Source organism: Blennius ocellaris, assembly GCF_963422515.1.
Source record: "Blennius ocellaris genome assembly, chromosome: 20".
Lineage (NCBI taxonomy): Eukaryota > Metazoa > Chordata > Actinopteri > Blenniiformes > Blenniidae > Blennius > Blennius ocellaris.
The window spans coordinates 2,114,258-2,258,436 of record NC_137669.1 but is presented as its reverse complement, the minus strand read 5'-3'; the positions used below and the strand labels follow the sequence as shown (position 1 = coordinate 2,258,436).

Here is a 144,179-nt window from a genome sequence, read left to right as displayed (position 1 = left end):
CAAGGTGTCATGACTCTATATTCTGCTGGGACTTGGTAGTTTTTGAGTTGAGAGTCACCCTGAATAACAATCTAACACAGTCGTCTGTCCATATACTCACCATGACTAATGTTTATACAGTGTTGTTCTCCGTGTGCCTGTGTGTGTGGTTTTATTACAAAAATAACCAAGAGCCCCAACTCCTGACCTGACATACTAACTGCATTGTTTTTGGCTATTCTGCCATATCCATGTAAACAGACAAAAATGTTGCCATGTGAACGGGAAACTTTTCTGAAACAAAAATGCAAAAACACACAGGCCTTAAAGCTTCCTCACACTGTGTGATTTTAACAATCTTAGTCATCACAGTGTCTGACACTGCACAAGACAAATGTAAATAATCATGTCTGCAGATTGTGTTGCGCAAATGTGTATTGTGTAGTCCTGTCGACTGATTGCGTATTGTGCAATTGCGGAACACCCCCCCCCCCCCCAACAAAGAAAGAGAAGGAAGTACTTGACATTATCTATTAGCATCTACTAGCATTTTACATTAGCATCTACTGTTGTGGTCTTTCATTTTCCAACAAAACGCTTCATGTAAATGAAACAAACAGGCTGCACATCGCAGCAGTTGCTATGATCGCCCCAAATATCTGACAGGGTCTAGAATTGCTCCAGTGTTATCTAGTATTGATCACAGGCTTACAAGTACCAACTCCGCCCACCAGTTCGAGCCCCAACCACAGATTTTACTGAAAATTCTCCCATGATTCAATCTTTCATCTCCAATGGACGAGAATCGCAGTAAGTCAGGCATTAAAATGCACATCAAAATACACTGGCACATACCATATGGGGCTTCTACCTCACTGTACTGACACCACAACACTGCTACAATACTACAGAAAAAACTTCAATACTATAGTTCACTGCAAAATATCCCCAAAAGAAAAAGTTTCACTAAAATGATAAGGTCAACACGAGATAGAGTTTAGCAGCTGAGCAACTCTACGACATAACAGCCAGAGCTGAGGAACAAATTCATACACGGTTCTGGAACAATTGCACTTAAGTTACATCTGGACATGGAGAAATAAATGAATGAACCTTGTGTAGATTGACAGTAATCACATGCCGGATCCACGTTGTAGAAATACACACAAATATATCAGTAGTTCAAAGACGGCTCTCCTGGAAAAGTGCCAGTCTTGATCATTTGCCTTTCACACTCAGAATAAAAGAAAAGCTTGAAGAAAAGTGCTGGAGATGAATGGGAGGAACTGCTGACCGGCAAGCAAGACAGGTATCTGTGGAGATAAATCCACGTGGCAGGAAGAAAGATGGCTGATGGCCGAGCTGGACGGAGCCGGAAAACAAGCAGTGGTCCATTCTGACTGACACAAAGGAGCATGGCGGTGGTGCTCCTGATAAGAGCAGGTCAAATTCTCTAAATGCAAAGCAGAGCTTTCTAATCTCCCCCACACATGAAGCAGATGGCCATCCTCTACTCGAGGAGCAAAGAGAACGTCGTATAGTGGACACGACCATACATATATTGTATGTCTCCACCAATTGTAGCGCCACGTTGAAGCTCTCTTCAGTCAGTAAGTCAAGTGGCTTTCTGAGCTGTGGAGTTGTCATTATTTATTGGAATGATTCAGTATATTTTCCCTTTGTGAGTTGTGCTCCGCTGTTTTATTGTAGAGAATTGATTAGTCTTCTGTCATCCACAGCATCTTGCATATTTTAGCTGGTCGAGCTTTACTTCTTGTGTTTAATTGAATATAGTCATTTTTTCTCCCAGCGTACCTGTGTTTTATGGATTTATATCTTGTCCTGCTCTGTTTCTTGTCTTGCCCTAAAGCTTTAACAGGAATCGAGCCTCTCCAGGATTAAGGAGCTTACCTTTTACCGATAAAGCTAGACAGACCTGAAAAAAGCAGGTGAAGTTAGAAGCAAAGATTAGAGATGTTGGAGGGTGACTGTGACAGCGGTCATTTCCCATCCAGAAGCATCCTGGTCTTCATATCCAAAACAAACTCCTTCATCATTCAAGCAGCAGAGACCACTTCTATATCCAAATCATAAACAATTTCCATTCAAATAAAGTGATATCCGGCACTGATAAATCGGTATTATATCAGGTGGCTCAGTATCACAATATATTGTCATATTTTCATTTTTTATTTCACACCCCTACTAACAGGACACGTTAACAAAAAAATCTACAAAATAGCTCAAACTATCCAATTAAGGCATTCACCACTCTAAGATCTTGCATGTCTGCACTGATAAAAACATTCTATCAGATCCAATTAAAATAAGAAAGGCAACATATAATTCATTTAAAGTGATAATGCAATCTTTCAAGCTCCGAGCACCGTTGTTGTATAAACAGACACCAAAAACATAAAAGTAGTTTTCTATTTTCACTTGAAAATTTTGTTGTTTAAATATCACATGAATGGTTTGGCATTTGTATTTCTGATGGATCCCAACTGAAATTAACAATGAGTGAAAAATACCAGGAAGTCCGGCAACACTTTCCACTTCAAGAAGACAATTGGGGGGAACCGTAGCCCATCCTGGTGGCTGCCTGCCCCCCCGAGTGCCATAATTATGTTGGAGCAATTGAAAACAAGTTATCCAAGTGTAATTTTCCACCAAAAGGAAATGCGGTTACAGTTTCTCTTGCGTTCGGTGACTCTGCTCCTCCTCATGGATTTTAAGTACATGACGTACATGTGCATTTATTCCAGTTAAGTGGCTGGTTGAACACCATTGCAAATTCTCTGAATGCAAATGAAGAATTACAAGATTTCCTTCTTGTGAAGCAGCTCAAACTAAACCAAATGGCCATGACATCACAAAGGCAGTATTGATTAAAAAGAGCCATTCAGCTGCAAAAGAGGATATACGATGGGAACAAATGGGAAGATAGCCAGAGAGGAAAATGTATTTTGATCTAAAAGCATACATTAGTTACGTGCATTGATGATGTTCAGTGGAAATGCTGCAGATCACAGCTCATGAACAAGCGATTGATAACAAGCAGGGTGGACGGCATTATGCTCGTTTCGCTGTGCGAAGATTAGAAAGAATGGCAGCAGAGAGAAGAATGTGTGCAGCATTAGCAAAAAAGAGTGTAAGAGGATTAGAGCGGGGCAAAAAGCAATGAATAATGTATGTCTGATATATGTGTGGAGAACCAGTACATATTGAGGGATTCAGGCAGCATTCGAGTGTCTTTCCTTCTCTCCAATAGTTTGGTTTTTCTGGTGCATGTTCATCTTTATTTTGTTTTAATTAGTAAAAAGAAATAAATAACAGAGGTGGTGGATGTAATAAAGTTAATGAAGGATTTTTAAGGCCTCTTCCTCATCACACAGTTTATCACAAACACACTGTCAGGGATTGCACGTGGACCCAAACAGACTCACCAGGTGGTACAAAATTAGAATTTATTGAAGAAATAAAAGTTCAGGAAAGTCAAAATCCAAAAAACTGCAAACTCCAAAAACCATGTGGGTAACACTGGGGAGACGGGACCAGGACGTGGATGAAACAGGTTGATGAAATGAACTTTCACAGACAATAGGAGGCTTAAATACACTGGGAAAGGGTGGACACAGGTGGAACTCAACGATGGGAGCACACAGAGGGAGAAGATCATTGGTTAATTGGAAACATGAGGTGAGACACACAGGGGCAGACACAGAGACCTGGAAGTGACCCCAGCAGTAACGAAAGGGACGTGAATATGGTTCTATGAATCCTGGATCACCACCAGAAGTGGTGCTTTAAGCACTGGATGTTCCATCTCACGCATGTGCAGGTCAAGTCAACAAAGTATATATCAACAAAGTCACCCATGACTCCAGGGGTCATATCCGGAGAGTCTATATCTGCTGGTGTCATCAGGTGATCTGTTCCTGTGAAAATCTTCTCTGGAGGACATGAGGAACATGAGTGACAGGATGCTCTGACGGTCTTCCAGGATTCATAGAACCATAGTTGCATATATAAGGTTTGTTCTATTTCATTCCGTTTCATTTAATTTCCTTCCAGACCGCCAGAGGCGGTGCTTTAACCACTGGATGACTTATATTAGAAAGCTCACGAAGAATCTTCACTCACTCAAGGGCCTGAAGCTGTGGACAGTGCAGCCGTTGCCACAGGCTGGACATCTGCCACATTCACCCTATAGAAACGTCCAAAGGTGCAAGATGAGGACGACGTGCATGCAGCACAGATGTCCTGCAGGAGAACGCCCCTCAAGGCGGCCCATGATGCAGACATGCCTCTCCTACAGTGGTGGGCAATTCTGGTTCCTGAAGGCCGCAGCCCTGTCTGGACAAAAGGAACAACCAGGAGCTGCAAAGAAGGACTCCTGAAACATCAACTTCATCTTCTTCTCCTCAGCCTGCAGAACCAGCAAACCACAGTTAGCAGGAGGCGCTAACTACAGGAGAAGCTAGCAGCTTCCCTCCAGCAGGACAATGACAACGATTTGGAATGTAGTTTCTTGTGATCCGCCATCTTGTTTTGTAGTTCCATCACACGTCTCACACACACACTCCCTCCACCTCTCTCTTTCTCTCTCTCTCCCTCCACACACACACCTACACACACCAAGCTGTATATACGTAGTTAAAATCTGTTTTATTTGTTTTGCCTCCTACAGACAGCACCTGTGTTTTATTTTATTTTTTTGTTTTTATGTATTTATTCTCGTATTTACTTCTTAATGTATTGTTTTAGCTTTGTTGTAAAGCACTTTGGATGTTATCGAGTGATTATAAAAGGGCTATAGAAATAAAGTTTGATTTTGATTGATTGTATATCATTTTTGGAATCATACTTGCTGTTTTATTAATGAGGACAAAGGTGAATGAAATGTCGACCTCTTCTGTGTCAAGAACTCCAAAATTCTTCAAGCTTTACTGTTAATTCTGGTAATTGTAAACTATTAATTAAAATTTCTAATTAACTGTTTAGTATACTTTATGAGAGTGATATGACTTAATTGGCTATCATTTCCTGTTGGTGCTCCGAGGTATCTGATACAGATCAGATTAAAACATAATTAATAACTATCTTCGATAATTATGAATCACTATCTATAGCCAAACACAACATGAATGGTACCTAGTGATCCTTATGAGGTACGAAATCCCTACACATCTGAATGAGGCATGCATTGATGTGATTATGTGGGATGCGCTCAAACTCCAGCTTCGACTACGGTGTGGGATGAGGATTAAAAATGTGGAGCAGTGCATTTTTTCTCCCACAAATTGCACTGGATTTCACATGGTGGCTCCCATGGGCCGGATGCGGCACACCCGAGTTCTCAAGATGAGGCTCTGCAGAAAGCTTGATAATGAACCACTAATTGCTGTCAGTTGTGTTGATGTGAGGACACATTGAAACCGTGCAGGGTTTTGGCCCTGGGGAACTGGACTCGACCACCCCTGCTCTAGCAGAATGGCACTATATGCTCCGTACACGATAGGCATACTGAATGACCTCCACTACCCAGTGAGAGAGTCTCTGGGTACGTCCAAAATGTCCCTTCTTTCTCCTCATGTATGGACTTGTACTTAACCCTGTGGATGATGTCCCCGGGTTAAGGAAAGGTGTTAGAAGGCTGCTTAAAGTAGTTAGTGAAAAACGATCACGGTGTGGCAGTCGGCCTGCACTTTCACTTAGTGATGTCATAGTAATCCGACAGTGGCGCAAGTTAGTTGACGTCTGCCGTGGTGGGGGAAAGAATTACCAGTTTCTGAAAATGGACTATATTGTAAAAAGCAGATTTGGGTTTTAGATTATTTAAAGTTGTTAAATGCAGATTATTGCTTTGGTCACTTACATGATCCTTTTTCAGTCATCCTGAGTTTCCCTAAACGCTCGGATTAACGCAGTGCTTCTCAAATGGTGGGGCGAGCCCCCCTGGGGGGGCGTGGAGGGGTGTCAGGGGGGGTGTGAGAATGCTGAATGCCAGCAACTCATACAGTGGTTTATACAGATAAATAAATAAATAAATATTATCAGGTTCTCAATGGTAGTCCAATTCGGGGGCGGGGGGGGGGGGGGGGGCTGAAAGAAATGTTGTCCTCTAGGGGGGGCATGACAGAAAATAATTTAGAACCACTGGATTAACGGGTCCCTTTAGATGTTGTCACCATAAGGAATTGTGGGGCTGCACGAGCTCACCTCCTTTATTAAGGATGCATCAGTGCTATCCTGTGCTAAAGGAGGCCATAAAAGAAGAAACAAGCCTCTTTTCCTTTGCTCATTGAGAATTCGGACAGCCCTTATCATGGCCGCTACACAAAACACTTCAGGGGTTAAGTCATCTCCAAAGTTCGAACCCCCTGGTGGACCTCCCCCTGGAGAAACCTTGGATCTGCTATGTGGAAAAGAAACAGGCATGTTTTGTAGTTTGTGATCACTCAACAGATGCCACTAAGGCAAGTCTAACACCCCCTGGGCTCAAAGCTACAAATGCATGCAAATGCTGAATCCAGGTGGGAAGGAGAGCAGAAGGAAAAGCAACCCTACAACATGCAGCTGCTCAAGTCTGAAGTCAGAATTACCGTAATTGTTTCTCCGTTATCATCCGATCATATTTCTTGTATTTATTTTAGTGTGCATTACATAAATTATGGAAAATCACATGCTACAATGCAAACCTTGATTCAGAAAAGACACGACACGAACAAGTTGCCCTGAACAAAATTGAAGCTGAAGGAGGCAACTGAGAGCAGAAACACACTTTTACATCTTGTTTTAGAGGAATATTAGAAGTTGTCCTTCAAAGGAACACTTCATACTTTCACACTTTGAGTGCATTTTTAAACGTTAAAGTTTTGCCTGAGTGAAGAGCGTTTGCACATGTCTGGTCAATGCATTCTTTAAAACATAGTGACGAGAGCTGCTGGCTGCAGTATCCATGGCAACCTGTCAGTGCCGGCCAGCCTGAAAGCGTCAGGAAATGTCGCAATGCCAGCGGACAGCGCCTGTTTATTCCATCTGATTTTCTATTGTAATCCTGCTCAGTAATCCCAGTTTTTATCGACTACACCTGTAACAAGATTACACATTTTTTAATGTATTGTAAAGGATTACAGTTAAATTGTTTTGGTGTCCTAATTATGTAACGCTGTTAAATGTAATCTGTTACTACCCAATCCTGCATATTACAATCTTCTCAAAAAGATTGAATGCGAAACTATAATTTGTCAATTTCCTGAATGTCTTGAATATAATCTGTTTTTAATTAACCCCGGAGGAATCAATTGCTGCATCCGTTCTACGTGACGGTCAGTCAGGACTGATCATTGACTGAGCAGACTCCCTATCGACTGCTAGAGCGCGATCAGACTTCTGAGAAGTGAAAGCACTGGTGGCTGAGGAGGTCCTCATTCAACACTAATGTCACGGTTCACTCTCAGAGACTCAGGTGCGGACAGAAACACAGCAAACAGGAATACTCTCATAACACTTTATTAATAAGTGATGAGGCAAAGAACTCAAAACCAAAAACCCAAGGAAAGCAAAACTCTAGTGAGACAGAACTAATGACAACCCAGGTACTTCACCCAACAAAACTATAAGGACCCAGCGGGAGACTAAGGAGCACACTGCCCAGAATGAAGCGGCAAATGCGGAGTGGCGTGGCTGGTGCTGGAGGACACGGGAGGTGGCGTTGTGCTGAAGCCGTTGGAGTGGGCCAAGGACAGCGTTACAGGCAGGAGCTTGGTGCAGCAGGATGGGTCCAGTATGTTGGTAGTTCTACGGTCCGACACCGAGTCTTCATCTGATGCCAGCTTTATAGAGGGAAAGGTGCATTGTTGGGTGAAGCCACACCCTGCTGCAGGTGAGAGCACTCAGGTGATCAGCACTGCACTCCACCTCACACAGCATGCAGCACACGCCCACCTAGGAAAAAGGAAAGGAGGGAGGGGGAAGGGAAAAAATGCTGCCACTAGGCAGAGCCAGAGGTGGAGGTCATGACAACTAATAATTCAAGCAGAAAAGTGGGGGCAGCAAAGGTGTTGATGTGGGTTTGTCAGTCATCGTTATCTTTATGAGTCTATAGTATGATAGTACTACATTGACCACCTTGTGTCTCTGGGTATTTTGTGCTTTCCCAGTTGTAACAGAAACAAATTTGGACAATATCTTTAATTAACTGAACGGAACATAAAGTATAGCAGAGAGGAAGGATTTATTGTGCTAATCATCATTAATTCTGTTTTAACTGGATTTCCACTGGATTTCAACTGTAAGACCATGATGCGTAGCTGCTGTGGTTGTATTCTGAGGAGAATTGAAATAGTTCCATGGGTGGTTTATATCTGGGGCACATTGTTGTATTAACTGATAGACACTGGCCAGGTCGTCATGAAAGTGTAAGAATTTCATTCAGTAAGCAGCTTTATATGCTGCAGCTGACAAAACATTCAATTCATTCAATTGGAGCTGGCCCTCAAACACATTATGCTAAGATCCCTCTCCGACAGTGCATGCATATAAAGCATTCAGGAAAATGCTGCTGAGTGCTGCTGCACACCGTAGCAAAGATTTGGAAATCACTGCATGCGATTATGTTTTGGCCCTCAAAGAAGCTCAACCAGCGGCCAGCACCGACATCTGCCAGCCAAACGTGACTGCTCCACCGGAGATTGCTTTAATCCACACAGCAGTCCCCTGAGCGGGTCTAAAACCAGGAACAGATAGGCCACATCATTTACAAAAGGCCATAATTTTGAGCCTCAGACTGCAGCTTACAGTATTTCCTGCCCACCTTGCAGGGTTTACTGTGTGTGGCTCTCCGTGCTGATGGAGATGACTCCCCGAACTGCCCGAGTGCCTCCACAAAAGCAGAAGCTCACCAATGGCGTTGCTGCCAGCTGGCAGCTGGAGCACACTGTGTTTCCCAGGTGGCCTAATTATGTGGTCAACTGGTGTCAGCTGAGAAAGGAAATTATGATTTTCTGCATGGGCACATAAAATAAAGAACCTCAGTAAACAAATAAATATAGCTTGTGTGGGTTTCAGTTGAAGGTAAATAGTTTTAGTTGTGTCTGTACTGTTGACCATTAAACTACTGAGAAGTTTATGTAAGGAAAGAAAGAGCTTTCTCACTATATTGTTCTACAGTGTATTTCACATCATATTATCAGTTAACCTGACACATATGTTGGGCCCAGAATCCATATGCTTTCCTTCAAACAGCTTCTCCCTCAAGGGAACAGACTGCAACAATGGGAAGGTAATAAAACGGCATTGGGGGATGACAGCAACCTGGCCACAAGCCCCAGGTGAGGAACCAATAGAAATGGCAAAGCGAATGCAGGGCTCCCCACTTTCAACCACTGATTGGTCGAACCTGACCCGGACAGCACAAATGTCCGAAATACAAACTTGGTCAAACTGCCTCCCAACCCACTTTTCTTGGCTTCTCACCCCGGCTCCTGAGCGGTGTGCAGACATCTCATCCATGGACAACTCATCTCCGAACGACTCGTCCATTAAACTGCGAACCCGGACAACTCGTCCATGAGATTCCAGACAACCTGTGCAGCGGCTCAGAAGCAGCCTTTAATACACATTTGGAAGAACTACAAAGTGTATTTGACACAAAAACATTTTATATATACAAATATATACAGGGTTGGGAAGGTTACTTGAAAACTGTAATTACAAAAACAAGTTACTTGTTAAAAACTGTAATCAGTGACTTACTCAAAGTACTAATATGAAAAAGTAACATACCGGAGTACTTTTAGTTACTTTTGGATTACTTCACCAACAAACATAAAAAATAAAGACAAGACAGAATAGAATGTGTCGTCTGCTCAGTGTATTGACAAACCCATACACAACAGACACAAATTGCACTTAACAAGTTTTGAACAGAAGCGGTCTTTAATACACATTACGCCAGTAAAAACAGTGCCGACTTTAAACACTGGTTTTAAAAAATACTGCGGGATTACAAATGGAGAACTTTTGATATCTGTCTCAGGACTAATATATCTTTTGTCTTGATGTCGGAACGGTATAACACCACTTCGTAGCTTTGAGTGATGCGTCATGTGTGTAGGGACTCTCTCTCTCTCTCTCTCTCTCTCTCTCTCTCTCTCTCTCTCTCTCTCTTCTCTCTCTCTCTCTCTCTCTCTCTCTCTCTCTCTCTGGCGGAAGTGCAGCAGGAGTGGTTTCAGCACCGCAGACAGCTGCGGATGCGTTGACATGGCATGAGATTTATCTTGTTAGGAGAGTTTGGAGACTGCTATTGAATAATTGTTTAGGTTCATTTGACGTTATTTTATTGTAGATTAACACAGGTCAGCCAACAGCAGTTGACAGAGATTCTTGTATTGATGTGCACAAACAGGAACGATGACAGAACGACATAAAACACAAAACTCTTCTCACTCCTGTTTACAATTATGTAACGATCACTGAGCTGATCACTGCAATGCATTGGAGTTTGGGGTCACCGTGTTTTAGATGCCTTTATTGGGGGTTACATTAGGTTTGCTAGGTTTAGTTAGTTGATCTAGTTTAGAGTAGTTTAAAATTTGTAAGTTGGCAACCAGGAGTGAAATGGATTTTGTGTGTCATCTGGTCCTGCCATTTTGTTCTTGTTTGGTGAACCAAATTAAAAGCCTCAACTATCTGCAGTTGCAATGAAGGTAGAAGCAAAATCTCATATGCAAACTGCCTGCATGTGCTGATCAACATTGGAGGTCTGATTGTATTCGGCGCTTCCTACCCTACCCTGATGGTCACGGCATGTCACTGCATTTCAGCACACAGTGAAGCACAGATGTGGCTTCGTGATTCTGAAATCTCCACAGGTCTGATTGGAAAAAACTTCAAAATATTGCAAAAAAACCACTGGCCCTTTTGGGCAAGGTGAGGAGATGATTCACTTGCCTGAGCAAATCTTTTATAAGCCCTGTACAAGCCTTAATATATCAAGCCCTGAGAGTGATAAATGAAAGATTTTAAGAAGAAATTAACCAGACCAAGGGCCTTTTTATCGGTAACGACGGACTGTCCGACGTATTTCGCAATCACTGGAAATGTGTAAGATAAGATAAGATGTAAAACATATAGAGGGCCTTAATTATATCGAGGGTAGCAATTCAAAAAGTTTGTCACACGTCAGCCTTGAGATGGTGATATCAACTATCTGCCTGATATATCCCCCCTGTTTAAATGCTTTATGAGATTCATCCAATAATATTGAATTGATTGTATGAAAACATGCAGTCTCAGAGAACAGCCCATAACACACACAAAAACCCCTACTTTTGGACACGCCACAGCTAAAAAAAACACTGACAGTAGACAGATTGCTGTTTTTGTCTGCCCACACGACCTCATCAGCATGGCAGACAGTGTTGTCTTTGTCCAAGCTGTGAGGAAACGATCCCACAGCATGACGCATCAAGCCCTGATATGGCTCAGCAGCTCCAGCTCCACATGTTTCCCCCACACTGAGCATTGAGGAGCGGTATGAAGTCCCAGGAATGCTGGTATCTACCCTTCAACACAAAGCTGAAAAAGTGCGCCTCGGAGCCATCGCCTTTCATGACTGAGTTATCAGAAAAACACCTGCCGGTGGGTTCCAGTGGGGAAACCATTTTGGAGGTGATGTTTTGAAGAGATGTCTGCACACAGGCTAACAAACCCAGTGTGTGCTTCCTGCGTTTCCTGTGAGGCCTTCTTTGGAAGTGAACACATTTTACCTATAATTAACTTAAATCAATAACAGTTGCAACAAGCACAGACTGTATACAGTATGAACACCATGCATTTTACTCTAAAAGTTGCTCATCAGCAGTGCTGTAAAAAGCAGTTGAAAGTCACACTTGAGTAAAAGTACAGATACTTTGCTTGTGTAGGGATTTCTTACCTCATAAGGATCACTAGGAACCATTTATGTTGTGTTTGGCTATTGATAATGATTAATGATTGATATCTGATGTGTATCAGAACCTCGGAGCTCCACCTGTTTAACAGGAAATGATAGCCAATTCAGTTCTATCAGTCTCATAAGATATACTAAACAGTTAATCAGGAATTTATATTTTTAATTAAATGAATGACAATTACCAGAATTAACAATAAAGCTTGAATGATTTTGGAGTTCTTAACACAGAAGAGTCGACATTTCATTCTCCTTTGTGCTCATTAATAAAACAGCAAGTATGATTCCAAACATTATATTTATTAACAATGAAAACAAATAAACACAGATTGTAACTACCTATATACAGCTGTGTGTGTGTGTGTGTGTGTGTGTGTGTGTGTGTGTGTGTGTGTGTGTGTGTGTGTGTGTGTGTGTGTGTGTGTGTGTGTGTGTGTGTGGAGAGAGAGAGAGAGGTGGAAGAAGTGTGTGTGTGAGACATTTGATGGAATAACAAAACAAGATGGCGGATCACAAGGAACTCGGAAATGGAGGTTGTCAGAGAACACGAAGTCTGTCCTGGGTCTCCACCATGTGCTGGAGAACAATGGAACATGGAAGCTAGTCTTTAGCGTCTGCTTCCCGTGTGTCTCTGCTAAAAGACCATTTCTAGAATGAGTTGATGTGAATGCGACTTGTTTTTTAAACATCAGAAGTCGTCAGATGGTGTTCAGTTACTGTGTGATGTTGTCTTTGATGTGATATGTGTAGGATTGTGAGTTAACAAGTTAGTAAAGCAAAGACTAGCATGCAGACCCTGTGTCTGTGGCAGAGCTAACGTTGGTTTACAGGTTAATAACAGCTCCTAATATCATTATCTATAGAACTCAATCACTGTAACAGAATCAACACATCTTCATAAAGTTAAACAGTTCTATCATAGCATCAGGTTTAACTAATCTCAGGTAAAGCCCAGTTGTTCCCACTTCCTTGAAGGAGTTCAGTTGTTGTCCTGCTGGAGGGAAGCTGGTGTCTTCTCCTGTAGTTAGCACCTCCTGCTAACTGTGGTTGCTGGTTCTGCAGGCTGAGGAGAAGAAGATGGAGTTGATGTTTCAGGAGTCCTTCTTTGCAGCTCCTGGTTGTTCCTTTTGTCCAGACTGAGGAGCTGGTCGCTCAGGTCTGTGATGGTTTTCCTGCTGGTTGAGGAAAACACAAAGAAGTTCTGTGAGGCGTCGTTTCCCTGGTCCGTCCTGGAGGAACTGGTTGGTTTTCCTGGTTTATGGGAGATCAGACTCTGGGTGCTGGTCTCTGGACCAGGGGAAGGTCTGACCCTCGTGGTGGGTCAGCAGAGGAGTTGAGGAGTGAAGGCTCCTGGGTGCAGGCGTCTGGTTGTAGGCCTCTGGTGTTAGCTGTAGGCTGGGTGAGCTGAGCTGCTGGGATGCAGCTCCTCCCGGGTGTTCACAGGAGAAGACTTGGTGCAAGACTCTGTAAGACTGCTTTGAGGAGTGAAGGTTTGTGGATTCAAAGGTGTCAAATCCTGAGAGCTTCACCCAATCTGTGACTGGCTGAGTGCAGGGGGGGAAATGTCTTTTGAGCAGAAAGTGGGGGAGGATTTGAATGGGTCTGCTGTGGCAAAAGGTCCCCTCCACCCCACTGGGTGTGATGGTCAATCACATTCCTGGGTCCAAATTCATATGTCATGACTGTGTATCATGACAAATGAAAATCGTCTTTCCCGAGAAATGAACAAACTTTCTGTGGTCCTGTGAGATCTCAACACTTGAAATCTACTTAGGTAAAAGTAAAGGTCACCCATAAAATGATCACTTGAGTAAAAGCCTGAAAATAGGTCATATTTATTTCTCCCACAGGCTTTATTAAGCTAAATTCTCCCACTCTCCCTCCCGCAACTCCCTTCCCATCTTGCTGCCTCCTTCCCTTAATTAAAGTCCACAAATTTGCTGTTCATCTTCAGCAGAAGTTGGTTTTCAAAATGGCGAGGGTTCAGGCTCTTTGTGGGCTGAAGTCCTGAATTGCTAAATATAAATCCTCCTCATCGCACGAACTGGATCTGGTGGCATCTCCTGACAGCAAGGAAGGATCTTCCATGTGCTCTTTGATGTAGTCCATCCCTGAAACATAGTGAGGTTGAAAGTGGCGTTAGTAAAGTTAAAATACCATAACCCTAATGGGAGGTTGATGTACATTTCCTTTACTTTCAAGTGTAAAGATTTTGTGTTATGCAAAACTAAATGCATCAAACCTTTTCTTTTGACTTTAACTAGTACCAAGTGTCAAAAATTATTATCTCCATGTTGTCTTTCCCATTTTGATTGTAGCATGATCTTTTGTCCATGTAGTTCTGAATTTTAGGAGTACAATCGCTGCAGCAACCAACTCAGGGTCTGTTATTATGTGGCTAATGTGGTTCTTTATGCCGAGGGTGAGCAGTACTGTAGCGTCAGCTTGGCTCGGTCCAGGTTGGTCATCGAGAGGCTTATAGTCGGAAGCAGCCATCCTATCTGGGCATGCGTTTCTGTTTGCAAGATGTTGATTGCCTGGGCAACTGGGCTCATAGATTAAATAAGCTACAATGAAAAATGACTGATAAGAAATATCTGCATCATGACTGAACTTTGCTCTGTTAAATTTTATTCTGACTGCCTGCACTAATTTTCTGTCTTTTATTGATTTGATTTTATACTCGTCTTAACTGACGAGTACACAATTTTACCTCAAATTTTATTATCTGCATGTACTCTTTTATATATTAATTCCCTGTTTTTACACAGCTTTTAACCAAGGAGTACACGTTTTGTTTTTCTTGTACTCTGTACAATTTAAATGACAAATAAAAAAACTTGAATCTTGAGTGGTGTGTATACAGTTACATTGAACCTGTTAGGAAAAAAACAAAACATCCCTGTGTTTTAGTTTCATGAATAGCTTAAAAAATATACAATACAAAGCATTATTTTACATCATGTTGGAAAGTCCTACGTGATGTAAAACAATGCCTTGTATATTGTAGGACCCAATTCTGGAGTTGTCTATCACTTTCTATAATAGTTTAGTTTATTTGGGTGAATCAAATATATTTACCACTAGATGGCAGTATGTTAGTGAAATGTGAACAGGATATTTAATGATATGTTAGGGTGTCAAGCGGTTCTTGAATGCCATCCATCCATCCATCCATATTCCGCCACTTATCCAAAGCTGAGGCGCGGAGGTAGCACTCTGAGCAGAGTTGCCCAGACTTCCCTCACCCCAGACACTTCCTCCAGCTCTTCCAGTGGGACCCCACGGCCTTCCCAGGCCAGCCTAGGGACAAGTGTCCTAGGTCTGCCCCGAAGCCTCCTACCGGAGGGACATGCCTGGAACACCTCCCTGGGGAGGCGTCATCCGAAACAGGTGCCCGAGCCTCCTCAGCTGGCTCCTCTGGATGTGGAGGAGCAGCGGCTCTACTCCAAGCTCCTCCCTGTTGACTGAGCTCTTCACCCGAATTCTTGAATGTAAATAATAAAAAACACAAATATTAAGTTTGGTAAATATTGTGTTACAGCAGTGGTTCTCAATTATTTTCTGTCATGCCCCCCCTAGAGGACAGAATTTTTTTCAGCGCCCCCCCCCCCGAATTGTACTACCATTGAGAACTTGATAATATTTATTTATTTATCTGTATAAACCACTGTATGAGTTGCTGCACCAGCATTCTGCATACAATCGCCTGATTATCAAAATAAATCTGCTATGGTGTGAGGTTTTATGCACCTTGCGATGTGGTGGGCAACTTTGTAAGAGCTAACAGGCTTTTTTGTTTACTGATGCCGCGCTGACACAATGACCGGCTTGTTGGCCATACTCATGGAGTTTACCAAGAAAAAACTCCAGTGGCTTACTGACATAACGGGTGTATGGTCTCCAGGTGTATGGTGTATGGTCTCCAGGTGTATGGTGTATGGTCTCCAGGTGCCGTCTTCATTTATTTGGTGTCATGCTCCGCTGCCAGTTTTTAGGCATAAAACACAAACGGGTGTTTCCTGGTTTCCGACGTGTTCACGGTAAACCCAAGGGCGATGTAGCATCGTCATATCTCCTGCTCTTACTAGCTTTATGTTTACTCTCACCTGTTTTCTTTTCCTCTGACGCCTCATCCTTTTTTCTTTTCACTCCTGTCAGAAACTTCTCCACCTCTCCTCCTCCTCCTCCGCCAGCTCTGTACACCGGTGTTCATGTGTAGTACTTCTTCTACTCTACTGGTTGAACAGGCAGCCTGTTGATTAGTTTGAGCACTGCTGCCACCTAGTGGCTGGAGGCCCTTTTTTTAATCCTTCAAGCATGAATAAAGACACTAATACTGAAAGTCGCGCCCGCCTCACACCCCCCCTGACACCTCACCACGCCCCCTCAGGGGGGCGTGCCCCACCATTTGAGAAGCACTGTGTTACAGTAAGATGATACGAGTCAGGGACATTCCATACACTGAAGCCACGACATAGGCATTACGATACATGGAAATGATAAGAAACACTGCACATAATAATACACAGAATTATAACTTACATTGGAACCTTCAGGTCTGTGCAGACAGCTCTCATGGCTCCATCTCCCTTGTCTTTCATTATCTTGAGCAGCCTTTCCACAGCCATGAACAAAGAGTTCCACTGGGTGGCATTTGGGCATAGCTGCTGGAGGGAGCAGGCGTCATCCACAGCTTTGGCTGCTAGAGTGGATCTGCCGCATTTATTGTAGGGCTGCCACGATTGGTCGACTCGTCACGATTATGACGACTATTAAAATCGTCCACAACTAATTTAATAGTCGACACTTCATTTTTTCTTGTTTTTTTTGTTTTCTTTGTTTTTCTCTCAAAACTGCAGCAGCACCTTCCACTGCCACGTCTGCCTTTCTGTCCCTGACACACATGCGCAGTAGTGGTAATCAGGGTGAGCTGTGATGTCACCTAAGGTTATACCAGATGGGCTCAGGTATCATGGCTACCTGGCGGCAACGGAGCTCAAAAGTGTGGACGCATTTTAAGAAAACAAAAGAGAAAAGCGTGCAATACAATGTCTGCAAGACAGAACTTGCCTTCCACGGCAGAACAACTGTGATGCACGAGCACCTGAAAAGAAGCATGATGTGGCTTATGACAACGATGAAGAGGGACCGTCATCTCGAGAAGCTAAATGGCTAGTTTGCTGCTAATATTAGCATAAACAGAGAGCTAACTTACTACTTACTCATATAGCTGTAAATGTTAACATTAGCAATGGTGATTAGATTCATTAGCCACCATTCCAACACGTGCCTTTTCCTTATTTTACTCAGCTGTTTGTACTTTATTCTACACAGTTAAACCAGTGTTTGTTGCTACAAGCATATTTGATTAAAGGTTTAATGAACTATCATTTTACTTGCCTTTATTTTTAGTTAGCATATACCTTAAACACTTCAAGGTGAAAACTAATGAGGGTTATATAACAGCAGCTTCATGCTGGTGTGATAAGCTCTATGTTTTACATTCAATTTACATATGATCACATTCGTCGACTCATCGAAAAAATTATCGGTGATTAGTCAACTCTCAAAATAATCGTTTGTGGCAGCCATAATTTATTCCATGGTACAGGGCACTTGCTGAATATTGAGCGATACACCTTTTTGTATGAATTGTTAGTAGCTGCTCTTGCAGCATCAACTGTAGGCACCAAGTTGAGCAGATGACAAGCACAGCGTTGGTGCTTTGGGAGTCGAAACTCCAAGCCGTCCAATGAGGATCATTTAGGATCAGTGACGCTTCAACAAACTCCACTTCTTCTTCCACACCCTCTTCCAAATCTTCCTCCCCTGGCCTTGCATCACTTCCGACTTCACTGTTGTTTTTGCCCTCACTAAAACTTTTGAAAGCCTTTTGAAGTTTGGAACCATTGTCGGTGGTTGTTCTCACAATTTTGTTCCTGATTTCATATTCTGAATGGATGTCATTGAGTGCGTACGCCAAAACATCAAAAGTGTGGGAACCTCTCAGCTGCCAACACACGAGCGCTGCTGAGTTTCAAGTTAGACTATCAGGGTCAATGCAATGGCTAGAGATGGCCAAATGAAGCTTCAAAGAAGATTCATGAACCACTTTCTATATATTTTGAGGCCACTAGATGGCACTGTCTGTTTGATAAATGTTTGAAAACTCACTTCATTGACAGTCTTTCAGCCTCTATGTTCAAACCAAGAGTTCCACCTGGTGGAGTCAGAAAATACAGACAGTGGTTCATGAATCTTCATTGAAGCTTCGTTTGGCCATCACTACCAATAGGCAGTCACACCAATAAAGTTCCTTCTTCCGGCTCACGTCTGTGGTGGTGACAATGTGGTCCACGTTCCTCATGGCCTCAGTAACCTCCATCTTCATTTTCTTGGCAACATCTTCAATTCTTAAATGCAGAGTGGGCCTTGAGATGATTGTTGCAGTAGGCTGAAGCTCACTGACAAATTCTCTAAAGGCTTGTTGTTCGACAACAGCAAATGGCTGGAGCCTGATGACAACATACTTAACAATTGCTTTGTGGATTGAGCTTTGAGATGTGGACCTGGCATACACCAACATGCTCTGTTTGAGGGCGGAAGTCTCACTATCGGGAACCTGTTTTCTTTTTAGTGACGTTAATGCTTCATAGATTTTTACAAGGTTAAGATGCTTTCTCTACATCAAAAAGAAGAAAAACTGAAAAATATGACTTTTATGAGAATATGAGTTATCAATTTAGCAATGACAGGCAGACTGGGGATTGTTTTCTAACATTAATGTTATTTCAGGGTTTTTTTTTTTAAACTAGTTTAACAGCTTTATTAAATAGGTTACATTGAGACTAACAGTCACATCACGACATTTTTCAGGATTTCCGAACATGAAAAATGACGCTACATACAGACTGGAAGCGCCCCAGGTCAAAGCCAAGTGTCATTTTTTGAATGACGTATTGTACAATTTCGTTGACAAAACATAAAACAATATTACCCAGTAATATTTCTAGTGTCTGAACATGTTGAAAGGACCAATGATTTGCAAATGGTAACATACAACTGTGAATAAAGGTTATGTGATGCACTCGGTAGCCCTCACTCACTATGGTGGTAAGCTAGCAAGCCACTCTTATCTGCTGAGTTGAGGTAAATGAGTAAAATGTTGGCAAACTGTGTAATTGACAACATTGTATCTATATTTGTTACTGCAGTTGGTTAGTTCACTTACCGCAACGTGTTTCTTTAGGTTTAATGGTGAGTTTTGGAAGGCTATTTCTTTGTTTTTTGGCAAACACAAGAGGTACTTCATCCTGTATGATGAATCTTTCATCCAAACAAAAGTGAACATATTCTTTAGATATGGCCACAGGTGTCTGTCCACTTCTGAAGCACAACTAACAGTTGCTAGTGTGGCGGTATCTCCAGCCGCTTTCATCATGCTGAATATTCGCAACTGTGGGAGATTTGCCTCATCTTCTTTTGAGAGTGCCAGGCAAGAATATGCACAGTCTGGATACTCAAAAGGTAATAAGACAATTATATTTGAAGAGCTAGGTCACTATGTGTGGTAGGAAATATGTACCGGGGTGTCCGGGGGGACCATAATAAACGACGGACTTGCTACATGAATGGTTGGTCTCCTGACGGTTTATCTTCGTACCTAAACAATACACCAATATTCACATTTTAATTTTGTAACGAGTAACGAAGGTGTCCAGCATAAATGTACCGGAGTAAAAGTATTCTTTTTTTCTTCTTTATGTCACAAAGTAAAAGTCGCAATAAATATAAAATCTCAAGTATAGTATAGATACTCCCAAAAACTACTTGTACTGTAACAAAGTATTTTTACTTTGTTCCTTCACACCACTGCTCATCAGTACGTCGGAAAATGTTTTTGTGTCCCAGTAGATGGTTACCGTCTATGTAAAAGATATTTGTAAGTTATTAATTGGTAAGAAATCACACATGTTCATTGTGACAGTGTGAGTTTATAGTTTAATGAGGTTCATTCTTAATGTCTACAATTTGGCAAACTTGCTTCAATTAGATTTAGAATACATCAATCTGATGTGTATTATTCCAGTCTGCAAGGGAAGCAGCATTAATGAAGACAAAGGATAGAATTAAATCTTCCATTACAATTTTAACAGTACAAGTCAGAGGTAAAGTCAAGAAAATAGGCATTTTAGATTTTTGCATAACTGAGGGGATACTTTATCGCCAAACAACACATCAGCAGCTTATCAAATGAATGTGTTTGTTTGGTGCACATAACCATTCAGGCTCACAAAGATGGCACACACTAAAGAAGCAATTCTTTTTATATGACTTAAACTGGACAAATAAACATTTAATGTCAATTTCCAGGGTTTCAGAGAAATGGCCATTTTCTCTGGCAGAAGCAGCTCAATTGGAGGAGCGAGTTCTCTCTATCAATCACAAGGTTGATGTTTCGATTGCCAACTTCACCTCGGGTTCTGGGTCAAAACAAATGCTGAAAACAATGTAGTTAGAATGCCAGGCCATCAGTTGGCGCTGTTGTTTTCTGTAATGATGTTTGGCTCTTAATAGCAAACGCCATGCATGTCCTATTACATTCCTCAATCACAAGCACACACAGCTTTAACTGCAGAGTGATTGCGGCCAAACCCACTGCATGATGACTGAAGACACACATTTGAACCTGTGGACTTCAAAAAGTGAAATAAGTTTTGATATTATGTGGTAATATGTTTAACAGATTTGATGTATTACTAATGTTTAGCTTACAAATATCACATAATATCAAGACCATTAGGGATCTTGAATTTGATCATTTCTCCTATGCAGCGACCAACTATAACCGAGTTTAACGAATATTTCCCAGCTTAGCTCAACAAATTTTTCCAGAAATTTTCCACACCGTTACATCCCGAGCACATGCACAGTGGTTGCATTATAGAAAAGTTGCATTTTTCTTAGTTTATGCAAAGTAATAATCCCCCCCGCAGTTTCTAAGGAGACAGATGAAGCATTTTTGGAAACCACGGTTGCATAAACGGGACTTCAGGCTGGTGAAGCTGGAAAACTTTTTCCGTCCATTACTGGTGCGGAGTTTATGTCACAATATGATGAACATAATATGATGAATCACAAACTACTTTAATCCATCAAATGGTAAAAAAAAAAAAAAAAGATCAAATTACTCTCTACTGAATTCGTTCTTATTGCCAGTGGTCAATCATTTGCAATGAAGGGACAATGGAAGTCTTTAGGCTGCATTGTCCCACCCATTATCTGGATGTCCCTGAAAATTATGTAAAAAAAAAAAACCCTCTTCAAACATGCTAAAAGGAGAATTAAAAAAAATGTATTTTTCCATAGAAAAGCATGATTACAGCAGCTTAGAGACGACTTTGTCATACTTCTGTGAAGCGGAGCGAGTAAGGGCACTTAAACGATAAAATACTCAAACTGACAGCAGACAAATGGTCTTAAGGTGAAGTTATTCACTTCTTCAAGGATGTCTTATAGAAATGATTAAGAAATATAGCTGAATAAGTCAAGTGTTTAAAGTTTGCAAGGTGGGGGTCTTACAGAGGAGGCCAGGTGAAGCGTGATGCTTTGAGATGAATCAGCATCTGAGAATAGCAGTGAGGAATAGAGTGTCTCATGTAGAGAAATAGAATGTATGAAATAGAAGACCACTCCCAGAGTACCTCGACGCACAATTGGTAGCAGCAGGAGCAGTAACGCTGTGTGTGCACCAACCACACGCCTGTAATGTCGCTTCACTATATTATTGGTTTCCAGTGTCATTTTCTTGCATAAGTAGAAACTGAACTACACGAGTTGCTGGTTGAGAGAAGAAGGCAATCACACAACGGGGAGCGAGGGGAGGAACAACGGGCGTTCAACACAATTTAATCTGCAGAGTAGTTGTTTGCCACAATCAGGTGGGAAATTCACACTAATAAAGCAGAACGTCAACTGTGCCTTGTGTTTTCTATTATATTATCAGGAACAGGGAGCTTATTTTAAAAAAAATGTCTAAGATTTGAGTAATTTTCTGTTTCTGTACAATTTATTACTGCAAGATTACATTTGCACATGTCCAGCACAGTTGGCTGGATTAACACATTTAAAGCTATTGAATCACATATTTCCACTGTAGAAGAGCCCTAAAGTCTGTTGAGGAAAATACCAGAAACTGTTATGTTGAAGGCATTCCATAGAAATGCACTTAAAGATCACATGTAGATATTGATTATAATGATATCACAATATCAACATACAATAAATAAATATTTCAGTCATCTTCAACTTGACTTAAATTGGTGTTGATGTTAATCAATACATCCAGTAGAGGGCAGTGTACATGATTAGTTTTATGTGGGACAACTTTTCTAATCCACAAATGGATGAAACAGGTTCAAATAAGTATTAATGTTCCTCGTAGTATTTGGATTTGGTCTAGAGAGACAATTCTTTGCCCTATGTTTTCAACTTTGCTCGTCAAATAATCTCAAAATTGTTCATACGAGTCATCTGAAACTTCTTTGTCTTGATGTTCAGGTGAAGTAACATCATACATTTGCTTGTATCCAACATACATTTGTATTTCCTCAAAGGGATTGTCATTTCGGTTGAATTCCAAGTTATATTGTCTGTTTTGTTCCTTTTGCTGGTCACACATGTGCTATTCCGCACAGCACTGCCCCTACAGGTCATTCAGTGGTATTGCTCTGCTTGGCATGAGTATGGTGTTAGTTATAATTAGTGACGGCCAAATGAAGCTTCAATGAAGATTCATGAACCACTGTCTGTATTTTCTGACTCCACCAGGTGGAACTCTTGGTTTGAAGATAGAGGCTGAAAGACTGTCAATGAAGGGTGTTTTCAAACATGTATTGACAGACAGTGCCATCTAGTGGCTTCAAAAAACATAGAAAGTGGTTCATGAATCTTCATTGAAGCTTCATTTGGCCGTCACTACGCAGACGCTCTCTGAGGTTAGGGTTAGGGTTAGTCCGGTTCCGAGTCGGAGTTCTAGCTGGATGTTGGAACATCCAGCTAGAACTCTGGTGATTGTGGAGAGGTGGTTTAGCGGCACAAGTTAGCAGTTTGGAGCTAATTGTGGCTGTGTTTGTGTTTATCTAACTGAGATTAGATACCACAAGCGGACAGTGGGCGTACGCGGGGTGCGCGCTCGCAAGGTCAGGTGAGTGAAAGAGAGAGGAAAGAGGAGAGAGATGGAAAAGCTATGGCGAGGTTTCCCGTCAGAAACTTGGTTCTCCACACAGGGATCGAAGTTAGCTTCGGGAAGCTAAACCAGACCTCTGGTGTCCGAGGTGGAAACCGGGGCTTCGGACGGGAGTGTGCGTGAAGATGGCGTTCAGGCGAAACTAACAGTGCTGCCCAGACAAAAGCTCACTGACTGTTCGTGGCGTGGCGTTCTTCAGCGTCATTCGTGCACGGTGCTATGTGTCACAGTAACTGTCTGGACCTCAGCGTTCTGAAGTCCAGAGGCTTTGCTATCTGGTGCAGAAGTAAGCCTCAGGTTGAGAGTTCCGATGAGTTGCATGGCTGGAGGAGGGACGATGCATCTGCAGCAATGCAGTCCGTTGGAAAGGGAAAAAAGTAACTCCACAGATTTTGTACTCATCCAGTGAGGTTAGAAAGGTCCGGTCTGGTCCGTGTGCATTACCACGGCTCTCTGCGTCCCCCATGTGCAGCTCTGCGTCTGGCCTGACGCAAAACTGTCTTGAAGAGGGTTTGTTCTTTTGCGGTGCGTCATGTTCCTGCACCCTGCTGTGTTGACAATGGCCTTAGCCAGTCAGAGTGGGGTTCGCCTCAGAGCATACGGGGATGGTGCTCCGGCTGGTGATGGAGGCCTTAGATCTCCCTGCCACTGGGGTGCAGTGCTGCAGCTTGGGGACAGTGTGGCCGAGGGCCCCTTGAGGGTCACGTGATCAATGGTGAATTTTTCCAGGGCTGACCATGCCGTCTGTTTGTCCTCAAAGGAACCCCGCCCCCTTGCAGATGAGTGAACTATGGATGCACAGGGCCCAGCAATGCTGTATTAGAGCCTTACTCAGAGAACCACAGTGGGATTTGAAACTGAATTCTGATTTTTGATCAGACAAATCAAATCAAATCAAACTGAAGTTTGATTTGATTTGATGTGTCAAACATAATGCCAATGAGTCAAAACCATCCCACAAGAGGCTTTGTACAACTTCAATCTGTGCACACACTCGGTGTGAAAAACCCACATAGAGAACAGGCAAACTCAGGGAACTTTCCAGCCATGAAACGAGAGTGCAATCCACCACTCCATCGCTCCACCGCACAGCCAAAAGCCAATTTTACAGAAATATAATGAGAGAGTTGATTTAACAAGCTGACTATTAGCCGTAGCAGTGGCATAAAGTAGAAAACACATCACAAGATCACAAAAACAAATGGAAAAGGTGCCTTTGTTTGAAAGCTGCAAAAAAGCCCAAAGTGCGTTGTATTAAATGTACCTCCTCGGTGTTAGTGGCTTCCTTTTATTACTTACATGCAGTGACATTGATATAAATGCTTGGTGGGGCAAGATTTTATTTCAGTTTTAGTGACACTAAATTCATAAATAAAGTAGGTGCACAACCTTATAGCCACACCATTATAACAAACATATAGGCGCTGATCCCGTAAAAAATTTGAGTCTTGGAGATCACTGATGGAAAAAAGAAAAAGTCAACGGTTAGACTTGAACCAAGCCACAGTGTTTCAAAGATAGAAGTTTCATAGAATTTTTAAATCTATTGCTCACTGCATTATTCACCTTACCAGTAGTCGCCTTTAGTTTCTCTGCTAAAGTAAGAGTTTCAAACTCATACTGGTGAATAATTGACCTAAATGTTTTGATTATTTGTTAGCCCTAGCTACTAATAAGCAGGTATTTGTGACAACTTGCTCCAGTTCTGTGAAGCAGTGCCTCAATCAGGGCCAGCCAATCAGCTCTGAGCTTCTAAATGACGTTGTTAGTGGGTCTTCAGGCATCAAGCCCCACAAAGTATCAAAATCATGTGATCTAAATGAATGGAGCCACAGCCTGAGCATGCACACTTATACTTTACTGCATGCAATACACACTGCATGGTGCAAGCCCCACTAATGCACCATAGGTAAGCAGCAATTCTCTTCTTCTGACACTCAACGAAAGCGGTTGCTTCTCTCTTCTCCTCCCTTGCCTCCCCTGCCTGCTGCTCCTTGTTTTATACTGTCTTGTGTCAGAATCTAACAAGAGCCTCTCTTTACATCCCCATATGAACTGAAACGGAAACATGGAATTGATCAGCTGGTCTCTCAATGCAACCGACCACATTTTTATGAGAAGACCATCGGGCAAGGAAGGGCTCACATGTCTCAATGGGATGTTTGCTGCAGAGATACATGCTGGACTCCCGGGGGACCTGGAGGTCCGTGTGTTTGGTGATTCTTTCCATCGAGGACGTGGAGGACCTCTACATAATTGGATTTATGATAACAGGTCTGCTGCTGATTGGAGCTGGCGGCTTTCTGATCTATCACAAAGTTGTGTATTGGGAAGGATGCCTATCGTCACTGAGGGACTGTGCCGAGCTCTGAACGCTCAGACTCATGCGATAAACAAACTCAAGAGTACGCATGACACGACTCTTGAACGTTTACTCGAAATTGGAATCATTTGGAGAATTGGAGATGTTTTATGGTTGGTTATTAGCATTAAAAATTACTGGAAGTAATAGATTACTGGAAGCAATTTATGAAAAATATAAATTATTAATGGAAGTAAACAGTCATTTACTCATTAACAACTCCTAGAGTAATTGAGTAATTACTCAAAAGTTAATAAATTATCAAACAAAAATATTATTAATTATTATTAATAATGAAAATAGCTCAACTGGAAATAGCTAATACTAAATATCAGTCTCATTTGAAAAAAGGTTATCTAAGTTAGTTAATATTTCTGTGCAAATATAACATTCTTAAATAACAGGGAAGGTGTGAGATTCGAGCGCAGACTGTTACAAACCAGTGAATTGTCAACAATAAATATATACATATACTTACAGAAACAGCAGCCCAGGCTTGAACTTTTTTTTTCACACCTTCAAAAAACATGTAGGCACAGTGTGTACAAGATTCCGGCTGGCGGTGCCGCTGCCGCGGATGGGTTGGTGTGCCCTGTGTTTGCCGATAGAAGTTGGAGGGAGGGGCTTTGCAGGCAAGTCCCTATGTAAAGCTTACAACCTCTTGGGTATTACTGGCACGTGTAAGAGGAAGGCTTTCTCGGCTTCAGAGGAAGCTGAGAAAGCTTTTTATTTACTGCATGAAAAAGAGGCGAAACGGTGAAAAAGCTCACGTGTCACACAAAAAAGGATGCAAAGAACAAGCAGCTCAATTTTGGTATTTGGCATTAAGAAACCTAAACCAACTGGGATGAAATACTTGTAACAATAACAACTCATACCATTTTGAAAATGAAAGCTGATTTGTCTTCCTGGGTCTTCTATCCTCTCCGGATCTCTGTGAGTTCATCTGCTTTGTTTAATCTTGTGTTGATTTCTGGAACAATCTCTACATCTCTGGATGAGCTCAGATCCCTCCAGTTGTCGCCACATACAAAGGCTTTACAGACATTAAGGATTCAACAACTTTTATTAGTCTACACATGAGCAATTGAGATATAAACTACTGAACCTCTGGAGGTGTAACGTATGGATTTGACTTCTTTGTCCTGGATTGAGGCCTCATTCACAAGAGAACGAATACGAGTGTGTCCAAGAAAATCCCTTCACTCTTGTTCCGTTTACACGATACTGGTGTTCTGATCCACTGTATCCATACATATGAAGTTTTTCTAGTGGCTCCCAAGGTGGAAAGACTCTTTCACAGTGTTCATTCCTTCCTGTAGAGACTGATGGAGCAAAAGGAGCCTGTTTCTGCACATGCTCATCGCCTCCCTCCTGTGGCCCAGCAGACTAACGACCTCGTTGTCAGTGTGTCCACTGCTGCATTGTTAACGCAGCACTTTTTAAAAAAAACAGATTAGGTGTTGTCATGTGAAATGTTGTCATGGAAATTGGGCCTGAGATGTGAGGAATCTGCTGGTCAAGTCAACACCTGGGACTTGTACTCGTGTTTTTTTTTTGCTGAAGTACTTTTGCTTTGTGGCAGCACACATGATTGAGGCCACTCCCACTGGGAAAACACTGTTTCCATGAAAAGTTGTACATTGTCTGCAACAATGCTTGTGTAGGTGGCCTATCACCCATTTATTCCCGACTGAATGGTGGCTCAATGAAGTACAATCTTGTTTGGTAACATGGGAGAGTGCATAACGACAGCAGAAACCGAGCCAGCACAGCAAGAGTGGATCATGCTCCCATATTATATCTTTAAACAGCCACAAATTTAAATAAGTAAGGAAGATGTACATGTACATTTAAGACCCTGTTTACATGGCGTTCGGAGTGAAAATGCGGTGTAATTTATGTTTGGTCAACAGATGTTCTAACCAGCTACTCATACTGCTGTCTCAGGGTGTAAACACAATCAACCAAGTGTAGGGAAACTGCTGGAGATCATCAAGATGAAGTTGTTGAATATTGTGTTGTAGAACAACCACTTAAACCCAAATCTGAATCAAGGTGAGACAAGACTAGGGAATCTCAAGACAAGACTTGAATCGGCCAAGTGACAAGACCAAGACGTTGAAGTTGTGGTCTGGAGAAGTGCAACACTTCCTTTCAGGACATTCAGACTTCAGCTGAATGTTTAATCAGATTGCTCCACAGAAACACTGGGGCAGCAATGTAATATATTCTGGGATGGTAATAATGTGCTCCTTGTACAATGATCCTAATGGGGGGCAGAAAAGGTAAACTGTTGCCCCCAGCTGGTTAATGTGGCTGCGGTTATTACAGTAATTTCCACATCTGTGGAGACCTTCGTCATGCAGCATGGGAGCAAAGAGAATTAAAAGTGTATTTTAGTCCGACAGTGAGGATGTTTCAGGGCGTAAAACTGAGAAAGACCAAAATTGTCGGTGATCAAAGACAATTTGTAGAAGAAATATAATTATTGCACAACCCGCTGCTGTTAATGTACATATTTGTTATGTCATCTTCATTATTAGAACATTAATCCGTAAATCCGTATTATAGCTATTACAGATCACATCCATTGAGACCAGAAGATTAAAAACAAGATGTTTAATTCCCAAATGACAGCTTCAAAGTAGGACACGCTCTCATGGACCCATGAAAATGATCTATGTGACAGGAGCTCTGTACATCGTTTTTTCATTTTCAATTCATCCTCATGCGCTGTATTTGTGACTGCTAATGATATGATGGAGTCTCATTAAGTTTGCTGGTAAAGCCCAACATCAGTCCGTACCTATGGCTTTATTCCTGTATGTAATTTATTTATCCAATCCAATCCCAATGCACTTTATTTGTATAGCACATTTTAACAACAACGTGTTTCCAAACACATAAAAAACAAACTAAACAGTCCAACACTAAATAACTATAAAACCATAAAATCTAAATAAAAAAAGATTAAGAACTACAAACACATAAAAAAAAAAATACAAATAAGAATACAACAATTTAAAAGAATAAATAGAAATATAAAAACGCTTAAAAGGCAATAAAATAAATAAGAACAATAAAATAAACAAAGGACACAGGGGACCACACGACTCACGCGGCGTTAAAAGCCTGAGAATAAAAGTGGGTTTTTAGACGTGATTTAAAACAGTCCACAGTGGGGGGGCTGTTGGGACGTGGAGGGGCAGAGCGTTCCACAGCTTAGGGCCAAAAACAGAGAACGCTCTGTCCCCTCTGGTTTTACACTTCGTCTTAGGACCCACGAGCTGGAGCCCTCAGACCTCAGAGCGGGGGGGGGGGGTGGGGGGGGTTGATACATTTTGATGAGATCAGTAATGTACTGAGGGGCCAGTCCATTCAAAGCTTTAAAAACAAACAACAAAATTTTAAAATCAATTCTAAAATGAACAGGGAGCCAGTGCAAAGATGCAAGGATAGGGGTAATATGTTCTGGTTTTTTGGTCCCTGTTAAAAGTCGTGCCGCAGCGTTCTGGACTAACTGCAAGCGGGAAAGTGTTTTGTGGCTAACGCCAGAATAAAGTGCGTTGTGGCTAACGCCAGAATAAAGTGCGTTGCAGTAGTCCAGACAAGAAGAAATAAAAGCGTGCACCACTTGCTCAAAAAGATTAAAAGATAAAAACGGCTTAACCTTAGATAAAAGTCGAAGATGATAAAAGCCCGATTTTAAAACGCCATTGATCTGTTTATCAAATCTAAAATCACTGTCTATGGTGACGCCAAGGCTGGTGACTTTGGGATGCTAATAATTTCCGAGTGATCCCAAGTCCGTGAGGGCTGATCCAAATACCATCATTTCAGTTTTTCCCTCATTCAGTTTAAAAAAATTCTGGGCTAACCAAGCCTTAATGTCACCTAGACAGTGGAGCAGGGGTGTCAGGGGGCTGTGCTCATTCTTGGCAATGGGCATGTAAATTTGGCAGTCATCTGCATAAAAATGGTAGAACATGCCATGCTTCTTAAAAATCTCTCCAAGTGGGAGGAGATACAAAGCAAAAAGAATGGGTCCCAGGATAGATCCCTGGGGGACTCCACAGTGAAGCGGGGCAGAAGAAGAGGTGGAGTCCCCCAGCCTGACGGAGAAGGACCTCCCCGACAGGTAGGACTTAAACCACTCCAACGCGGTCCCCCTGACACCCACGCAATCTCTTAGGCAGTTTAAAAGAATTGTGTGGTCGACTGTGTCAAAAGCAGCCGTGACGTCTAGAAGCACTAAAATGGCAGAGCCTCCAGAATCAGTCATTAACAACCTTTAAAAGTGCAGATTCAGGACTGTGCAAAGCTTTGTAACCTGACTGAAACGGGTCTAAGGTTCCATTTGCATCTAAAAAAGGTTGCAACTGTGCAAAAACGCATTTCTCTAAAATTTTAGACACTAAAGGTAGTTTGGAGATTGGACGGTAGTTTGCTAAAACTGCAGGGTCAAGGCCAGGTTTTTTAATCAAAGGCTCTACAACAGCTTTCTTACAAAAGGAGGGCACTATGCCAGAAGCCAGGCTGCTGTTGATGATCTCCCTAACAGAAGAGCCAATGGTGCCCCAAACCTCTTTAAAAAAGTGAGGTGGGACTGGGTCTGTGGGACAGGAGGAAGGTTTTAGATTAGAAACTATACCTGTGAGCACAGACAGTGGCACAGACTCAAACTGATCAAAAACAGCTGAGCACTGAGTGGATACACAACACCACAATGAAGAGGGAGACATGTTGGCCCTAATAGCAGCAACCTTCTCATTAAAAAAGGAGAGGAATTGTTCACACGTTTTCTTTGACATCTCCAATGAAGTGGACGGACTCGGATTAAAAACAGAACCAATAGTTTTAAAAAGAACTCAAGGCTTACTGATATTATTCAAAATTAAGTCTGAGAAATATTTCGTTTTTTCAGTTTTAACAGCACTCTGATCATTTCTCCAGCACTCTTTAAGAATCTGGTGTGAAACCTCCAAGCGATCCTTCTTCCACCTCCGCTCCGCCCTCCGACACTCACGCCGAACTGCTTGTGTAGTGCCATTGAGCCACGGTTCCTGCTTTGGCTTGGGACAAATGGCTTTAAGTGGAGCAACACTGTCCAGGACTTCAGAGCAGGTGGAACTAAAAGAGTTCATCAATTGCTCCGTGTCCATAAATGCAGCAGAGTTTAGAAGATCCAGGGCCGATGCAGTGAAAAGAGGAGAAAAAGCAACGGCCGTGTCCGGCTTGATAACACGACCATGACGCACGGGAGACAGCTTCACCTCCAAGTCCAAAATAAAATCCAACGTGACAGGGCTGTGGTCAGAGAACACGGCATCTCCGACAACGACATGGTCAACAGTAAAACCACAAGACAACACAAGGTCCAGTGTGTGCCCGTGCACTTGTGTTGGGTCAGTGACGTGTTGTGTCAAAATAAAAGCTTCCACCAAGTCCAAAAACTGGCTGGCCATTGGCTTAGAGGGACAGCATACGTGCACATTAAAATCTCCGACAATTAAAACCCTGTCATAACGCATGAGCACACAAGCAATACATTCATAAAGGTCTCTCATAAAATCCTTGTTGTGCTTCGGTGGTCTGTAGACGACAGCGCACAGTACTGGGTCAGTCTGGCGTAGCTCGAAACAGCTCAGTTCAAATGAAGAAAACGACCACTCAGATACCACTTTGTGGTAAAAGCAGTTCTTTAAAATAGTAGCTATACCTCCGCCACGACCGGTGGTTCTCGGTGTGTTGATCAAAGTACAGTCTGGAGGTAGTAGCTCTGAGAAAGCGGTGGACTCACCGGTGTTGATCCAAGTCTCTGTTAAAAACATTACATCCAAAGAGTGCGATGTGAAGAAGTCCTGCAGGATGAAAGTCTTATTCACCACAGACCTCGCGTTCACGAGTGCACACCTCGTAGAAGCTGTGGTAGCCGCGTGAGCTGCCCGACTCAGCGGCCTGAGGTTAGCCGGGGACACACCGCCAGAGCCCCGGAAAGAAGAGCGGTGAGGGCGCAGCGCGCAGAAATCCTCCCGGTGTCCAAGAACGGGCACCAACCAAGTGCCAACAGGAGCGAGTGTCCGTCGCGAGACACAACGGCGAAAGCAGTCTCTGTAGTCTCGTGGAAGATCCGAGGACCACACCGCGCCGGGAGAAAGAGCCAGCCAGGCTTTCAGCTTCACCAGCCGACCGGATCGCACTCCTCGGCGCTTGCGCTTCCTGGGTAGCGGCACATTCACCCGGAGGAGGTGCTCAGGCAGGTCGGCCAGGTAGAAAGCATTCCACTTGTTTGCGTCATGAATTGTGCACGATTGTACCGTTTGTTTTATTTTTAGTAGTTCTTGGCGATTATACACCAGCAGTGAGTCGATGGTCCTTGTGACAGATGTTAAAATCAGCATAAAACAAATAAAACTGAGCAGAGCCAAGCGGCGTACCAGACACACCGGCGCCATCTTGGATCAACTCCACTATTTATATCTGCACATATTGATATATAGCTTTCAACGTAATTTACCACTTTTATGAACTAACAAATTGAAGCTTCAGAGAAAAATAAAGATAGAGAGAAAGGGAGAGAGAGAGAGAGATAGAGAAAGAGAGAGACAGACAGACAGAGAGAGGGAGAGAGAGAGAGGGAGAGAGAGGGGGATGCAGTATGACAGTATTCAATCGATATAGATTATTCAATCTAGTGAAACATGGCAATGCCAGCAAATAGCAGCAGATTTATAATATTAACCTGCCCAAATACTGATCGCAGACAGTAATGACAATAAGAATTATGAAAAGCTAAAGAAATCAGGTTTGTTTTTTTTTTGCATAGATTTGTTGGTCAGCTAGAACAAAATACACATTCACTAAAGACAATTGCATGGACTGAGCTGCTTATTTGGAAAAAAACAGGAAGTCTAATGGAAACCTGGAAGTAATTGACACACAAAAGCATGTAAACCAACACATGGGCCAAATGATGCATATGTACTAATGTGACTTTAATTTCAATAAACAGGGAAATAATTCATATTTTTGAATTAGTGAAATATTAGTGAAATTTGAATGGTGGTCCTATTAAGTTGAAGTATTTTCATGATAAGGCTGTTTCAGTAAAGCTTGTGTAATCTAAGTTGTGTCTTTCCAACTCTATATGAATAAACAAAAGAACTTTAATTATAAAACACATATTTTTGCACAGCTTCCCACTGAGCAAAAAGTGGTGCAAAACATGTCTAAAAGACATCATCTCTATAGATCAAGAATGCATCTTCAGAGGGGCCAGAATTAACATTTTTTGGACGTTGTATTCATGCCTGGACATCATATGGACATCCATAAAAATATGTTTCAAAAGTTAGAAATACATGCATTTTTTTGGAATGTGGGAGGAAACCAGAAAAAAGAACAATAAACGGTCATATCTCAGACATTGTGCATTAAAGTTCACATGCTGTCTCCTCTTGCCTGTAATGATCCGCTTCCCTTAATATTTTAATGACAAATCAATGATTAAACAGGCAGTTGGACTTAACAGACAGCTTATGACCTGTCTCTTTGAACTGATTCTGGGTGTCGTAGATGTCCATCATTATATTTCTGTGTGTCATTTGTCAACTAGTTCTGGCTGTCAAATAGGCGTCCAGATTACAGCCTGGACAGACGGATGGACGGACGTGTCTTGGACGTCTATGGACATTGCTTACTCAGTGGGTTCAGATACACTCTCTGATCCCCAACAACACTTTCAAGAGAAAACTAAAACCTTTTGGTTGCTTTGTGGGTGTCCTTTTACATGATAATGATGCTCTGCATCAGTAAAAAACTGTATGAAAATGCCCCTGTTCCATCTCCATGGAAACAGAGGAAAACACTAGAGATGGCCAAATGTAGCTTCAATGAAGATTCATGAACCACTTTAAATGTTTTCTAAAGCCAGTAGAGGGCACTCTCTGTTCAATGAATGTTTGAAAACACTAGTGATGGCCAAAATGAAGCTTCAATGAAGATTCATGTTTTCAAAACACACTTCATTGACAGTCTTTTAGCCTCTATCTTTAAACCAAGAGTGCCACCTGGTGGAGTCAGAAAATATAGACAGTGGCTCATGAATCTTCCCTGAAGCTTCATTTGGCCATCACTAGAAAACACAACCATTGTGAAATGCTGCTACTGCACATGTGCAGCACGGCTGGAGTAAATTGTAATTGTATTGCACATGCGTGACAAGAATGACAATAACGTTGGAATCAAGTGTTTCATGGGGCCTCTACATGCTCTCAATATCATTTTCAATGTTTTTCCTTATTTTTGAATACATTGAAAGCATTTTCACTTGAAGTGCCATGTAAATAAGCCTCAGTCACGTTTACAGTTGTCGTGCGTGATGCAGTTCAGATCTGAAGGCTTTCCGCTCGTAAATGACAGTTAACTATTCAAACTTCAGCTTGAAAGTTTCACCAATATTCAGGGACTGATGTTTGCATCCCGACACACGTTCTTCAGCTGATTTATTTTCACCACAAGTTGGAATAAAATTGAATCTCCACCATAAAGTGTTTCAAGCTCCTTCACCAGCAGGACAGATCAAAACACGTCAAATGAGCATCTTTGAAGTCAAAATAAACCCAAGACTGTAACTCTCAGTATTCAGAGTAAACTCACACAGTCAGCTTCGCACCAAGTGCCACATTAAGGCCGGCTGTCATATATTCACCACCAGACTGTAAACATTCATGAAGAAATATACCGTTTGTGTAGTTTTGCATAAGATGCTCACTGCATCCTGTTAATACATCAGCTTAAACATTGTGTGCAAGTGATATCATGGCTTAAGCAGATTAGACTCTTTGAATCTGAGCCGGAATTACAAGCCATCAACATTCTGCAACCTGCTCCTGTGCAATGGTTCTGATTCTTTTAAATGCCTGTGAAGAAACACCCTTCACATTCCCTATTCTGTCCCTCATATTTTGATGTATGTAAGCGTTTAAGTTTCTCAGGTGATTCATTTGCAACTCAGGTGTAATGCCCTATTCACCCAAAAGATGTCACTGGGTACTTGGTGGTTTTGCTTGTTTTACTTCTTCTTTGGGGCATTACTTTGTTTGTGGTAGTGCCACCTACTGACCACCTCTTGTAAGCAGCAGGTTGAAAACGCCATTTTGAGAACAGCACTGGAGGAGTTCATTTACACATCGCTCTTCTCTGCGCATCTTTTCCTGTGTTGAGTTTGATCAGACATAATCTGTAAGTAGCTAAAGTGTTTTCTAAGTTATTGGCTGTAAATGTATGTTTATGTGTTTATTGCATAAATCATTTTTCTGTTTGAGCCAGCTATGCTCATTTGAATCTGTGCTAGCTGCGTTGTGCACTAGTACTTCCTGTGTATCTCAGGTGTATTATGTTATATATTCTTTCATTTGTGTTTTGTACATATATTCAACACTGATGGATATTTTTTACGTGTTTTGCAGTTTTACAAAGTTAAAAGAGATGGTCTTCAGACATGAAACCACCCAGCGTCCTCTGTTCGTTCTGGGGCCATTTCTTTTTGTGTCAAGCTCACTGTCAAAGTTGAGTTAGGCTAAACACTTAACTGAGGGCAGAAGATTCCCTGACTCTTTACTTTGTGGTGTCCTTCAACACCCGTGATTTAATAAACCACCCAATCAATGCTGGTGTAATTCAGAGCTCTGGCTGTTACCTCTTCATTACGTCGAATCATTTCTTTCTTTCTTTCTTTCAACTGAATAACAATGAAGGATTTTCTAGTCTGAGAGTGATTGGAACTGAAACGCTCTTCTTCATATTATTATTTAAAAAAGACAACAATAATTGCCAAACGTGATCTTCACAGTCTTTGTGATTGAGTCTTTTTTAATGGAAGCTTAAAGCAGTAATTGCTTTTTGGGTAAAATTTGAATCTCATCACATTAGTTTGTAGATTTGATGATAAAAATCCAGCAGCGGATGATACAATGTTTAACTTATTTTCGATATCACTTAACATGTTGCAGGCTCCAGTAAACATAAATAAAAATATCTTGCATTTTAAAAATGATTTAGTTCATTACATTCTAAACACTGTGTAATGTGTATTTCATAAACTGGGGCAGAGAGTGTTTTCCACCAGCTTAGTCTTCATTAACAAACCATTGTACGAATGTATCTGTTCCACTGTACAATTTAAAATCACTACATTTAATAGTCCTCCCCTTTGAACTGCTACCTTATCGTGGTGGGGGAGTTTGAGTACCTGAATGCTCCTCGGAGCTATGTTGTCAGGGGGCTTTATGCTCCCCAGTAGGGTCTCCCAAGGCAAACAGGTCCTAGGTGACGGGTCAGACGAAAAGCAGTTCAAAACACCCCTGTGGACAAACACTGAAAGAAAGGAGAGACGTCACCCGGTAAGGCGCTGGAGCCAGGCCTGGGGTTGGGGCTCCTATGTGAGCGACTGGTGGCCTGGCTCTTGCCCGCGGGACCCAGCCGGCCTCAGCCCGAAGAGACGATGCGGGCTCTTCCTCCTGTGGGCCCACCACCGAAAGAGGCTGCCGTAGGGGTCGGGTGCAGTGTGGATTGGGTGACAGTTGACGGAGGGGGCCTCGACGACCCGATACCCGAACACAGAATCTGGTTTTCGGGACATGGAACGTGACCTCACTGGGGGGGAAGGAGCCCGAGCTTGTGAGGGAGGCTGAGAGATACCGTCTAGATATAGTCGGGCTCACCTCCACTCACAGCTTGGACTCTGGAACCCAGCGCCTCGACAGGGGCTGGATACTCCACTTCTCTGGAGTTGCCCGTGGTGAGAGACAGCGGGCTGGATTGGGCCTGTTTATTGCCCCACAGCTCAGCCGCCATGTGTTGGAGTTCACCTGGTGAACGAGAGGGTCGCGTCCCTATGCCTTCAGGTAGGGGACAGGTCTCTGACTGTTGTCTCGGCCGATGCACCGAACAGCAGTTCAGAGTACCCAACCTTCTTGGAGTCCCTGGGAGGGGTGCTGGATAGTGCTCCAACTGGGGACTCCCAGTGGGCAATGACAGCGAGACTTCGAAGGTATTGGGAAGAACGCCCCCCCCAATGTGAACCCAAGCAGTGTTCTGTTATTGGACTTCTGTGCTAGTTACAGTTTGTCCATAACGAACACCATGTTCGAGCACAGGGGGGTCCATAAGTGCACATGGCACCAGAACACCCTAGGCTGGAGGTCATAGATAGACTTTGTGGTCGTGTCATCTGATCTCAGGCCACACGTCTTCGACACTCGGGTAAAAAGAGGGGCAGAGCTGTCAACTGATCACCATGATCAGTTGGCCTCGCCGAGCGCTCTGTCCTCGCAGTTTTCAACTCTGGGAGAGCTTCTCACGGATCCCGGGGGAGGCTGTCCTTTGTCACCGGTTCTGCTCGTCACCTACCTGGACAGAAGGCACAGCCAGGGGCTGGAGGGGGTCTGGTTTGGGGACCACAGGATCTTGTCTCTACTTTTTGCAGATGATGTGGTTCTGTTGGCTTCATCAAACCTGGACCTTGGACCTCGCAGCCGAATGTGAAGCAGCTGAGATGAGGATCAGCACCTCTAAATCCAAGGCCATGGTTCTAGAAACCAGGTTCAGAAAAAGGTGGCTTGCCCCCTCCAGGTCGGTGGAGTGCTCTTGTCCCAAGTGGAGGAGTTTAAGTATCTTGGGGTCTTGTTCACGAGTGGGGGAAAGATGGAGCGTGAGACCGACAGGCAGATCGGTGCAGCTCTGCAGTCATGCGGACGTTGTATCGGTCCGTCGTGGTGAAGAAGGAGCTGAGCCAAAAAGCGAAGCTCTCGATTTACTGGTCGATCTTCGTTCCTACCCTCACCTATGGTCATGAACTATGGGTCATGACCGAAAGAACGAGATCCTGGACACAATGAGCTTCCTTCGTAGGGTGGCTGGGCGTACCCTTAGAGATAGGGTGAGGAGCTCAGTCACCCTTAGAGATAGGGTGAGGAGCTCAGTCACCAGGGAGGAGCTTGGGGTGGAGCCGCTGCTCCTCCATATATATATATATATATATATATATTCTTTATAATATACACTATTATATATAGATTTACGCATTTAAACAACATTAAAATGTTTTATTTAGTTATATTTAGATAGAATGAAGCAAATAACAGTCATTTCATTCGATTGAGGATTTGACACCCTGAGGGCCACTTGTGGGGGTTAGTTGACAAATATGTTATCAATATACATTAAATGTATTGGGAATAATTATATCAAGGATGTCAATCATATTTTGCTTCAGGGTCCACATAAGCCCCATTTCCCCCATGCAAAAAGTGTGGGAATGGACTCGTATAGTCCTTTAAGGTTTGGGTTTGAAAATGTGGGATTTTCTGGAAACAACTGCTAACAAAGGTTGATGCTTTTCCGTCGCCCTTCCATCGGGGGACTGTGGACCATAGAATGGGTCTGATTTTGAGGAGCCGTCTTCCGATTGGTCAGTGGTATACTACACGCCCCCAATATTTTAAAGTGTCCCTGAAATAATTCTATTAAAATACACCAGTATTTAGCATTATTTTCCCCCTTTCGAATGATATATGACACACCAATGACAATCACACCACTATCTTGCTCTTGAGCGCCGAACGTCTAAATATGCCTTTAAATCTCCCGCCCTGTGAATCTGACCTAGTTTTCCCAACTTGCCGTAGTTTTGCGCTGTGACGTATGAGGGGTTATTTACTTCCGCCCACAACAGCTGATCGTAGTGTCTTGTTTACATGTGCTCTGCATTATCGCGTTATTTAGCAGTTTTTTAGAGCCATGCCTAAGCGTTGTGTTGCGGCTGGGTGTTCCCAAATGCCCAGTCCGTCTGTAAGTGTCCATAAATTCCCAAAAGATGAAACTTTGAGGAGATTATGGACAAAACAAGTGCAGCGCACTCGCTCCAACTGGACACCAACAGAGGCCTCCTATCTCTGCAGTCAACATTTCACAGATGACTGTTACGAAACAGCACCCGCAATCCGAGAGTCACTTGGTTTTGATGTGAAGAGGAAACGTATCCTGAAACCTGGTTCTGTCCCCACCATTTTTAAACGGCTTTTTAACGGATGTTTAAACCCAACCTTCAGTAAGTCTTTTTAAAACCTGCTAAAACTTAAGACAAATAGACCAATAAACTTTGCAAAACACCCACTCTGACACAAGGGTAAATACCCGGTCACGCACAATATGTGCACACGGGTAAATACCCGGTCACGCACAATATGTGCACACGGGTAAATACCCGGTCACGCACAATATGTGCACACGGGTAAATACCCGGTCACGCACAATATGTACTCACGGCTCAAACATGTATGGTTGAACGCCTTGATTTTCTTCTAATTCTTCCTCCGATGATTCCTCTCCTTCATCTTCGTCCAAAACTAACGATACGTCACTTAAATCTTCGCTAACATCGCTCCTAGGTGCTTCTGTATCGCCAAACCCCTCCATTCTTCAATCAGCTGATGTTGTTTTGGCTGGGACATATAACCCCTCGTACGTCATATCCGGTCTAGCTCAGGCGGCTCACATTTATGGCCCGCAAATATACCGTCGTCTGCTGCATCATGTAAAGTCAATTAAAAGGGTCGGAATTCGGACTTTTATCTGGGAATGTTATATACCTTTCGAAAGCATATTTATTCTTCTTTCTAAAGATGAAATCTGAAAAACATTTCAGGGACACTTTAATATGTGGCTGTATGAATCCTCTGCTGTTAGCATGGGCAGCTTGGCACTGGTTGTTTTTTGTTGTTTTCTTGGCTGTGCAACTTTCATGTTGTCCCAAAAGAGCAGACACAAGGCAGGGACAGAGTCCAGGACTCAGGAGCAGCCGAGTCTTGCTGTGAAATAACCACGGAAACCTTATGCTATTCTTTGACAGATGTGATTGTTTATCCGTTTCTCAGCAGATTTGAAAACGTGCCACATGTGTCATTAACTGCTTGATATGACTGCAATGCTTTAACAATCCAGAGTGTCATGCGATGTGATCCCTGACGTCTTCAGAAAGTAGCCTGGTCCTTTTTCCAGGTGATTAGAACTTAATGCGGGCAGATGACCAAAGGGCAGGGAGTCTTCAGACGGCTCTTTAGTAGGAGTCTGAGAGATGAGGTGTGCACCGCAGTGTGGCGATTGATCATCGCGCAAGATTACACTCAGTGGTGAGCAGACGAGTTGTAAAGTCGGTAATATGTCTGGAGGCTTCGGTCTCCTGCCTCTCCACTCCTCCTAATGTTGTGCTACTTCACGGCTGTCCACTCGTGTCTGGACACTCAGACTTTGAGGAATCCCCTCAGGAAATGGAGGTTTTATTCATGAGGAGACAAATGATGAGCTCACTTACTTAAGAAAGAGTTTGGTGTATTTTTGTAACAGCAATCTAATAAACTATGCTAAGTAAAGTAAGATAGTGAGGTAAGTCTGTGGTACCTGAGACGGTTGATTTTGGATGGCAAGATATTTTAAAATTTTTACTTATCTTTATTCTGTTCACGCAATGAATTTACATTAGTCCTAAAGTTAAAATTTTATTGTCTTTGTCTTATTACCTTCAAATGATTAAATAATGAACTCTTCGGTTGAATAAAAGAATGGACCGGAAGGCTCGACTGCCGGAGCGTCATGGACTGTTGGAAAGAGACTCAGAGACAGTTTAAACTTGGAACAATTGCTGGCTTTAGTAAACCAATCAAATAAAGTTCTACACAAATAGCTCTCAAAGAGAGAGAAGATTGAGGGGAGAGAGAGAGAGATTTGATTTTTATTTACTTTATTTACATGTCTTTGTCAGTCACGATTTCACCATAAAACATTTCCACAGTCGATTCCAGGCATATAACAGGACCAGTTCATATCTCAAGATGTTCCATGGGGTCGTAAAAAAAACTGTCTTGCCGTTGAGCTCAGTCTGGCCTTGATGCTCCATCGGTACAGGGTGTGCCCCTCCAGTGGCAACAGGTCAGATTACCCCGACTCCACCCAGGTCAGTACCAGTCCAGAACAGTCTGCCAGACCTCCACCTGGGTTGCTACCAGTCCAGAACTGTCTGCCAGACCTCCACCTGGGTTGCTACCAGTCCAGAACTGTCTGCCAGACCTCCGCCTGGGTTGCTTCCAGTCCAGAACTGTCTGCCAGACCTCCACCTGGGTTGCTACCAGTCCAGAACTGTCTGCCAGACGGCGGCAGATCAGTAAAACAAGGAAAAAGTCCGCTGGATCTGGGGGTTCCTCTCCCACACTGCACCTCCTCCACAGATCGGTCATCAGACAGTCTCTCCATCCATTTTCCCAATAAATGTTCTGTGTGGTGGACCAGAAGATCCAGGTGTACCAGGAGGACCAGAAGAACCAGGTGGACAAGGAAGACCAGTGGACCAAGAGGACCAGGAGGACCAGGAGGACCGACCTCGGTTGGAGGAGACCAGCAGTACCACAGCCTTTTAAAGCTCCCCAACTGTGTGGATCAGGATTCTTGGTGTGAACCAGGGTCTCAGGAGTAACAGTAGTGGTGGTGCCTGTGTGAGGTGGAGTCCTGGTGTCAACAGTCCAGGAGGTCTAGTCCAGTCCAGTCCAGTCTGCCCCCCCCCACTACCCCAGACCAGGTAGAGCGAAGGCCCAGCCAGGCCTGGCTGGAGAACAGCCACCCTCCCACCCCCCAATCCCAACACACACTCACATACACGTACGCATAACGCATACACATACACATACATACACACACATCACATACATTTACTTGGGGGGAGGAGAGTGCTTCCCACTTTGGGAGTTCTTTCTCTCGGTGCTGCTTCACAAGCGTCTCTCCCGATAGCGACAGCATCTCTGTCAATCTGCTGCTGTTTCACCACAGTGTAACCTTCACTGACGTCATCAGGGAGCAACACCACCTGTCCATAATAAGCTTCTATGATTGGTCTGCTATCCTGATCTCTCTCTTTTAGGCTCATTGATTGGATTACATTTCTTAATTTAGTCATATAAACTGAGAAAGTATGGATGGGTGCTTACTTTCTATATATTTTTTTAACCAAATTGATTTGAATTAATGTTAACACTTTTCTGCATCAGTTATTTGTATTATGGCCCAAGTTTTAAGTGGGATATTTCAGTCAAGACTACATGGAATAAGCCCTGCTGGGCACAACAAACATCCTCCTCTTACCTTCCTGTGGTGTGTAATGTGCTTAAACAGCTCAGTTCACAAGGTAATTGCTCCATCTTGATGAGTAAGCTTGGAAAAAAGAAAATCCTCCATCGATGCACTTCACAAGAAGTTTATCGCTCTTCACGAGCTTTCAAGAGATGCAAAAAGAAGAAAGCAAGGATCTTTAATTCCAAACATTGATCACAAACCACAAATCAGACATGTGTTGTCCAGTAGACATTGATGGTTCACGATGACCAAGATGAGACCAAAATGCTTGTGCAAATAGTGAAAATCTTTTATCAAAACAAAAAATCCCCAGAGACCTTATAGGTCACCATGCCTTTGCATTTTGTAAAAACACAACATTACATCACTTTCACGCCACTCGTGGAAGACTCATTACTGGCTCACAAATCACAAATGTAATTAACTCCTTAACTTGGAACAGAAAAGCCCGAGCTGCTCTAAAACTAACTGTCCTGGGAAGACTGAAAGGCCAGTGGTTAAATATGTACCTACGTTAAACAGATAGAGCTTTGCTTTGCTATTTGTTGTATTTAGTGCATAAACCCCACACCTTCTGATGAATGCAGCGTTTTTTGGGGGGGGTTTTGTTTCATTCACTGACTTTTTGCTGACTGTCGTCACTCTTTAAAGGCTGGAAAGACCTTCAGTAATGGGAAGTGATCTTCAATACCCCTGGGTGGGTTTTATTAACCATTTGAAAGCTGATATATGATCCAGCAAGGGCTTTTCATGTGAGTAGATGACATAAGGTCACCAGAGGCGACCCTTGTTACGGGGCTGTGTAACCCCCAGACATCCACGAGGGGGTGTCCAGGAGGATGGGGGGTTAAAGATCAGGTTAAGGTAAGGAGCTCAAGATTAAAGTTTATACGATGTTCTCAAGTGAAAACAGAAAACCTCCAGTGTGTTTTGGGTGCCCGTTTATATATTGATGCTCAGAACCGATGAAAATGCAACGTCTTGAAAATGGCTCCCAAGGTGGAACTTTTCGAAAATGCAGCGACTTTGTATTGGTGGAAATGAAGGAAAATGCAACTTTTTGAAAACTATGCTTACTCTGCATGCACACCATGGTTGTAGTAAACACTTCTTTTGCACATGCGCAAGCAGACAGACAATGTGAACAATATTGGCCTCCAGAGAGACTCCCAGTAAATATCCTCCAGGGACTTAGCAGTTTCGCCACGCTAGCACTGCAATGTTTGGAAAGCAAACATCATTTTCAAAATGTTGCAGAGTAAGCACAACACGTGTCTGAAATGAATAAAAGTAAAAATGACGCGTTTTCATTTGAGACCTTGTAAAGACGGGGCCTAAGTCACAGACATCAGAGTGAAATCTTGATATATCTTCTATTAACATTTGTTCAAAGAGAATATATAGTCTGATTTAGTTCTTTTGCCATCATTTATTTGAGTAAAAAGGAGAACGTCCAGAATATTTGGTGAGTCGTCATTTATAACTACTGCGAAAATGAGATAGAAAGAACAAAGAGAAGCTCAGTCGTCCGTCATGTTTAACGCTCTTCAGTGTGTTCTTTTTTTCTTGACAGTGATTGCTGCCTCATTACGCCTGCTGAGGCAAATCGAACTGCTTTAGGAAGACGGCTCCTGCACAGAGCTACACACCTCCCTCCAAATGTGCCGCGAGAGTTTTCATATTTGGGGAGCCGAGAAAAATTAATCTCTGTGCACTTCGACGTGAGCATTATTCTTGGGAGCTAATTTTCTGAAAAGAATAAAACATAATTGGTGATTCTGTAAGCCGCTTTTGCTCACTGCCCAAACATATCCCCGTTCTGCTGAGGTATGTTGCTCGCATTTCATCTGAAGATGCATTAGGTGGGGAAAAGTTTTGGTGTTTAATGGGACAAATATATGTCTGTTTACATTTGAAATGGAGTCATTATAGCAAAGTATATAGACAATGTTGCCAGAAATCAGAATTTTGCATTAATGGGATGTATGTCAGGTCTCTGTGTCAGTGACTGGTCTAAACATCTTTGACATTACTGATACCTCAGAATCTGTATTCACATCAAACTAATTGAGAAGGAGGCAAAGTTCATGAAAAGTCAAAGAGTGGTGTCAATTCAGTGTTTGCATGGGTTGAGCATCGTAAGGCCGGGCTCACAGATTCATCCATAAATGAGACAGACAACAACACAGAGGTTGTACGTCTACTGAATATTCCCCCGCGAGGTCACCGCGAGACAGGACAGGTCAAGAACTGAGGGAATTTTGCAGCCACTTTGAAAACATCAAAAACCTCATTTGTCTGTGTGAAAGTCTCCTGTTTCTTTTCATACTTAAATACTGCAGCAGAAGCGTTAGACTTTCATGTCCGATGTTTACCAGAAGTGGCATGTTGTGCAAAATGGAAATTACTGTAGGACAGCCAAGAGAATTGCAGAGACTTATTGAAACTGTCAGGGACGAGACTGAGGATCACCATTAACTAGTGGGTGGGTCACATGTTCTGGGTGGTCCTGTCAGTTCCACACCTGTAGCCAGTCTGCAGTCATTACCATGTCAGCTGTATACATCCTGTCTGTGTGTTTGACTATTGTTTTCTGTTAGTCATTGATGTCTGGTCCGTCCTGATCACTGTCTGTTGTCTAGGTCGACCGCACCCCCCAGGTTGAGGTTCAACCTGCATCTCAAGTCGGTCTGTGCTGTCTGCTGTAAATAAATACGTTGCTAAAAGCACCTGAGTCCTGCAGTTGGGTCCTGTGTGATACCCGCCTGAGCTTTGTTAGTGTTTCTACAACTTTGTAAAGGATCTTTGGGTAAGGTTAGGTTGCTATCTGTCACCCTTCAATGTCTCTTTCACTTCAATAAACTATAGCAGAGATTTAGTTCGGCACTTAAAGACTCATTTCAGGGGAACAGAAGTGATCCATCATTTGTTGATGTTAAAGCCGTAGAAAACGAGAGGCAATAAGGAAGCTCCTGATTGTGTGGGTCTTCAGTACATCAAATACAAGGATGGTGAGCAGGATATCTTGCACAAGACAATTCTGTACCCTCAGGATGTTATGAATGTGATTCTGGGGATCTCGGTCATGAACTTCAGCAAACGTAGAGGTTTTCGAGAAGGAAACACCAAACTGGAATGCCAAAGATGTCAAGTATTACAAAATTATTATTACTAAAGTATTTCTTGATCCACATGAGGATTTTTTTCTTCTTTGTCTTTTTTTTTTTTTTTCAACAACCAAAGCCCTGCTAATAATCAGCGCAGCATGACAGCGCAGCTCCTCGGCTCTGAAACTCATTAAACCCATTTGCACAGAACTAGGTCAGATAACAGGCGGAGCAACCTGGATGTCTTGAGCTCAGAGGATGTAAGAGCCAAGATACTCAACAAGTTAATCACACATTTTTGCCAGTGATCACAAAAATACGAGAATTTATCTGATTAAAATGTCATGTTCTCGTGTATTATGACCGCAGATGTTTCAATTTCAAGATATATTTATTGGTAGATTTCCCTATTGGAATTATCTGTATTGTAATTAAGTTTTGTATGAATAGAGTATAGTACAGTATACTTCAGGTACAAAGCAGTTGGGTTTTGCTATGCTAAGAGATTAGGGCTTTTTTCCATTGCAGGTAAACGGTTCTTGAACAATGGATACGATAAAACAACCACTGCCTCCCAAACACTGCCAGTTGAATGGAAAATTGAATGTTAGTGCTGTTTACATATTCTATAGAGTATATTCCTTTGGTGTATGTGGAGGTGACACCATTCATTTATTGCTTGACATTACAATGAATGCTTGGAACTTGTGTAATTCAACTGTACACAATGTAGAGTGACAGGAGTGTCAAACACATTTGAATTCAGGGGCAACATACGGCCCAATTTACCGGACTGCTACAATACTGTCATAATAACCTTTAATTTTTAACTTTTTAAAAAGATTGTATTTGTGGTACAGAGCATATTATGTGATAAAAATGTCTCTATTTCCACAAAACCAAACACCGAATTACAGTCTCAATATGGTGGCATTTTAAATAAAACATTAAATTTTTTTATTTTATTTCACCTTTATTTGACCAGAAAGACCTTGTTGAGATTAAAAACCTCCCCTTTCAAAAGTGTCCTGGCCAAGACAGTGAAGCGACTTCAGCTGATGATGAAGAGCATGAAAAAGAACTTGCTTCAATGATGCTTCTTTGCTCGGATAAAAATGTTTAATATCAAATCGATAGCATCAAACATCACAGACGGATAGCATGAGAGGGGCGGGCTTTGAATATGCATCTCTAACTGGTGCATAAGTTCTGCCCAGTTATACGGTCCAGAGGGGGTGAACATGATGGAAAACAATAATGAAATCAGATCCTCACATCCTCATACCATAACAGACTATGAAAGGCAATCCTGGTCCTGGAGAGCCGCGGCCCTGCATGTTTCCAATGTTTCCCTGCCCAAACACAGCAGAGTTCTCATGATGAGGCTCAGCAGAACGCTTGATAATGAGCCACACTAATTGCTGTCAGCTGTGTTGATGTGAGGACACATTGAAAACATGCAGGGCTGCGGCCCTCCAGGACTAGACATGCCCACCCCTGGACTGTGACGTCTGGCCCAAACTTCTTGACGCCAGGATGGGGAATGAGAAAATAAGATATGAGAAGCTGTAGACAGAAACTGAATATAGAAAATCTACAGGCAGCAGTACTGAAGGTGCAAAATACAATGAAATATCAAAAAAGCTTCTCCTGTAGCCGTCACGTAGCCGTCCTATAGAGCGGCGCTCCAGTGTTGGAGCAGACCTCATGTTTGACAGCCCTGGTTTAAAGCAATGCGATGCACTCAACCTCTCAACGACCTGTCACATGCCAGCGCCTGCATCATGCTTTGTGCTCAGTCCGTCCATTCGGAGGAATTTGGGATTCGGTGTCAAAGACACTTCCACCAGACGGGACATGAGTTGAGCAGTATTTTCACTGAGACAAGCCGCTCTGCACGGGGGCCATGGTCAGTGTGTATGCCATGGTCATCCCATCAACAAACCACTGCTGCAGGGACATTTGGAGAAATGATGGCTTTCCAAAACAAGGGGGAACATTTCACATGTCAAATGAGAATTGTCACTATTTCTTATAGTTTTAGATCACATCCAGATATACCATGTGACATTTAATGGTGTACGGTGTTCTTACAAATGGCAGCACTGCCTGTGAGCCTGGTTTTAGGTTTTTGTGCTACAAGTGAGACCCAGACACTTTTGAATCGCACTGACTGCAGGTGAAAGCAACCGGTTGACGACAGGAACTTTGAAGTTTGCTTCACTGATCGTTGGCCGTGCCGCTTTAATGATGTGGCTGATAAGCAGGGCAGAATAGTGAAAACTCCTAATGGTGTAAAATATGAGGAGCTGGGTGAAAGACGTGCTTCGGTAGTTTCATCTTGGCAGGTCGAGGCAGTGGCACGGAGAAGACCGGCACATTGGCGGAGGCATTAGGAGTTTCTGTGGCAGCAGGCGATGACTTTTGTCATTGGATCATATCAAAAAAGCAGCAGCAAGATATGACAGAAGATTAATCAAACATTAGATCGCGGAGCCTCACATGGTCATGCTGCGGACTAAAAGCTAATGGGAGAACCAAGTTTAGATTTTGATCCGACTGTTTGGGGCAATACATTTCCAAGTTGATTGAGGGTAGCTAATGGTGAAAGTGTAAGGTAGTACTAAAAACAGCATCTAATGAGAACACTGACTTCATATTAATAGGAATCAATGACTGATGTCAGATTTCAGTGCTGCTTTCTATTTGCTTGAATCATTAGTAGCTCGGTGATTAGGTTGTCAGGGAAACATTTTATTGACTTTTTATTTGACCTTCATTTTACCAAGTAAGTTCATCAAAAACTGAGTCTGATTTTCAATAACCAGCTGGTCAAGAGGCCGCAAACAAGTTATAATAGTAAAGTATGACTGATACACTTGTTAAAGTATTGGTCTCTGCCTCGGGTCCTGGAGGGCTGCAGCCCTGTGTCTCCACATGTCTCCCTTCTTCAACATACCTGGACGTCCTGAGGGTTCACCACCACTCTGAGCACAAAACCAGATAACGGGCTGCTCATTGCAGTCAGCCGTGTGGAAACAGGGAGACATGGAAAACATGCAGGGCTGCGGCCCTCCAGAATCTGAGTTTGACCCTTGCATCAAAGCAAACTCTCTGGTGTGTATTGCCATGTCACTGTCCTCCCTCATTATGCTTGACCATTGTCTGGTACATTCCTCAGAACCAGCCATTTTAGGGCTTTAAGATTCCTCCTACGTTATAGACAAATTGAGAAAAACCATCGTCACATTGTTTCTGCGATCGCCAGAATAAATTGTGTTACCTCACAGTTGGACATGATGTTGGAGGAAGTAATTAAATATATTGGATTGTTACAGCAATCAAATCTGAATTAGGCAATGCAGGATGCAAGACGGAGTACTGATAGAAAATGACTTATAATGGAATATGAATGAGAGTCATGGGGAGCCTGCTGAGGAAACTCCTCTAACCACGATAACAGAAGCATCTCTGCTGAGTTCGTTCATGGCTCCTTTTCAAACCCATTAAAAAACTGACATAATTATAAAAAACAGAGCTTTTCAGACATACATTGTATTGCATGTTGTGGATCAATATGTTGAGCTCCTCCCAGTGTGTTGCACCAGGCGACTTACCAGTCACACAAATGTACTTTGTGTGTAACTTTGCACGCGTCAAAGAACAATTGTGGAAAATACACTTTCGAAAATCTCGGGCCTCATTTTGAAATGAAAATGGAAAACGCTCGTTGCACTTTGGATGCACGTTTCTACTACACGTGTACACCATGGCTGTAGTAAATAGTTGTGTGAACCGGGACCTAAACCAGACTTGGGAAGCCACCTATCGCTTCCTTGTTTTCCTTTCTTTTGAAAGCACATGCTTTTGTATGTTGGTGAACGTGTCTGCTGATGCTTGGTGTCATCATGGAGGCTCGAGAATGAACAGGCTGGGACCTTTGAACATAATTACTCAAACAACACCCATGGTTACTACTTCCCCTCACATTTCTGAAGCTCCTCTCTCCCAAAGCATCGGATTCAAATGGATAAGTTGTTATCAGACCTGTGCAGAGCTGGAGGATATCAGATGTTATAAGCTCTGCTGAAAGACGCTAAATCACTTTTAAACCCTGGTCACAGCTCTTTAGACATGATGAAATGGCGGGCGAGGCAGTAGTGCCAGTGTCTCCTGCATCAGGAAATTGCCCTGTGTTATCTTCAGGCTGTTCTTTATCACTCTCTGATCAGCGTCTTCTCCAAACAAAGTGTGAGATTGTTTTCCCCTCGACATCAAGATGTGGCAACCTTTTTCTGCGTCTCAGAAGCCGGAACAATGCATAGTAGAAACCCATGCGTTTTAAATGCTTTCACTTGTTCTGTGGGAGAGGTTTGACCAATCAAATGCACTCTGCAGGATCAGAGAAACCCCAAACACATATCGGAAACTGGTTTCTGTAAGCAGATGTTCCTGAGAGATCGCAGCGTCTCCCCCTGATCACACAACAAGTTTACAAACTCCCATAAAGCCCTTTGAACTTTTAATCATCAATACCACATCGTGTTTTCAGAGCCATTAAAGCCACATATCTGCTCCTTCATTCCTCATGTACAGCCGATGAAATGTCAGGCAGAGCATTTTAATCTTTTTCCTGGCTGACAGAGCTCTAGCCACGAGTCCCAGTGTGATGATAAAATGCTCACCCTTGCTTTAGATGGGGCGTTTTGTTCGCTGCAATGCTGTTGGGTTCATTGATTTTTGGAGAGGTCCATGCAGCCACAACATGTCGGCTTGCTATCGAACAAAGTTGGCAGCAGCAACTAGTAATTTTGTGGCTGGTTTCAGAGTGTAGTAGAAAAGCTCCCCATGGTCAACGGAAGAAAGTGTTGCAGGTTGAAAAGTCCCTGGGTGATATGAGAGGAGAAAAGTAACATTGGTTGCTAGGTAACAGAAATATAACTTGACAACTGCTGCAGGATTTAGTATTCAGGATCTCCTCACCTGAGTAAATATGATAAGATGAGGAAGAATAATGAGATTCATAAAGTGTAGAAAGGTTAAAGTGAGCAGCTGTAGTAGGAAGCCTCATCGAGAAGCCATCGCTCTTCATGTGTTTATCCAGATTAGGGCTGCAGGAGTTGATTCCAGCTGATTTATGTGTGAAAGCCAGGGAGCATTTCAGTTTTTTTGAGGTGTATAGTGACTGTACGTGATTCAGTCTGAATGAAAAGTACATGAAAAATGTTTACTTTGCAGAAAACTTTTGTTTGCGTTTGTCTGATAAACTCTGCGATAAAGCACGGCGAAGGCAGCAGCAAGCCATGAGGCTGCTTCTCAACTGAGCAAACATGAAAAGAGAAAGACTGCAAGTGAGGTATTATCTGAGTGATATATACGGTTAGAGTTGGGAAGGTTACTTCAAAACTGTTACAATTACAAGTTACTTGTCAAAAAATGTAATCAGTAACTTACTCTAAGTACTAATATAAAAGGTACTTTTAGATACTTTTGGATTGATTCACCAGCAACCATAAAAATAAAGACAAGAAAGAATAGAATGTGTGGTCTGCTCAGTGTGTTGACACGTCTGATACACAAATTGCACTGAACCAGTTTTGAACTAAATCAAAACTCAGTAACCAATCAGGTGTCGAACACTGATTTTTTTTTTTAAAGCATCAAAACGCACAATACAAATAAAGCTTTTAATTTCTATTCAAGAAAATGTGCCCCTCTCTCTCTCTCTCTCTCTCTCTCTCTCTCTCTCTCTCTCTCTCTCTCTCTCTCTCTCTCTCTCTCTCTCTCTCTCTCTCTCTCACAGGTTATGAACTAATAAAACTAGTTAACAGAGTCCAGATGTGTTTCAGTGAAGTGAGCAGGTTTTATCCTACCAGATGTTTCTTCAGGTGAGACTTCTAGTCCCTGGACATTCACAGCACTTTCACGGCTGGGAGGGTTCGGGTCATTAGCATTGTACAGAGAGATTAGGAGATTTCTCCCACTTTAAAACATAGTGATGAGAGCAACTGGCTGCAGTATCCATGGTAACGCATCAGTGCCGGCCAGCCTGAAAGCATCAGGACGTGTTGCAATACCAGTGGGCGGATCATGTGACAAGTGCATTTCTAGTTTATTCCATCTGATTTTCTATTGTAATCCTGCTCAGTAATCCCAGTTTTTATCCAATATACCTGTAACGAGATTACACATTTTTTATGTACTGTAACGGTTTACAGTCTAAAAAATTGTGTATCCTAATTACATAACGCTGTTACATGTAATCCGTTACATGTAATCCGTTACTACCGAGCCCTGAATACGGTATGCCATGAGTGGTATGAGACCTGGAAACTGCAATGTCACAGCTTGATGGTTCTGGATTATATACATTGTATCTTCAGATTGACAATGTATATTTTCAAATCCTGTGTTGGTAAAAGACATATAACCATGTAAATATAATCTAATACAATATAAATGTATTACTGAAAACTTAACAAATTCAAATGTTAGTAATCCAAATTGAGCTTTGTTCTACAGAAGAAGCACATTTTAGTACAGCAAATAGGTCAAAAAGGTTGTTTTTTTTACCTCTTCCTTTAATAGTAGATACATGTTGAGCTCCTTTTTACTGCCTTTAGTGGAATCAGTTTCTACTACCTGGTGATAATATCAGAGCTGGGACGTCTGGATGCATGTCGGTAACAGTTTTTCAAGTTTGAATATCTCTTGAGAACTTAAGCTAGTGAGTGAAGCACACACAGTCGTCTGCATATATGGATTTTACACCGAAATGAAGGATGACAATGTCCACAATATGAGTCCAGATTATGTCTTCTACATCAGATAACATTCTTACTGTTATATTTACAAATATAATACTAACTATTCTTAATACAGAAAGATAATTATACATTTTAAAATAGAACTATTAAATATTGGAGAAAAGGTAGGATTTGATAAGTTTACTTCTTCCTACCCCTTTTCAGGCATGCTACAGTAATCAGATATATGTTGTATGTATGCATGTGTATGTTGATAAGTATTTGTGGGTATACTTAAACATAGATCATATATTTTGTATTACTATATTGTCATGAGCTATCTTAAAAATTTTTATTATCATGAAATGGTGTATATACTTTTGAATGTGTGTGTGTGTGTGTGTGTGTGTGTGTGTGTGTGTGTGTGTGTGTGTGTGTGTGTGTGTGTGTGTGTGTGTGTGTGTGTGTGTGTGTGTGTGTGTGTGTGTGTGTGTGTGTGTGTGTGTGTGTGTGTGTGTGTGTGCATGCGATGGTACAAAATGTATGAAATGACACATGCCTGAAATCAATGAATTTAAAAAAAAAAAGAAGAGGATCTGGATGCACAATAGCAGTGTTTCAGAAAAGGTGCGTTTGTTTCCATGGAGACAGAGTTGGAGCTCCATCTCAGGAGCTGTTTTCATAAAGTTGTGTTTTCAGTAGCTTTCAAGCACCTGTGTGGTTTAAACGGAGTCCCGAACGTTTTCACTTGAAGACATTGTTGTGCATCACAAAGCTTTACACTGGATCTGAAAGGGAAGAGGAGATCATTATCCATAGTTTTAACAATATGAATGATTTTCCAAAGCACCTTCTGTTAACTCAGAGAAACGTTTTACCATTATTTCAATGCTGTATGAGTCTTTTTAGGATTTCACCTCTGTAGAAATACAAAATAAAAGTTTTCCTGTGATAAAAAAGAAAATCCGAGCTGATGCACGGAGTGAAATGGTGTTATTGAAGGTGTTTTGTATTCAGCTACCGGACTCCATCATGAGCTTGTCCCACATCTCCATTGTGAGTCTTTTTACCACTGCCTGGCTGCTGGAAACTAATCTATATCAGACTGAATCCAAGAGGAGCCCTCATGAAAAATGCCAGTGTTAGAAAAAGGGATGGGAATTGCTCAGAGAAAGAGCGAAGCAGTGGGGGTCAGGAGGACGGAATACATCACAGGGAAAGACCAAAGTGAAAGGCGGGGAAATGTGCTCAGAGGTACTGAAAGCCTTGTCTGTTTATATAAAGCCGTTCTCCATAAGGGCGCTGCGACTTCCAAACAGAATGGATCTCCGATGACTACCTATCAGCTCTGCCATTAGACTTTGCTGCCCCGCGGCAGAAATCCAATACATTTCACAGGAGTGTGAAAAGCGATTCATCTGCTTTGCTCCCGCCGCGTTTTTCAAGTCCCAGCCTTCAATTTTAGTGGGGGTGGGTGGGTGTGTGTGTGTGGGGGGGGGTTGTGTCTTTTCCTTTCAAAATACTTTACACTCGGGGCCCTCGGTCGCCTCTCCTCCCAGACACAAACAAAACGCTCACTCAAGTCATCCTCTGTTGGAGGGGTAGGAAGCAGCTTGGCTCTGCTCAAACAGGCGTGATGGAAGCGGTGGTGTAATTAGAAGAGAGCCACTTCATGGCGGCTAATTAGCAAAGCTTTGCTGAGTTCTCAGTCCACCAGGGCCCCACAGCAGGGAAACCCAAAAAAACTGACAGAGGGGTAAACAGTCGAAAGCGTCCTTTCGGTTCCTCGATCTGTCGTGTGACTAAGATCTGAGCGTCCCCCCCCCTCCCCCCTCCCCCCCCCCCCCCCCCCGGAGGAGCACAAGATGAAACCATACAGCAGCAAAACAAAGTCACGTGGCGCAACACAAACAAAGCCGTGCTTCCACGTGCCGTTTAGAAAGGTGGTGGTGACGTTTGATCTATCAACAGCCACTCTCTCTGACACTGAGAAACCCATTGCCCTCAAAATATCTCACCACAGATTGAGTTAACTTCCTCATTGATGTGTCTCCATCTGCAGGCTCCACTTCAAATGTGAAGACTTAATTGAACTTGGAAGGGAAGAACTGAAGGAAAGCTGCAGGAATTCTCACACTCTTTTCAAACAAGGCGTTTTGTTTTGTTCCCGTTCATTTAAAGTATCTCAAACTGTTTTTACATTCACCTTCTGGCCCCAATCTTTTATTACTATAATCTTTCACTACTTGATTTAAATGTTTTTCCTCAGAATTGAGTGATTCCATGATTTTTCCCTCTGCTTGATCTAAAAAAAGTCATTGTCATTGACAATTTTTGCCATTTTTCTTCTTGATTTCTTTTAGTGTTTCTTAAAGCCAGGAAGTTGCCATTTTAAATGACTGTAGTTTTGTGGCATGTCTGTGATCTGCTTTTTTTCCCCATCAAAATTAAACAACTGAATGAACCTCCAAGACGGGCAATCCCATCATTTCTGCCAGAGGTTGTAAACCATATCAGTGCACCAGATGCTACACTGCTTTTTGTAATTTTCCTTCATAAAGCTATATTGGCCCACATCAATCAGTCAATTAATGAAAGACTTTATTGGTCTCCAACGGGACAATTAAAAGGCTGCATCAAGCAGGTACTACAAATAGATAAATAGATAAATAGATTTGAATAAATGCAACAATTACTTTTTCAAGGTAACTGTGGGAACACTGGTTATAAGAAGTACTAATTTATATATATGCTAAAAACTCTTGTCTGTTTTAGATTTCACTGGGTGTGGACCAGGCTGAGTTGCTGGTTTGTTCCTCCTGCACTGGCCTGCACAAGTGATTTACAAAGATGGCACAGATCAAGAGCACCGGGAAAAGAAGAAAAAAGAGTGGAACATTTTTTTCTTTCTGTTAACGGGTTGGATCCACTGCCTCCTTTGATTGGGGTCCGTAGGGAAAGCGTGGTAAGAGAGGTATGGTTGTTTTCTTGCCCCACTAAGCAACCAGGAATAGAACAAAAAACAACCGCGTGGGCCTGAGCCATTTTCCTCACTGTACTGCTAAAGCAACAGCCAGCTGAAGTTGTCACGCGTCACTTCCAGTTTAAAAAGTGTGAAAAAGGCCTATTTGACCGATGTAACGTATATAGTCCTGAAAACATGGCATCTGGAAAACCAAAAAACTCAATAACTCATGTTAGCTGATCCTGCTGAAAATGCAAGTTAAAAGGTGTTTTTTCTCCCAGTTCTCTCACTGCATTAATCCTCTGCGGGCCAAGCGAAGTCACCAGCACCTTGATCAGCCCCCCCCCCCGCTGAGTAAAGCTCAGGTTTTGAGGGCCGGGGGTGAACCAGGCAGTGTGTGGCCGTGGCGCCATTGTTCCATCCACAGAGGATTTTCATCAAGTAGTAAATGGAGTTCCACCTTGTTACCCCACGCAGCTCCAGGTCCTCCTGCTGGCGCCACAGCTCATCTTTTCTGTAATGGTTTGAACCTTTCGCCGCAGCTTCTCCAGGCCTCTCCGGCAGCCGCATTAACAGCCCGGGCTAAAATCACAGCGCGTCGCAATGCTTCCAGCCGGCCTTTTCAGTGCTACCTTTAAATGCTGCGGCTTTCTGTCATTAAAGACAAAGGCGTTTATCTGTAATGGCCCATTCTTCACAATTTCTGTGGACTTCAGCCATGTGTCTGCAAACTGGAAGCAATCTGGCGATCGATGCTGCTGTGAGTTGGACATCACGCACAGTGGGCGCATTGTTGGGGTTTTTTCTTGTTTTTTTTTGGTTTTTTTGCTATATATTTATGGCATCCATGCTCCTGAAATGGTTTTCCACTTTGGAAACTCACAGTCGAGAGCTTTCAAATATCCTGCAGAGGTTCAGCTTCCTGTATCACGCCTGCTGCTTTTCTGATTTCATACTATCGCTGACTGTTTGGGTAGTAGATATATGTGCTGTACATCTGCTCTCAGCCGCATGCTGAGCTTAAAAAAAAGATGTGGTCACGAACCTTTGCAGCACACTGCTATCTCCGGGGGATCAAAACTAATTGTGATGTTGAGCCGTGATATTAAACCAGGCTTGTGCCAGTTAGAGACGTGACGCTGGCGAACGAAGTGGACATTATAAGTGATCACTTACTGTTTTATCATTGAAGAGGGTTAAAAAAAGAAGTGTAGCAGCATTTGAATGCACAATTCTGGAGATGACCTGCAAGGGCGAGCACAATGCAAGGAGCGTATCTATCGCCTGCATCGTTTTTTATATAGTGCCGCATAGTCTTGTAGGTGAGATTCTAAACAGTGATCTTACTGTCACAGCGGGGCGATATGGCACCGCCTTATGGAATGTTTACAATGAAAACACAAGTTAAAGGAATTCTAATCACTATGTCAGAACAATTCCCACCAATAGAGTGTGTACTGTATGTAATGGCTCCTTAAGATCTGGTTCCCTTCAAAGAGCCATGAATCCCTTCTCGAGTGCCAAAACAAAGCACACATCAACATGAGTTTGTCCATTTGTACAATATTAATTCTGGGCCGAAAGAATCCTTTCATGAGAGTATTTGTAAGAATTTAACAACCAGGATGAGGGAAAAATAAATACACAGCAGCTCTAAAGGGCACTCAGGATTCCTTTCATTAAAATGGCTTGTTTCAGGATCACGTGATGCACCAAGGAGGGTAGACACGCCATTCTCCTCGACGGATGGAACTAAAACAATATTTCTCGAATTGCTTGCTGCTAAAACTCCGGTTGAACTATCGCTAAACCTGCATAGATGCTGGTCATGTCACTGGGAAACTTTTTCACTATGCCCAAGAAAAGAGAAACGAGGAAAAAAGGCCAACTAAGATGGCGACACAGAGCCAGAGCGAACTCATGAAGAAGAGCCAGAATCCTGCACTGAGCCCAGAAAAGAGGCAGTCAGCCCCACTGACGGTGGCCCGCTGGTTCAACAGGTGAGAAGATGCTGGACATTAACTCACTAATATCCTGAATCCAGTCACAGAGATTTCAGAAAACCTGGATAAGCTAGTGGACAGACTGGGGACGATGGAACAACGATTGTCCAACGTGGAAGATAACGTGATAACTGACTTGGTGGAGTCAGCCCTGAAAAAAAAGCAACGGAAAAACCAAGAATGATGAAAACCTGAGTCAACGGCAAAACATCAGAAGTGATGGACTGAAAGAAGACACTGAAGAGAAGAAGCTAACCGTGTTTTTTGAGAAGTGGATTCCCGAGATGTTGAACATGGACATGCAGGGGAACGACTGAAAATAGAACGCGCTCACCGAGTGGGACTAACGGGATCCACCAACAGACGACTTCACCATTACACAGACAGACAGGATTGTACCTGCAGCAAGAAACAAGGGTAAAGTTACCTTGGAAGGTCAAGTAGTTTCTTTTTGCCAAGATTTTTCTGCGGCGGTTGTGAAGCGGTGGCAAGAGTCTGCTGATGCACACACAAGGCTTCAGGAAGCGGGAGTACCCAGCTGTGGGTACATCAAACGCACAGCTGAAATGGAAAACCTATTAAGGTTTTCCATCTCACTCTCCACCATGAAGGAAATCAGCGACCCTACTACCCAGTGACTGCATCAATCAGCCTGTCAGCAGGTACACAGCATCTGCCTCCAAAATGACTGCTTAAAACAACGAACAGTCGGGATTATACAGTGTTTGGAATAACAGCGTTAGGTAACGGCGTTATTTTTTCAGTAACGGGGTAGTCTAACTACTTATTTTTTACACCGTTACAACGCCGTTCACGTTACTGAACGTTAAATGGGGTGCGTTACATTGCATTGATGTCCTCCAGAAGCACCCCAGGCTTCATACCGGCTGCAGTGACTGTGAGGAGGTGGCTTAAAAACCAGGTCAGCGATTGGCTCAGGCAGAGTCATCTTTCATGGGAGCCAATCAGAGCCAGTGTTTTTTGACATACGTGCCAGCTGAGCACACACACACACACACACACACACACGAGAGCAGCGTGAAGCAGTCCGATGAAAACTTTTTTTTTCGTTTTTCATTTTCAAGGTGTCGATACAAGCACTACTTTAAATCCACTGTGGTCAAAGGCAAGAACGTGATGTGAAGTGTACATTATGTTCCGGAGCAAAGACTTTGTTGACATCAAGTGGTGAGCAACTCAAATTTGATTAAGCGTCTCACAACGACACACGCGTCTACAAAGCTTGTAGCCCAAACGAACCTCAACCACAGATCAGATCCACGAACAAAGAAGGACACGGAGCAAAGTCGCCCAAGCAGCAAAAGCTAGCTCTTTCTCCCTCACCTTTTTTTTGTTGTTTAAACATTTACTTTTGTTGTGAACAAAACACTTGTAAATACACGTTGTGTTACTTGACCAGTTGTCTCAGGTTGTGAACATTTGATTTAATTTGATATAGCGTAAAACACACTCTTTACTTTTCAAGATAATACTTGAAGTGCAGGATAAACCTCTGTTGATGTGCAGTAAATATAGTTATGTACAACAACAAGCACCTGTCTGTTCTACTCGTTTCTATTGACTTGTGAAACCTGCTAAAAAAAAAAAGCAGAATTTTTTGACATATACCAACTTTTTTTTAACAGTAACGGAAATAGTTACTTTCCTTGGTATTCAGTTACTTTTATCATAGAGTAATTCAATTACTAACTCAGTTACATTTTGGAACAAGTAGTGAGTAACTATAACTAGTTACTTTTTTAAAGTAACGTTCCCAACGCTGGTATTACATAACATTAAAAGAGCTTTTGTTCACTTGAAAGTTAAATATATTTGTACATGAATACATCTTAGTTTACTTGAGTTGCTGTTTATTACCATCATTTACACCATTGTTGTCATGTTGGCAGTAGTGATGCTAAATGAAGCTTCAATGAAGATTCATGAACCACTTTCTGTATTTTCTGACTCCACCAGGTGGAACTCTTGGTTTGAACATAGAGGCTGAAAGACTGTCAATGAAGGGTGTTTTCAAACATGTATTGAACAGACAGTGCCATCTAGTGGCTTCAAAACATATAGAAAGTGGTTCATGAATCTTCATTGAAGCTTCATTCGGCCATCTCTAGCTGGCAGTTTGATCATGATATAATCCAGATGAGGAGACCTGACATAAAAAAATATCTTTTGCTCTCTCTCACTGTGTTTCTTTTGCTCCCCCAGCTGCACTGTTGTAGCTAGAGTATGACAAGATTTTAGTTTTTGTTTTCTTTGCTGTGTTCTATGGTAGATAGGCGTTATCCAAGCTTCAGTTTGTGTTCACTTGGATCCTCCGTGTGTTTTTTCTTTGTCCAGGCAGTACTTGAGATTAAAAGCATATGCAAATTGTTTTACAAGGGAAACAAGGCCAAACAGCAAGATATAATTTCACATTATTCTGAATATTAAGTTTTGTTATTGGAATGTCAAGGGCTCTGATAATGTTGTCAAAAGGAAAGCAGTTTTAAACTATTTTAAAAAGACAAATATTCAGGTTGCATTCCTCCAAGAAACGCATTTGAATGAGGAGGAGCACAAGAAAGACCTGAGGGAATGGGTGAGACAGGTAGATTTACATCTTGTTTTACAAATAAAAGGGCTGCAGTTACATTAGTTCATAGTTTTCTGCCAGTAACAGTCAAAGATAGTTACCAAGATGGAAGGATCGTTTTAGTAAAAGGAGAACTACTGTATATTGAGAATCAGTATTATTAGGAAATGTTTACGCTCCTAATGTCTATGACGAGAACTTTTTTGCCTTCCTAATCAATACAATTTCTGGACTGTACAAATATAGTAGTTGGGGGGATTTGAATTATGTGTCTCCCTTTTCAGATAGGGATCCCCCTCATAAAGAACAATAGAAATCAGGCAGAGCACTTCAAAATGTTCTTGAGATATTTAACCTGACAGATGGTTGAAGATACATGAATCCTAATAACAAAAAGTACACATTTTATTCTCCACCTCACTTGTCATTCTCACAAACTGACGACGGTCTATATTTTTATCTGCACACATAGCTGACATGGGATCTATTGTCCTTTCAGACCGACCTCCTGTCACACTGGCAATGAGCCTCTTGGACCTGCAGAGCTTCTTTCTCGTGGAGAATGAATGCGTCACGTTTTCATGATGATAAATTGATCAAATCTTTGGAAACACAGACAGGCCTCTATTTAGAGGCAAATGACTGCAATGACTGATCCCAGATTGGTGTGGGAAGCTTTCAAAGCTTACATGTGAGGCACGATTACATCGTAACAAGGAAGGCTGAGTCTGATGTTTTGTTTGCTCGACAAAGAGTGTCTGAATTTGGAAATAAGTCAAATCAGTTCTTCGTTTGTCTTTCAAGAAACTCTCCCCTAAAAGCTTTTGTTTCTGCAATATCTGATTGGGACCACATCCGTGAAACCAACAATACAAAGATCAATGAATGCTTTCAGAAATGTTATGAAACATTGCATACCTCAGAATTGGACAGCAGTACACTTAGCAGCAGTACTTTTCTCGAAGGTTTACAGATGCCTCAGCGAACACAACAACAAGCTAGTCCGATAGAAGGACTTGATACAAGAACAGAAATGTATAAAGCAATCCTCACTGCAGCCAAATTAAAATTCAGGGGCCAATTGATACTGTGCTCAGTTATATTAAAAAAAAAGAAAAGCAAAATTAACAAATTCCTACAACACGGGTTCCACAAATCCTTTGAAGAGGATGAACTCCCAAAATCTATTTATTTAGCCCATATTGTAGTTATCCCCCCAAAAAATGGAAAGACCCAGAACTATGTGCTTTTTATTGCCCAGTTTGCCTATCAGGATGGATAAATACTCTCCAAAGTAGTGTCTAATCGGCTGGAAAGAATGGTAACTGATATTATTTCTTTATAGCACCATATTAATCCCCAGAGGGAAAATTCCTTTCTGAATTGACCCATCAGTTGCAGCCACTCAGGGGAGCTGGGGTGGAACTGAGGGTCTTGCTCAGGGACCCCCAGTGCATGTTTTTGTGGAATGTGGGCGTAAACCGGAATACCGGGGGAAACCCACGCACACACAGGGGGAACATGCAAACCCCACACAGAATGGCCCCCGGGCCATATTTGAACCCACAACCTTCTTGCTTCTTGCTTCTTGCTATATTTGTACTGTGTTATCATTTTGAAAATGTTTGATAATAAGAATGTTAAAAAATAAATAAATAAATAAAAATGGGTTGTTTCAAAAACAAAGTTAATAGATTTAAATACAAAAAAAATACAAAAAAATAAAAGCAAATCAAAATGCCAAAGAACTTGAAATAAGAAGGTTTAAAAAAAAAAAAGTCTGGTTGCAGCTGTTAATGGGTGTGTATTAAAAATCATCACCATGTCAAGCGTGTCAAAATCATTACAGTTCAGCTGCCATTTGAGCTCCAGTGTACAAAAATGATCCCTTTTTTCATTGCAAAGCAGTAAAAGATCTGAACAAGCTCAATCTGTGTGCGTGCGTGGATGTGTGCACTCGGAAACACTGGGAAACTCTTCACACCCCTTCAATGTTTCTACATCTTGTCACAGTACACTCACAAATGTATTGTATTGTTATTTTACGTGATAGATTAATGCAACCTACCACATAATTGGAAATGGTACATGAAGAGTGTGTCGTACAAACGTATTCATACATTTTACTGTGATACCTGTGAAACAAATCCAGTAAATCCAAGACCCTTTAGAAGCCCGTTTGTAAGAGTCAAACAGCAAAACGGTGGTAGAAAACTCGTGCTTATCACCCTGAATACATGAAACATGGTGGTGGCAGCATCATGCTGTGGCGATGTGTAGAATTATGAAGTCTTTTCACAGTAGCTTGTACAGTTTGTGGTTAACGGAGCAGTGGTTTCAAAAGTGTGCTGTTGTGCTACAATCAGTGATGATGAGGATGATGAGTCATTGGAGATTTATAGAACCAAATCCACTGATAAAAATCCACAAATCCACTACTAATTGTAGTAAAGATCAGTTAAAGCTTCACTACAAGCTTTGTTTCATTCCATAGGAATGAAAGTTGAAGCTTTTGCAGCCTCAATAAGAAGAATGAAGAAATGATTCATGTAACTAGTGAAAGTGTAGTTTTGGTTTTTTTTCATGCAGAGATGCAGCTGTTCGTTGACTGTTTTCAAATGAAAATGACTCAACGTGGACTTTGGGACTTTAAAAGAGGTGCTTGTAGCGAGTAAACTGGTGCAGCAGCGATTCAAGTCTTTACCACAGCAAGACTGCAAATTATCAGGCGCCTTAAACAAGGACACTGAACGGAGTAACCATTATTTACACTCAAGGATATACAATGGGAGGGTGTGTGTGTGTGTGTGTGTGTGTGTGTGTGTGTGCATATTCCCAAGAGAAGAGGTGACATTTCCTCAGAACTCTTCCTGGTTTCTGGGGAGGAGAAGTCGGTCGACCTTTCAGAAGCTGATAACAATAACTTCCGCTATTCGCAGCGGAGCTGGGATCGTTTGTGGCTCCTGTCTCGCGGGAAGACGTCTAACTGGAGTAATTATGACTGAGACTTCATTGGGTGTAATGATCAGCCCCATCCACCCCGGACCATCCAGTGAAGATTCTTTCATCATGACCTTACAGGAAGTCACACCCCGAGCGAAGCGCGTAGGAGCTGCCTCCAACCCCCCGCGGGGAGAGGACGTCTTTTGAATTTATGTATTGATGCCTGCCTCTAACACCCACCCCCCACCCCACCCACGGGTACAACTTTCCCCCGATGAGCCAGGAGACAGGCAGCCTTTGTTATCCAGGAATCTAATTACAGTTTGGGCGTCAGGGCCTTCACTGCTGTAAGGCCCCCAAGAGAGGATCTCAAAGTTGGTGGCAGCTCTCAGCCCTTTGGCCTCGCTCGCCAGCTCTCTCCATCAGCAGCCACAGCACAAGGTGGCCAGCAGTTCAGCTTTTTGTCAATAAGAACCGACAGGACGGGCCGGCCGTGCTCTAATTACATTTCATTTAGTAGTGAATCCATCACCTGCTCCCGATCCTCAGCTCCGTCACATACGTGAGCTCACCATCTGGTACGGAAATGCGGCAATCTGCCACCAAAACTTGACGCTTCGATTAGTCCCCCAGAAAAAGAAAAAAAAAAATAACTGGACATGAAATTTTCATGGCCTCAGCGCGGTCATGAATATTTAACACTCATATGGAGGATGAAGTGTAGTTCAGCTCATTGTTTTCTCCACCAGAACGTATCTCACCAATAAGCAGCCGTCGTCAGAAAGCAGGAATCTGAGCGAACGACTGATTTCCACCACGAGACGCAAACTTCCTGCCAGATACAGGGTTTTGTGTCACGTCAGCTTGATGATTCTCCTTTTGCGGAGTTTGTTGGGGCTGAGAGCGAGTGATGGCCAAATGAAGATTCATGAACCACTTTCTATAGTGAGGCTGAAAGATAGAGGCTGAAAGACTGTCAGTGAAGGGTGTTTTCAAACATGTATTGAACAGACAGTGCCATCTAGTGGCTTGAAAAAATATAGAAAGTGGTTCATGAATCTTCATTGAAGCTTCATTTGGCCATCAATACTTTCAGCCTCTATCTTCAAACCAAGCGTGCCATCTGGTGGAGACAGAAAATACAGAAAATGGTTCATGAATCTTCATTGAAGCTTCATTTGGCCTTCACTACCGAGAGCTAACTTTAGACGTTTTGCCATTCCACAAAAAATGACAATTAAATGAGTCTACTGTTTAAAAAACACAGTCGACTCAGTAGTAGTAGTAGTAGAAATTTTGACCGGACACTCATTTTGACTGTATTTATTCTCCCAATCAAAGAGAGAGGGAGGGACCCCCACTTGAAAATCTGCCTTAATGCCTTAAAGGAATGTCAGATTGGGGGAGTTGCATTGCCTGTTTATTGACAGGATAGCATTCGCTCTTGGCAACATTTACTTTATTCCCTGAGAACTGACCGAATCTATGAAAGAATGAAACAACAGCGGGGCACGCTCTTACTGGGTCTACCACATACACCAATAAATCATCGGCATATAACGATAATTTAAATTCTGTGCGAGTCCTGGTGATGCCATTAAAAGTAGGGGAGTTCCTCAAATAAATAGACAAGGGCTCTATTACAAGTGCAAACAACAGGGGGACAGAGGGCAACCCTGTCTACAACCTCTATTTAAGAAAAAGTATCCAGACCGGATGTCGTCAGTGGTGATGCTGGCACAGGGGAGTGTATAAAGAAGGTGTATCCATGATATAAAGCTTTTGCCAAATCTGAATTTAGCTAAGACTGAAAATAAATAACTCCATTCAACCTGATCGAATGCTTTTTCGGCATCAATTGATATCACTACTTCAGGATTAACAGTTGTTTCTTTTGAATAGACTACATTTAACAAAGATCGAACATTATAATAGAGCTGACGCCCCTTTATAAAGCCAGTTTGTTCGTTGGAAATGATTGTTGGAACAACCTTTTCGAGCCGGCAAGCCAAGGCCTTTGCCAGAATCTTTGCGTCTACGTTCATTAAAGAGATTGGTCTATAGGAGGTACAAAGATCAGGATCCTTGTCCTTCTTTAAAAGACACTAATAGAGGCTCGTCTCAGTGTAGGAGGAAGAGATCAGAGTGACGGGGATTCAACATACACAGAGTGAAGTAATGGGATGAGCTCGGCATGAATAGCTTTAAAAAATTCAACAGGAAACCCGTCGGGTCCTGGGGCTTTATTATCTTGCATGTTTTGTAAAGCTGAATTTAGTTCTTGAGTGGTCAGCGCGGATTGTAATTGGTCAACCAATTCTGGATTTATGGAGGGGAATTGAAGTTTATCTAAGAATGTGTGCATATCAGCTTGGTCTGGTGGAACCTCAGAGCTATACAGGGACTCATAAAAAGATGAAAACACAGAATTGATAACGGCCGGGTCTTCCTGCAATGATCCAGATCCATCTTTAATTAAACGGTATTAAACGTGAGGCTGCTTGACGACATAGCTGGCGGGCTAATAACCGACTAGACTTGTCACCATGTTCATAGTCTCCAGAATGGGAGTGAATTAACAGGCGTTCAGCCTCATTAGTTGTTATAAGGTCTAGCTCAGTTTGTAAGGCCACACAATGCTTTGAAAGGTCAACAATTGGGGCGATCGCAAATTGTTGGTCCACTGATTCTAGATCAGATGAAAGCTTCAGAATATTTGACATCGTTAATTTTCTTATATGTGCAGAATATGAAATGATCTGACCCTGGAGATATGCGTTGAAGGACTCCCACAATAGGTAGAGATAGGTTCAGAGTCAGATTGATTAAGAGCAATACATTCCTCTATTGCAACTGTCCAGATTTTTAATGTTTCGGAAACAGTAAAGTTGTCATCTTCCTGGTGTCTGTAGTACTTGTCTCCTTATTTTGATTTTCAATGGGAATCTACAAGGCTTCCCAAAGTTTTATACATTATTCCCAGCACTTCAGGAGTGTTTTCAGAACATCGGCTAGTATCACGCTGGATTAATAAAGCATGGCTTTGTACCAAATATCTGTGGCTCGATTGTAAATGTGGGAACTGTGTCGTGGACATTTTGTTGTCGTTGTCAGTGCTGCTTGGAATAAAGTGTTAAAACAGGGTTTTTCTGTCAGGAATATTTGATTAGGTCCCAAGGGACAGGATCATGGAGAGAGCAGTCAGCTGTCTGCAGGATAGACGGTGTGTCTTCATCACCAGTGAGGAGGAGGAGGAGGAGGAGGAGGAGGAGGAGGAGGAGGGCTGGAAAGTGGGCACATTAGGACAACAACAAGGAGTTCACCTTGACATTCACAGAAACAGCGTTTGGTTGTCATTAGATAAGACAAAGATAAGTCTTTGCTAGTTTGAAGCCTGGGAAACATTGAAGCTTGTGACAACAGGATACAATGAGGCAGTTTGATCATAAGAGTATTGAGCTGAAAATATTATTTTACTATGACAACTGTAAGTCAAATATTCTGATTTATGCTTTTATATTAATTTTCAAAGCACCAGGCTGGTTAGTTTGCAAAAGTTGATGCTATTTAAAAAAATTAAAAGTTTTTCAAATTTCTGTTTATTGTGAGGTATTGTTTATAGTGAGGTATTGTTTATAGTGAGGTATTGTTTATAGTGAGGTATTGTTTATAGTGAGGTATTGTTTATTGTGAGGTATTGTTTATAGTGAGGTATTGTTTATAGTGAGGTATTGTTTATTGTGAGGTATTGTTTATAGTGAGGTATTGTTTATAGTGAGGTATTGTTTATAGTGAGGTATTGTTTATTGTGAGGTATTGTTTATAGTGAGGTATTGTTTATAGTGAGGTATTGTTTATTGTGAGGTATTGTTCATAGTGAGGTATTGTTTATAGTGAGGTATTGTTTATAGTGAGGTATTGTTTATTGTGAGGTATTGTTCATAGTGAGGTATTGTTTATAGTGAGGTATTGTTTATAGTGAGGTATTGTTTATTGTGAGGTATTGTTTATAGTGAGGTATTGTTTATAGTGAGGTATTGTTTATTGTGGGGTATTGTTTATAGTGAGGTATTGTTCATAGTGAGGTATTGTTCATAGTGAGGTATTGTTTATAGTGAGGTATTGTTTATTGTGAGGTATTGTTTATAGTGAGGTATTGTTTATAGTGAGGTATTGTTTATAGTGAGGTATTGTTTATTGTGGGGTATTGTTTATTGTGAGGTATTGTTTATTGTGAGGTATTGTTTATAGTGAGGTATTGTTTATTGTGAGGTATTGTTTATTGTGAGGTATTGTTCATAGTGAGGTATTGTTTATAGTGAGGTATTGTTTATTGTGAGGTATTGTTTATTGTGAGGTATTGTTTATTGTGAGGTATTGTTCATAGTGAGGTATTGTTTATAGTGAGGTATTGTTTATAGTGAGGTATTGTTTATTGTGAGGTATTGTTCATAGTGAGGTATTGTTTATAGTGAGGTATTGTTTATAGTGAGGTATTGTTTATTGTGAGGTATTGTTCATAGTGAGGTATTGTTTATAGTGAGGTATTGTTTATAGTGAGGTATTGTTTATTGTGAGGTATTGTTTATTGTGAGGTATTGTTTATAGTGAGGTATTGTTTATTGTGAGGTATTGTTTATTGTGAGGTATTGTTTATAGTGAGGTATTGTTTATTGTGAGGTATTGTTTATTGTGAGGTATTGTTTATAGTGAGGTATTGTTTATTGTGAGGTATTGTTTATAGTGAGGTATTGTTCATAGTGAGGTATTGTTTATAGTGAGGTATTGTTTATAGTGAGGTATTGTTTATTGTGGGGTATTGTTTATAGTGAGGTATTGTTTATAGTGAGGTATTGTTTATTGTGAGGTATTGTTTATAGTGAGGTATTGTTTATAGTGAGGTATTGTTTATAGTGAGGTATTGTTTATTGTGAGGTATTGTTCATAGTGAGGTATTGTTTATAGTGAGGTATTGTTTATAGTGAGGTATTGTTTATTGTGGGGTATTGTTTATAGTGAGGTATTGTTTATAGTGAGGTATTGTTTATTGTGAGGTATTGTTCATAGTGAGGTATTGTTTATAGTGAGGTATTGTTTATTGTGAGGTATTGTTTATTGTTCATGCGTGCAAAGTTGTGCTGGTAGAGGCTGTAGATCAAATGTAGGCTTTGCAGAGTCTGAGGTGTGTGTGGGCTTGATAACTGTGAGGTGATTCTTTAATTTATGTCTATGATTAAATGGAGGTTTGGGATTTTCTCCTGCCTGCGGCTAATTCTGATCATTAGTAGAGGATCATTCAATTATCTGATCTCAGTGTGGCGTGCACATAGTTAGATAAGTGCACGCCACACTGATGGCCTAATTAATACATCAAATTAAATGTGATATTTGCTGTTAAAACAGCACATTTCTTTGTAAAGAAAATATTCGGTGCGGCTGATTAACATATTTAGACAATATATTTTACTAACCATATCTTTATCATAAGTAGATGTGTGATGTTTGCAAAAATCTAAACTGCTTAATAAATGAAAATGACATGTCCATTAAAAAAAATTAGTAAAGTATACATAATAAAAAAAAAGCACTTTTCATATAAATATATAATAATATATAAATATAAAATGTAAAATGATTAAATAAACCGCATAATTTCTCTGTTCTCTAGGAAGTAAACATTTCATTTTAAAAACCTTTATGTACCTAACCCAGCAAAAACTGTCTACTGTACAACTGCTTTGTCATATATTGATGTTATTAGAGCTTAATCATGTGTTCGTGTTGATAATGTCACATCTCAATGAAGCAGATCTGTAGAAATCTGCTGAACAAGGCTGAAACCGTAAACCAAAATGGACGATGGCGGCTCCACTAAAGGAACACTGGCCCCTTTCTGGTCACCAACCCTCCCTGGCCTGTGAAATCAACAACAAATCAAGTCATCCTGAAATGGAAAATCACATATTTTATTCTTAGATTGTTTCAGTTACAGTCTCTGTATCAAAAAAAAAAAAAAAATCATAAAAAAAAAATCTTAACCATCACTAGTGGAAAATAACATTTCAGAAATACTTTACAATTAAAACATGTCAGTAGTTTACAATATAAAGTCAATCAAATCTACACAATTGATCTATAATACAACTGTAGCCAGTGACATATAAAGTACCATAAAAGAAACAGGAAAATATATATATATATGCACATTCTCCTGCTTCAACAACTTTAATAATTAGAAACTTTTTTTTTCTCTCCAAGGAACTTAAGGTGCCTCATTAGTCCAGTGATATGTGCTAAACCATCGCAGAAAATACAGTAAAAAGCACTCGTTTAAAGGAATTAAAATTTGGGGAGTCAGTGCCCATTTTTAAATCGGTCCGTTCACATTTGGTTGAATGGGTTAAGGCGGCGCAGTGTTTGTACCGTCAGCAGGGATGAAAAGGGATTTTGTAGGGAAGTGCAGTCCAGTGTGACGCTTCTCTTGGCACCTGATGAACTGCTTCCAGCTCTGGGCTCCGTCCAGGGAGCCAGTGGCCTCCTGCTTCCTCCTGCTTCCTCCTGCTTCCTCCTGCTTCCTCCTGCTTCCTCCTGCTTCCTCCTGCTTCCTCCTGCTTCCTCCTGCTTCCTCCTGCTTCCTCCTGCTTCCTCCTGCTTCCTCCTGCTTCCTCCTGGTCCAGGACCCGGGCGGCTCAGGGCCGGTGGAAGCTGCCGGGGATGGAGAAGAGAGAAGCACTCAATTAAAAAGAAAAACAAACAACTCAGTGATGAAGTATGGGGGTGGTGAGGTATGGAGGTGAGGCATGGAGGTGGGTTCTGGGTGTGGCGAGGTATGGAGGTGAGGTATGTAGGTGAGGTATGTAGGCGAGGTATGGAGGTGAGGTATGGAGGTGAGGTATGGAGGTGGGTTCTGTGGGTGGTGAGGTATGGAGGTGAGGTATGGAGGTGGGTTCTGGGGGTGGTGAGGTATGGAGGTGAGGTATGGACGTGAGGTATAGAGGCGAGGTATGGAGGTGGGTTCTGGGGGTGGTGAGGTATGGAGGTGAGGTATGGAGGTGAGGTATGGAGGCGAGGTATGGAGGTGGGTTCTGGGTGATGGAGGTGAGGTATGGAGGTGAGGAATGGAGGCGAGGTATGGAGGTGAGGAATGGAGGCGAGGTATGGAGGCGAGGTATGGAGGTGAGGTATGGGGGTGGGTTCTGGGTGATGGAGGTGAGGTATGGAGGCGAGGTATGGAGGTGAAGAATGGAGGCGAGGTATGGAGGTGAGGTATGGAGGTGGGTTCTGGGTGATGGAGGTGAGGTATGGAGGTGAGTGTGGTGGCTCACCGGGTGTAGATCCGACTCTCCTGGTGAACCTCCATCTCCGAGCTCTTGAACTCGTTGAGCTCCTTGCGGATTGCGGCCTGACGACGAAAAACTCTCATCAGCAACGATCAAAACTTCACGACTTCACATCATTCACGTTAAAACACACATATCCAAGAGTGAAATGAAACGACCATTCTGATTGGTCGAAATTGTTCATTCTCAGCCAATCACTGATCCGCTGACGAACACCACCATTCATTTCCTGTTAGCGAGACAGAAGTGGAACATTTGGGTTTGAAACGATTCGACAATGTTCTGAGCTCAACTGTCATGAGAGCAATAAAATATCCAAGGCCCAATCCCAATTCTATTTTGTAACCCTACCCCTTAGCCCTGCGCCTACGCCTCTGCCTTCCCCTCCAAAACGAGGACAAAGGCAAAGGGATAAAAGTTTCAGCCCTTAGATTTGGGTGCTTTGTTTCGTTTTCCACCGTTCCACATCAAGGAGAAGAAATAGACGGAGACATGGATTACTTCAGTTTTCGCGCTGTATTTGGACTTCAGAAATATTTCCTCATTCACCATGTGAAAGCGGAGGAGCTTCCTTGTTTGTTCGGGGGTCCCTGTTTTCAAAACACCCGTATTAGAAGACTTTGGAACTATACAGTGTAATAATAAAATGTTATAAACACAGTCTCTACGAAACAAATACACACGGAAGATACAGACGGCAGCACTACTGCCGTTCTTACTAGTATAAAACACAACAGGTTTAGATAACTTTAGAAGTGTATATATCTGTGAAATGCGAGTCCTTCGGTGCCATGTCCTCATACCCCTCTGTTTGAAGTGTGCATCTGTAAACACTCCATTTCGAGGGGTGAATAGCCCTTCCCCTCACCCCTCCGCCTCTGCGCAATAGTGAAATGGGACACCCCTCAGACTCTCGTGAACACGCATTTCAAAGGGGTAGGGGTAAGATGAAGGGCTAAGGGGTAGAATTGGGACGCAGCCCAAGACTTTAAGCTTTCTTTGTTTTTTGTGCAGTGTCCAAATTATTATGCAAATGATATTCCTTTCATCTTCCTAAATAGTCGATGCAAATGACAGTCAACATCATTTTAAAGTCATCAAACGTAGAGCGTAACTCAAATGTTATTGAACATACCTCTCAATGAAAAGTGTTTTTTTTTTTTTTTTTACAAAAATAAATAACTTAAAATGCACTCTTCCAAATCATTGTCCAGAGGCAGCAGCAACTTCAAATATCGGTTTGCTGCTTTGTCATGACATTTTAGGAGGTGCTCTCTTAATCCGATGTATTTCTCTGGCAGAACTCTTCCTCATTGTGCCTTTATCTGCACCAACCATGTGTGCTCGGAATCAGCCACGAATGTCTTAACAGCACGATGATCACGATTACATTTTCATGAAATATCCTTTCATACCTTGTCCAAGGCATTCAGGTATTTGACGCTTTTCAGCAGCGGAGAGATCTTTTTCTTTCCCATATTGCTTGAAAACGGCGGCCTGCTTAATGGCCCATTGTGTTGTTGCTTTTACGTTCATATTTCACTATTTAAAGGGTTTATCTTGAATATTTGGTGTCCTTTTTTCAGCACAAGCTCACCTACATAATTCTACGATTATTTATTAACTTTGACACTTTGGAAGAACACACTGGACCTAAAAACACACAAATAAAAAAGAATAACTTTTTTTGGATTTGAGCTAGAGAAACAAGAGCATGTTTATTGAACTAACAAGTGAGAGGACATTCAATGAGTTCTTTACACACACCAATGCATAAAAGACTATACTGTATTTCAACACAATTTTTAAACAATTGTATAAAGTCACCGTTTTGACAATACTTTGGATTTTACCTCATATTTCACTATTTGGAGCTACTAAAACTATCATTTTGGGTATCATTCTTTTCAGCAAGTCACCTATTTGATTCTGAAATTAAATTAAATGAAAGAATTTTTTCGTTTTGACACACTCGACCTAAAATTGCAAAAATAAAAAAAATTCCCCCAAAATATGAGTAGGAAAAAGATAGATTTGTATATTGACAGGCCCAAACATGAAATTAAAGATGACAGCGCTATAGAGGAGCTAGAACTAGGTCTTCAGAATGCATAGAAACTGATTAATCGTACATCGTGTACAAATTAATAAAAAAAAGTTATTAATGGCTCCAACTGCTCACAGAGCACGGCCTACAATATCATGTTTAGTTTTCATCATAAATCCGGTTTTATTTGGCCTCTCAACACGACACGCTACGTCATAGGGCCACGTAAAAGCATCCCCCGGGGAGCCAGGCTTCATAATGTGGAACGTCTTTCTTTTGTAGTTTTTCCTTTAACTTTGCTCAACTGGCAAACTAACTATCACAGGTGTCTGAGTTTGATTTCAGTGATCCAAAGAGCCCTGACGCAGAATACAATCCTCAGGTTTAATTGAAAAACAAACAATTGAATCTATGACACTTACAGGCAACTTGCATAATAATTTGGAATGGGGGCTAGACTAGCTACAACCAGCAGATGGCGGTATTTCAAGAAGAAGAAGGAGAAGCAGGAGAGGAAGCGGGAGAAGAAGAATAGCCTCAATAGACACTGAATAGTCCCAATAGTCCCATGTAGACACTTAATAGACCCCTATAGACACTGAATAGTCCCAATAGACACTAAATAGACCCAATAGTCCCAATAGACACTGAATAGTCCTAATAGACACTAAATAGACCCAATAGTCCCAATAGACACTGAATAGACCCAATAGTCCCAATAGACACTGAATAGACCCAATAGTCCCAATAGACACTGAATAGACCCAATAGTCCCAATAGACACTGAATAGACCCAATAGTCCCAATAGACACTAAATAGACCCAATAGACACTAAATAGACCCAATAGTCCCAATAGACACTGAATAGACCCAATAGTCCCAATAGACACTGAATAGACCCAATAGTCCCAATAGACACTGAATAGACCCAATAGTCCCAATAGACACTAAATAGACCCAATAGACACTAAATAGACCCAATAGTCCCATATAGACACTGAATAGTCCCAATCGTTCCAATACACACTGAATAGTCCCAATCGTTCCAACACACACTGAATAGTCCCAATAGTTCCAATACACAATGAATAGTCCCAATAGTTCCAATACACACTGAATAGTCCCAATCGTTCCAATACACACTGAATAGTCCCAATCGTTCCAATACACACTGAATAGTCCCAATAGTTCCAATACACACTGAATAGTCCCAATAGTTCCAATAGATACTGTATAGGCCCAATCGTTCCAATACACACTGAATAGTCCCAATCGTTCCAATAGACACTGAATAGTCCCAATCGTTCCAATAGACACTGAATAGTCCCAATCGTTCCAATACACACTGAATAGTCCCAATCGTTCCAATAGACACTGAATAGTCCCAATCGTTCCAATACACACTGAATAGTCCCAATCGTTCCAATACACACTGAATAGTCCCAATCGTTCCAATACACACTGAATAGTCCCAATCGTTCCAATAGACACTGAATAGTCCCAATCGTTCCAATAGACACTGAATAGTCCCAATCGTTCCAATAGACACTGAATAGTCCCAATCGTTCCAATAGACACTGAATAGTCCCAATCGTTCCAATAGACACTGAATAGTCCCAATCGTTCCAATACACACTGAATAGTCCCAATCGTTCCAATAGACACTGAATAGTCCCAATCGTTCCAATAGACACTGAATAGTCCCAATCGTTCCAATACACACTGAATAGTCCCAATAGTTCCAATAGACACTGAATAGTCCCAATCGTTCCAATACATACTGTATAGGCCCAATCGTTCCAATACACACTGAATAGTCCCAATAGTTCCAATAGATACTGTATAGGCCCAATCGTTCCAATACATACTGTATAGTCCCAATCGTTCCAATACACACTGAATAGTCCCAATAGTTCCAATAGATACTGTATAGGCCCAATCGTTCCAATAGACACTGGATAGTCTCAATAGTCCCAATAGACACAGAATAGTCCCATATGGTGTGGGTGTTTGCGTGTTTCTATTTTTATTTTATGTGAAGCACTTTTAAGGTGCATGTATATCTGTATGAAAAGTGCTATATAAATAAAGTTTGATTTGATTTGATATCGACACTGAATAGAGTAGGAGGCAGTGAATACTATAAAGGATTATTGTGCTGGAGGACAGAGGGAGAACTTGTTCTTGCTGACTTAATACTGCCGATATTTGGTGCTGAAAGCTGATCTGGACCTGCAGGCTCCAAACAAATGAGTTTGTTTTCTAAAAGCTGGACTCGCATATACAGTAAACTGCTTGTATCTGCAGGCATGACATTTACAGCGTCACTAATCTTTCATACTGGAGTCACTCTCCATTAACCCATTCAAAAGACTGTGTGTGTGTGTGTGTGTGTGTGTGTGTGTGTGTGTGTGTGTGTGTGTGTGTGTGTGTGTGTGTGTGTGTGTGTGTGTGTGTGTGTGTGTGGCTACACTTTCTTTTAAAGATTTTGTGCTTGGCATTATTGCAGACATTCTTAAAATTTTACTTTTTGTTTCTTTCAAAACACAACAAATGACAGGTTATGTTAAACTGTAATGAAATCCTTCAGTGGAAAATGAAACGTCTTTCTTCTGAGCTCCACTGCACCGAGTAATCCCTCTGATAAAACTCAACCCTGCTCCCGTGTGGCATTCCCGGGATTCTTCCTCAATAACTCCATCTGCTTGGAATGTAAATCTCCTCGGGGGGGGGGGGGGGGGGGGGGGGGTAAGCTCGCCCTGGTAGAGCTGCTGCAGGTATAGAAGAGAAGAGAGCGAGAGAAATAGACAGACCTTGTCAGCAGGAGTCAGCTTGGTCCAGGGTTTGTCGGCCCTCCGGTCATAGTCGTGAGCGTGGGTGGACTCCACGTACTCGTGGAAGCGCAGGATCTTGCGCGCCTGCAGCTCTGCCACGGTGGGTCTCTGCGACAGCTGGGAGCACAACGAACAAATGAAGCTTAATAACAAGTGTTTTGATTTTTTCCACTACAGTCACATCCCAGCGCGCTGACCTTTCTGGTGAGCCTCCGTTTGATCTCGCAGCGCTCCAGCCGGCGATCCGCTTCGTTCTTGGCTGCAGAGGGGGGAGAAAACATTCCATGAGTGGGGGGGGGGGGGGGGGGGGGGGGGGGGGGCAAACACTGCGGCCAGTCAGGTAGATTTCACCTGAGCTGCTGTTGACTTGCCCATAGACATAATAAAGAGTAGACGCTAGTGATGGCTAAATGAAGATTCATGAACCACTGTCTATATTTTCTGACTCCACCAGGTGGAACTCTTGGTTTGAACATAGAGGCTGAAAGACTGTCAATGAAGGGTGTTTTCAAACATTTATTAAACAGACAGTGCCATCTAGTGGCTTCAAAATATATATAAAGTGGTTCATGAATCTTCATTGAAGCTTCATTTGCCTTCACTCGTCGACGCCACAGAACAGGAAATATGGCGGCCATCTTGGCCTGGTCGTCAAGTCCGTGAACACAAACCATAGCAGCAGAGAATTCAAGACACCAGAGTACCGTGTGGAGTATTTCTGTACAAATTGATGGACTGGTGTCAAACACGAAGCTGTTGGGATCTCACAAGACCACAGAAAGTAAAGACAATTTTCATGTTATGATACAACTATCATGATGTGAATTCTGACTCAGGAATGTGACTGAGCATCACATCCAGTAGGGGGGGGGGCCCGGCAGACACTGCAGACCCATACAAATCCTCCCCCGCTTTCTGCTCAAAAGACACTTCCCCCATGCACTCAGCCCTGATTGGGTGAAGCTCTCAGGATTTCACACCTTTGAATCCCCCAACTTTCATCAAAACATTTGGAGAGATTCTCTCAAAAGGCTTTTGCTCTTGTTCTTGGACGGAGGAGGTGGGTTGCTGGAGGCCTGCAAGCAGAGTCCTGCAAGCAGAGTCCTGCAAGCAGAGTCCTGCAACCAGAGTCCTGCAACCAGACGCCTGCAACCAGAGGCCTTCACTCCTCAACTCCTCTGCTGACCCACCATGAGGGTCAGACCTTCCCCTGGTCCAGAGACCAGCACCCAGAGTCTGCTCTCCCATCAACCAGGAAAACCAAGCAGTTCCTCCAGGACGGACCAGGGAAACGACGCCTCACAGAACTTCTTTGTGTTTTCCTCAACCAGCAGGAAAACCATCACAGACCTGAGCGACCAGCTCCTCAGTCTGGACAAAAGGAACAACCAGGAGCTGCAAAGAAGGACTCCTGAAACATCAACTTCATCTTCTTCTCCTCAGCCTGCAGAACCAGCAACCACAGTTAGCAGGAGGTGCTAACTACAGGAGAAGACACCAGCTTCCCTCCAGCAGGACAACAACTGAACTCCTTCAAGGAAGTGGGAACAACAACTGGACTTTACCTGAGATTAGTTAAACCTGATGCTATGATAGAACTGTTTAACTTTATGAAGATGTGTTGATTCTATTACAGTGCAGGTCCCTTTGGGCAAGTGCTGACAACTGTTTACTTGCCCGAACAAATTTTGACTGACCCAAAATTTTATGGAAATGTATAAGCTCAGGGAAGGTGTATCTCTTTATACTCTTCAATCTGAAGAAATAATAATCTATATTTTAAGTTTTTTCTTCACAGCAAAAAGGCCAGAGTTCAATTAATGCCAACTGGCCTAAAATAAACAAATAATATGTATAATATAATAATATGTATAATAAACACTGCTTTTTGCTGTGTTGGTCTGAAATACATTTGATAGTATAAAGATTGGAGATGTCACACCCTACTTATACACACTGCCACACCTTATTTACTGTATTAGTCACTTTTCATCCGTATGCATTTTTTTAATAACATGGTAAATGTGTGTCATGTATTTTTATTATACTAACAAATCAAATCCTGTTCTTCCTCCTCTTCCTCTTCCGGCTCAGTCAACTTTTTTTCTGAACCATAAAAAGTTATGAAACTTTGGAATTAGAAAGTCAACATACGTCGTTTCAGTTGAAGTTGTTTTCATGTGTTGATCTCGAGTGAGTTTATAATACGTTCCGGTGATTATCTAAATGTTGACCGAAGTGAAACATTTTAAATGGCGTTTCCCCGACTACATAACTCGACGGATTCCCGAGGGATTACACAACGCTGTCCAATCAGAATGCGTTTGCCTGCGCCCTGCGGTGGCGTGACGCGATGGCGATACCAAGTGATTTTAGCCAAAAAAGGTCAAAATATCAGCAAAAAACCACTCGCCCATTTGGGCAAGCTGGGTAGATGATTCACTTGCCTGAGCAAAGCTTTTACTAGCCTCAGACGTCAAGCCTTAATGTCGAGCCCTGGCTCAATGAAGTGTTCACAAAATCTTATGTTGCAAAAACCAATAATGCAAGAATTTTGCAAGTCAATAATGTGAGTGTTTTCACCTTTTCCAATGTGATAAATAATAACTCGTAAATTTTGTTGTGCCTGCCTCCTGCTGGCTCACACACAGTCGACAAATGTGAAGAACCGTTCAAGAACCGGGACACTTGGTTGAAAGATTTCTTCACCATCAGCGTCAGAAGAAGCTGAAGAACTTATAGTGAACTTCTCGTGTTTTAAAGACGTTCTGTCTTCCCGTGAGGAGTTGAGACAAACGTCTCACATTTTGGGTTTGAGCGAGAAAATGTCTCACCAAACCACATTGGAGTGTATGAGAGGAAATCAATCGTGCACTTGCTGCCAATTAAGTCTTTTCTTTTTTGAGAGAGAACCGTTTATTTCCAGGCAAACGAAGCCCCTTGTGAGAAGCACAAGGGGCCTCAGCTACATTTCCATGTACAATATAATGAGAAAGAGGGAGAAATGTAGCAATATTTTCTTCTAAAATGCCCTTAAGTGTCAAATAACCAGCTAAAAATGTATAATAACAAAATACTGCCTGTGTTCAGAATCAGCTTTATTGGCCAGGTATGTGTAACACAAGGAATTTGGCTTGTGTAAGCTGTGCACACTTTGTACGAATGGAAACATTCAATAATAACAATAGTTGACTGAATAGGACTGAATAAGAGAGTAGATAACAGTGAATAGTGCAAAAGGATGATGAAGTAACATGAGGTAGCTGCGTATTTACATCATAGAGTGGTGTCGATTTTGTGAAAGTTATGCTGAGCTGAATGTGTGGAATGGTGAAGCTGTTGAACGAGGTGATCTCCGTAGCAGGGAGAGTAAAATGATCAGGCTATTGACCTTATTCCGCCCCGCCCACTTTTACTTCTGTCCCACACTTCCGTTTGAAACGCACTTCCTGTTCCAGCGAAATCGCGTTCATTTCAACGGAGAACTACTGGGAAGACTTGCATCTAAAATATCATACAAGGTAGGTTGTTTTGCGCCAAATGTGCTGTGATCATGTACACCAACATTGCTTCTGTCTATAGTTTGAAAACGACTTTGAGGTGTTTCTAGAGCCCGTTTGCCGGTCAGATGGATCCCTTCTGTGTGCTCAGTACGGAGCTCCTCTTCACTGAGGAGAGCAAAGAACAACAATCTGGAGGATTCTTCAGTGTGGAAACACAATATTCCATATAGAGCTGACTTTATTACAGACTACAGTCTAAATCAGAGTGTGTCCAGTGCTACATGCTGTCATTATAGTGCCGCAGCGCGGAGTTGGCAGTGTTTACAAGACGACAGGCTAACCTTGCTAACTAGTTAGCTTCCTGCCGGTCCAGCGATTATTAAGCCGCGTCTTGCTTAGGATATTAAGGCATCTGCTAAACAAACCCAGCGACTAAAAACTACCCAAAACATGCTTTGTAAAGATATGCAGCATGTCCATGTCAGGAAATATTGAGCTGCTGCAGTAACAGAAATAACCATAAAGCTATTTGCTATTAGCAGACACAACAAAATCAATATGAAATAGCAGATTAATGCAAAAAGGCCAATCGAGTAGCAGTAGTAATAAGGAACTATCTAAATACTGTATCATCTCTGATAGCTTTAAATTAGCTTTAAATTGGAAACAATTAAACAGACTGGTATCGCAAATCAAGTAGCGCGGAGCTAAACCGGAAGTGTGATTACGCGCATGGCGCCGCCCACGCAAACTTCCGGAAGAAGGTGAATAGATTTCAGAGATGTGCGTTTGCAGCCTTGAAAGGTTGACGATACAGTTTTGCAAAGCGTTGGAGGAGGAGAGACTCACCCTGCAGGATGTTCCTCTGCTCCAGCTCCTCGGCGCTCGGCCTCTGACTCAGCCGCCTGAGAACAGACCATCGTTCAGGACTCGCAGTCGAGCCATTTTATCTCCACCACAGCCGTGAACGTGAAACGAAGCCTCCTCCGACCGAGACGCTTACCGTGTCAGCGCCGTGCCGATCTTGTTCCTCACGGCCACCCACTGCTCGCGGCTCTGCCAGCTCATGCTGTCGTGGTTGTCCTGCTCCTCCCTCTCCTGTCTCTCCAGCTTCAGGGCCAGCGTGTCCTTCCTCTTCACCCGACTCGCCAGGCCGCCTGCCGCAAAGAGGTCAGAACAAGGTCAAACTTGGTGACTGGGTTGGTTTTCTTCAGACATTTCAATGAAGCGCACACACACACACACGCATGTACAAAGCTTTTACTAGCCTCGGATGTCAAGCCCTGCAGTGATTGACTTCTATAGATAATGATATTAGGAGCAGTAAACTAATGTTAGGTCTGCATGCTGATCTTTCTCTTACTAACTTGTTAACTCCTACACATATCACATCAAAGACAACATCACACGGTAACTGAACACCGTCTGACGACTCCTGACGTTTTACAAAGCAAGTCGCATTCACATCAACTCACGTGTTTCTGTGGATTGATTTCAATTAAATATCATTTTTAATCTAGATTAATGTTTCATTTTGCATGACCCAATAGACTCAAGAAAGAAATATAACGCATATAACTGTTAACGGTTCAAATGTTTATCCAGATTAACGTGTTGCTTTCCCAGCAGCTCCTAAGACAAACTGATCAGTTGACATTGTCGGAGAGGAGAGCCGACGGCTTCCTTGTTACGTCGATGCTGCAACTGAGAAGAGCCAGACGGACCATTTCTTCATGTTAATGTGGTCATTTATTCGTTGAAAAAAGACAACTCCTTCCTGCAAGGCGTTCATAGTCCTTTATGTTCGTGAACTCTGACCCTCTCGAGAGGTCAACATGCCGTTTAGCGTCTTCTATATGAAGTTTGAGCCGTCACTACTGGAACAACTGACCATTTGCACATGCGCGGCGGTAATTCTACTTGGACAAACTGAACGGAATGCATTGCCAGAGACACTTGGATTCTGCGCTACAGTTCTGGGTTAACTGGAATAAAACTTTAAATCAGATTAATCATAATGGACTAATACATACATTTTGACAGCCCCATTAAATACACATGTAATATTGTAGTTATGAGCAATTTAATACATTTTTAACCTATATTTCCTTAATGACAACAGTGTGTGTGTGTCTGACATCAGCTCTTATTTTGTTGCTCTATTTGCTTCATATTTTTAATGATATTAAACTGAATGATAACAGGACTCATTGTTATTGTCCATCGACTGTCGCATGTGCAGAAGAACTATTTATTACAGCTGTGGTGTGCATGAGTAGGAGCAGCATCTGAGAAAAACTGCATTTTCTACCATCACCAAAGCGAGACAGACAAACACAACTGGGTCCTAAACATGTTCATTTTTCCAGTGTGGATCCTGGTAAAGGAATCAAGAAATCCAATCAACCTAAACGTACAATCCAGACTGGATGTTGGCCATTGTTCAGGAAGCATCCGTCTTTGGCAGAACTTACTCGGAGCACCTTCCTCATCCTCCTCGTCTTCGTCATCGTCATCATCTCTGTACAGGATGGGGCCATCCGAGTCGGAGTCCTCCTCACTGCCCCCGGGGCCCCCCCCCTCAGGGATCACGCTGACCCTGGGGTCCCCCACCAGAGCCCTCCTGCTGCGTGGCTCCAGCTGGCGGGGAGGCCTCGGAGGCTGCAGCTTCCTCATCTCTTCCTCCAGGTCGAAGTCGTCGTCTTCGGGCCTGTGGACGAGCAGGATTAGGGGGGATTACTGGCCTGCGGGATCTTAGTCCCACGTCTAAAAACGGACGAGAACCACAACATTCAAGTTCAGGGAAGAGTTCTCAGTATCCCGTAATGTAAAAGTCACACTGATTTATCAAACAACCAATAAGTTGATTAGAAGGATGATGACAATTTACAATTTGAATGCGGCTTGCAGCACAACGAATTGGTCTCCGTGAAAAACTGTTTGCTTCAACAAGGAGAGAAAGATGAAAAACATAAAAGTGTAACTAAAAGAGCGCAAAATAAAAGAGCTTTGATTGATGCTGAACGATGATCCCTATGCTCTTATTACAATACTCAACACTCTTTTTAGCTTGATCTTTCTAGATTGTAAAAACATTTATCAAATTCATTAAATACAAAGTTGTATGAAGTATGAATATGTTTGGAATGACAGTTGAAGTCCAGTGGTTATTTATGTGTGGAGAAATTAACAAGTCATCATAAACGCATCATAAGCGTCATCCAATACCCGTTTTCATTGTTTGTTTAAACTTTTAAATACCTATTTTCACTCTGGAACCATCTGGGCTGCAATTCAATCAGGTACTTTTTTGTGTTTTCCAAGGAAACGTGTGCACAACAAAGAATTTATGTAACGTTTTCTTGGAGGTGAGTCAAAGCACGCACAGAAAACATCCTTCATTCACACGTTGCAGCCACAGCTGCCCTGGGGCCTCTGGCACCTCCGACCACCAACATTCATGCACTATTCAGACCAATTCATACAAGTGCCCTGCCCAAAGACACAATGGCAATGACTTGGATAGAGTGGGATTTAAACCATCAACACTTTGGTTATTGGACGACCCACTGAACCGCGGTTGCCCCAATACACTTACAAACACAAAATTTAACTGATAAATCACCAGAGGACAAAACACACACACACACACACACACACACACACACACACACACACACACACACACACACACACACACACACACACACACACACACACACACACACACACACACACACACACACACACACACACACACACACACACACACACACACACACACACACACACAGACTTCCACTCCTCATTGATGAGATTTACTGCTGATTTTTCTTATTTTCTGCTATTGTTCTGTCAATTATCAACATCATGTTATTGTTTTTTGTTTGTTTGTTTTGTTCTTTGTTTTATGTCCTTTTGTTTTTGTCTTTGCTATCATTGTTGTGATTATTTTGGTTTTTGCTCTGTTGTTGCTCAGGCTGGTTTAATCTCATGGCAAATATTTGGATCACTGTGATTGTTGTATTATAATGAAAAAAAAAAAAAATAAATAAAATGTATGTAGCACTAACAAGGGTATTGTATGTATCTCCCCTCCCCTCCCCTCCCCTCCCCTCCCCTCCCCTCCCCTCCCCTCCCCTCCCCTCCCCTCCCCTCCCCTCCCCTCCCCTCCCCTCCCCTCCCCTCCCCTCCCCTCCCCTCCCCTCTCCTCTCCTCTCCTCTCCCCTCCTCTCCTCTCCTCTCCTCTCCTCTCCTCTCCTCTCCTCTCCTCTCCCCTCCCCTCCCCTCCCCTCCCCTCTCCTCTCCTCTCCTCTCCTCTCCTCTCCTCTCCCCTCCTCTCCCCTCCCCTCCCCTCCCCTCCTCTCCCCTCCTCTCCTCTCCTCTCCTCCATCCTTTCACCCCAACCGGTCAGCAGAATTCCTCCACCTCTGACTCTGGTTTCTACAAAGTTTCTCCTGTTGGGGGAGTTTTTCTTTCCACAGTCACAAACACACCTGCTGCTCATGTGGATATGTTGGGCTTTTCTATTTTCTCTGTAAAAGCACATTGGAATGACTGTAATGTATTTAAAAATGTCTTTTTTTTTTAATTAAAAAAAAGTAACCGATAAAAAAACCAAAACTGAAATCAACAGAGAAGTCCATCAAATGAGAATTACAAAACTCCCAGTCAGGACGGGGAAGTTGTGCCATTGCCTGATGCGGGGTACTCACAGCCGGAGAGGTTCGATGGTGATGGGAAGAGAGTGTCGAGAGTTGGGCCCCGCCTCTGTGAGGAAGTCTGGCGGAGACTCGAACAGCAGCGAGTGAGCTCTCTGGGAGCTGTCCGGGTGGGGCTGAGCCGGACCCGGGCTGGCCAGAGCTCTCTGGATGAGGATGTGCAGGGGGATCGCCGGAGGCTGGCTGGGCGGCTCGGTGGTGGGGCTCGGGGGATCGGCCTGCACCGCGGGCACCGGGCCGACGCTGGGGGGCTGGAGCGACTGAATCCTAGGAGGAGACGGAGGGATGTGCGAGGGCGGCGGAGGCAGGAGCTCAGTGGCGGTCTGAAGAGCCAAGTTCATCCTTTCTTCACTGTTGTCCCCTTTCGAGGCGGCGGGAGGTGCGGGCGTGGGGGCCGAGGGTGGCTCGGTGGCAGTCGGCATTTCTGGGAGCTGTCTGGGTGGAGAAGTATCCATAGGGTGCCGCTTGGTGACCGGGGTCATCCTCTTTGGTGGGGTTGGAGGAGAGCGTTTAGCAGGCGCTGGCACCACAATGATGTTACTGCCGGCCTGTGAAAGCTCCGCTGTAAAATACAGGTGAAAACACAACTTTAATGAATGCATTGATACGACTAGCACTTTGGAAGCACCACAGACACTTTGGTACTCAGAGTCCCAAAAAGTTGTTGATGTTTTTGTTGGTTGTATCGAAAGGAACCAAGAAGTAATTGGAAGCACTTTTTGATTCTAAGTGCAGAAGAGTGCATGGTAGTATATTTTGATAGTATAAAACGTATCAAGGAGTTGTTGGTAGTATGTTTTGATAGCATCAAAGGTACAAAATAGTTCTTGATGGGATTGATTTGACTTTTTCATATCAAAAGTACTTTTATGAAAGCAGTCAGTTTAACAAATTACTACAAATTTTCATCTCGGACAACTTTGAGTGACCTTTTGCCCAAAGGAATGCACATTTTTTTACCCATGTTTTTTTTCTGTGGTATAAAGCAATTTTTTTTTTTTTTTTTAAAACAAGCATGGCATCACATTTCAAAATCACAATGTTGTGACGCCACAACAGAATGATTACAAACAAAACCTAGCGTCAAATGATTTACATTCAACCTTTAAAAGAGTGAGGTTAGTCTTATTAACGAGGACAAACAAACAGGAAACGGCAGCATATGGATCAATTAAGTCAGGAAGCATGATTCCAGATGTTACATAGCTAATGACACATTTAGAAACCCTCTTCATTTCAAAAACATGAATTGAACTCCATTCAAAGAGCATGCAGCGTGTTCTTGTCGGGATTTCAGAACAAGTTAGTTCGCCTCCATTGGTCACAGCACTCATGCAATGCAGGTCTGGTGTTAAAGTGGAGGTGATGTGCTCCGTGAGCTGTGGACGTGCACCGCTGGTCCGCAGGCTTTATTAAGGTGGGATGACATTTGGCGCCCACACCGGGTACCTGAGTAGGTCTGGCAACCCCTGTGGCGCAGGTTGACGGGCAGAGAAAGGTAGCGGTCCAGTTCGCTCTGCTGCTTCCAGCTGGTCCAGTGACAAGGCTGCCTGACTGGGGAGCCCCTGTACGGCGAGGAAGCTGGCGGAAATGAGTGGAGATGTCAGGGACGGGGCCGGGGGGTTTTACATTCCATGCTGGGAGACGGACGCGAGAGGGTGTTTCACAAGACACGCGTTTGCCTTGGCTTCACACTGTCCAGAAGCAAGAGTGAACATCAATCATTGGACAATAAACAACGTCACTGGGAAAAAGAGCTGAGCAACAGATAAGACTCCTTTCTGCCGGTTATATAAAGCTGCTGCCAAAGTTTAGTTGGGTTTGTTTCCCCATATCATTCAAGGAGTTAAACAATTCTCCTCAAGGTGAAAGAATTCACCAGAAAACAGCAACATGGAACAAAAAATATCAGGTGTTGTCACAGAGTTTTGTTTATTCTTCAAGTTTTGTACTGGCTGTGACTCCTGAGGCTCACGCATAACAAGAAGCTGCAGCTTTGAGGTTTGAGGCATTCGAAAGCAATTTGAGTTCAGATATGAGGATTTTTCCGCTGAAAAGATCCCCTCTCAGTATTCCACCAAATGATGTTTAGAGGCTTCAATATGAAGTACTCGCAATTAAAGCTAGAATATATAAAATACTAAGTGCAACGTCTAGACAAGTGACTTTCCAGTCTTTCTGCCATTTTCATGTAAACCAACACTGTTTTCAAAAGGTCGTCGTGTAATAGTAAAGCTTTTCTCAAACACAAATGCAAACTTGGTGAGTTTTTCCTTGACAAGATGAGTAAACGGGGCCGAGAAGTAATCTAACACAAACAAACATCATGTCATGTGACACACTGTCTTGTAAAGCCACTGTGCTGTGTTGGTCTCTGCAGGAGTGTCTGTGCGCTTTGAGTTGTGGAAACGAAGCAAGTACGTGTAAAAGCATCAATAACTGTGGCTTCATCCATTTGTTTGCCTTGTATATCCATCTCTTGGCGTATGCACACACACAGAACGACATTATCGTGACGTATTGAAGTAACGTGTCGTGGTTGTGACATCGGATTCATTGGGCAGTCAGACCTGTTCGTGAAATCCACGTCGCCCGGTGTAGCAACCAATAATCCTTTAATTCGAAAAACAGTTCTGGCTGTGATGACTAAACTGCTTTTAGAACCAGTGTGGCTTATTCTGTAATGTTTCACACAGTATTATCTGGCTAATGGATAATGCAGCTGCGTACTCGCAGAAATAGTGCTTCTGCAGTTTCCAGCAGAAGCAGATGCTATATGGATAATTCATCTCGTCTCCACACTAAATTGAGATGTCATGTAGGTAAACAAACCAGGCCTTGCACAAAAAGACAAATTAAACACTTCAAAACGACCTGCTATTTTTTTGCTTGGGCTACTTTAAGGTGTGCTGAGAAAATTAAACATGGAGGATTGTGAGGCTTTTGTAGACTGAACTGTAAAACCAATCATTCACAAAAGAATGGATTAATTCCAATTAATTGGAATGCAGATAGCAGCTCAAGCCAGACAAAATCTCGCGAGACTCAAACACTGCATGTTTTATTACATAAAGCTGTGCTGTGTGTGAATGTAAATAGGAAATGTCCTTCTTGTGAGGTCATTTTTTGGGGGTCAAGGAAGCAACTTAGAGCGATTAGAGTCACTAGTGGAAGTGGTTCCAGAGACCATACTAATCCTTTATTTAGACGACTAAAAACACTGACATTTAAAGATTTAGTGGAGTAGAACCTTCTAAAAACCCTGTTTAAAGCTCATCTGGAAAGTTTACCGAACAAATTGCAAAACAGATTGGCCAAGAGAAAAAGTAGACATGAACTGAAAGGAACTGAGGTTTTTACAAAACCCAGGTTTCAATCGGCCGTAATGGAAAATTGGATCTCAATCAAAGGAGTCGGTCTGTGGAACATCTTGATTGTAAAAATTAAAACCTCTAAATCCATTGATGTGTTTAAGAAACTTGTTAAATGATCAATGTTACAGAAATACGACACTGCGGAGGAGCAGATCAACCTTATTTATATGTGTTGTGTTTGATGTCTTGGAAAAAGACGCTGCATTGTGACACTCAAATGAACTGAACTGGAAACTGTGAATGATTTTGTGTTGATAAGGGGCAGACATTATAAGTTTGACTTCTTTCTGCTCCTTTTCATTCATATGAAATGCCGTTGTTGCCTTGTTTTAAATGAATGAAATAAATAATGAAATGGAAAAAACTTCTCTCATTTAAATGCATCTTTTGCCATGGAAATGATCGCTCTCATCAGAAAGTGCACATCATGACCACTTGTATAAAAAGTCAAACGGCACAAGATAGCCACCTGCTAATTACTGGAAACAGCACACAATAAACGCAGCTGCCTAATAAACGGCAGTGGAAAGTGTGCGACTTCCAAAACAAACCATACTAGTAGGAACCGCTGTGGCATGCTGGGCCAGTAGACACGAACCGAGCGGTTTCTGTGTCTGACCTGCAGAGATGTGCTGCAGGAAGCTGCACGGACAAACCACCGGAGAGCAGTGGTTCCTCTCTGGAACCACTGCTCTCCAGAGAGGAACAGCACAGCTAGCGACAGAGTGGGAAAAGCCAAACACAGCAGTAACACCCGGGTCAGAGTTAGGAGACAGTCGAGGTGCACAAGTTCAAAATTGAACATAGTGTGGAAAGCCCTCCACTGATGCCACGTGAAACCAAGAGTTTCCATAATTGCATGAGATTGGGGGTTTGGGTAAAAGCATCTTGCTGCTCATAGCAGCCGCTGCTGATGTGAACCATCTACCTTTGGATAAGAGTTTACCATTGAGGAGAAATGTGGATTCTGAAAACAGCCGAGGGCTATAAAGATTGACTTCGTACATCTTTAAGAATAATCTCTCAACAAACCAGCAACTTCGTACTCCCCCAAAAAAATAAAATGTCACACTGATAAACACGCTGGAGGCAGCGTCATAATTCCGGGCTGCTTTCTTGATTTATACACAATAAACCTGCCACAACAAACAAACTAAGCTAATAAAATATCTAACAAAATCTCACAGATTTCAACTGCAACTGCAGTAAAGCAAAAACGAAAAACAAAACTAGGTACCCTCCTTAAATGAAAGAAAACAAGCCACTGCTGAATGGGTGATACAAAGAATGCTTTCACACACAGTAAATCAGTTACTGACCTGCTGTTTGTCTCTTTTCCTTTTCTTTTGCAGGAAACAATGCATGCTATTTAAACTGTTCTAATACAACAATAATGCTCTTACCGTCAACACTAATCGGCACTGTAACCCCAAAAGGAATAAGGCTGGCTCTTGTCCGTGTGCTCCACACTGTAAGAGGACATTTGCATAAAGCGGACTCTTTCTTAATGCTGTGCTGTAATGTCATGAGGGGGTCTGTTAAACCTCTGTGGTATGTGGCTTTCTAGAAGTTTCACATTACAAACAGGGAAAATAAACTATTTAAAACCATCTGCCTTACCTAAATAAGTATTTCAATATAGTCTGAGGGACTAAAATCATAAAGTCTTCCACCAGTTTTGCACCAGCATCACTTAAATGTCCTTTGCTGGACAGATGAACACATTATAAATACTAATCCAGCTCCTGAAAATCAGCCTTAACTTCACTTAATATTGGTTTTTATTATCATTGGACAATTTGGTATGTTTGCCGAGTACATTAAAAATCGTCATGTTATAAAAAGAATTTGGAGTTTCAAGTTTCCTTGAACGATTTACTCAAAAATGTAAACGATGCATTACGTCACGAATAATTCAATGAGTAAATAGTGACATGACGCCAAGGCCTCGTTCACACAACGTTTCAAAACGCATCGTTTTTGAGCGTTTCAGAAAGGTTTGGTGGTTACGTGACCGTTACCATGGCAATGGCAAAAACACTAAAAACAATGTTGTTAGCAAGTTCCGATTTCCACTGGCTCTAAGCATCTCTGTCATGTAAACAGACATCAAAAAACAACAACGTTTTCTGGTCTTCATTTGAAAACTCAGTCGTGCAAACGAGTAAATCTCATTAAAACATATTTACCATACGCATTCAGCAATGTGCTTGCAACACTGTTTTTCTGAAAGCTTTCCAACAGTTTTCCACCATGTAGGTGTGAATTAAAGGGACTTTTAGCACAAGGTGTTACAGTTTTAAGACCTTGTGCGAGTGCCGCTATAAAGAAGACAGTGGAGGAAGCAGTCTGCAGAGAGAGGCTGCAGGGGAATGGAGGACGACAGACTCACCGAGCAGCGCGGGGTTGCTGTTGCGGTTGGTGGGTTTGGGCGGGGGGACGGGAGGCTGCTTGGCGTGGGGAGGGACGGGGGGCGGCGTGTCGGAGTCGGGCACCAGCGTGGACCGAGACTGGTCGTCCACCATCAGGGAGACGGTCCTCGGCGGTTTGGCCACCGCTGGCGCGGCAGAGGACGAAGAGGACGAGGAGGACGAGGACGAGGAGGACGAAGATGAAGAGGAGGGTGGGGTTGGAGCCCGGTCACCTGATAGGCTGGTGAGGAATTTCGGAGGGAGCAGAGCTTGTTTGGGTTGAGGGGCGGATGGGTCCTGCTGGGAGTCCTGTGGTGCACGAGGGTCGGTGGCAGAGCGGACGCCGGCGGACTCTACAGATGGTCACAAACATGCACAGCAGGGGGTCACACGGAGAAGAGAAAAGCTACAGTGGCAGTAAAGTTGACTTTTGATGGTTAATACTGAGGAGGGAAACCGATCAAGACTGTACATTCAACACACGGCAGACACTCACAAAAGACAAAACACACAAGGGTTTAAATGACGTAAATGTCACTCGATTTCAAGTACTGGAGGCCAAAGTTGACTTTTGCAGCTTCATAACCCCGTTGGAATGGTTGTGAAATCATTCACCCAGCACCATCAGGAGACCGTTTCATCATAGCAAAACATTCACAGACTGTTGACTGAGGAAAAGTCTCAAAGGTGCAGACAGGACACTTTGTAGTTGGTCACATGTCAAGCTGACTTGAGTGAAAAGCGCAGAATTTCTCAATCGAGGATAAAGCAGCTCTGTAGTTTTAATAGCAACTTGTTAAAGCATTTTTTTTTTTAATTGAACTCAAAATCTCAAATCGATGCTACATGAAACTTGGTACAGGGAAGTGTGGACTGCAGTAGTGCAGTCAGTCTAAGTCACGAGGAGCCTGGGACACTTAAAAGTCCTCAATGACATAGAGTCTCTGAACCATGAAATACTTCTAATGGCGTCCCAGAAGGAAGGACATCGTGTCTGACACTATTCAGTATGACTGAACCAAACCTAGGACAGTAAAGCCTTCAGAGTTCATACATACCCCAGTCTTTCTACCTCTGGCCGACTAAGTGGCTTGGGGGATTGGTTTCATTGAGCTGAAAGCACGATCTTACCTGCCCGCTCTCTGAACTGAGCCGGTGGGGCGTATCTGGGCAGGGTGGTCCTCTTGTCCGACTCTGAGGCGGGACGAGTCTTCTTGGTGTCCTCCGAGGAGCTCTTCTGCAGAGGGGGCCTCAGCTCCACCTCGGACTGAGGCCTGACGCCTCGCCGCAGCTCTTCTACAGACTGCTGAGGCCCCGGTCTCTCTCTCTTCTCTTCACGGCGGTCTCTCTCGTTCCTCTTGGTCCAGTCGTCCCTCTTCTCCCTGTCCTCTCTCCTCTCCCTGTCCTCTCTCCTCTCCTTGTCCTCTCGAGAGTCTTTCCTCTCCCTGTCCTCTCGTTCTCTGTCATCGCGGTTGTCTCTGTCGGGACGCCGATCTCTATCGTCCCTCTTGTCTCTGTCATCCCTCCTTTCTCTATCGTCGCGCTCCTTCCTCTCCCTCTCCTCCCCTTCTCTGTGTTCTCTTTCGTCACGATCTCTACGCTCCTTCTCGTCCCGATCTCTTCTCTCTCGTTCATCCCGATCCCTCCTTTCCCTTTCATCACGTTCTCTTCTCTCCTTCTCATCCCGATCTTTCCTTTCTCTCTCGTCCCGATCCCGCCTGTCCCTCTCCTCGCGATCTCTCCATTCTCTATTGTCTCGTTCTCTGTCCACTCTTTCATCTCTTCTCTCTCGGTCATCTCTCCATTCCCGCCTCTCTCTAAAATCTCTGTCTTCTCTCCGGTCGCCTCCTCTATCCCGTTCTCTTTCATCCCGCCAGTCCCTCCGTTCCACGTCTTCCCTCTCCCTCCTGTCCTCTTTTCCATCCCTCCTCTCATCTCTACGGTACCTGTCGTCTTGTTGAGGCCCTCGAGGTAAAGATCCTCCTCTCTTTTCCACATCTGACGGCAGACGGATTCGCCGGTCCGCCTCCACGGCGAGCCGTGCGTGAGAGTCCACGTCCAGAGGTGCCCGATTGTTCCGGGACGCGTCGGAGGCTGCTCTGCCGCGACCTCTTTCATCGGGCTGAGGCACCTTGAGGGCATTTCCCTTAATGTCAGAGTCCCCTCGAGATATTCGCTCCGAGCTGTCAAGCAGCTTGTCCACATCCATCGGCACCAGGTGCCCATTTTTAACTGGCGGACCTTTGATTTGGTTCGTGTCATTGCTCTCTGTCCAACACAGGAAACAGACAGAAACACAGTAAGTGTAAAGAAAAATACAAAAAAATGGAATGACTCAGACTCTGTTTACACAATGTTTTCAAGGGTTAATGCATAACCTTTGCATTTTCACATTGTTTTCAGTGTGTCTGCCATTTATGTGTTAAATTACTTGTTAAATTAAAACACAAAAACTTAATAAATGGGGTCTAAATCAACACAATGTTCTGAAGTTTTGGGTAAAGCTCATACAACTTTGTATCACTACCTACCGTTCTCTGGCATTTCCTTGAGAACTCCTCTATCAATCAGCTCTTGTCGACTCTTTCGAACAGAAATCTTTCGTTCTAAGGCTAACGGGGAGAAAAAAACCAATGTAAATCAGGAATGAGGGAAGATCCACACATATACAAGAACAAACAAAGAAACCAAAAAGAAAACATACCTATAGACGCCTCTGCAATCTTCTCACTTGGTTTCTTCTTCCTCCACTTCCAGGGCTTGAAGATTCGTCCCATTTTGGAAAACTTCCCTTTGCGTTTACTTGGCGGTGATCCGCCAGCGGAGTTGCCCTCGTCGCCTCCTGTCGTGCTCTGCTGCAGGTCAACCTCATCCTCTGCAGGGGAAGAGTGGAATTCACAGTTTGACACATCGATCGAAAAATCTGTGCCGGAGGTGATGAAGAAAACAAAAAGAGTCTCACTTTGCAGAATCCAGTTATTGAGACAGATGAAGCCATAGGCAACCAAAAACAATTATAGCAATGATAACACGCGTGAACGGAAAAATAAAAAGGTGGATTTGCTGGGGGGTTATTATTTTTATGTTTTTACATATCCAGCATTTAACACAAAATGACTACAAGATATGCAGTAATATCAAATTAAAATGAGTGATAGACATAACCTGGAATTACTGTAAGAACGCAACATATATGAGGCATTCCTCTGTTTATTGTCGTAAAGATATGTACTGAACCTATCAAACAAGCATCTTTGTGATGTAATGTATTGTTAGTAAACAAATGCTGCAGATACCAACACTAGTTTTGTTTTCAAACCAGGCACTTGTTTATGTTACGTTAGACAAGCTGTATTGTGTGCAGGTTTGAAATGAAATTTGAAATAAAATAGTCGATGTAACCGTAAACCCAGAAACGGCAACTCTTGACCTAAATTAAAGCATTTGCCACATAAACTAGAATCAACTGCATCATACACAGTATATTCTAAACATTTGAATTTGAGTTGTTTGAATTTTAGTGGGGTTGAGAATAATACCAAATCAACTTGATTTGTTACAGCTTATATAAAAATACCAAATGGAAGTTTTGAAGCTAATATGGGGCTACAATGGCTGAGCTTTTGCCATCAAAAGGGAATCAAATCACATTGGGGGTTGGTGACAACACAAGTGTGGAATTTGTTTAGCCAGAGATTTGGCATGAAAAGCAGAAAGAGGAACAGATTAATATGCTATGAAGCAGCAACACCACAAAAACGTCCCGTCAAGACTGGATACGACTGCCAATTGCTCTCGAGACTAAAAACAAAACTGTGTGTCTTGTGGCTGCAGCAGCCACAAGGTTAGATTCCATAAACGGGGCGGGGCTTTGGCTCCACGCAGACAGTTACAGGCTTCTACTGCCAGTGACAGTGAGAAGTGGAGAATCTTTTCACAGGATACTGTGAATTAAAGGGACTTTTAGCACAGTGGTGATGCATACCTTTTCTAACCTCACCAATAAAAAATCCTTTATAGTGTTTGTTGAAACATAAGTAGCGAACAAACAAAAAAGACAAAACAAGAAACGGAAGAAAAATATGTGTCCATCTGTGACAGAAACCATGACTCAAGACATTCCAGAGCTGGTCTATCGCGACCGAAAACCAAAAGCCAACAGTCACCGGTTGGACGCAGGCATTCTAATTCCTAGGTGATGAGCTGGCAGGCTCTACTATTACAGAATAGTGCAGTGCAGGGCAGCAGTAGGGACAACGCGTTTTAAAGAGTTAATCTGTCGGAGGACAGGTGAGCTCATTTTGGTGTGTCATGGTGCGAGGGTGGTGGGACCTGGAACTACGGATCTCAATCACAACCAAATCCTTTGTAGTCTCGCATTTCAAAGAGACAAAACCCAGAATTACAATTTAGTGCATATAGAAGTCAATGAGTATTTCATTCAGAATCACCTTGAAAAATAGACTGTGGGCAGCAGTAATGATTTATGAGCACAAGTTAAAAAAAAAAAAAAAAAGACAACCTCCAGTCAATTTTTGTTACTTCATCAGCCAGAAGAGTGCCTATTAAATATGAGCTGAATGTTAAGCGGTAACCTCAAGTAGCTGCTTCACAACGACAAACGCTTCGTCAGACACTGGAAACACATGACCCAAACCAGAGTGCAACGACTTGTTTCATTACACACACAACATGGGGTTTGCATCAGCAGTTGAGACAATCCGTACCCGTCCCACACTCCTCCCTGATCCATCCGCCGCTCTATCACCGCTCAATGCTGCAACTTACCGACGTTCCACTCGCCACTCAACAGTCAACATTATTAAGAGGAGTCACGGATTGACGTTATCGATTTCCCTGCACTGATAAACTAACCTACTTTGGCAACATTAATGATCCGTTCAGGTCCCGTTTACGCCACAACAAATAAGAGTGTATCCGCAAAGCTTTGTTCACCTTTTGGGGGGGTCCGTTAACACGACATCAGTGTGTGTGTGCGTCTCTCCCCATCCCTCCTGCTCATCCAGTGGTAAACAAACATGGCGGCCTCGTAGTAGTATGACTCGCGGTCCGTATTCTCCTTTTATCGTCCATATCAGTAGTTTTATAGTGGACACTCTCCCCTGATAGCATCCGATGCCTCATCAGTCCACAAGGATGTCGACTTCTCTCCATTTTCGTCACATTTATAGTGTATTGTTCTTTGCACTCGTCTATATAGCTTCATTTAAAAATCAAGCAACAGCGCCCTCCTGTGGCCCGGCATAAAAACTACATGGTTGACCCTGTGTCTGCTGCTGCAGTGTGAACACACTTCTCGTTTAAAATGCAGTAGGTGTTGTTACGTGAAACGTTGTCATGTAAACAGTTAGAAAACTGGACGTCAGTCGAAGACAAAGCTGCCGACATCCACCTCACTACTCAATCCTGAAAGAGCTCTCAGTGTGCAGAGATTGCTGAGAACAAAGCAAGCAACGCAAAAGAAATATTACGACCATCATGCTAAGTGATTGCCTCAACTCCAAGTGGGACAACGTGAGATTGCAGTCTGGAGACGAATGGAAACCAGCAATGGTTCTGAAAAGACACAATCAGCCATGTTTGTATGTAGCTGAAGGAAAGATGCTCAGATTGTCCCTCTGTTGAAGTCTGACACTGAAGCAAATTCACATCTATGAGTCAAATCTTGTGTTTTCAGTGTGGAGGTGCAGCTTCATGCTTTTTGTGCCTTTAAAACCAAGTGTTCAGTCGTCCTCTTTCGCTCTGCAGTCAGAAAGATTTGGAGGCACACGTCACGGTGACGTCCGCGTGAACAGCGCCGCACGGAGAGGCGTGGCAACTGAAATGATGTCATTTGGCCGCACGAAGCCGTGAGGAGCCCGCGGACACGTCAAGCATAAAACAGCCTTCACAGAAAGCGTCTAAGACAAACTGCTCAGTCAGCGTTTCCACCTTCTGCACCCGAGTGCAATCTGGATGTGGACGTGACCTGTGACACAACTTTGTCTGCTGAGAGTAATGTGGACAGAAATACTGAGAGTAATGTGGACAGAAATACTGAGAGTAATGTGGACAGAAATACTGAGAGTAATGTGGACAGAAATACTGAGAGTAATGTGGACAGAAATACTGAGAGTAATGTGGACAGAAATACTGAGAGTAATGTGGACAGAAATACTGAGAGTAATAGTAAACAGTAACAAAACTCCATCTGCTGACCCAGTATTATTTGTCAGTTCAAATAATCCGCAGCTCTCAGCAGTCAACCTGCTGACCTGTCTTTGGCTGCACATCCTTACCATACCAGAGGCCTCATTTATAAAGGCTGCTGAAGCACAAAACAGGTCCTGGAAGATGCGTACTCCACTCCCCACGCAAAGTTCAGAATTTAAAAAAAAAATAGACTTGCGTACCGGTGCGCAAACTTTGAACTTTGAGCAGCACGTTTTGGAGACGGGGAACCTGCAGCGCTGACTGTGAGGTGGAGAATTGAAGCCAGATTGATCTTATACATTTAATATCTTCAAATATCAGACTTATTGATCCACGTAATCATAAACAACCAAGCTGCAGTGGTAGAGATGGTTCTTTAGTGGAACATTACTACTGAATCAGCAGCTCCATGTTCACATGTCAAACTTTCATCTTCAAATGATACAGAGCGATGGATCGAACTGATTCATTATCAATTGTGACAAAGTGTGTAACAATCAGTGTAATTTCAGAGTAAACACACAAATAGTGCAGTAACAGCCGTGAGTAAGGCTGCAGCATCAGGAGCGACACTGACTGTCTGTCTCCAGTGGTTTGGGATGTCTGTTCTGTTCCAGCTGCCTTTATTAGGATTTAAATCTATAACGTACAAAAATACTAAACAGTATGCACACTAACAAAGTGAGTCTCTGGGAAAGTCTCACGCAAAACAATTTCAACTGCAATTGAGAGGATTTACCTTTGGTTACATGTAAAATTAAGAAATCATAGTTTTTATATTGCTTATTTTATTATTATACATACGTGATAGGTAATACAGTTTCGTATATTTTGTTCCTGACGCGGTAGGGTCATGCGCGCTGGACGCAGTGCTGGAGACAGACGACCCCTCCTCCAACTCGAGTGACCCAGGACAAAACACAAAGTCCACTGAGCCTTTTTACAAGTCCCTGTTCAAATATTCAATTCATACATATAAAAAAAAGATCAAACTGAACTTTATCGGTTTGATGTTGTTTCCACCAAAATGTCTCCCCTCTCCGACACTCGGACACGCGCTGCCCGTCTCTGACCTCCACCTTCAGATCACATTCTTCTTCTCCACCTCTGATCTCTCTCTGACTCTCAAACCATTTCCAGCGGTGACGGCGTGCTGTCGGTCGTTTTATTATTTTATTACCGATTCCACTACTGTGACGCCAAACAATACCTCCTGACCTCCACCTCCTCCATGACTGTTTCGCTCTACGTAAAATACATTTTCCTCCCGGTTTCTGTCAGGATTTAGCGGCAAAAGCCGGCGATCAACAGGTTGATTGAGATGCAAAAATATGGACGAGGCCCTTTGCCTTGGCCATTCATGGTAGAAAGTGGGCGTGTTGAGTGCGGGTATGGACTGTCGACCTTTCAGGTAGACTAAGATCTATAAATGGAAAGTGCGTGCAGACGCACGCACCGTTTAATTGATCCAAATGTTCTGAGGAGCACGCCATTTTCAGCTTTTGTGCACAAACATTTCTAGTAAGAATCCAACGCAATGTTTTATAAATGAGGCCCCTAATCTGGTAGATTAGTGAACCCTCCTGTGAAATACAATGTGTAGTATGAGTACTACTGGTTTTTAGTTTATTATAGTTAGTGAATCATATTTGGTTGGTATTGTGCTCACAAGGAATAAGATTTAGTTTTGTTGTTTAAAAACAGTAGACAGCGTTTAGTTCTCTTAAGAAGGCATTGTGGTAGATTCCATGCCAATTATTGTATTTTGATACATAACCACTGATGTTTTAAACTCATGTAAGTATTTCAACATAAATTCAATCATGACTGTTGATCCAGTCGGTAATTTTCAGTTTACCTAAAAGGGAACAGGTGCATAGAAGCTATTACAGTTTGTTTACATTTTCAACTACCGTATTTTCCACCCTATAAGGCGCACCTAAATACCTCAAATTTTCTCAAAAGCTGCCAGTGCGCCTTATCACCCGGTGCGCCTTATATATGGAAGATTTGTGCTACTTGAGACTGCTATTTGACAACTGAACAACCAGAAGCTTTTATTTTGACAACTCTAACTTCTCAACTGGATCTTCAGAGCGGACCACACTCCGCACAACACATTCATCACTCATGGTTGCACACCAACATTCTAACAAACCAAAATAAACTAGATGAAATAATGACTCCCTAAACTGGGGAACAAAAACACATAAACACAATCAACACAACACCAAGCCCAACAACAACCCACAATAACCTCCAACAACACAAAATGTGTCGCTGCAAGGCATGATGGGACATCCTGAGCTCCTCAGTGCAGCCGATAGAAACTCCCATAATTCATTGCAGCTGTTTGTGGTGTTTTAAATGCAATTATTGGGGGTTCTATTTGGTTTGTGGTGTCGGTAATAATTGTGTTGTGTTGTGTTTTTGTTGCTTAGTTCATGTAGTTTAGTTTATTACCGGTAGTTGTAAGTTGTCAACCAGCAGTGAAGAAGGTTTTGTGTGTAGTGTCCTCCTGGCATAGGCTGCAGGTAGGACTATCAAAATAAAGTGTGTGCACCTCTCTGGGTGTTAGAATCAGTGGTAAATGTAACTTAATGGCTTTGAGCTGTCAAGGTTGCTGACCACTGGTCTATTCCATGCGCCTAATAGGGCGGTGCGCCTTATATATGAACAAAGTTGTAAATTATGTCAATCAATGGAGGTGCGCCTTATAGGGCAGAAAATACGGTACATCGATCGAAAAATTAACTCTACAACTGTAGAAGTCAAAAGTATGAAAATTAAAACACTAAACAGATATTTTTATCAAAAAACAAACAGAGCCAAACAGGCCCGGCATGACAATTACATTGTTTTCAGGAATTCTGCCTTTTCTTTTTTTGCTTTATTATTATTATTTATTTTTTTTTGCATTTCTGCCTTTTCAAAGACATCATTTACAAAATGTTGCCGTGTAGATATGAAACTTTTCCGAAAACAAAAATGCAAAAGCAATGAGCTTTCACCTTGCATTGTAAACAGATCCTCAGGCTCCTCCACAATAAAAGAAACTTGGTTGATAAAAACAGTTAAAGGTGAAAATTGTGTGTGGGGTTAAGATGCAAGGAACAATGTGACATTTTAGCGGTGAATGCTCACAGATGAGTGTCCGTTAGTGCATGCACCAACACAGGGAGTAGGAATTTAGCTTTTTCACTCAAATGTTGGTGATTGTCTTTCTTTTTGAAAGCACACACTGTTCTTGTGAACCAAACATCAGTGAAGAGCTCTGAACTGCACGTATTCTTGTTCTGTACAGTTGTGAGGTACATCGGCACTTTAACTTGACGCTGTTGCACATCTCCACTACTCACATTTAGTTAGAATCCTTGATCGTTTCTGATGCAAGAAATAGATGAAGTCGACAAAATACATCACACGGTCAGACCAGCCTTTTTTCTGTGTTTTGAAAGAAAAGTCCACATTCTAAAAAAAGATTGACCGACGAAAACGCCGTCGTGCAGAAAGAGCAATTGGTAAATTTGAAAAAGGGTTTCATGATTCCATGCATCATTATATAATGCAGTACAGGAATATATTACAGTTAACTTAAAATGTATTTTTCCAGATTTCCACATACAACTGCACAATAAGACCAGAGATTTATTCCAATTTATTTCACCATCAACCTCAGAAAAGCAGCACTCCCTCATTGTGTGCTCCTCAAATGACGAGAACAAAATCCTACTGACATTCATCTAAAACGCTTCATCCTGTGAATACTAGTTGGCAGTGTTGGAATCTATGCTCACACTTTTCTTCGAGAAAAGAAGTCAGGAAGTTGAGCCAAGCTTTGCTCAAAATGGTAAATCCAGCACCAATGGAAATCCAGACGGTGCTTTAAGGGAGACAAGAAACTCAAAGATTCACAAAAGAGAATACAATCATTTTTTATGTGTTTGCTGCATGCTCCATAAACCTCCCAGGGGGATCAAATTAGTGATTTAGCTTTGGAGTCCAGTTACTAGTGAGTGGTCATGGAAAAAGCACTATATAAGTAAAATCAATTAACCAGGAAATCATTGCTGTTTGGTCATCCGAACTGAGAACAAAGGCTTAACTGACAATCTTTGACCAAGACACAAATCCAACACCTGTTTAGCGAGGTGAATTATTATTTTTTTAATTGTCCAAGCATAAACCTATATTGTCTGTGGTTTCAACAACACTCAGGTTCTCTGTGGCGTTTTGGACTAGAGGGCCAAGACAGGCAGTTAAAAAAAAAAAGAAAAGAGCAAATGGCACTTGATTATATATATATATATATATATATATATATATATAATTAATATCAAATCAGTCACTTCATTACAGAGCTTGCAGTCAAAGAAAACGTGAGCTGTAGTTACCAGGATGGGAAACCAATGGAAAAGCGTGACGGATCCTTTCATCAGCACCACACTAGTGATTTCAGCCCTGCTGTATCTGACAAGCGATGGCTGAGCCGCGGCTCAAACCCGGGGCTGGCGGCTTGTCAAGACTTGGATCAGAACGCAATCAGAAGGACAGAGAGGGAAGCTTAAAACGTCAGTACTTAATGATTCATGCAGGATGTATTAATCCTGCTACGAGAATTTGCTCTGTCAAATGTAAAACAACCGACGGCAAATGTGAATTGCCATTTACTAGTGGCGGGCATCCAATTTCTACACATTTGACTGGTTAACTTCTTCATAAGGACGACAGAGATTGATGGATACCAAGTCAAGCTGTGGGCAGCACAACTAAAAGGCACAAAGGCTGGAAAGCAATAGTTACAATAAATACGCAAGACTTCTCTTAATCTTAAATCCCCAGTTCAAGATAATAAAAATACAAGGCTGAAATGTGTTGTGCAACTGAGAAAAGCGCTGCTCTCGTAGGAAAGCGTAGCACGGTTACTCTGTGTTACACAATCTCTAGCAGTCCAGTGGACATGACGATAGTAGTTTTCCATTTGTGAAATGGGTGTGAGGGTCAGAGAGGGACATTCTTTGTTTTCTACTGAGCTGAAGCCATTCTAATAGAAACTTTAGTTCAACTCAGTTTCTAGCACTGCTGAGGTCATCATGAAGCTCTGCAGGAGCCCAATAACGCCACATTCATTTCAACCAGCGGTGCTGAGCAGGAACATGTAGGAAGGATACCGACCGGCCAGTGCTGGCCTCCGATGTGCTGAATGCATGTGTGGGGTTGTTGTTCAGAGGCTTGGACATCCACTCAGAAAGAAGGTCCATTATTAAGTAAGATAGTCTGCATGGTAGCAACTTGGTTTGTGTTTGAAAAGACAAACAAAGTCCCAAAGTGGAAGAATCTCTTCCTATAAAATCCATGTGTCCACTTCAGATCATGTCAGTCCCTCCTACTTTGTCTTAATCTTGCCGTCAGTAAACACTCTGGGGTTCCAGTGACTGTTCAGTCAGCTTTTCCTATCTGATACTACAAATTAGAGGGCACATGCACCAGTACTTGTGTTTTCCCTGTGCAAATAAAACTACAGAGTGTTTTAGAATTGGTTTGTACAATACATGGATCAAAAGTGTTTTTTATTTCTCTTCCTCCGTCTTTACTGAATTAGCTTGCTCGCCATAATGTCAATTCATAATGATGAATGAAACAGTATTGAACTAGCCGTTAGTGAAGAGGTGTTGTGACACTGAGCAGAAAACCTGAGGGGTTAGCGCTCCACATCACCGTTTCATGTTATATATGATGAAATTAACTTCAATAAATGGAAGAAAAAAATGATTCAGGTATCGTTGTAATCAAACAGCAGATTTCATTTTAATGGCTGCTAATGACCAACAAATGAAAAACATCCTTCTGGGCCAAATGTTCACCCACAGCGTGTGAATTCAGGCGTTCTGTCGGACGTGCGTGTGGACTGCCATGCATGAAATGTGGGTGTAGACAAGTCAGTGAACTCTGATCACCAGCCCTCCATGCCATTTCTGACACTGTCGCCGAGGCACCGGCGGGTGTGGAACTGGGAGGAGTGTCTGTGCACTGCAACAGAAGCACAACAGTGATGGAAGAGAGACCACTGTGGAGAACGGAAGAGACCGACCAGTCACGGGGGACCTGAAGGGCAATCAAGAGGAAAACTGCACATCTATGCAACCACTTGATGAAGTCAAGCTTGCGATTGATACGTCCACGGATTGCAGGAAAGCTAATCAGTCTCTGTGCGTGCAGAGCCAATTGAACTTTGAAGACTATTAACAGGCGGAGAGCAGCGCCAGCCAGCTGCTGCTAGTGCAACACCCCGAGGACCTCTGGTCAAGATGTCCACATGACTCATGCTGCAATAGAAGAGAAATGGATCCCAGAGGAAAATCCCTTTTGCAGCGCTGCTCCACACACCATAGGATAAAATAAATACAATAGAATTTTGAAGCCAGAAGAGCATTTAAATAGTGAATATTTAATATTAATATGTACAAGGCTTAAAGGCGACCAATATATGCGTGGAAAACACAACAACACTATTTACAGGGAAGAGATAAAAAGTCTGTTGGCCAAAGGAAACCAGGATTTGCTCTGTTGTGCACTTTGCTGGCATCAGACTCTATTTACACAACAGTGTTAAGTGAAAACGCATCGTTTTTGGTTCAGGAATGTTTTGCGTTTACAACGTTCTGAAAACTATGTTCATTTCCACAAAAATGGCATAAATGCTGAAAACAATGTAGTAATGGAACCACACACACGTGCAGAGAACAGAATGCTATAAATATGAACAATGGGAGATCACGGACACTCGTATGGACAGACGACCAAGTTGGATTATTACAGTGATTGTCAACTGTAGAACTACCAAGTCCCAGCACCATATGGACGACAGAACAAGTATTGATTACAGCTACGGTGCCAAGTGGCAGCTTTTTGAGAAAAGCCCCCCAATCTCCACATTTCTACAGAGGCAGATCATTCCGGTCAATCTAGACCAGGGGTCGGCAACCTTTAATGCTCAAAGAGCCACTTGGTCCCGATTCCCACTGAACGCAACACCCAAAGAGCCACACCCATTTTATTTTGACAGTCCCACAGGAAGACCATGTCAGGAGGAGACGACACACAAAACCTTCTTCACTGCTGGTTGATAACTGACAACTAATAAACTAAACTACATGAACTAAGCAACAAAACACAACACAACACAATAATTAGCAACACTACAAACCTAATATAACCCTCAATAATTAATTGTGCCTGCCTCTGTAAGAGGCGTCGCACAATTATTACAATCCTGGGAAAACGCCGTTTTTTTTTATTATTCTTCCTCTGCCGCACAAAGTTTGCCGAACTACTAGTCCCGCACCGTTTGGAGTACGTATACAAAAGCATATCGCTACGTAGGGAATTATCGGGAATCCTGTGCATCCATTTGGATTGTGGATATCGCAAACGGCTTCCGAACAACACGTAAAAAACGGCGATGATTTTTACATCCGCTTAACATGGGAGCCAAGAAAAACAAGAAAAAAAATCACACTTTTTCCACGCCACATCACGTCGCCAAATATTCAGCTACAGACTCAAACTTACTCTTCAAACGTTGCCGCACTTGTTCTGTATTCAGATATGTCCTCGGATTTTTCAAAACTTTCACCAGTTTTAAACTGTGAGCCTTCAAATGTCATCAACTTTTCCCTCCTTTTTCCAGTTTTGTATGGGTGTGTATGTGGAAAAGCTAGAGGGTGAGATGTCAGTTAGAGGGAGAGAAACTGCCGTTTTACTGGGAAAAAAAAGTTTTTATCTCGTCGCCACGGCCACATTTCTTTGTCTTTCTCAACATATTATACATCAAAATGTAGCTACAGGCCTTGTGCTTCTCACGAGGGGACACTTTTGTCTCAGAGAGACACGGTTCTCCCTCCAGGGGACTTAATTGATAGGGAGCGCAGGATTCTGTCTCATCCGCGCCAATACATTTTGACGAGTCATTTTCTCCCCAAATCCCCAAACTTCAGCCATTTGTTTCAAGTCCTCACGGGGAGACGGAACCTCGTGACGACACGAAAACCACACCGCACGTCCTTCAACTTCTCCCGACGCCCACGGTGAAGGAATTTTTCACCCAAGTGTCACGGTTCTCCAACTATAAGCAGTTGTTCGGGACCTGCGTTTGTACTTAAACCCCTTCTTCCCTCAGATAACGTCTCATAGTCTCTGCACCTGCAGCAGCTTGTCAATCAGGAGCCGGCTCCATGACATCACACAAGCTGCTCCAAATCTGCCTGGCAACACACATGGCTCCTCTGATTGACTGGACCAGTAACATGATGGCTGACCACACAGTGCTCACACACACACAGTAGCTTAGGCACCATACTTTTCAATGCATTTTAATGCTGATGGCAATGACTCAGCATCAACACTTGTTAGCATGCCAATTAGCATGCTACAAAGTTTGTTCAATTGAGCTGAAATTTGGAGGGTGGCCTCATGGGGGTGCTGCGATCACGGCGCACTAGCTAGTTATCCGCCGCGCTAAGCTAATTGGCCTACCATCTCAGAATGTCATAAAACTCCAGATTCCAGGTCAGCCAGACCTGGGAGGTAACATCTGCACTTTTCAGGCAAATCGCAGGTGTTAGCATCTCATGCTAACAAGTTTGTTCAAATGAGCTCAAATTTGGAGGGTGGACTCGTGCTGGTGCTGCGATCGAGAATCACTAGCTAATGACATGGTTTCCACGTACTTAAATCGCTGGTGTTAGCATCGCATGCTAACAAGTTTGTTTAAATGAGCTGAAATTTGGAGGGTGGCCTCGTGGTAGCGCTGCGATCGAGAATTGCTAGCTGATCACATGGTTTCCACGCACTTAAACCGCTGTTTGCTGTTAGCATCGCATGCTAACAAGTTTGTTCAAATGACCTGAAATTTGGAGGGTTGCCTCGTGGTGGCGCTGCGATCGAGAATCACTAGCTAATGACATGGTTTCCACGTACTTACATCGCTGGTGTTAGCATTGCATGCTAACAAGTTTGTTCAAATGAGCTGAAATTTGGAGGGTGGCCTCATGGTGGCGCTGCGATCGAGAATTACTAGCTGACCACATGGTTTCCACGCACTTAAATCGCAGGTGTTAGCATCGCATGCTAACAAGTTTGTTCAAATGAGCTGAAATTTGGAGGGTGGCCTCGTGGTGGCGCTGCGATCGAGAATTACTAGCTGACCACATGGTTTCAACGCACTTAAATCGGTGTTAGCTGTTAGCATCGCATGCTAAAAAGTTTGTTCAAATGAGCTGAAATTTAGAGTGTAGCCTCGTGCTGGCGCTGCCATCGAGAATCACTAGATAATGACATGATTTCCACATATTTTTCACACTACCGCGGCCTCGCTCGGCAGCAGGGGGCGGCAGGTGGCAGGCACAATAAAATTTCCGCGGGAATTTTCTAGTTACATTTAAAACACCACAAACAGAAACTCCCATAATGCATTGCAGCTCTCAGCTCCTTTATTGCGACACATTATTAAAATGGAAGATAAATGTGGAGATCTGGGTTGTTAGAACCATGAGTGTGATGGTGTGTCTTTAATGTCCTGTAGTTGTTGTGGAATTCATAAAAATTTGCCGTCACTCTCAACAAGTCCACAATGAACCTCCCGGAATTGTCGGCGCTCCGCAGGGCAGCAGTTTTACTGTGAAAGGTACAGGAAGCTCCCAGCTTCAGACACCAGTTGAGCCGCTGTCATGACCTGCAGCCGCTATTCTACGTTCTTCATGTCATTATTGTTGCGTAATGACGTTACATCGCTGCGTCGTTCACGACCCTACATTGTACCACTCTTTGTAGCGGGACTGTGACTGGGTGACTTTGCCTCCTTACGTCCCTCCAGGATGAACTGCAGTGGGACCGAGGCTCAAGGAGCCGCAGTGGAGGGACCAAAGAGCCGCGGGTTGCCGACCCCTGACCTAGACCAATTCATTGACCATACTGTTTCTACCCCCAGGTACTTGTACTCCTTCACTAAGTCCACACTGGCCCCCCGGATGAAAAGGAGAGGACACAGACACCATGTTGTGCCTCAGATCAACCATCAGCTCCTTGGTCTTGGTCGCATGTCACACGTCCAATGACGTCACACAAGAGGAGAAAACCCTACTGGCATCGTGAGCAGAGATCTCACCAAGGGTATGGACTCCTCTCATTGGCTTTATGTCAGAAGAGTCTGTAACAATGTGCATGAAGAAAGCCGACACACATTTTACACCTCTGGTTTGCAACCTTCCCTGACAATACAGACACTTGGCGGCATACAAAAGCAGGCGCTCTAAAAATAATAGCAGTGGACACTTTTCTCGGTCTGCTTGGTATTCTGAAAAGTGTCTGAAATGTGTTTCTCTGCAGGCTGAGACTCGATGCTTTATACAGCAGCGTTCAGAAGGCAAAGCTTAGTTGCATTTTATTGTCCCTGCAGAGTAAAGCCTTTCCACTTCTGTCACCTGAAGAGGCGACTTGCTTCAAATGCAGACAGCACACATCTCTATGAAGTTGTCATTTCCAAGCATGTTTTCTCATCAGTTTGTTTAACCATCTGATGGATGCATAAAATCCCAATATAGTTATCTCATTTCCAAGTAAAGATAAGATTTCAAGGTTCATAGGAGTCTTGATGTTGTTCTGCTATAAATGTATCTGCAAGTATAGAATTCCTTAAATGCTGATGGGCTTAAAAAACAACTTTGAAACATTTTGTTTCATTCATTTTATTCCCCTTTTACACAAATGACCACCCATACTATCAACAGGTCTTCAATTGCCTTCTCTGATTTGCATGTAAATAATAAAACCATCTGTTTCAACAAAATAATACAATTCCTCAGTGTTAGTGATATAAAACAATATTTATGGAGACTTTTTAGCTAGTTTTTGCTATTAATGGTCAGTGTACATGTACAGTGTACAAGTCTGAGCACTTCCAAAACACGTTCTGCGTTTGCTCAGCTCACCATTTTACAGCACATGACATGTAAAAGGCTCTCACGGAAGACTATTCAACAAAAAAAGCCCTTTTCAGTCACTGACGTTTTGACACCAACTCTATTACCGTATGTCTAATAAACATAATCACAGAGCTTCTAAATTGCGAGTGACCACAACTCCTTTCATTTCTCCCCTGTTACTAATACCCTGAACAGAATCCTCACACTAAACTGGCCAACCAAGCAAAACAAAGTAGAGATTACCATCAAACTATTTTCTTGTTTATTTCCCCACTGGATAAATACCTACAATAACAGGAAAAAGGCCACATTGTTGTGAATTCCACCATTTCCTTCAGATTCCCCCCCCCCCCCCCCCCCCCCCATGGCTCAGCTCAACATGTTCTATCCGAGCACACCAGAACATCCCAGCAAAACTCCATGTAGTCAATATGTGGCACCCCCCCCCCTCCCCACGTGACTCCATTTCTATTTGGAAGATGGCATCAGAGTGATTAGAGTGGATGTGTGAATGTAAGGCGACACACCCGGTTGATCACGTTTGTTTACAGCAGGTGGTGCCCCCTGGGTCACGCTGCTGCGAGGAGCATTTCTGCAGCATGGTGGCATCGTGCAGTCTGATCAAAACAACTAAAGTGACAACCGATACGACACTAAGCAAAGAAGTTGTTACTGTACGTACGCAACTGCAAATGGTCCAAACGCAAGTCCAGACAGTGTCTTATCATCTCAGGCGGACAGACAGACGAGAGACTTGTGGTTTTCCCCGAGACACGTGGACGGCAGAAGAAATCTCAAGCATGTGTGGAGCTGGTGTCAGTTGGTGCCTTGCGCCCCTCCACACCTCCACAGATAGCCGGAGCGCTCGGGGGAGACAGAGGGAGGCTTGTGTGGTTCGTGCATTTCACAATCGCCGCATTCCATCTGCGTGCATTCTTCTCCACCTGTCTGTGCCTGCTGCTTTGCGGCGGCCCTCCGCTTTGGGAACACCTGCTCTGTACATGCACGCACACTGACTTTCTGCTTGACACACCCGTTTCGTGAAGCCTTCACACCTTGAGTGGAGGGCTTTGGACTCACCCGTGTTGCGCTGGGCCGGTTGCCGGGCCACAGTCTCGCTGCTAGCGCTGTGTCCCATGCTGGGGCTCCTGTCCCCGCTGGCTTGCTGGCCGCCGCCTCTCCGGAGGCCCGCGGCAGCAAAGGAAAGCAGAAAGCCACCTCGCGTCTCTTCCTGCTAATAAAAACACTGCTCCGGTGACTCGAGACCGTCTTGACTGCCGACGTGCACCGTTCACTCTCGTCACTACGGCGTTGGCCTCGCCACCCCCCCGCCCCTGTCTTGCGCCCTCCTTCTTCTTTAAAACACAAACACGCTCGCTCACTGACTTCTTAGGTCCCTCCCTTCTCTGAGCTCTGACTTCATAAATAAGGTACGCCAATAAGGTAATCCAGCAGTCTGCTGCGGATGCCTTTCATTCCCCACAGCAGATTTTTCGGGGCCAAAGTTCACGGTGGGAGAGCTTTGAAGTTTGGCAGGCCGGGCCGTCAAGCCTTGAGGGATTTGCGCTACAACTGGTGGGAGGGAGATGCCCCCCCCCCCACACCCACACACACACATACACACACACACATGGCCTGCTCGCACCATTTTACAGACCGACACAACACTAGTCCCTGAAGGGCAAGGGGGTGGGATCTGAGGGCCGAGGTAACTGGAGAAGTGGAAGGTGAGCCGAGCCGAGGTGGAGCTGGGCGGCAGAGAGGAGGAAGTGACACGCCACAGGTGTCTGGTGACTTTCGGGGCGGATTGTTCTTTTAACCACACACTACGGACAATCCCAAAGATATCTGCCTCTATGTGTAAGGCAACAATTTGCCATGCTTTTCCAGCGTGATCTGTTATGAAGGACAACTATCACTGAGGACTGATTGTCGGGTTGAACTCATCTTCAACTAAAAATCAGCAGATTGCATGATTTTTGATGAATTGCTCTCCATCAGTGAAGTTCTTGTGTTTGTTTTGTCTGATAATGGTCAATCAAAGTGGAGGCCACCAAAGGCTTTGTCCTCCACGAACTACACACATAACATTATTTTCAACTCCAAACACTCCCTGGTGAGATCTGAGCACTTTAAGTGAAGGACTGTACAATATTCAGTTTGCTAGCTTTATTCTATTGTCCGACATATTTCTATTTTTCAGTGACGGGCCTTCAAGGCCTTCAAGGCTTCTCTGTAGGTCAAAGAAAAAGATCTAATGTTGATTATATTATGTCCATGAATACTTATAAAATAATTTCAATTGCTCTGTCCACTTGCGCTCATATCTTCTCCCCGGCTGCACTGCTTGTTTAGACAACATTTTCTAACATAAAAAGTAATGAGAAACCATAAATAGAGACTTGGCAACAGGGGTAAAAACAAAAAAATGTATCAACACAACTACAGCTGCAACAACGAATTGACAAAATCGATAAAACTTGATTATTAAAAGTGTTGGCAACGAATTGCTTTATCGATTCGTTGTGTCGCGCGACTTATGCGTCACTCGACTGGCGTTTGCTCTTGGAAACGTCAAAGTTGTAGCGGGGCACTCAAGCTAACCGGCTAGCCGCCGGAGTGCGCTCTGATGCAGGGAGACAAAACAAAACAACTAGAGCAATGCTGAGTGTTCCCCGAAATACATTCAATCTTATTTAATAATTATCTTTTATACATCTTATAAACATGTGTATATATGTGGATATATTGTATACATCTTTGTATTGGTTCAGTTATGTGCTTTTAAATCATCATATATTTGATGTTTGGCTCGTTCAACAATAACTGGTGCTACAATTTGAAATATTTTGGTTTTTTTAACCGATTCTTCGAAAAAATAATCGACAGATTAATCAATTATTAAAATAATCCTTAGTCTTCTAGCAGCCCTAAACACAACATACTGGTGAAGCTCAGAAATTAGCAGTAACAAACAAGTTGAGAAGAATAATGGACAGGGATGAGCCGGATAGTCGTTTCAGTTTTTGGATTAAGCATTTTTCACGAGTCCGAGCATAATACGAGTAAAACTCATCAATATCCGTGCTTGTGCTGAAGGAAAATCCTCATTTGGTAACCGGCTGTCTTCACGCTCTGTGATTGGCCAGTCACACACAGAGCCCGCCCCTCCTGACACAGTGACTGTTGCTCTCTTCAATACTCAGTATTTCTTCAGCTCGCCTCTATTTCGGTTTGTAAGATATATAAAGTGACTTGGTGAACTTGTTTCATAACGTACGTGGTGCATTAGACAAGACAGAGCTGAAAACGGCTGGTGTCTCGTCGCCAATGTCTCCACTCCTGTTGCGTTTTTTTATTACCGTCTGCTTGCTCTTAGTTTGGCTGGTGATGTAAAGTCAGTTCAAAACTTTGCTCGTACTGAACGTGGTGCTTTTGAGAAGAATACAGTGAACAAGGCTGACATTATTTCCTGTTTGCCTCCACTGGATGTTTACATGAATCACCAGGTTCACACACATCATTAAAAAATAAAGTCTTACAGGCCACTTACACACATATAGCTGAACACACAAAGTAGCTTATATTAATATGTTTATTGTATATGGCTGTTCATAAAAATTAAAATTTGTTACAAATGAAGCTTTATATACTGTATATAGTTTTTTATATATATAAAACATTGAATCTCAATTCTGAGGCTGTTCTGTAAATAGTTTTCAAATAAACAATAAATAAAGCAACTTCTGATCAATCTGTACCAATTTCAGACTTAAAATAATCCACCGATTTAAGTCCCACCCAGTTTCAATTGAGCCACGCCCACGTCCAGTTTGGGCCCCGCCCACTCCAAGTATAGATACGGATACAGATCCTTTAGATGGTTGAACAGATACAGATGGTAGCGTACTCGCTCATCCCTAATAATGAAAGGATATTAGTGTGCGTCACATATCGGATGATGTTGAAGGTTCATTACATCGAGACACTTCAGAGTCAATGTGTCCATTTAAGTTGATGTATGCAAGGAAAGCAGTACCTTCAAAGCCAACAGTACATTTTGAGATATTTTTGGTGCGTTGACAGATCAAACTTAATCTTTGAATGAATGAATGACACATATTCAAACCTCAAGGCAGGACAGTGTGATGAAATCACTTAACAGTATTAGTAACAACTGAGCGTTTTCACATATCCTCAAGGCATCACTTCATCTTTAAATTTGTTTTCTGATCTCATTTCACGTACACGAGAAAGCCACAATTACTGAACTCGCCATGGTGGATGGAAATCAAACGGCTCCAGTGACCTACGAGTTGACTGGTTAAATCACGGTGGATCTGAACTGGGCCGTGAGCTGCTGGTTTGAATCTTTATCAAAGTGCACCTTATCTGCATTCACTGCTCCTACTCTCCTTCACGGCTGAATCCACTTTAAGTGCACATCTGAGTTCAATACATTTTAATGAGCCCATTGTCACGTGTTCAAGAGATCTCGTCACATATTGAATGCACTTTGCTTTTAGGCAATCTCGAAAACATATTCATCATCTTATTTATCCATTCACACATCCAACCAGACGTTTTTTCCACTCTGCTTTTCTTCGCTGATGTTCTGTTTTTGTCTCAGCTTTATGTTAATCATATATTGTGACTTTTATTTGCTTTCCATTATTGTTGTTTTAATGTAAAGCACTTTGTAACTTTGTCTTCAAAAGTGCTTCACAAATAAAGTTATTATTACACTAGCAGTGCTTTAAAATTTACAACGCTCATCAAAAACATCTTTCCAAACTGAAAGTGTATCAAGTGTGGGCTTGATTGATATTAGGCAAACTTCTAAAGCTCTAAATAATAATGCTCTCTTGTCCAGTTGTCACTGAGCTGTGGGTTTTTCTTGCTATGCATTTATCTTATAAAATATAAATGTATTTATTCATATTATCAACATATCAATAAGGGTTTATATATGATATATGTATTTACACTTAAATGTCACATGGCTGGAAATAATTGATAAAACAAATCTGAATTAGTTTATTGAATCACATGTGCAGTTCTATCCAGAATTATTTTCTCGATGTTGGGATCTCACAAGACCACAGTTTGTCCATTTCTAAGGAAAGATAATCTTCATTTGTCATGATATACAATGCAGCCAACCAGCTAGCAGGAGGTGCTAACTACAAGAGAAACCACCAGCTTCCCTCCAGCAGGACAACAACTGAACTCCTTCAAGGAAGTGGGAACAACAACTGGGCTTTACCTGAGATGCTATAGAACTGTTTAACTTTTATGAAGATGTGTTGGTTCTGTTACAGTGATTGAGTTCTATAGATAATGATATTAGGAGCCGTTATCAACCTGTAAACCAACGTTAGCTCTGCCACAGACACAGGGTCTGCATGCTAATCTTTGCTTTACTAACTAGTTAACTCACAATCCTACACATATCACATCAAAAACAACATCACACAGTAACTGAACACCATCTGACGACTCCTGACGTTTTACAAAACAAGTCTCATTCACATCAAGTCATTCTAGAAATGGTCCTTTAGCAGAGACACACAGGAAGCAGACTGCAACATGAATGACACCACGTGCCAAAACGCACTAAATGGTACCAAGTGATTCAACGAGGTAAGAAATCCCAACACAGGTGAAGCTATTTTGTTAAAATATATTTGAGGGATTTTATATTTTTATTTTTGTGTCTTCGTATTAAATTAGCAATAAATGTTGCCAGTCGATTTTTGTGAATTAATCCCATTTTGTCACACTTTTTTTCCAAAACTAAAATTCTGCCGAATTGAATTTGAAGACCCAAATTGTAGGGAATTGTACTTTGATGTCTCATTAAAGTAGTTCTGATATGGAAATACTGATAAATGAATGGCATCATATATAGTAAATTTGAAAGCTCCCCTAACAGATCTCGAAAAACAGTGTCCCACTTTAAATGTTCCCCATTATCGTTGCAATAAATTCTGTTGTGAAAATGTACATGTAATGCAAGTTTTACACTTCCATTACTTGATTTTAGAATATCATTTTGACATTTAAATCATGGTAAGATGCACTTACCTGACCTCTTACTCGACTAATGACCACAAAAGAGCTCAATCCAGGCTTAGTCTTGCATTCATATACGACCATATGAGGACAGAACAGAGCAGCTACAACATCGTCATACGGAAAAAGTCGATTGGTTGTGCGTAATTGGTGTGTGGGAGCCCCTCTCAGCAAGTTACAAGATTCATGTTGGTATTTTCAAAATGGCACTGGGAAAGGAGGGAAACTCTTCCTGTGAACACAAGAGGCCGACTGGAAGAGAAGTTGCTCCCTCTCCAGTACAAGCAGAGCAACAGCAGGGCTGCGGAGCTCACGGGAATGTCAGGAATGTAAAAGCACCGCTTCTTGATAACCAGGACAAACACTCCTGAAAATCCCTGGGAAATAAAACACATGACAGCCCTCAGTCACCTCGGCACTGAGACCCAGCCAGCTCGTTTCCAAAAAGTGGCAGCAGGTGGAGACAAAGGCATTCCTTCACCCTTGACATGAGACCATAAAGACCATGACTCGGGGAAGTTTCAGGCCGCTATGTCATCAAGACATCTGCTGACACACACACATCAAACCTGAGGCACGGAGTTGGGTGACATTTCGGTTTGAAACAAAACATGGTGTGTGTTGCCTTGTGGACGCGTTGGCTTGAGAACGGAGCTGCGGAGGAAGTCCGGTTTATTTTTACGGGCAGGGATGAGGAGATCAAGCCTCTCTAATCTGTTCCTGCGACGGCTCAGTCATCTGTAAGCCCCTGTGGGCCAGCGCCCTGCCCCGTCACTGCCTTGGATATTTTGCTTCCATCTTTTTGGCTGAAATCTATTAAGTAAACAACAAAACAAAAGCATTTACTCACGGATATGTTCAGACTGCACGGCCATCCCCGGTATCTCTCAACGGCGCTACTGGGACTGGAAACTCCCGAGGGCCCACGGGAGTGCACAGGTGAATCTCAAATGATCGGGGTCAGTGGCGACACTGAGACACAGTCATGTGAGAGAAACTGGCAGCTCTGCTAACCGGAAGGTGTGTCCTGGGAGTCGGGGCCAATTGCACGGCGGCAGGGACAAACGGTGTGACGCGTCACACGGCCAACCCCCTAAACAAACGTCTCTATGACCCTGCGTGGAGTTTTGCCAAGTCACTGCTTCCCTAATGGTGCCTTTACTACCTTTCTATATGAAGACACGCATATATATATATATAACAGATCAGAACCATTGGCGAAGGAAACCACTTTCTATTGGAATGCAAAAAAAAAAAGAGCCCTTTGAATCTCTATTACAAGACAAAGATCTGCTAAGAAATATAAGATCCTGACTGATTGAGAGCAGGAACAGGAACTTATCAAAGCCACATTTTCTTTCCAAGCAATGACTCTGTGCTCCTTGTTTCCATCTCAAGACTAAAGACAAGGAGGTCAAACACATTTTAGTTCAGGCTCAGTGCCACAATAACAACTTCAGATTGCTGTGGCGCAGAGTATACATGATTAAAATGCCTAATTTGTCACAAAACCAAACAGTCAGTCCAGAAAATTCCAACAATTGCAACATAGAGCCAAATTTAATGAGACCTTCTGGTGCAAAATACAGTAAAATATTTAAAAAACCGTTTCATTATGAATGTTTTTACAAACTCACCCCGACAGCTTCAACCTCACACCCTAGTTTCGTGACCACAGAAGCAGACTTGTCTCTGTGTGCGTCGACAACACAGTCACTGCAGCCCCACACTATGAGGGGACCTCCATGTTTTTCCATGAGTACCGTATTTTCCGCCCTATAAGGCACCTAAATACCTCAAATTTTCTCAAAAGCTGCCAGCGCGCCTTATAGCCCGGTGCGCCTTATATATGGACGATTGTTCTACTCCAGACTGCTATTTGACAGCTGAACAACCAGAAGCTTTTATTTTGACAACTCTAACTTCTCAACTGGATCTTCAGAGCGGACGACACTCCACACAACACCTTCATCACTCATGGTTGCACACCAACATTCTAACAAACCAAAATAAACTAGATGAAATAATGACTCCCTAAACTGGGGAACAAAAACACATAAACACAATCAACACAACACCAAGCCCAACAACAACCCACAATAACCTCCAACAACACAAAACATGAATTTGTCGCTGCAAGGCATGATGGGACATCATGCCTTGCAGCGACAAATTCAACCTGAGCTCCTCAGTGCAGCCGATAGAAACTCCCATAATTCATTGCAGCTGTTTGTGGTGTTTTAAATGCAATTATTGGGGCTTATATTTGGTTTGTGGTGTCGGTAATAATTGTGTTGTGTTGTGTTTTTGTTGCTTAGTTCATGTAGTTTAGTTTATTATTATTATTATTATTACCGGTAGTTGTAAGTTGTCAACCAGCAGTGAAGAAGGTTTTGTGTGTAGTGTCCTCCTGGCATAGGCTGCAGGTAGGACTATCAAAATAAAGTGTGTGCACCTCTCTGGGTGTTAGAATCAGTGGAAAATGTAACCTAATGGCTTTGAGCTATAAAGATTGCTGACCACTGGTATATTCCATGTGCCTTATAATGTGAATGAAGTTGTAAATTATGTCAATCAATGTAGGTGCGCCTTATAGGGCAGAAAATACGGTAGTATGGGTAGAATGGTATATTGATTATCTGTGATTCTTTCAGCAACATTTTGGCATTAGTTTTTGAAAATAATACTGAAAACAGTCGTCCCTTGTTATATTAAGGAAATTAAACATTTAAGGTGTAATTAGTCACTATAAACTCAAATGAAGGATATTGTCTTGCTTTTAAAACGTTTTTTTTATTGGATTTCTTTCCCTTTAATTTTCTTCAAAACGTTTTTCAATTTTTTTTTATTTTTTTTATTTGTTGATGCTCATGAAAAGCACTTTAAATTGCCTCACTGCTGAAATGCGCAATAGAAACAAAGTAGCTTTCCCTTATTAAAAGTGCTTTTTAGTATGGTTTCTTGCAACCTTCTTATTAGATTTTCTGGAAAGAGCAGTCTTTCATTTGTAGCATTATGGCTGTATTGTAAGATGTGCACTTCAATATTAAGGGCGAGGGCAATTCCAGCGCCCGTAAACCTTCACAGGTGAGTTTTTAAAAAAAAGTCATCAAATTTTCTTACCAGGATTTTCCATCACCGTGTCCAAAACTCAGCACTCAGAAACCCCTGAAACAAACACAAAGAAATAATATGTATACATAGAGCATCCAATAATTTGCATTAGAGCAGCTTATTAGAGATCTTACAGTCTAGCATTTTAAATGATAGAATATACATTAAAAAAAAAAAAAAAGAAACCACAGAAGGAGAAGTCAAATAAGTTTCTCCAGACAGTGAATCTGCTTCGTTTTCTGTTATTAACTGCTAAATCAATGAAAGGCTCTCAGGGAACTTCAGCAGATTAAATGTTCTCTGCAGCTAATGAGGAGCAGATTGGCATTTAAATAAAAATACTGTGATTTTTCTCAAATGAACTTAATCGTGCTTTGATGAACCGAACTGCTAACAAAAAAAAATCAATTTGAGACCAAATAAAGGCAATCAACTGGACTGGTTTGTTGCAGGGGGCCGGCGACAAAGGCAGAGGAACAAACAAAAGACAGGACTGTGCGCTCTGACGAATGAAGACCTTTTCATTCCGACCGGCTCTGCTTTGCATAACAGAGCACACGCACCGCTTCGTGACCACATCTGGCAATAAGTAGCCCGTGATAACTGCTATTGTGTGACAGGAGGAGACGGTGGGCCGCGGGACAAAAGTCCTTGAAGAGCCGAACTGAAAGGTCTGTTGATTCGAAGGGAGTGTGGAGACTTTCATGACTTACGAGGCCATTTTGAACTTACACCGTCAAACAATCAGCTATAAGTGAAGAAGACACTTGCATGAAAAAATTAATATGACAACCTCGAAAGTTCTGGAAACTTTCTTTATTACTGCCATTTAGAGATGTGAACAATCCCACATTGTCTCGTCCTAAAGGAGGACAGACATATGGTGCACAAACAGCTTTCATGCATTCTTCATACTTTCCTTACATTAACCAAAATCATATAGAGCAGCGGTCCCCAACCCCCGGGCCGCGGACCGGGTCAATTGGTACCGGGCCGCCCAAGAAATAAGTCATTATTTCCATTGTATTTAATATCTGAGTCTGAACAATCTTTTATTTTGAAAAATGTCCGGATTCTCTCGGTTACATCTCGGTCCCTTGAGCGCCAAACGTTTAACCCACAAGCTAGCAAAATGAGCAAAATACAGACGTGTTTGGAAAGTTTCTTTTGGAAGGGGAAAAGGGCCGGTGAAGAGACAGAAGAAGAGCCGACAACTTCCAAGAAAAAGAAGGTTTTTAACAGACAGTACCAGGAGTTCTACTTGAAGTATGGATTTATGGCGACAGGTGATTCCCACAGGCCAAAGCCCGCTCTGCAGAATATGGGGCCAACGGCTCTAACGAGGCAATGAAGCCTTCAATAATATGAACAATCTACGAACTCAGCATTGACCTGTCCGCGGTGATAAAAAGGTTGGGGACCACTGCTATAGACAACTGCAACACGCAACAAAACCCTGAATGTCAAGGTCCCTGCAAAGGCCCCGTCCACACAATGTTTTCAAGAGAAAACGCGTAACTTTTGTAGCATTTTCGGCGTCCGTTTACACAGAAGCATTGCTCAGAGCCACTGGAAATGCTCATTTGAAAATGGCTGCCAAGGTGACATTTTTCAATTGGAAACATGGAGAAAAGCACATTTTCGAGAGTCGCCCAGAATAGCTATCCAACATCGCTGTCCATGTCAATCCAAATCTCTGTTCCCGCCATGGTTAAAGTATAAAGCGTATTGTTCTCTGTGAGCAGAGAACAATGGGGTATAAGTTAGCAGCTAACTTATACCCCAAGCCATAAGTTAGCAATGCTAACTAATGGCTTGGGGTGCTAACAACATCGTTTCCTACGTTCCCATGTAATCGGACAATGTTTTCAAAATGTTGCCGTATAAACCCTAAACTTGACGGGGAAAAAACATAAAAACAATGTTATTTCTTTTGAAACATTATTGTGTAAATGGGGTATAGCGTAAAAAAAAAGGTTTTAAAGTAGAAGCAATCGTATGTTTGGTGATCATGCATCGACTAACAGAAGCAGTGTGTGGAAATGTAATCAATAGTTGGATTGATACAGGGTTGAATATTCCTTCAACTATTGGCAGCTTGGACAAAAGCATTTGTTTGACAGAGATGGTTTATTTTATTTATTTCAGATGCACAAAAAGTAGGTACTGTTCCATGTTTGGCGTTGACAATTTGAAAGAGACTGAAAAGCGAGCCTTTCAGAAATTTTAGGCTCTTTTAGGTTTTGCAAAAAAACGTAACAAAGAATATTTGATGTTGAATGAAATGTCCTACATGTACCGTTTACACCTGCACTGAGTACATCTCTTTTACCTCTCTACACTGGGTGTATATCAATCCTGGCAATCTACTCTATTTTTAGAGGATTTCTTTCTTTTTTTACTGGATTGTTTTACTTTTTTTATTTTTACATATTCTATTTTTTGTGCTCTTTTTTTGCTCTTGTTTAGAATTAACATATGTTTACATATTTCAATTCCTTAATTTTATAATTTCTGCACCTTTTTACCTTGAGCTGTAGTAAGTTTGTGTTTCCCCCTGGGGGGGGATAAAGCTCTACTCTACTACTACTTAATGACATTGTATTGTCATATAAGCCCAATACAGCGGCCTAAAGCCAGAAAACGTTGTACTGGTGGATAAAACAGGCCTGCCTTCATAGGGAGCTTGGATCTGCTCCAGGGCCCCATGACCCTGATCTGGATTAAGAAACAGGAGTTGGATGATTTGCAGTAAAGACTGTTTTACCAGAGGCAAGACTGGAAAATCATTTTGGTCATTAAATTACTTTGGGCCTTGGTTTTCCAAAGTGTCGAATAAAATAATACTGTCACTATTATTACTAAAAATGCTTCTATTGGTAATTAGATGACTTTTAGAGTAAATATCTTGTTAGAGATGGCTTGCTTCAAGAGCATTATGCTTCATAAGTATTTCACTGCAGTTGGTTTTTTTTTTATGACGGTTACTGTCAAAGTCTTTCACTCAGAACTGATAAGCCATGGCACTATGGCCACGGATCATCTCTTATCATGGCAGCTCTTAGAAGGTGGAACATATCACTGTCACTGAACATTATGTCCTATAGTAAGTGTTGACTAGAGAAAATCAAACTGACGGAAAAGACGGAAGATACACACAGAAGAGATCTTTCTGATTGTTTGTGCTGCAAATGCTGTAACAGGCCTGAACAACAGTTTAGTGGATTTGACTGGGAAAGCTGCAACGGTGAGATTGAGAAACGCACCAAGTATAATTAAGAAACTGATATCTCTCAGGCTTGATTTAACATATTTAAGACCATTTTTTTTTCTTTTTTCTGTCAATCACACAAATCTCGTTCCAAACAGTCAAACTCATCTTAGTTCGAGTCACACAGACAACCTTGAGCCAACGAACCCATAAATTATGAGGAAAATAAAGCAAGATTTAAATGTCACATCAACGCAACTTACCACAATGACAAGAACGCAAGCAAAGATCCTTAAAGGTCCCATATTATACTAAATCGACTTTTCTGTGCTTTAAACATCATAAAAGTGCTATTTGGGGTTCATATACATCCCCAAAGTGTTTTTTTTTTTTATTGATTCCCTCAAGCTTGAGTTAGAGGGTGATCTTTCTCTGTTCTAACTGGTGGAGGAGCTCAACACCTTGATTCTATTTGATGACGCTGCACAGAGCTGGAGAAGCCCCGCCTCCAGGAGGATTGACATGCGGAGAAACCAAAACAAGACACGCCCACCAATGTGCCAAGGAGCTGCAGCCTCTTCTCTGCTCTCTCAGTCTCTGCTGCTTCACATTGAACGCTGTTGTTTTTCTTTCTGTCAATAACTGTTTTCACCTTCATGTCCACTTGGAGAAAATGTGTTTTCAGGTACCAGTATGGTTCCTCACTATTTGTCTTGCTGAAAGAAGAAGCACAGCGGCCAATGTGACTGGACTTTTTTTTCTTTTCCACAAACAATGTTTGTTTGTGAGCGACTCTTCACCAAAGAAGCTTCCAGAACTACGGTACTTTGAAACTGGACTTCCTCAGAAGCTCATCTTGAAACCTGCTGCTATTCCCACAATAAAAGACTAACGAGGGCCGACATCTGTAAGTACATTACTACAACTACTAGCGTGAGCTGCTGGCTACGTCACCCAGGGGACGGAGGAGGAGGAGGAGCTAGGAACCACCCGTTTCATGAGAAGTGACGTCAGCTCAATCTAAGAAATAGCTAGAATTTCACAAGTTTTGAGTGTTTATACTGTATCACCTTAATTATTATCCCACATGAGCATAGGATGGACTGTGAAACATGAAATATAGTAAAATATGGGTCCTTTAAATGTCACTGACAGACTAAAAATGAAGCCTAAAAGAGCAGAATGCGATTAGAAAACTGTTTTTTGCAAATATGTGGATGACTTGAGGGCTTTTCTCTCTGTGTGTGCAGACTCCACTACATTCTGTCGTGGTTTCACACAGCTTGAGCAGCTGACGGGTTTGGATGTGCCGCCCAAATGTTTTGAAAAGTCCAGGAAGCAGGAAGCGCCCCATATGAAAGAATAGACGCAATGTTGAAAATACAGCGTATTAACCTACCACATGTTAATCCACTTCTTCCTCCAACATGTTCTTTGACCTTTTGATCCTATCCTTTCACTGCAGACATCATTTTCACGCCAAAGCATCAGACCATCAATAACAGAATTACATTTTTGAAGCACATTTTATGCAACAAAGCAGAGAAATGTCCCATATTTCTCAAAACCTCACCATTAAAGAATAATTGTAAATCAATTCTATTGAAATTTTTACAATTTGCTTGGTGGTTTGGCCACTGGGTTAGAGCCTCTCTCTGTGGGTTTTGACCCATGGACCTCGTGTTTGACACCCCAGGATTAAATATCTTTAAAAAGCAATAATAGTCATCGCTACAATATCATTTCAATATTACTGTATATCATCACTGCCAGTGTTTTAATTTGGTATTTGACTAGAAAGACGTTGCACAATAACACCAAGTGTTTGCCAAGTAAAAGAGTCAAGTAAATTACTACATGTTCTTCATGCTTCCCTCAAATCAGCCAAAACAAAAAACCTAGACCAAGATATCTGACTTGTTTTCAGCATGACAAACATTTCATCCTTTCAAGATTCAGAAGTATTTGCTTCAAATTTGTTTAAACTAAGTCAATGATAAAAGTGGATCCCGACAGCAGCAGAGAAATGACACTGTGCCTGCGTGCAGTAATGTCCATACTCACTGCAGCTACAACGTCTGGAGTTAAACAATACAGAGGCTAATTGATACTCTCCTGATGTAGGGCTCTGAAGATGGGCTACTCACATTTTCAGGTGATTTTGTTTCCTGACTTCAATAAACCGGATACAGTTCTGGTTTCACGAAGACACCAGCGATTTCTTTACCAGCGTCGTTAGCTCCAATTTCACTGCATGAAACAGCAGAATTGGCTTTCCCTTCTCACAGCTGGTCTCTGGAATACCAAAGGCGGGCAGGTAGATGTTATCTCCAAATGAACCCTGTTTACCAAACCAAAGTCCAGACTGAAACGCTCTCCGCTTATAAACCTATTGCCTCTCATTTAAAAGGAGTTTAATTTAACTGCTTTCAAAGGCATGAGCAGGGTTTAGCTGCTAACTCACGAAAGTCAACGTCCTGCAAGTGAAGGTGAGGGAGAAGGAGGGAGGGGGGGGGGGAGGGGGGACTATAAGGTAGTGGTTTCTTCAAACAGCAGCTCTGTTTACAATTGGTTGGTGTGGTGAGGAGGTGACACCCCCGCTGTGATATCAGAGCTGAACTTTGGAACGTCAAAAGTCTCTCTTGAAAGAGAGAGAGAGAGAGAGAGAGCGAGCTGGTACGACACGACTCATGAGACTAAACACTCCATTTTATTTCCTGCCAGCTTACCTTTACTGAAAACCATTGATCATGAATAAAGACTGTACGCCGACGCCTTCTTCTGGTTTCAGCAGGATTCCTGCGTAGGACAGTGATTGCTCCTGTGAAAAACACAAACATGCACGCACATGAATCACCGTGACACACCGCCAACTTCCTCTTAGCTTCTTTTTAAAAAAAAACAAAAACAACTTGAGTGAGCTTGTGGTTGGTTTGCACCATTTCCCAGGACAAGTAGTCCATCCTTCAACATTCCCCACAAACACATGGAGAAAGCGATTGTTTTACCCTTGAAAACAAATGAATCGAGCTTTCAAGTGGAGCAGGAGGCTGAACGCGTCCCGGTGCAATCTGGTTCAGTCCGACTGGTCCGACAAGTCAGAGTTGTAATGTACACACGAGGCGCACGCTGTGCAGTGGAAGCACAGTCACGCCTGCTGTGTTTGTCACTTCAACCGCTCTACTTCTTTCACACACAGAACCGACACCCGTCGTCCTGGCGTTTTCACACGACCTTTTCTCTTTCTTTCTTTTTTTTTTTTTACATTTATCTCCAAAAAAGTCAAAAACATGACATGTTAATCACAGTCCAACAATATCATGGGAATCACTGCATTGCTAAAACATTGCTTAGCCACCGATGGACCGTTTAGACCAGCGGTGGGCAACACGCAGGTGTGTTGCTGCGGTGCTTGAGCCTCGGTCCCACTGCAGTTCGTCCTGGAGCGCGGCGGGCCAGGACATGACGGTAAGGCAAAGCAAACCCAGAACCAACTGTGTTGCTCGGTCCCACTACAAGGTGTGGTCAAATGTAAGCGGTGTCGTGAACGACACAGACACGCAACGCAACAATGGTGGGGAGAAGAGCGCAGTAGTTGCAGCGACAGCTGCACAGCTGGCCAAAGGTGTCGGCTCCCCGCAATGTGAAGCCATGAGCTTCCTTTATGTGACGCAGTGGAAGCGTCCATCTCCTGAGAGGAGCGTCAGAAGACTGTGGTGCGCCGATGTTTCAATACATCCAGTCAACAAAGCAACCAGTGTGTGCAAAGTGGCCGTACGTGAACAATAATGGGAGAGTTAACCACAGATGAGATAGTTTAATATCGCCGACTTGTGAGTGACGACCCACTACCGATCAGCAGACATGTTGAGGAACGATGCTTCATGCTCACTGCCACAGAGCGGCAAATCTTCAAATAATGTTAAAGAACCAGGATGTACCCAACAACTGAATGACATTGAAAGCCATACCACTCACACTCGTGGTTCTAAAAAGCAACTTAATATAATAATAATAATCATAATATAGTGATGATGGGTGGAGGTTAAAGTCCTAGTGAAATGAAAATCCGACCTCCAAAACACTCGCTTCTAGGGACATTTTTATGTCAACTGGCTGAAGGGTAAAATGTTAAAACACGGCAATCTGTGAGAAAATAGCTGATAAATAGCGGTATTTCCTCTGCTGGGAGGAGCTTCTGACAATAATAGAGTGACATCACGAGTTGTGCACACGCCCAAGTTGTGTTTACTTTATGGAGGATCAGAGTTTTGACGACGAAGAGGCTGAATTTAACCATATTTCATCATCATCGTCATTTCAAACCCAGTGATTGATGAAGAAGACACAGAAGGTGGTTCTGCCATCAGTGACCCCGTCTGGAACATGTTTGAGGAAGCAGAAGACGCTTCGTCCTCATTCGTCCTCGTCTCCTCGCCTCAGCAGCCGCCACTTTTCACCTTTGAGGCTTTGAGGCTCCTGACTTTTGGCAGAACAACCCGGCTTCCTGGATCAGCGCTTTTCCGACTGCGCGGAATCACCGAAGACGAGTCCAGGTACTACTTGATCGTCTACTAGCCGCCCGAGCTAGCGGCTCCCGCCGCCCGTGCTCCTTTTCTACTCCCTCTGGTCTCTTCCAGGCTCAATCTTTCGTCAAGGCTCATTAAACGCCGACTATAACTTCAAAATACTGTAAAAACTTGGATATTTAAGAGGGAAACAAGCCGATATAAACACAACAGATGGAGATCTGCACATCTCTTGACGTCACGCCCACGAAGAAGGATTCCCCCGACTTCCTCGGCTGGAGATTCAAAATTCAAATAACTTTGTTATGCGACAACAGTGGTGGGGCAGAGTCGGAGGAACCTTATAAGTAGAACCCCAACTATCATTGTTTGCAAAGTAGTGTGTTACATTTCACTAGGACTTTAAGGCTCCCATTGTGTTTTGTTCAGTGGGCAACGAGTCCAAACGGTGTTGAAGGTTGCCGACCCCTGGTCTAGGTTTTTCAATAAAAACTTTGAATCTCACTTTTTGGGGGAACGAAAATCAATGAAGATGCAATAAAATATTCTGCTCCACTTTATTCTAATACAATCAGCTGTGAGTGGCGATGACGTATTAAAATGGTCACACCCACAACAAAGTCCACAGAGGTTCAAAACAAAACAGGAGTGTCGTGCAAACATCAATCTGAAGTACTGAGCTACAGTCAGCAACAGTTATTGGTTTTTTTCATATTTTATACTTTTGATGTCAAGCAACAGCTTGAGTGGAGCGATTAAATAAGTTCTTCTCATGAAAAAACATAAATGGGGCTGCTGACAGTAATAACACATTTTCATTGGTACAATTTGAGTGTATATGGTTATGAACACGTATAGAAATGCAAATATAATCCAACTTTCATCATTCAGTGATTTTCCACATTCTCGTCAATCAGCTCCTCCAGCAGCCATGATTGTCTGGTCATTTCACACACACTCATCGCATCATTAACATTTTTACTACAACTGTGCGCAAAACACGGCTGTCATACTTTGATGTGTGAACTTTGAAATGGACTCACGTTCCAGTTTACACAATGATTACAAGTGAAAACTGCAGGATTCCGTTGCATTTTCGCTATTTGTTTTAAACAACAATAGTGTTTTAAGTCACTGACTTATTGCACGGACTGCAGTGCAGTGCTGCCATCCTTTGCATCATGTTTATGTCTGATGGAGAAACAAAAACAATGCGGTTTCTGGTAAATGGCTGTCGTGTAAACGGGCTGTAAACAGCAGGTCTGGCACCAATTGTGCTCGGCAATAGCAATGAAAACAGTAGAAGAACAGAGGGCTCAAACATGCTGAGCTGAGGGTCAATGAGCACTTTGTTGTCACTCTATATCTCAGGAAAAAAGATCATCTTTAAGAACTCTGGATTGGGACTTTTTTTTACACATTACATTTTTCATAATTGCCTTTTTCCCCTGCAGCAAAAATAATCCTAAAGAGATGTGCATCACATTCACTTAGATCTTCATGGGCTATGCTGAGAAAGAGAGTGGAGGAGGAGGACAGAGCAGCTGGAATACCAAGCACTGGATTTATTAGTCCCTTCTAGTGCTGCCAATCAATAAAAACGATTTCATTGCACAATTTTCTTTAATTAATTGCAATTAATTGCATTGTTTTTCTACTGAAGACTGAAGCTTGTAATGGATATTTATTCAGGGTAAACCACAGAAATAATGTCAACTAGCAAATAAATATCCAACATAAGTCTGGGACAGGAGTCCCCAGCTCCAGTCCTTGAGGGCCCCTGTGCTTCATGTTTTAGTCTCTCCCTGCTCACTTTGAGAATAACACACGCACGCACGCACGCACGCACGCACACACACACACACACACACACACACACACACACACACACACACACACACACACACACACACACACACACACACACACACACACACACACACACACACACACACACACACACACACACACACACACACACACACACACACACACACACACACACACACACACACACACACACACACACACACACACACACACACACACACACACACACGGCTCCTGGTCAGCCAACATGGCAACCTGACATTTTGCTGCAGAATTACTACTGTGGTCGTAAAATCCAGCTTGTCAAAGTAAAGCTACTGACTTTCACTTTCTCATTCAGCCATCAGGGAACTTTTAAAGTGAAACGTTCTGCCTTAATATTATTCCACTCCGTATTGTGCTGCTCTGCACTCGCAGTGCTGCATCCAGAGACGCTGCACATGAAGCTGCTCCGGTAAGACAGTAAAAAAAAAATAATAATAAAAAGTTGTAGTTTTTCATCTCTCTATCTTAAGCTCTTCTGGTATTTCTACTGCCAAATCTCTATCCTGTTGATATTTCAGGAAAATGTGTCTTATTGTCCATTGACCGTATTGCCTTGTACATTTTTCCTATAGTATGTTTAATGTTCATTATTTATTCATTATTTTATTAAAATGTTTTGAAAGGGACTCCCCCAGGTGGCACCTTTTTAAAAAGCTGTCTCCACAGAAACAGGGGGAAAACAACTTTCTGAAAACTCTCCAACACCGTGTCGATGCCAGAAACGTGTTGTGAAATGGTGCTACTGCACATGCTCACCACGGCTGTAGTGAATAGTCCTTTTTGGACGTGCACTAGTACAGAGGTCTCCAACCCTGGTCCTCGTTGGCCCCCGTCCTGCATGTTTTAGTTCTCTCCCTGCTTCAGCACACCTGAATCTAAAGATGATGTTGTGAAAAAGCCCAACAAGGAGCCTTTCATTGCATTGGGAGAGAGTCAAAACATTCAGGACAAGGGCCCTTGAGGACCAAGGTTGGCGACCCCTGCACAGGTACATGGGGGGGAAAAACAATTCTAGAAGCCTCCAGAGCAGGGGTGTGGAACCGTGGTCCTGGAGAGCCGCGGCCCTGCATGTTTTCAATGTTTCTGTGCTCAAACACACCTGAGTTCTCATGATGAGGCTCTGCACAACGCTTGATAACGAGCCAATAACTGCTGTCAGCTGTGTTGATGTGAGGCCACATTGAAAACATGCAGGGCTGTGGCCCTCGGGGACCAGGAATGCCCGCCCATTGAAAGCAGTTTCTAGCCTCCAGCTACTCATTGGCTGAACTGACCTGAACACAGCAGGTGTCCCAGATTCAAACTTGGATGAAACCCCCTTTCAACTAGCGCTCGGGGCCGCTTCCCACCTGAAGGGCCAAGGGACACACACGAGCGGAACACAGTTTGGATTACTTTTCCTTTTTCTGACTCTTGGGACGCAGGCCAGTGGTTCTTCTCACTGCCGCAACAACGTACAGCTTTCTACAGGAAACTTTTCTGAAGCTGAACGCAAATCTCCACAGTTCTGGTTCAGGACGCCGAATCCAGACCCGGTACCGGACAAGTTACCGCGGCCTCACGAGAACGACACGCACCACCTGGTGCAGACCATGTCACCGATGAACAGGAAGAGAGTTTTTGTCTAGGTAGTGCTGCTACATTAGCCTAAAGCTAATATGCAACGTACTTTACGGTGTCACTGATAAAGCAACTAAACTGCTACATTTTACCATTGTACCTCCGTATGCTAGTGAAGGCCAAATGAAGCTTCAATGAAAATTCATGAACCACTTTCTATATGTTTTGAAGCCACTAGATGACACTGTCTGTTCAATACATGTTTGAAAACACCCTTCATTGACAGTCTTTCAGCCTCTATGTTCAAACCAAGAGTTCCACCTGGTGGAGTCAGAAAATACAGACAGTGGTTCATGAATCTTCATTGAAGCTTCATTTAGCATCACTACCATATGGTCACCAGAGTTTTAATTACACGTTCCGACATCCAGTTAAAACTCGGGCATCCAGAACTGGCCCGACTGAAAGCGGTTCAGTCGTCACGTGACCCCAGGAAGCGTCTTTCCGTCACTACAGCAACAGGTAAAATGCGGCCTTCATTTTGGCTCTGTGACAACCTTCCATTTCATTTAAGATCGTTATATTTATACAGAAATAATAACTAACTTAAATAAACCCTTTTTCCAAATGAGACATTTTGGTAATTAACCATTTCCAAGTTCTCTGGTAGTGCCCCTTTTATTATTAATTTATAAATAACCAATTTATTCAAAATAATATTTTTTCATTAATAAATTATTCTTTATAAATTGTTAACTTTAAGTAATTACTCAATTACTTTAGGAGTTGTTAGAGTAAATTAGTTTATTTCCATAAATAATTTACATTTTTCATAAAATTACTTCCGGTGATCTATTAATTTCAGTAATCTATTACTTACAGGAATTTAATGGTAATAACCATCCATAAATCCCAATAGGAGCAAAGATAATCTATTGCACAACCGTGGCACATTAGATTTATTCAGCCATTTTAATAAATGAGTGCCAATTATTACTCAATCTATTAAATCCCAGCTAATTAAAAGCGATTAGAACTTGAGTTAGTCTGCCTGCTTCTTGAGGGGGGGGGAAAAAAAAGCTTAATCATGCATAATGCAGCATATCCAACCGGCTTGTGGAGAGAAACTGATACGCACAAATAATTCATAGATAAAGTCCTGCCGCACTCTCACATGGCGGAGCGCCACAGGCCTCCACATGGACCTGTCCAAACACACCCAGGCCCATCAGGAATGCACAGCCTTCAAAAGGTTGACGGACACACAGCCTCGCCTCCATGTCAGCCCACATGGACGAGCTCGGGGGGGGGGGGGGGGGGGGGGGTGAACACCCGGTGAGGTTTAAAGTACAACAGAAGCCAGATTTTCAGGTTCCGTAATCGGATCTAGGTTGTGGGACTTCAGCACTTTCACATGACGTTCGTCAACTTTGGTATTTTTTTTTTTTTTAAAAGAAGTGAGCGATCACACCCGCTTCACATAATAAAAGCTACCATACCTTAAAGAAAGGAACAATACTGATCACAGAGTGTGTGATGACCAGAATCCGTCTGGTGAAAAAGTCAAATGTTCACACATGTTTTCAGACTTCTTGGAGCTTTTGTTGGACTAAAACATTGCTGCTTTTTTTGGAAAGTCGGCTTGCCTTTTTATTCTTTTGGGGTCAATAAACAAAAGCAAATTCCCTATGCACTTCCTAATGGGGCCCCGTCTGGTGCTTCCAGGATGAGTGCACCCTGGATTTCTTCATTATGCAACGCGAGAGACCGAGACCGAGGGAGAGACGGCCGCACAATATTGCTTAAACGTGCAAAACGTGATGAGGCATTTCCACTGTAATGAAACTTAATAAGCAAACACTTTTAGTCAGGTATATTGACGTTTGGGAATTTGTAACAGTGCTCTGTCACTTCTTGGAGCCACTTATAACCACACTGTGACGTTTTGTCTTTAATCACATCCTGTTCCCAACAGAAGAGGAACTTTGCTTCCCTTTGTTGTGACCTATTTACTTTTTGTGTTTCCAGCTGTTGTTCACATCAGGTAAGATTGAAATAGTGGAAGTGAAATATAATCCATAGCATACACAGGCTCCATCTGATGGGGGAAAATACATTGACCATCTTTTGCGATGCATATCAAGTAAATTAGCAATTCATCTTGCAGTCCTAATAACAATGTCACAAATGTAAGAACTGGAGCAATGGAGAAATCAGTCACCATTGACAGGTCATCACTGTCATCTAATAAACTATCCAAAAGCACAAAACAGCAAACGATTCAGAAAATGTACTACAACTGAGAAGGGGTGAATCTTTTAGATGAAACTTAAACAGGTATTTTGAGGTATTCATACCTCACCCTGCCGGGTGTTCTCAAATGTTTCTTTGCACGATTTGAGGCAGACAACATCACCCAGCCACAGTGACCCGCTCCTCTTCGTTATGAACAGACATTACAACCGTCAACAGCCGGAACAAAAAAGGCCCTTGTCAGTGTCAACCCACGTAAAGCCTCAGGGCCTGGAAACATCCCTGGAAAGGTCCTGAAACACTGCGTCGTGCAACTGAAAAGCCTCTTAACAGACATCTTTAAAGTCCTGAACACATTTTCTAGGACTTTAAGGTCTCTGCCACTTAAAGTGTTGGTCTTGCTCAGGTTTTGATCTGGAGTCAGTCTTGAAGTCTTGGCTGGGTTTGTTAACTGGACCACAGGGTGGCACTGTGCTTTACAGTCATGGTGAAGGGGGATGTTGACCCGGAAGGGCGAATAGGATTTTGACAGCTGCTTCAGCTGAGGTGTTTGAATACATCTGTTGACTCACTGGGAGGCCAGTCATGGCTGTTTGCTGCAAGAAGAAACAGCATGTTGCCATTTTTGTGCTTTACACAGCAAACAGTGGTTTCCGAGAAGCAAGAGGATGAAACAGTGCATCAGCCACATCCAACTTGGGTCAAAATCCCCTCAGTAGTCGGTATGAGACTGCGTACCTACAATACTTTGTCTTGTCTTAAATCAGTCTTGGATTAGGTGGGTTTAACTACAACACTACCGTCTACTGCAGTACTGCAACACTGCTTACCTATTAAATCTATTAAAATCAACAGTTGATGAAATGCAATTTCAGCAGCGATCATGTTGATTACGTCTTCTGGTGGATTAATACATTGGACTTCCTCGCAGTTACGGTGGAGGATGAAGGGTTTGGGTGCTTTATCTCCTGAAGCGTACTGTGCATCCAATCTGTGACAAAAGTGTCTGCCACCTAATGAATGAATGCAAATGTATGTAAATGTGGGAAAATGCTGCACGTCTAGACTTGGAACAGCTCAGCACAGCCGCTCGGTTCCAGGCGATCAATCGCACGAATATAAAACAATCCATACCAAAGAAATTCTGCCGATATACAGTTTACACTTTAGATATCAGAGTACCTCTCAGGTAATGACCAGAGATGTGCTATTCCTTTAAAAAGTCAGTTTAGAATCAGCTGGGAGTTCAGAAACTTCGACACAGCCCCGTTTGTTCATTGTAAGCTCCCAATTAGCTCATTAAGAACTCCCAATTAATCGGATAAAGAGCTGCGTGGAACACAATCACCCATTGTGCCAAGTTCATTCTGCAGCGCCTGAAACCAAGGACATTAATGCAGTTTGCCCCAGAGACTGCAAACTCAGAAGATCTCACTATAAACATGGAAAACAGTTCTCCTTTTCCTCAATATATTCTCAAAACTGACCAGAGAAGAAGTAGCCAAAGGCTGCAACAAAATGTCACGGAGACCTAAAAGAAGATGACCTCCAAATATTTTCTCTTGAACCAGACTCACGTCATCTATGGCAGATTTTCTTCTCATTTAAGTTTAGTTAAAGGGCCCATATTTAACTATATTTCATGTTTCACAGTCCATCCTATGCTCATGTGGAATAATACTTGTGAAATTATAGATATTTCTTGGATTGAGCCGACGTCACCTCTCATGAAACGGGTGGTTCTCAGTTCCTCTGCCTCCCCCGCCGGAACGGAGACTGAGGCCCGGCCCACAGCCGCCTCCTCCTCCTCTCGGAGCCTCGTTAGTCTTTTATTGTGGGAATAGCAGCAGGTTTCAAGATGAGCTTCTGAGTAAGTCCAGTTTCAAAGTACCGTAGTTCTGGAAGCTTCTTTGGTGAAGAGTCGCTCAAAAACAAACACATTCTTTGCGGATTTCTGAGGCAGGTCCGCGGGAAAAAAGTCCAGCTACGTTTGCTGCTGTGCTTCTTCTTTCAGCAAGACAAATAGTGAGGAACCATACTTGTACCCGAAAACACATTTTCTCCAAGTGGACATGAAGGTGAAAACGGTTATCGACAGCAACAAAAACAGCAGCGTTCAATGTGAAGTGAGCAGAGACTGAGAGAGCGCTACGCGCTCCTTGGCACTTTCATATCACTCTTGTTTTGGTTTCTCCGCATGTCAATCTTCCTGGAGGCGGAGCTTCTCCAGCTCTGTGACGTGTCAGCACGTTGGTGCCTCGTCATCAAATTGAATCAAGGTGTTGAGCTCCTCCACCAGTTAGAACAGAGAAAGATCACTGTGAACTCAAGCTTGAGGGAATCAATGAAAAAAAACACTTTGGGGATGTATTTGAACCCCAAATAGCACTTTTATGATGTTTACAGACCAGAAAAGTTGATTTAGTATAATATGGGTCCTTTAACCTTTATTTCAACGATTCACTAAACTGTTTTGATTGAGTTTATTTACAGGGGGAAAAAAATAGAAAAGAACTTGCAAGGATGCAAAGCATTCAATTTAATGCAAATTGGGTCAAAATAGCCAGACCTGGAACAACAAAAATTCATTTTGCATTCTTTTACTAATAAAATTTTATTTCCGTGCAGCTTTAAAATAATAATAATAATAATAATAATAATAATAATAAGACAAAAAGAGAAACAAGTTCCATGTCAAACGTTTTTCTTTTTCTTTATGTTTTTGAGATGCACCTCCATCTATGGTTCTCTTATCAAGGTCTCAATTATTTCCTGGATAAATAAACAACTTGCTCAGTCCATAAAAAGTCATAAAATACAAAAAGATAGTAATGTTATGAAAAATCGCCAAAAGATGTAATGATTTATTCCTATAAAAGACAATTGAAAGCACAAATTATGTTCACTTGACTAATATGATGGACCACAAATGTAAAAAAAATAAAAACTATTAGAAATATGCAATGTGGATTTAAGTGTAAAATGATTTAAACAAGACACACTAAAACCATAAAGATGAAATCAGTAGAAAATTAAGTTAAAAACTTAATGAGCATGATCAATGATTCTAAATATGTGCTTACAAGCTGTTGGCTACATTTCATGACAATTTTCTGCAGAAAAATCTCACAATTCCAAAAACAGCATGAGAGATGTTGTTGTCTTGTGATAAACAGTCCAACACCAAAGACGCACACTGATCAGGATAAGAGCCACAAAAATGTGGCTTTCGGATCTAGAATCAGACTTTCGTCAGATTGGGAGTAATTAATAATAGTGTTTAGAGAAAGTTCTGCTCACCACAGAAAGCCATTGCAACTTATGACATGTTGCCCAGACAGCAGCAGCTAATATCTGCACAGCATATCTAAAGTGTCTTAAACGAAACTGACTCACTCCAAAGTCCTATATTTAATAATTTTCCCAACAGCCTCCTTGGTTTTAAGTGAAACACCAACCCTCTCTGTGGTAAACAAGGCTAGATCACATTTTCCTACTGAGAGAGAAATCATGACTTACCTGATCACAATGCAGCCAATCGAGAAGAAATACAATAAAGTGTAGCTTCCTTTTGTCTGCTCTCAGAGCCTGTTCAGTCCCACAGGGTGTAGATCGCTGCTTTCAGCCCAGCTGCCTGTCAGAACAAGTCGACAGGCCTGTGAAAGGAATGCGGGGGGGGAGAGAGAGAGAGAGGGAGAGGGAGAGAGAGAGAGAAAACACCTGAAGCTTCATCCGGGTCCTGCTGGTACCATCATATGATATGACACCTGCGACACTTTAAGCGCACTTTTATGAAACAAAACACGAACAAACCCTATAATAAAACGTTTTAATATGTCAGTAGCTAAACATGTGTATAAAAACCTGCTCGTGAACGATGTGAAAGTTATTTTAAAGCTTTCAATGCCGGATGTTCACCAGGAGCTAGCAAACAGGTACAGCCAGGTCTCTACAGCGGCTAACTCTGGAAACTGACACCAAACAGCGTCAAGACACTCGATTGTACAGTTTTATCCCCTCCCTTCACATTTTATCCAAACAGAACTAGATGTATGGGTGAAATCGATTCATACAGGGATGTGTGTGTGCGATGCTAATTCGCTAGCTGAAGTTAAAGTAGGAGGAAGCAACAGGTGGCTACTGTACTTTTAGCTCTGCGTGCTAACGCGAACCAAGATGATAAACAAAGGTTTTCTCACCTCCTATGCGGTTCACCTGTGTGGAGAGGCCGAGGGTGGAGGTTTTCTTCTTGTTTTCGTCGGATTAGTTTTGACACTTGTCACAGCTACTGTCCATCACCAGACAAAGCTGAACTAACTCCGCACTGAAACTTAACCCTCGAGCAGAGCTTTTAAAAACGTCCACGAAAGGCTACGGCACGACTGCATTTGTCCAAACGCCGCTCCAAGTGACGGGAAACACGGTAAAAGCAGTTTTTACTTCCTTCGTCTTTGCGGGTCTAAAGGTGTCGCACGGTAACTTGGCTGGGAGGAGGATTAGAGTGCTTGCGCATGCGCACAGTGCAGACACCTCAGAAACCACGTGACTGCAGTGTTGCGGGGTTGCTGTGAGTGAAGGAGTTAAATCAGGGGGCTCAAACCCGCGGCTAGCGGTCCAACATGGGATTTGTGCAGCGAAATGCCTACATACCTCCAAGTTGAAGTTAATTCTGAGCTTTGACACAGCCTGAAGATGGTTTAAATATTTCAGTTTGTGCTTTTCAATAGCTGGCCAGTGGTTAAAATGCAGCTTTATCTTTAGTAATTTTTTTTTTATAGAGAGAGAGAAATAAATAAATAAATAGTGCAACAAAAGGCTACAACTGCATCTCCGGGTAAACTAAATAGCAGCAATAGTAAAAATCTGATAATACAAGTGAGTCAGATATAAATACAACAAAGAATGAAGGTCAAAGGTTAAATATGTAGCAGCAGGCGCAGGAGGCAGGGATCAGCAGTTTTTGATCAAAAACGGTAGTAATTTTCATGTTCAGACGAGGGGGGGTTGTCGGTAGCTGCTGAAAGTAACTTGAAAAGTAACGTGTAATCTAACTTAGTTACTTTTAAAAACAAATAATCGTTGAAGTAACTAAGTTACTTTTTAAATGAGTAACTAGTAATCATTCATCTGATTAGTTCTTAAAGTAATGGTGGCAACACTGATAAGAACATTCTTGAACAAAAAAGGTAAATACGATGAAATTCACATGGCGACTGTGGACATTAGTCAAATGAGTCTGTTGTCTACATTTTAAGGCTCCGTTTACATGACAACGTTTCACATGACAACACCTAATCTGTTAAAAAGGCTTACACTGCAGCGGCGGACACACCGACGACGGTGTTGTTAGTATTCCCAGGCCAGGGGAAGGCGCTGTTACTTGATTTTGTAATGAAACCACAGAACAACATGCTATAAACATCTTGATAGAGTGGTTGAGTAGGCCAATGATTAAGGTTTCAAGTTATCCATAGACAATCAAAATATATGATATTTAGATACAAAAAGAAACTTCTGAATCAGAATATACAAATATATGGTAAGAATTCAGAAAAGGTAAAAATGTATGTTTCTCGGAATGTGGTTGTATGAAAGGATGACATGGAAGGTATATATTGAAAAGATTTTAGTAAAATGTGAAAAATAATAAATATTCTAAGGTGTGTGGAAGGATCTGACTGGGAGGCTGATAGAGAGTCAATGATGATGATATACAGAGGAACGATTAGGTCTGTTATTGGTTGTGGATGCACGGCTCATGGATCAGCAGCTCCTGCAATAATTAAAAACTGGATGTTTTGCGCAACTCCAGTACCTGCTCTATTGATAGAAATAGGAGAGATGCTCTTGGAACTTAGAAGGTACAAGCATCAGATTAAAATACATCATGAAAATAAAAGGATATGATGGAACATTCCAAACAAAATGCCCACTAGATCAGCCTTGGGAATTCATGGGAAGTGAAAGAAGAGTAATAACAAACTTTGGAAATAAACTCAAATGTAAGGCAGCATTAGTAGAAATGAAATGTTCCCTCCAGTCTGCTGCTCAGTTGTACCATCATGGCTTTAGCCACAACCAAGTTGATCTATACATTCTGAATAATGAGGAAAAGAGCTCAGAAAATATATTGAAAGACGTCAATGACCATATACAACATGAATGGGGAACATAATTGCAGATTTATACAGATGGATCCAAGGATCCAGAGTGGGAAAGTGGCATTTCGAGTTTTCATCCCTGACTTAAGTATTAAAAAAGGATGTAGAATTTCAGACCAGATGTCAGTTTTCAAAGAAGAGATGATGACAATTGATGATGATGAACCAGACAACTCAGTTATACGCAGTGACTCAGCAACAGCTTTAATTACAATAAGTGAAATCAAATAAAAGTCCAGACCTGATATACTGACAGACATATTCCAAAAACTGTACAGAATTCACAGAGCAGGGTGTGAGGTGGGTTTTATTTGGGTTCCAGTGCACATGGGTGTTGCAGGAAATGAGGAGGCAGATTACCTGGCAATGAAGAAACCCAGGAGAAGAAAACAGAACTTGCCCTGCAGTTCGGACTTTCAGGAGCCATCCTTATAATTAATAAGTCATTAAAGGAAGGGTGGCAGAGCGCATGGGAAAAATGAAAACAGGGGGAGGTCATATTTTGAAATATAGAAATTAGTGGAAATAGGAAAACATTTTAACTGTAAAAGGAGGGACTCAATGGTAATGACCAGGTTGAGGTTTGGGCTTAGAAGTGGGCTGGCTCCGATTGGCAAACACTCAGACAGCAAACGTGAGTGCGGAGCCTTAGAAACAGTAGGACACATTCTCATCTCAGTTCAAAGAAGAAAGCTGTTCAGAGACCTGGGAGCTGCTGGAGAGACTTTTCAATTAATGCAGACTGTAAAAGACCTCCCTTCCCCAATAGTGAAGGGAGTTTTGCGGATACACTCGTGTTTGTTGTCGTATCAAAAGGGCCTAAGTCTGTATATTCAAGACAGTACAGTTATGTCTTTCCTTGCATGTAGAAAAGAATTGTCGCCATGTTATAGTTCAAGTGAGGGTCAATAAGGGTCATACGCAACACTGGTTACAGAGAACACACAAATCTGTTCTTTTTACAGTCAAACACATTAAAATGCACTGCTTTGCATCAATTTCAAACTACACAAACTATGTATGAGCTATAAAGCATCAAATAATTCACTACCAGGAACCACAAAGGGGGTATGGGGTATAAACTAAGGAAGGAACTACATTTTAAACATCCATGCGTACACACAACTTGAAAAACATTTAGCATTTTAGTGTGTGAAGTGAGACTGGATCAGACTGTCGGGGAGCTCAGGCAATGTCCAACAATGAAGCAGTGGTACAAACAAGTGCTGTTCACAAGATGTCTTACTGACTCACTCGCTTTTGTTTTCTTTTTTTGTGGTTGTGAATATGTGATATGATTGGTGAAAAACAAAACCACACACAGGGTGTAAATAGATTGACTGGAGACGGGGTAGGTTTCCTCACACTCCTTTTAGAACATGTGAGCTTTTTTTTTTTCCATTTTTACTTAGGTTTGAAATAAAACAACAACAAAACAATGGAGATTGTTTTAATTCTGCCTTTTTTATATTACTTTTCTATTATTCTTTACTCCTTTATGTTTTTGGCATCGACTGGTCCTGGAGCATGGAATTTCATACCATGTCATGTTATGTCTACTGGTATGATGATCAAGAATCCTTGAATGTACATTTTTTGTTTTTTTTTGTTTTGATGAGATGCGTTTTTTTTATTTTGCTTTTTTGTCACATACAAGTATGGCAGTGAAATGCAGCAACTAGTGACCACCAGGCTCTACGAACAAGAAAAAAGTTCAAAGTAGGTTCAAATAGGTACAAATGTAGGCTGAAAAAGAAAAACCAACAAAAAACAACAACATAAATATATAAAACTACAATTTACCAAAGAACAAACAGGGACAAATTGACACAGTGCAAATTACAGCAGGGGAAAGTATCTCACAGGATGCCCATTGTGTGAGATGTGCAATATTCCATAATTTACAACAATATGACGTATAAAAGAAACGTTCCCATACCGGGAATAGAACCTGGTCTGACTGGGTGAAAACCAGGAATCCTTATCACTTGACCATATGGGAGCTTCATGAAGAGATCATCCTTCTTCGTTATTTCTTTCACATATACTCTAGCTGTATAATTTGCTTTATTTTGTTTATTTTATTGTATCTTTCATTTACAGACGTTTGAACACTGTGGTCTCTCCTGGTTGTTTGAACTACAGAACCTGGGGGCACTGGGTTAGTCTGCCCCCTGCTGAAATGGTGAAAACACTGCATCCACTGCGACAACAGACTGGATCTGTCTGAAAAGTCACTCACGACACAGAGTTGTTAACTTTCCACTGCCCCAGAAGTTTTCAGCCATTTAGATTCAGATCTAATATGAAAAACAGGAAGGGAACACAGACAAATTCTTTGACTTTTTTTTTTCTCTGTTTCCATGAACAAGGCACAAAGATGCCAGACCTGATAATGAAGCCGCTCAGTTCATGATTAAATTTGTGTGCCCTTTGTTTTGCTGCTGTTAGGAAGTAAACACGTGGTTGGGCCCTGCTGCCTGCAGGGAGAAGAACAAGCCAACACATTCCCAGTCTGAGGGTCTCAACTTGTTATTTCTTTCTGCTGAGTACCTGCACTCGATTGAGGAGGTTATGAAGAAGTCAGACAGAAGCAGTCCCATCTGCAACCTCTTACATGAACCCAGTCGGGCCTCAGACACCCAGACGAGCTTTCCCACCCACTTAATGTATTTAATTGTAGCAGATTTGCATGATTCCAGTTAAAGCTGAGTCAGTTATATTACAATCCATGGCAAGAAGTCTTTACTCGTGCACTTGTCACACATAGTAGCCATAATAATATGACTACCTGCTTAAAATTGTAATGCCACCAATACAATGTAGTTTTTCATATTATTAATAATTTACATTATATATATGTTTCATATATAGAGTATATGGCCATATATATCTAATATAGTATAAATGGTTTTGTTTCTCGAGAAGAATGGTCTTCTTTGCGCACATGACGCCGCCTTCCCCACCCGAAACTTCAGCAGTGTGCTGCGCATTCCAGCTCTCTAATGACTGTATCAGTCATATTTTAATCATGATTAGCTTGTAACGTTGCTACTGTATGAGCCCCGCAGCTCGTTAATATGTCGGAGGGTGGAGTTACGTGATGCACCTGAACACATCACTCAAAGCTGTCAGCTACGAAGCAACGTTTTAACTTTTCAACTGCGCAGCCTGTTTGTTTTCAGAAATACGTTTCTGATATATATACACACACACACACACACACACACACACACACACACACACACACACACACACACACACACACACACACACACACACACACACACACACACACAAACACACACACACACACACACACACAAGAAATATGTCTATTGTCTTGTGCATCACTATCCTATCTAAATATCTTTAAGTAATTGATCTAATCTAATCTAATCTAATCTATTCCATTCTATGTCCTGACTCAGTTTTCTAGTCATCATCGTGAGTCTTATCAAACTTCATCAGATCTTTATATGTACTTATTCATTTTCCCTACATAATGATGTGGAATCAAAGAGCCGACATAATGGGTTAAGAGTGTCTGCACTTCCAATTGTCTCAGGACCACAATGTTCTAATCGAAGTTCATCTCACTTTAAGGTCAATAAAGCCATCGGGTGTAAGATAAAACCAAAAGACTGTCATCAACTAGTCAAATTGTCGAAGTAAAGCAGAGAGGATATATTCATCCAATCTTCTATACTGGTTTATCCAACAGACGTTCATATGGGCTGCAGTGGTAAGTGCTCTTCATAGTGAGAAGGTAATGGGTTCAACTCCTCACCTGCGCTGTTTTCATGTGTGTTTGATGGACTGGAGATCTGTCATGGTATTTCCTGTCCTTGCCTGTAGTTTGTTGACTCCAGTCTGGAATTAGCAGTATTTAACATGAATGGACTTTCTTTTTGGGTCTGCAACTTAGTCTTTCTATCGCAGAGACAGTCACACACACTCCCATTTAAACGAAAACTAAATCGAGAGTCAGTTATTAATTTTACAACATGTTGGCTTTGGGAGGACCTGAAAATAAATGGGATAGTGTACAAAGTCCACACAAAAAGCATTGCAAGCCCATGAGGATCTTCAAACTGTGAGGTAAGAATTATAATCAAAAGTGTCAAACTCTGACAGCCAGAAAGGTGTGCATGCCGTGGTTTACTGAAAGGAAGCCTCAGGGGATCACAGGAGACCAACTGGAACACAAGCAGGAACCCAGGATGAACCAACAGCCAGACACCAGGAGCGACTGGTCGTTAGGGGCAGGTGGGGCAATGTCCTGTTGATAGCCATACGTCTGTGGTTTCATTACAAAATCAAGTAACAGCGCCCTCCCCTGGCCTGGGCATACTAACAACATCGTCGTCGGTGTGTCCGCCGCTGCAGTGTAAGCTTTTTTAATAGATTAGGTGTTGTCATGTGAAACATTGTCATGTAAACGGAGCCTTAAAATGTAGACAACAGACTCATTTGACTAATGTCCACAGTCGCCATGTGAAGTTCATCGTATTTACCTTTTTTGTTCAAGAATGTTCTTATCAGTGTTGCCACAGTTACTTTAAAAACTAATCAGATGAATGATTACTAGTTACTCATTTAAAAAGTAACTTAGTTACTTCAACGATTATTTGTTTTTAAAAGTAACTAAGTTAGATTGCAAGTTACTTTTTAGTCGTCTGAACGTAAAAATTACAACCAGTTTCACCAGAATCTCTGCTGATCCCTGCCTCCTGCACCTACTGGTACATATTTAAACTTTGACCTTCATTCTTTGTTATATTTATATCTGACTCACAATTTTATCATCACATTTGTACTCTTACTGGTATTTATTTACCCAGAGATGTAGTCGTAGTCTGTCACTGCCTGCTCTATGCAACTTCGTCTGTGGTTGAGGTATCGGTGTTTTGGGCTACAAGCTTTGTAGACGCGTGTGTCGTTGTGAGATGCTTCATCAAATTTGAGTTGCTCACCACGGATGTCAACAAAGTCTTTGCTCCGGGACATAATGTACACTTCACATGCACGTTCTTGCCTTTGGCCACAATGAATTTAAAGTAGTGCTTGTATCGACACCTTGAAAATGCCAAGTTTTCATCGGACTGCTCCACGCTCACCATCTCCGCTGCTCTCGTGTTTGTGTATGTGTGTGTGTGTGTGTGTGTGTGTGTGTGTGTGTGTGCTCAGCTGGCACATGTGTAAAAACACTGGCTCTGATTGGCTCCCATGAAAGACAACTCCGCCTGAGCCAATCGCTGACCTGGTTTTTAAGCCACCTCCTCACAGTCACTGCAGCCGGTATGAAGCCTGGGGTGCTTCTGGAGGACATCAATGCAATGTAACGCACCCCATTTAACGTTCAGTAACGTGAACGGCGTTGTAATGGTGTAAAAAATAAGTAGTTAGACTACCCCGTTACTGAAAAAATAACGCCGTTACCTAACGCCGTTATTTTAAACGCCGTTATTCCAAACACTGTAGGAGAGTAACGAGTTACTAATTACCGGCATCACTGGAAATGACTGCATGCAAAGTATGCTATTAATTCTTTACGATTATCAACAATATTTTCTTGTCTGAGTCCCTCCCTCACCATGCAGTGTGTATTGCATTAGTGGGGTGAGCCCCTCTCTCACCATGCAGTGTGTATTGCATTAGTGGGGTGAGCCCCTCCCTCACCATGCAGTGTGTATTGCATTAGTGGGGTGAGCCCCTCTCTCACCATGCAGTGTGTATTGCATTAGTGGGGTGAGCCCCTCCCTCACCATGCAGTGTGTATTGCATTAGTGGGGTGAGCCCCTCCCTCACCATGCAGTGTGTATTGCATTATTGGTTGAGCCCCTCCCTCACCATGCAGTGTGTATTGCATTAGTGGGGCTAGCCCCTCCCTCACCATGCAGTGTGTATTGCATTATTGGTTGAGCCCCTCCCTCACCATGCAGTGTGTATTGCATTAGTGGGGTGAGCCCCTCTCTCACCATGCAGTGTGTATTGCATTAGTGGGGCTAGCCCCTCCCTCACCATGCAGTGTGTATTTCATGCTCAGGCTGTGGCTCCATTCATTCATTCACATGATTTTGATCCCTCATAGGGCTTGAAGCCTGAAGCCCCACTCACAACGTCATTTCGATACTCAGAGCTGATTGGATGGTGCTGATTGAGTCACTGCTTCACAGAACCGGAACGAGTCGAACAAATCCCTACTTTTTAGCAGCTCAAGCTAACAAACAGGTAAGAATCAAAATAATTAAGTCGATTATTTACGAGTGCAAGTTTGAAACTCTGACTTTAGCAGAGAAAGTGAAGGTAACTAGTGGTAGACCTCATTACACGCTGATCAACAGTTTCTAAAGATCTCTTGAAAACCATGGCGTCACCGGTCGTTGAGTGGTTAAGCTACCGCCCTCCAAATGACTTGACCTGGTTTGATTCCTGTCATTGACCCACAAATGGCCCTATGTGCCAACTACATAAGTTTCATGGTTGTAATGAACATAGTTTTCAAAATATTGCAAAAGTGAAACTTTTCTGAAACGAAAAAGTAAAAATGATGAGTTTGGTGTGCACCTGGAGGGAGGTTCTCGCAGAATGGAGTGGGTGTGTCGGTGACGTGTGGGGGGGGGGGGGGGGGGGTGTCGGTGACGGGGAGGTGTTAAAAGAGGAAGTGAGGTGAGGCACAGGAGAAATGTTTGACAGGTGAACTGTTATGCTCCTGGAGGCACTAAAAAATGCAGACTCCACTCCTCCATCTCATCTTTCTCTGCTTCCAGACGTTTTCACATGAAATGTCATTGTGCATTGTTGAGGTCACACATGCATAATTATCACTTGAAAAAGGAGTGACTTTGGATTTTCATTCAGGTAGCAGCTAAATTGTGAAAGCCTCCCCCTGATTAGTGGGTAGCTGAGATTTGAAAACCTCATCATTTAGATTAAATCCTCTCATCACAGTGACAACTAGCCACTCCCCAACATGCTTTAGAAGTGGAAAAAAGAAGTTTTGAAAAAAGAAATGTGGGCTATTTTAGACCACAGGGAGGGGCGACATCGGGCCAGATAATAGCGCGGCCCACGCTTTCCGAGTGTCGCCCTGCAGGAAGCAGACAGGAAAACAATAAGCTCATCAGCACGGACGCCGAGACTGATTGCAGTGTATCACGATCTCACTCCAGCCCCAGATAAGCTGCAGCAATGCTGCAAAACAGATTAAAGGTGACTCACGATTATTGTCCTCATTGCTGACCTTTAGAGACCTGCGTGAATACATGGTGCCTCCCCCCAACCCCCACCCCTCCCGAAGTAACACTGCAATGACCACGCAGGTTCATTTGGTTCAATCAGCACTCAGAGACATGAAACCCATGGTGCCGTTATCTCAGAGAGGCAGAAATGAATGAGTTCATTACTTCTGAGCAAATTAGGGCTCGATATGATGCTAAGAGTGCCGCCTGAACAGGATGGGAGGTTCTGAGAAAGCATTGAGTGGACGAGTCCATTTCACCCATTTTTTCCATGTGTAAAAAAAAAGAGTCAAATTCATTAATTATGTGATTAATAAACATCACAATGTTATAGCTGTCAAGTTATTACTCTGTGTTATTAATATGTGGCCCAGAAGCCACACATTCCAGCCTATGATACTACTATCTTAGAAATCAAGGCCACATTTACTAATTTCAAGTAAAAATGCACTGTTTTTGCATTTCAGAAAAGTTTGGCGTTTACATTGTAACTTATTAAAAGCGATGTCTCTTCACACAAAAACAGCAGAAAAAATGTAAACAATATCATGTTGGGCCACTAGTGGGTATAGTTGGTTATTTTTGTGTTGAAACCACACACACACAGGAGCAAACAATGATAGACTATCAACATTAACCATGGTGAGTATACAAGCATTCATATGCAGAGACAACGAAGTTGGATTTTTATTGCGGTGACTGTCATTGATAAAACTACCAAGGTCCAAGGACAATATGGACTGGGAGTCATGACACTCTGGAGGGCACTATTGTTGTTATTGTCCATATACTGAGCATGTGCAGAACAACTCTGTTCTTCTGTGGGTGCACATGCATGATAGCAGCGTTTCAGAAAAGTTATGTTTTGCCCTTTTTCCCTGGCGACGGAGTATAGTAAAACATTTGCAATTTTACCGTTATCATGTAAATGGACACCCAAGACACAACGAATGTTTTCTGATTTCACTTGAAGATGTTGTCGTGTAAATAGGCCTGTCGCGATAATCAAAAAATCCATTAATTACACAATAATTACAAATGAGCTCTATCAGTTTGCCAGGCTCGATAATTTTTCATTTACCAAAGACACTGGATAATGAGTTAACTTTGCTGTGTCCGTCTTGACTGACTCCTCTCGGTTTCTTAGCGTAAAGAAGCGTGAACCCTGCTGTCAGCCCCTCTTGTGTGGGGAGGCGGAGCACCTGGCGTACCTGGAGTGCAGCATGAGAGTCCCGTGAGGAGTAGAGCAGCGATCGCAAAATACATTGGGAAAGTCCGTCATTACCAATAAAAATGCCCTTGGAAGATGCTAGATGAGGAAACAACAGATCTGAGATTGTTAAGAATTAAGACAATTATTTATTAAACAAAGACATTCTCACCACATGCTCAGCTTGTACGGGATGGCCGTGCTCTCCCCAACTGAAGGATGAGAAAGAGGCTGATTCTACACACATACAGACCTTTGAATCAGACAGGTGGACTTCATTCTGTCCAGGTCCTCCCTATGACCCTTGACCACCCCGGCCAATCACAATGGACACCTGGTCTCTGAGGCAGGCTCCAGTCTGCAGTCACTTCCTTGTTTACATATCAAAAGGCCATCAATAGTATCAAGGAAGGCACATGGTAGAAAATGGAGGAAAAACCCATGGCAGAATTCAAAGCTTTTGTCTCTGTAACAGTGAAGCCAAAATGGCCGATTACATCGAATAATTCAAGTTAATATAATCTAACAGTCCAGTGAATATCCTCTTAAAACTGGTCTCATGTCCGAATTTCTCATTTATTTTGCAGAGTAATGAGTCAGGAAATCTGTTCCACAGTTTGCAGCTAGCGAGGATGCTAGGGAAGCTAGCATTGCGGCTATCCAACTTTTCATGACAACATGTCGCTGTTTGGACATATTTTATTCTCAAAACACCACAAAGCATTATTGTGAAAGTTTGCAAAGCCTTGTCCAGCCATGCGCTGCTCTGCCGCCAGATGTCCGTGTTTTAAAACTCCAACTCACCGAGGAGAACGGCTCAAAACAATGAACAGCAGCTCCTCTGTGCTGGCGATGCACACTTCCGTGAAGCTGTGTCCTGCTCCATGCTAAATTCCCTGAAAATAGTGCCGATCATTTGTCATGCAAACTGCTGTTTGCGCTGCGTTGCTAAATAATTTCCCCAGGAATTAATTAAGGGATTCTAAGGTTTAAAAGATATCACAGTTTATTTTTTTCTTATCAGCAACAGGTTCTATTTTATATATTGGTTTTGGTTGTGTGTGGTTTTTATTCAAGTGCACTTTTTGTTTACAAAGGACCTAAATGGATTGGCAGTTTTGCCTGTTTAATATCTTAATGGCTGAGCCTAATGTTTAATATATATTGAAGTGCCATTTTGTTTACAGAGAGTTTACACTTTATTATCGCTTCAGTTGTGTGTGGTATTTATTCAAGTGCATTTTATGTTAACAGAGACTATGGAAAAATGGTATCAAAATGGCAATATTATCATTTATCGCAATAATTTCTGGGACAATTTGTCGTCCAGCAAAATTTGTTATAGTGACAGGCCTACGTGTAAACAAGGACTTAGTTATATTACCTGTACATCAACAGTCTAACAGTCTCCTTATGCTCAACCTGGTGATGTTA

The 144,179-nt window shown here is 42.4% G+C and overlaps 1 protein-coding gene across 4 annotated transcripts; it reads right to left on the bottom strand.

The window, feature by feature from the left end:
- Positions 1-68,051: 68,051 nt before the first annotated feature.
- On the bottom strand, positions 68,052-132,581 carry phactr4a (phosphatase and actin regulator 4a). Of its 4 annotated transcripts, XM_080516243.1 has the most exons (17): positions 132,330-132,581; positions 131,650-131,786; positions 120,643-120,734; positions 114,712-114,756; positions 91,023-91,193; positions 90,850-90,930; positions 89,450-90,586; positions 88,300-88,671; positions 83,983-84,114; positions 82,528-83,095; positions 80,287-80,522; positions 78,816-78,969; positions 78,662-78,717; positions 74,507-74,568; positions 74,289-74,426; positions 69,413-69,489; positions 68,052-68,792 (listed from the first exon to the last, which is right to left on the bottom strand). In XM_080516243.1, exons 4-17 carry the CDS (start codon positions 114,722-114,724, stop codon positions 68,777-68,779), a joined length of 3,213 nt encoding a protein of 1,070 aa, XP_080372369.1. In that variant the 5' UTR covers positions 114,725-114,756; positions 120,643-120,734; positions 131,650-131,786; positions 132,330-132,581; the 3' UTR covers positions 68,052-68,776. The 4 variants fall into 4 exon arrangements, with proteins under 4 accessions (XP_080372369.1, XP_080372370.1, XP_080372368.1 ...); XM_080516244.1 differs by lacking the exon at positions 120,643-120,734; XM_080516242.1 differs by lacking the exons at positions 114,712-114,756; positions 120,643-120,734; positions 131,650-131,786; positions 132,330-132,581 and adding an exon at positions 106,594-106,912.
- Positions 132,582-144,179: the final 11,598 nt, after the last annotated feature.

Coding starts and splice junctions, on each gene's coding strand:
- phactr4a (XM_080516242.1), bottom strand. CDS start 106,651: ATGGGACACAGCGCTAGCAGCGAGACTGTGGCCCGGCAACCGGCCCAG. Junction 88,672..89,449: donor TCAGTTCAGAGAGCGGGCAG/GTAAGATCGTGC, acceptor GACCATCTGTAG/AGTCCGCCGGCGTCCGCTCT. Junction 78,718..78,815: donor ATCGGCACGGCGCTGACACG/GTAAGCGTCTCG, acceptor GTCTGTTCTCAG/GCGGCTGAGTCAGAGGCCGA.